At 33.2% G+C, this 134,204-nt stretch overlaps 3 protein-coding genes and 1 long non-coding RNA gene across 4 annotated transcripts; 2 read left to right on the plus strand and 2 right to left on the minus strand.

Annotated features, from left to right (window-relative positions):
* Positions 1 to 25,159: 25,159 nt before the first annotated feature.
* LOC126878912 (serine/threonine-protein kinase RIO1) lies at positions 25,160 to 39,043 on the plus strand. Its single transcript, XM_050641801.1, has 3 exons — positions 25,160 to 26,112; positions 34,671 to 35,071; positions 38,584 to 39,043. The coding sequence occupies exons 1-3, from the start codon at positions 25,353 to 25,355 to the stop codon at positions 38,986 to 38,988; spliced, it is 1,566 nt and encodes a 521-aa protein (XP_050497758.1). The 5' UTR covers positions 25,160 to 25,352; the 3' UTR covers positions 38,989 to 39,043.
* A 3,715-nt stretch (positions 39,044 to 42,758) lies between these two features.
* On the plus strand, positions 42,759 to 58,064 carry LOC126891067 (uncharacterized). The gene is made up of 5 exons (XM_050660248.1): positions 42,759 to 42,764; positions 43,471 to 43,678; positions 49,322 to 49,422; positions 51,716 to 52,178; positions 57,041 to 58,064. Exons 1-5 carry the CDS (start codon positions 42,759 to 42,761, stop codon positions 58,009 to 58,011), a joined length of 1,749 nt encoding a protein of 582 aa, XP_050516205.1. The 3' UTR covers positions 58,012 to 58,064.
* An 8,312-nt stretch (positions 58,065 to 66,376) lies between these two features.
* LOC126878919 (mblk-1-related factor 1-like) lies at positions 66,377 to 66,811 on the minus strand. The gene is made up of 2 exons (XM_050641809.1): positions 66,601 to 66,811; positions 66,377 to 66,539 (listed from the first exon to the last, which is right to left on the minus strand). Exons 1-2 carry the CDS (start codon positions 66,804 to 66,806, stop codon positions 66,377 to 66,379), a joined length of 369 nt encoding a protein of 122 aa, XP_050497766.1. The 5' UTR covers positions 66,807 to 66,811.
* Positions 66,812 to 69,210: 2,399 nt separating this feature from the next.
* On the minus strand, positions 69,211 to 73,053 carry LOC126878931 (uncharacterized). The gene is made up of 2 exons (XR_007695887.1): positions 71,722 to 73,053; positions 69,211 to 71,568 (listed from the first exon to the last, which is right to left on the minus strand). It is a non-coding gene; the product is annotated as an uncharacterized LOC126878931 (long non-coding RNA).
* Positions 73,054 to 134,204: the final 61,151 nt, after the last annotated feature.

Below are 134,204 nucleotides of genomic sequence, written 5' to 3' on the forward strand. Positions count from 1 at the left end.
TGACAGTGGCCATTTAAGAAACTCAACGATGACATCATTTCTCTAAATTTCGACACCCCGTATCACCCCGTATACATTATTATTGTATGTCAAAAAGGATACTTTAAAATACTAATCGACGGGTCTGAGCATTTTTCATAAAAACGATTATCTAGTATTTGAGATATTGAATTTATTCCTTACAGACTTTGTATAAAAAAAAGTTTATAAGGAAAAATTGACGATACTTTTGCTTAATTATTTATTACTAATAAAAGCATTTTTTATTAACTTTTTTAAACCAATTTGAAAGTTTAATTCATGCTCTTTCATTTGACACCTGTAGAATGGTTCTAACATTTTTTCTGACATGTTATTGCAAAAAAAGCTGTCCGGGATAAACAATTGGAATAAAATTTAAACAATTGAATGAATCGCTTTGAAATTTTTGTCATACGAGTATATTAATCACCAAAGAACCCTCATTTGACAAAATTTCAAAGCTCAACAACAGTTATTGCAAAATTAGTTTTTTTGAAATTTCGACCTTTTTTCGTAATTATATTAACAATAAATGAGTGTATTAAACTTTGTAATACGCCATTTTAAAGCTTTTTCCATTCTCTCGAGAATGTCTCTACTAAGAAAACCATAAATCTTACAGTTTTCCATTAATTTGAAAAAAAAAGGAAAAAGGCCGTTTTTTGACACTAAATTGTTTATAAATAAAAGTGGCCGCCAGATCCTACGCAGGAAACAGTTACAATTTGTTCTTATAGGTATTACCTGTCGAAAAAACGCTTCAGTACCCTGGCTGTTGAAGTGTCATGGAAAAAACCTTATTACCCTGGACAGGGCCGCGCCAAGGCTTTTAAGCGCCCTGAGGCAAGTAATTTTAGGCGCCCCTTTTCTCCTTCCTTTATAAGTAGTTTTTTGTAGCTTAGTGAATCTTTATACGGTATACCTACAAACTATTTTTTATGTAAAAGACTAACTTTTCAACCTAATAAAAATATTTGTAAATTAAATATTTTTAAAAGATTTTTAATTGAAAAACTTTATTGGCCCATTTCCTGGTGACAACCTCCAAGGCTTCTACAATATGCAAGCACATGGATGCTGCAGTGAAGACTAAGGGGAAGGAATTCTACACTATGCAATTCACAACCCCCGTCTGCAGCGTGGTAAAGTTCCAGCGGAAAATGGACCTAGTTACTCTATAGGAGTAATACTAATAAAAATAAAAATGTATACCATTTTTATTCATTCAGTTGCGGTGCGAAACCAAAACTGTCTTAATTTTTACTCAGATCAGAGAGTGCAGCCAGCACTCTTATCGACGATTTCACCTCTTGTTAGAGGTTCATCAGAGACTGCATAGGCTGCATTTCTCTGGCCCAGGTAAAAATCTTCGACATATCCATCTCCCACCGCAACTGACGAGATGGTAGTAGGTGCCTAGCGGCATCTGCTAAATAAAAGACTAAGTTTTTCAACCTAATAAAAATATTTGTAAATTAAATATTTTTAAAAGATTTTTAATTGAAAAACTTTATTGGCCCATTTCCTGGTGACAACCTCCAAGGCTTCTACAATATGCAAGTCTGATCTGAGTAAAAATTAAGACAGTTTTGGTTTCGCACCGCAACTGAATGAATAAAAATGGTATACATTTTTATTTTTATTAGTATTACTCCTATAGAGTAACTAGGTCCATTTTCCGCTGGAACTTTACCACGCTGCAGACGGGGGTTGTGAATTGCATAGTGTAGAATTCCTTCCCCTTAGTCTTCACTGCAGCATCCATGTGCTTGCATATTGTAGAAGCCTTGGAGGTTGTCACCAGGAAATGGGCCAATAAAGTTTTTCAATTAAAAATCTTTTAAAAATATTTAATTTACAAATATTTTTATTAGGTTGAAAAACTTAGTCTTTTATTTAGCAGATGCCGCTAGGCACCTACTACCATCTCGTCAGTTGCGGTGGGAGATGGATATGTCGAAGATTTTTACCTGGGCCAGAGAAAAGCAGCCTATGCAGTCTCTGATGAACCTCTAAAAAGAGGTGAAATCGTCGATAAGAGTGCTGGCTGCACTCTCTGATCTGAGTAAAAATTAAGACAGTTTTGGTTTCGCACCGCAACTGAATGAATAAAAATGGTATACATTTTTATATTTATTATTATTTTTTATGTGTTAGGAAAGTATCATCATCATAATCTAACCGTTATCGTCCACTGATGAACATAGGCCTCCTCTAAGTTTGTCCATGTCTCCCAATCTTGAGCTACCAGCTATCCAGTTCCCCGCAGTTCTCTTTACATCGTCACTCCAGCGCGTTTGTGGTCGATCTCTGCTTCGTTTATCCGATTGTCCGCCGGCGGTCGCTATTCCAATAATCTTCTAGTCTAGCTGTTGTTCGGTGTTCTTGCCACATGACCTGCACATCTCCATTTCTTCTTTGCTACATTTCTACTATGGCTTTGATTTTTGTCCTTTGTCTGATATTATTTGTTAGTCTGTCTCCTTGTGATTCTTAGCATGGCCCTCTGGGTAACCCTTATTTTCTGCTCTTAGATTTTCAGCAGCAGTCAACGATTACATTATCAGAGAACAAATAAATATATAATTAAGAAAATCTACGGTTTCGTTTTGATTTAAATCTGTCTCCCTCCATCCTCCGATACTACTATTTCTAGGTCTACCTGTTGTCAAGGAGGCTCTGAGGAAGACAAATTTACACCAATACGGCCGTAGTTTCTCGATGTAAATTAAAACTATTTATATCGCAGTATGGATAGAACGCCCTCTAACGGGGAATAAATTCATTTCAAATATATAATAATTATTACTATAGTTTATTTGCTCATGGTTTTTGCTCTGTATTTAAAGAACCGCTTGGATTGACATGCAATTTGGCATACGCATAGCTTATTTATAACAAAGAAAACAATTGCGTCGTCGGGGATGAAAAAATATTCGTTAAAATTAATTCCGGAAGTGGATAAACTGACCAATTCTAAGCAACTTTTGTTCCATATACAGTTTTTCACTAAGTCAATATTTCTCGAGTTATTTGCGAGTGAATATCAGTTCATTTTTCAATATAAAAACCACGGTTTTAGACGGTTTTTCTCAAATAACACAAAAAGTGTATATATTTTATTGAAAAAATGTTCTTAGCAAAATATAGGTTATAAAAAAATTAAATAAACTTATGCACGCATAAACTCGGTAGATCTAGTAGGGGAAGAGATGTAGCTCGAGAAAAGTGGGTTCTTATTCGTCAAATTCCAAATCAAACATTTCAACGTGAAATAACCAAAAAATGAAGCACTTTTCGGGTAAAACTCGTTATAATTTTTTAAAGTCTTTAGAAAAAGCTATATTTTTGTTTTTTAAAAAAGTTTCTAGCAGCAAAAGTAAACCAGTAACGCTGAAAATAAAGTCAAAACATCGGTCAAACATGATCAAAAACATCGTAAAAATCTCCGCTTAATTAGCATCCCCAATGAAATTAATCGTTACAGCTTTAAAATTTACTTCACTTATGTATATTTATATGATCTGAAAGTTTCACCATTTCAAAGTGCTTATTTTTGAAAAAAGTATGGTTTTAAATTAAAAAAAATAATCTTAAATTTTGAAGGAAATGCCTTTTTTCAAAATGTTTCCCAAGAATAGGTATATTTTCGATAAAATACTTAGTTTTTGAGTTATTTGCGAAAAACCGTCTAAAAACGTGTTTTTTTTGTTGAAAAATAAACATTATTCACTCTTAAATAACTCGAAAAGTAGATATTGACTTGGGCACGTGGTACTCCCTAGGGTAAATGCAATCGAGACAATAATCACTTTCTTCTTTGACATGTTGGCTATGTGTATGCCAAATTTCATGTTAATCCAAGCTCTGTTCTTTAAAATTCAGAGGTTTTGCAATATTTTACCGTGAGTGAATGTAGTAATAGTTCAGTTTAATGAGAGAAATATCGGTTCGTACACTTAGGGGATCAAAGTAATAAAAGCTGCTATTTTTATATCTACCTACGGTTGGTAAATTTTCAATTTTACAAGATAATAAAATATTATTAATATTTCTGGTAATTTCGGTCAGGCGCGGATCCAAGGGGGGGTCAATGGGGTCAATTGCCCCCTCCTTGAGACTTCGCCTGGTGTCGCCTTTTTTAAGAAACAGATAATTACTATTGAAAATAAATAGTGAGTTTTGTGTCCTGTTGACAACTGAATAACGGAATGAAACATAAAACAGAATTCCTTCTTCAAAGTATGTGTTCTCGGTCTTACTGTATGGTGTCGAGTCTTGGACTGTAAATAAAATCGGTCTACTTACCTAAATCGCCTTGACGCTTTCGAAATGTGGTTCTATAGAAGAATTTTAAAAGTATCTTGGGCGAAGAAGATTCGAAACTCCACAATACTAGAACGTCTCAGCAAGACTACTGAGATTATAGAAGGCATCAAGAAGAGAAAAGTGAAGTATTTTGGACATATAACGAGAAGAAATATAGGTTGCTACAAAATATATTATGCAAGTGAAAATAGAAGGCAAACGCAGTCCAGGACGAAAAAGCACTTCGTGGTTGATTTAGGGTGGTAGTGAATAAAATTAAGATAGCTATCATAGTAATCAACGTTCTGAAAGGACATGGTACATGAAGAAAATAAAGTAACAGCCCATACTGAAAAAGAATCCTGCGTCCGCGAGTGACGAGAAAATTTTTATTTCATTGCCCCCTCCTTGCAAGGTTGCTGGATCCGCCGTTGATTTCGGTATTGTCAAATTTTTTTCCTTTTTGCCCTTATGGATTGCGCGGCCCTGACCCTGGACTAATTTTTGAAAGAATTGAGAGTCTTCTAAAATCCTATCTAAGTTTTAGAGCTACACACTATCGGCAAGTAGTTGTGTCCAATTCGTTCTTTACAGGTACAAACTTTGTTAGTCTTCTTTTCATGTCTCTTCTTTTTTATTATATATACTGATTTTCTTCTGATAATGTCCACTTAAATTTATTTTTTGGGATTCTTTAAGCACTATTTCTACAATTTAATTTATTTTCGCTAATTTTTTATTTCAAACACATGCTACGTCATGTAATAGATTTCTAAGCTTACCCATTAAAAATTAGGGGCGAGGTTGTAATTGGCTTGACTGCATCTCCCCGTTGTTAAAGTGTCTAGTGGCGATTAAGAGATTATCTTTTATGTGATTTGTAGACTGGAGGGTGACACCATGCGCAGTTTAGCAGGTGTTGGTAATATGGAGCTTAAATATTAACCCTATGGCACTTATTGTTTATGTATTTGTTTTTTGATTACATCTAGACATATTGGATCACCTTAAAATATAAAAAATGTCAATTATCTACTATTTTTATTGGGAATAAGCTACATAGTCCATTAAAATGATACATTTTTTAGGCCGTACCTTGCATTTCTTAGAGGAGTCAATTTTATTTCTTTAATGTGTAGGGGGGATCAGTAGAAGCTTAAGTTCAAGTTTTTGGGGTCGCCATCCTTGTCCCCCGGTCGCCATCTTGGAAATGGAATGCAAAGGGGTTTCGTGCTATATCTCGTAAACTACCAACCCTACGGAAAATCTAATTAAACATGAAATATAGCAAATTAAATTTTCCACAATTTTGTTTCTATTACTTTTTATCGTCAAGTGACCAACAAAAAAGATATAACCAAAAATATGTAAATTTTTTTTAACAAGTTTCCTTTTGGATGTTATAACTTTTTTTCAGTTCATTTTAAAATAAAATAACATTATAGCAATTTTGTAGAGGGTTTTTCAGCGAACAATTTCCACTATAAAGTTGTGTAATTCTATTTATTTATATAGGTTTTACAGCGCTCCAAACTTGACCAGATTCTCGAATGCTCATAGGGATACAATAAAAACAAAAGTTAGGCTTATTTTTCTATCTATATATATATATTTTTTATTCATACAATTTATTATGATTTTAACATTCCTATGCTATTTTTAATCTGTTTTTGACCTTTCTTCCCACTATAAAACTTATAACTCTAAGCATATATCAGTGGCGGCTCGTGACCTCAGTATGCGGGTAGGCTACACATATACTTCGGGTAGGCGACAAAAAATATCCTACAGTTTGTAATACATTTTGAGCCGTCTTGCAATACTAAATGTAATCTATGAGCGCAACAATGTGTACAAATTGCTTTTGGAGCATCTACTTTAATTTTTGATTGTAATCCGTTTAAAGAGCCAGCCATTACACTTGCACCATTGTAAAATTGAGCAATTTATTTATTTTTGTAATCATATGGCTCAAACACGTTTGAAATTAAACTATATAGAGCGTCTGCAGATCTATTATCGCTAACATCAAAAAACCCTAAAAATCTTTCTGTTACCTGACCAACTTTGTTAACAAAACGGATTGTTAAAGCACACTGTGATTTTTCGGTTATATCAGTAGTATCGTCAGCTAGTATAGAAAAAAATTGACTTTCATTAATTTCTGTTGAAATTTCATTTTTTACGTAATCGGCAAGACAATCTATTAAATCATTTTGTATTGTTTTTGACAAACCCGTGAACACCCCTTCTATTTTTTAACATGATCCTGGATTTCCTGATCGCGTTTAACTACTAAATTAAAAATTTCTTTAAAATTACCCATGTTTGAAGAATTATGGCTCTTATCACGACCGCGAAATGTAAGTTCTTGCTTTGCTAAAAGAATTGTAACATCAATTTTTTCAACTTCTTCAATCTTTTTCAACTTCTTCATTATATAACTTATTAGATAGAGAAATATGTCCAGCGAAAGCACTGTCAGTAGTTTGTTTATTTTTTTCTAACCGTTTTAAATATAAGCAATTGTTTAAATGTTCTTTCGAAGATTCATGTTTTTTTACACTAGCTGATAAATTTTTCAAATCTGAATATCCCTGACTCACCCAAACATTTTGCTTCAAATTTGAGAGCAACAGACAAGGCCAACAGAAAAGTGAATTTTTAAAATAACTTCCGCTTAGCCATTTATGATTTTCATACCATATTGTTTTAAACGATCTCGAAAATGGTTGATTGTCTTTTGTCTTATCTGTGGATAAAATTGTTAAATTTTGTAAAGGCCGGCCCATTGAAATAATTACTAATCTTTCTTGATTTTGGCGCCTTGAAAAAGGTGTCTCGATCAAACTGCATATTACATCGTTTAAAATATTCATATTCGATGACTAAAGTTTTTCCATCAATAAAACTAACACACCTACGTTTCAACAACGTCAAATATTACTTATTTTATTTATGTATCAAATAATAATTTACTATTCGAATAAATTGATAAGTTAACAATTAACCTCGCTTTAAATTTTTAATTATCTATATAATCTAATAACACATTATTCAGTTTTCATAAACAAATTTAAATTGTCCTACCTAGTTTTATTCAATACTTAACCTACTAATAACAGCCAAAATCAAAAATCACTTATTTTAAAACAAATGATGATAGGGTTGCCAATGCGAGTCCATTATACAATTGGATATGGTAATTGAGTCAATACTCGCAATCTTTAGTTTGTATTTTTATTAGTTGTTACATAATCGTGGGGCAACCGGTTTCGAGTCTTACAATATATGACTCATCATCAGGCCCAGTACAAAAAAGAGAAGACCCAGCATTGAGAAGACTTTTTGTACTGGTCCTGATGATGAGTCATATATTGTAAGACTCGAAACCGGTTGCCCCACGATTATGTAACAACTAATAAAAATACAAACTAAAGATTGCGAGTATTGACTCAATTACCATATCCAATTGTATTTTAAAACAGTTTCACAAGACACAAGAGAAGCAACTGATAAAATTTTGTAGGTCCGGCCAGGGCCGTCTTAACCGTACACGGCGCCGGGGTGCAAGAATTATCTTTGCGCCCCCTTTTGTCAGAAGATTATATAGGTTATATTGGCACGGTAAAATTAAAACTAATTATGTTTGCTTTCTTAATTTATATAGGGTGGGCCAAAGATAACAGTCTACCTCGATATTTGGGAGTAGTTATTATATTTTAAGGAAATGCCGAAACAGGTCGATTTTTATTTTTAAATTACAATTTTTTATGTATATTTCATACTAGTGACGTCATCCATCTAGGCGTGATGACGTAAATGATGATTTTTTTTTAAATAGGAATAGGGGTCGTGTGTGGTAGCCCATTTGAAAGGATGTTCAATTCTCTATTCAGCAATATAAACATTAACATCAATATTTATACAAAGTGGACAAAAATTTTTTTTGAATTAAATTGATTGGCAGGAAACGAATCTATGTAATTTATTTAACTTAAAATACATTCTATTGCAGCCAGAAAATAGAAAAACATGTTTATTTGGTAAATAAGCATTGATTTTCGCTTAAATTAAATGTTCAAACTGCCAAGAGGTAGGTGGGAAGCTGTTGTGATTTCATTTAAGCAAAAAGAAATGTTTATTTGTGAAATAAAAATTTTTTTCTATTTTTTGACAGCAGTATTTTGAGTAAAATAAATTACATACATTCTTCTTTTTGCGTCAATTAATTTAATTCAAAAATTTTTTTTGACCACTGTGTATAAATAATGATATTAATGTTTATAATCAAGTATTTTCAATGGGAAATAAGCCACAATTTTACCAAAAAAAGATTTTATTAACGTTTCGACGCCCAAGTTGGATGTCGTTGTCAAAATACAAAATAATATTAAATTAAACAAAAACCTTGTTGCTTAGCAAAAAATTCTTCTAATAATTTATTTAATAAAACGTTAATAAAATCATTTTTTTGGTAAAATTGTGGCTTATTTCCCATTGAAAATACTTAATTATAAAAATGCCACAAGGAAATAGCTTCAGAACAACATTAATAATTAATAATAGGGAATTGAACACCCTTTCAAATGAGCTACGCACGACCCCTATTCACATTTAAAAAAATGATCGATTACGTCATCACGCTCAGATGGATGACGTCACTAGTATGAAATATCTGCCAAAAAATTGCAATATAAAAAAAATGTTTGTGCATTTCCTTAAAATCTAATAACTACTGCCAAATATCGCGGTGGACTGTTTTTTTGGCCCACCTTGTATATTAAAAAACATGGTTTCAGTATTTAAAAAGATCAATCTTATAAACTATAACTATACCATATTTTTTAAAGTATATCAAAGTCAACTTTTCCAGCTTTTAAGTTGGCAAAAGTTTTTATTGCTTCGGTGGTATCTATTTTTATTTGCTTTTCTATACTTATTAATGCCAATTATTTTTGATCAATTTAAGTTTAGAAATATTTAGAAATATTAACTTATGTTATGAAATAAGAAATTTATGACTATGAATCTGCAATCAATCACAAACAAGTCTCGCTAATTGGCTCTGCCAAAGCCATTTTTCAAAAAAAAAGTTTAAAAAAAGACCTTTCTCCCTAAGCTATTGTTACTGGAAGTCTTAAATATATCCTTAGACATGTAGAAATATTTGGGAAAACGGACAGTAAATTCTTTTAGAATTAACTTAAAATATCGAGTGGAGTTGTGTCTATATTTTTAAAAAATATTGGTAACAATTCTAACTCATGTAATACAGGGTGTCCCGGAAAATAGTGCGTTCCTTTAAGGTATGGAGAGAATACACAATTTGGAACAAAAAAGTCCTATACCATTTTTTTCTAAAGTTAGCCGTTTCCAAAAAAAAGTTAACATTGTTTTCCATATACCTGTATTTTAATGTTTGGAAATTTTAATAAACTGGCAACATCGAACGCACTACGGAATAATAACATAATAAAAACTCGTTTGTGATTGTGATTAACAGTATTTAAAATAATCCAACCTAATAGTAGGTAATACTTATGTATTTACGATTTGTTTACTAAAATTATTTTCTTTTGAAATGTATTGAAATACCTATTGCATAATTTTAAACGAATTACACATCTTTTAACATAAAAACACGTCTTTTAACTAAACTAGTATTATGTATTTAGTAAGGTTTAAATGGGTTGAATGCTGAGTACTGCTGAGGGCTTTAACTGAATTACATAGTTTTAATAGTTTACAGTGGAACTTAAATACACCAGATAATGTCTCAGTAATTTGTTTACTTGTGAACTGAAATAACTAAGTTGTACTTACTTGAAAATAATTATTATACCGAATAGATGTTTCAAGTAACCTTTCACAAACACCATTCATAGGTAATAACATAATAGGTAATACACTCACTATTCGAAAACATTTTCGCATTGACACTAAACACTAAACAGGATTCTTTAAAACTATCTGTTTACTATGTATCTTAGTATCTTCTATCTATTTACATGGGACTGTCTATGCTTAAATTTGCGTACCGCACATAGTTGTCAGATTTAAATTTACATACCAAAATACATTTTAATTTTTTGGTCAAACGGTTGCATTTAGAAAAAAATGTTATAAGAGTTTTTTGTTCTACATGGTGCCTTCTACCTATACCTTCAAGGAACGCACTATTTTCCGGGACACCCTGTATATCTTCACCATTCGTATCAGATCTATTTCCAAGGTTTTTATCACTAGTTTTTTTTTGTAAATTTAAATTTAACAAAACTTGTGTTGTTTTTTAAGTTTTCTTCGGAGTTTCTCCAACTCAATATACTTTCCATGAAAGAAAAATTATAATTATGTTCCCTCAACATTTCAAATGTTACAAGATAGTGACTCATTGTCACTACACATTCAATGTTGGTCAAAATAGTGTACGCGTCACCTTTTTTAAATTATTGTCGGAATAATCTAAATGGGTTTCATATTTCATTTATATATCGTAGGTGTAATAAGCATTAATAGCCTTTGTAAAAAATACCGAAAGTGTACTTATATGTTTTTGTTATTTGTAGTTTTTTTAAGGACAAAAAAGTGTTCAGCTTGCGCCCCTTGGACTTGGCGCCCGGGTGCCTCGCACCCCTTGCACCCCCGGGTTAAGACGGCCCTGGGTCCGGCTATAAGACTCTGTGCCTATCCGCCCGTTCAAAATCCGCCGGCCTGCAGCAGGCCTGGGTAAGTGGAATCCGCAGAAAGCAATGTCTGAGATCGATCTACGGTCAGGAAATTGGACAGATCGACGTGGCTGGAAAATAGGAACCGGAAGGCGCAGGACGCTATAAACCGGCGTTATATACAGAGTGGGCCAAATAAGAGTGTCCACCTCGATATTTGGCAGTATTTATTGGATTTTAAGAAAATGACGAAATAGATCGATTTTTGATCTAAGGGGGAGACATTTTTACGGTACATACATCTGTCATTTGTCAACTCCCTCCCTTCCACATCCCCCACCCCTTATTTTTAAATAGGGAATAGGGGTCGTGTGCTAGCTTATTTGAAAGGTTATTCAATTCTCTATTCAGTAATATTAACATTGCTATAATTATTTGTACAGGGTGTCAAAGAAAAATAATTTTAAATTAAATTAATTGACACAAAAAGAAGAATGCATGTAATTTATTTAACTCAAAATACATTCTACTGCTGACAGAAAACAAAAAAAAAATGTTTATTTGATAAATAAATAATGTTTGTTGCTTAAATTCAATATTCAACCTGCCAAGAGGCAGATGGGTAGCAGCTTGAACATTGAAATTAAGCAAAAAGCAATGTTTATTTATCAACAAACATTTTTTTCTGTTTTGTGATAGCAGTAGAATGTATTTTGAATTAAACAAATTACATACATTCTTCTTTTTGTGTCAATTAATTTAATTAAAAAATTGTTTTCTTGGACACCCTGTATAAATAATTATGTTAATGTTTATATTGCTGAATAGAGAATTGAATAACCTTTAAAATGAGCTAGCACACAACCCCATTCCCTATTTAAAAATAATGGGGGGAGTGGACGGGAGGGGGTTGACAAATGACAGGTGTATGTACCGTAAAAATGTGTCCCCCTTAGATCAAAAATCGACCTGTTTTGTCATTTTCTTAAAATCTAATAAATACTGCCAAATATCGAGGTGGACACTTTAATTTGGTTCACTCTGTATATATCTATGCAATCCACGTGACAATTCATTGTGGCAAGCTGAAAATTGATATAAGATTCCATGGTACAACGCGTATGTTTCGTAAGCTGAGCTTAAGGTACCTCTTAAGCTTAAGATGTGTTGGTGCAACCAGGCATTAATGCTCTATACTACAGGGTGTAACAAAAATAGAGGTCATAAATTTAATCACATATTCTGGGACCAAAAATAGTTCGATTGAACCTAACTTACCTTAGTACAAATATGCACACAAAAGAAGTTACAGCCCTTTGAAATTACAAAATGAAAATCGATTTTTTTGAATATATCAAAAACCATTAGAGATTTTTTATTGAAAATGGAAATGTGGTATTCTTATGGCAGTAGAATTTTAAGAAAAAATGATAATGAAATTTGGACACCCCATAAAAATTTTATGCGGGTTTGGTTCCTTTAAACCCCCCAAACTTTTGTGTACGTTCCAATTTAATTATTATTGTAGCGCCATTAGTTAAACACAAGCTTTTAAAAATTTTTTGTCTCTTAGTACTTTTTTCAAAAGTCAGTTTTTATCGAGATATTTGAATATCTGTAAAATCCACCACATATTTGTATATGGTAAAGTACGATTATGGAGACTTGGTAATAATATGAAAATTTATTTATGATTTACATTTTTAAGTATATTTTGAACCATATTAAAAAAGAAGCCACATCTCGATAAAAGATGCTTTATCAAAAAAATACAAAGAGGCAAAAAAGTTTTAAAAACACTGTGTTTAACTAATGGTACCGCAGTAATAGTTTAATTGGAACGTACCCAAACATTTGGGGGGTTTAAAGGAACAAAACTCTCATAAAATTTTAATGTAAGCATATTAAAAAAGAAGCCGCAACTCGATAAAAACTGCCTTATCGAAAAAATATTAAGAGGCAAAAAAGTTTTAAAAATATTGAATTTAACTAATGGCACCACAATAATAATTTATTTGGAACGGACACAAAAGTTTGGGGAGGTTCAAGGGAACAAAACCCCCACAAAATTTTTATGGGGTGCACAAATTTCACTATAATTTTTCTTTAACATGTTCTTTCCATAAGAATGCCACATGTCCATTTTCAACAAAAAATCTCTAATGGTTTTCGATATATTCAAAAAAATCGATTTTCATTTTGTAACTTCAGAGGGCTGTAACTTCTTTTGTGTGCATATTTGTACTAAGGTAAGTTAGGTTCATTTGAACTATTTGTGGTCCCAGAATATGTGGTTTAATTTATGACCTGTATTTTTGTTACACCCTGTATAGAGATATTCTCATTTAGAAGCTTTATAATTATTCAAACAATCTTTGTTTTGAATACCTAAATTAAATTTTTTTAAATATTTTTTTATTATACATACATACCTACTTTTCATCAACTTTTAGTTTAAAAGAAGCGTTTTCCGAGTCTTATCCAACGCCACTTTCAGAATATAATTTAAGCTAATAGATAAGTACCAAGATATTCTATTTGTTTATAGCCAAAAAATGGGGAAATTCGTATATGATTTTGTTTTTGTCGTGCAAGATAATAAAACATTTCAATTTTAATTAAAAATTTAGGTTTCAAGATTATTATGCGAAATCTATTAAGTCGACTTTAATGAAATTTAATGGACTGTTTTAATATATTATAAAAATTATCTAGGCGAATTATTGAGGTTCTAAGTGGAATCTAAGTGGTTGAAAAACACTGAATAAGAGAAGGCTTATTTCCCCCCATTTCCTGTTTTTGTTGCTATTTTGCAGCAAAAGTAATAAATTAATATTATTTTATTGAATATTGATTTTAAAAATATACCTTTGCTCATGTGTATTTAAACCCTCAAAATTAGAACATATGTGTCTAATCTCTAAAATATTTCGTTGCGTATTGTACAAAACAAATATGACATGCGTAATTCTACATGATAAATAACTCTCGCATTAGAGAAATGTAAACAACAATCGAAAAAACGATACGCCCTTGTAAAACTCTAGTCCGAGCAATGTTAAGGGTATCAATTTTTTAGGTGGTCGCGAGGGGCCGAACAACACGTGCGAAATTCAATTGTGTGAGGGTGTCATTACAAGATAGAGCGTTTTGAGCTGCCCTCACAAATTCAGTAGGAAATCATTAAGTGAGGAGTAATCGAATTTGAAATAGATCGAAATAAATGAAAGGGGATATTTTCCGCTTGTTACTATTTCGACACTCTTCACAATGAGACGATCACAATTAAGTATACGATTTTCCTAGTAAATATGTTTCGCGTCATTTATCGGTTTGAATTTATGTTGTCAGTTGGCGTTGCCCTATTTCTCAAAATAATGTAGATTAATGTTAACATAAAAGGTAATTTATATTAAAAAAAAAATACACCTACATCTTATTCTTTCACTATATAGACTAAGGCAGATCTGTTTTGAGGTGGATGCAAGAAGTGGCATTCTGATATTTTGCAGAAAAAGTTATATGTAGAGTTAAGCAAATATGCATATTAAAACGTATGAAATATACGTATAAATATGCAGTAGTTTTTGCAAAAATATCAATATTTTTTCTAGAAAATTTGCAAATATTATAATAATAAAAAATATGAAAAAACTCAGAAGTGTTTTTATTTACAAAAATATTTACATCTTATATGTCTCTCATAATATGTTATAATAATTAACATTTATTTATTTTACAAACTAAGTTTATACAGGTAATTAAATATTTAAGTATTTGAAAATAAATTATATTACTTCTAATTGTGGTAACAATAATCAATTAAGTTAAATTAGTAAATTGAAGAACTTCTTTCGATATCAACTGTTGTAAATGGGGTATTTTTCAAATTGATAATAATATTATTGGTTCAAAATTTAAAGGTTCGGAAAATGTCATACCTAGTATTGAAACTACTTCAGAAAGAACCTTGGTAACCACTCTTTTTTTCCATGGTTGCTTTAAATTTTTGTAAAATCTTTCCAATATTACACTTACACATTGACGCAATGATTGAATTTTTTTTTATTAACAATGTTATATGTATCTAACAATGACTATTTAGGGGATTCTAATTGGGTAATAGTTTTCTGAACAAGAAAAAATATAGTTCAATTTTATGAATGAGAGTTGCTGTTGAAAAAATTATTTTGAAAGACTTGCTTAATATACAAGAGAGATGGGCAACTATCATCCGTTAAAATATTAATTATATTTTGCTATCTATAGCAAAATAACCTCTTTGAAAAGTTTTACTTAAGTTGAAGTACCTACTGTTTATTTTTCAAATCACAATACATAATTACAAAGGCACGTGTTCGTAGTTTCAATTTTTCTGCAAAAGTGATGTTTTTTCTGCAAAAATGATGTCTAAAATTTACCGTCAAATTAAAATTTTTTAGGGGTCTACCTACAGGTAAAACAATAAACCACTTATTTTATTAGTTATTAGGTACATTTCGTTACTAATAATTGGGATATCTAGAGATACTGAAACATAATTAAATATTGGGATTTTCAAGCTATTTGTTGATTTATTACATAACCTATCTATAAGTAGTTACCAGCTACCAAAATTTCAAGTTATATGCCTTTATGCACACTTTTACAAAAATATGCAAAATTTAACATTTTTGCATTTTTATGCATAATATACAAGTATGCAATTTGCATATTTGCCTAAGTCTAGTTATATGAATAATTAATTTTTCCTTCCTCGCATATAGGTCGGGAATATTAATAAAAAAATCAAAATATTTTTTTTTACCAATTTTCTTACTTATAATTTTAAAACGATTCATTTTGGAGCAAAGTGTAATGAAAGAAAATGGCGATCATTGAGTTTTCTATTCGCGGTGTGCAAGTACTTGGAGGGGATACGAGAAACGATTGTGTGCGAATAGGGCTTTTCATCGATTGTCATTTGTTTCGAACTTCTGTCATATGTTGTATAATCTGTGTATAATATTAATATACTTGGATTATACGACATATTATGACAGAAGCTCAAAACAAATTACTGTAAATGAAAAGCCCTATAGCGTAGAAATATATTGCAACTTTTTTAAATAATTGATATTGTTAATTGAAATTGTCAAATTGACGTCTTTTTCATACCTACTGTCATTGAAGAAAAAAAATTATATATTGCTCCACAATATTGATATGATATGCAATTATTATATAAAGGTAAATTTAATTAATTGTATTTTGCTTGCAGTACTGCATTTTAATAACTAATCTTATTTACTACATACAATTGTTTACGTTTTAATATCATAACCTACTGAATCTTATTTTTTTTCTTAATATTTTTTTGGACTATGGCCTTGACAATTATCCAGTAACCAGGACTAATATAATTGGCCAATATAATCAAAAGTGCGAAAAATGTTGCTAAGCGTAGAAACCAGGTGCCTCTTTGCCGAACTTGCACGGTCCCAATAAGATATGACTGGCTAAAAATGTTTTAGTTTATTGCGCTTGCTGCAAAATAGCAACAATTAGGTATATAAAAGGGGGAAACAAGCCTTTTATTATTAAATGTTTTTCAACCACTTAGATTGGACTTCATCCACTTAGGACCTTCATAATTCGTTTAAAAAATATTTACAATATAGTAAAACAGTCCAGCTAATTTCATTAAAATCGACTTAATAGATTTCGCATAATAATTTTGCAAGCTAATTTTTTGATTAAAACTTTTTAAAATCTTGCACAACAAAAACTAAACCATATAAAAGGTCGCAAATTCTTTTACATATACATAAATATTTCAAAACTAAGAATAGCACAAAGGAGGAGGGAGCGTTTCATGATAGCAATAACAATAAAAGACAAGACCACAAACGAAGACCTAAAAAACAGAACCAGAGTTGCAGATGTTGTGGAGAGAGATTGAAATGGAGATGACTGGCCACGTGACAAGGATGAAAGATGCAAGGTGGATACGCCAGTTAACTGAATGGAGACTAAGGTCAGATAAACGAAACAGCGGAAGATCGCCTACAGGGTGGCAAGACGATGTACGAAAGATATCGAGAAATTGAATTAAAACCGCACAAGACCGTGAACTCTGGATACAAACAGAGGAGGCCTATGTCCTTAAACACCCTAATAGACGTCCATAGGACGTCCTTCACGGATTTTAAGGACGTCCCTTGGACGTCCGTTTTCGTCCGAGGAACGTCCTTTATACGTCCTATTTTGTTCCAAATGTCGCGCTACCGAACGTCCAATGGACGTCCATCTAAGGTCCGAGGGGACGTAAATTGGACCTTACTCAGACGTAAATTGGACCTTAACAGGACGTCCTAGTTTGGTCCTAAGGCACATTGCCAAACGTCCAATGGACGTCCAAATAACGTCCGAGGGGACGTAAATTGGACCTTAACAGGACGTTCTAGTTTGGTCCAAATTAGGGATGGCGGTTTTTGACAAAACACCGGTTTTCGGTTATACCGTTTTTTTTGCTTACGGTTTAACCTGGCGGTTATAACCGGCCAAATAAAACCGGTTTTTGTAAATACCGGTTTTCGGTTTTTTAATCCAATAGGTTACAGTTACAAAGTTACATTTACAATACACTTTAGTTTGCGATACTCCATTCGACTCGATATCAATATGATCAAAATTAGTACTATCGAAAGAACATGTATTACTTTTAACACGTTTGTATATTTGTAGAATAGGTACATTTTAACTCATTTAATACTTCCTGTATGAGTGTATCGTTTTGAAAACGTAGCGAAATTCTTGGGAGAATCGTATTCGTAATCAGCAATTCGATATTCATAGTCAGAGCATTATTTTTGGTAATCAGAAAAAGTCATTCACCCACTTTCAATGTCAAGAGTTAAGTGTGAAAAATAGATGATGTTTGCGTCTAATTCAACCAGATCACTTCTTATGTAAATATTATGATTACAAATTTCCTTTTCAAGGAAATATTATAATAAAACTTAATAATTGTTTCTGGCTGATGTGAGATTGCACTTTCAGTTTGCTTCTGTATTTTATAAAATAAAATAAAATTTGAATTATGGTTTTGTTTGGAATAATTACTTGAGAATAATAATTATGATTGGGATCCAAAATAATACCTAACCTAATCCTAATCACCGTAAAAACCTAATAACCGGTTTTTACTTTAAAAAGAAAAAACCGGTTATAACCGGGACAAAAAAACAACCGGTAAAACCGGTTATTCCGAAGTAAAAAAACCGGTTTTAGGTTTAAACCGGTAGGTTTTTCCCATCCCTAGTCCAAATGCCACGTTGCCAAACGTCCAATGGAGGTCCACCTAACGTCCAATGGACGTCCATCTAACTTCCAATGGACGTCCACCTAAAGTCCGAGAAGACGTTCGGTAGACGTCAATTGGACCTTCATAGGACGTCCCAGTTTGGTCCAATGTGTGCTGCCGAACGTCCATCTAACGTCCTGAGAGGACGTTTGGTGGACGTCTAGCGACGATATTTAGACCTGTGGAGAATGTATTGTGGGAAATAAAAAATATATTTTTTAAGGAACTTATATTACATCTTATATTAAATTACAATTATTGGATATTACATTATTTACATAAAATTATAATAATTACACTTCTCCAAGAAATTAACACACCACCTTAAAAATGGGACATTTTTGATGTCTCGAATTTCCTAAACCTGTTGTCCCATCTCAGTGATTTTTTTTTATAATATAGCCTATGCAACAGGTTACCTCCTTAAGCTTGTTATGCACGGGGAGCTATACTGTAATATATGATGTATATTATATCATATCGCTCTCTATAGTAATGAGTAAGCCTGCAGACACGGAACTAATGGTTCCGTGTGTGTAGACTCACTAATTACTATAGAGAGCGATGTGATATAATATTTACAGTATATCTCCCCGTGCATGACAAGCTTAAGGAGGTAACCTATAGCCTAGGCTATAATATTATAAAAAAATCACTTACAGATGGGACAACAGGTTTAGAAAATTCGAGACATCAAAAATGCTCAATTTTTCAGGTGGTGCGTAATGGGCTGTATAATTATTATACATAGATTTTAAATCGACACCTTGCTCATTTAGAGATAAGTAATGGACAATTTCTTAAAAAGAAGTTAGATATTATAATAATCATTCAACTTTTGTTTAATTTTTTTCATCCGCCTTCTCTTTCTCTCTCTAGATATTTCATTATTATAAAAAGATTATAAAATGGGTAGGTAAATACTTTTTGCTTACTAGGTACAATAAACCAACCCAATCTGTGTATTTGACAAAAGAACCGACGTTATGGGTAGGTAAGTATAGAGACGTGAGATGAACAAAGGGATGCCGAGGTACCTAGCGGAACTTTCCTTTAACAATTGATATTCAAATCCAAGGTTGAGGTACATTACATTAAAAATTCAACGAAGTCTATATTTATAGAAAATCAAAAAGATTGGTTAGAATGCAAATATGTACTTATACAGGGTGTTTGGTAAAGAATAGGCCATAGGTTAACCTTAGATTCCCGAGGGTAAAATAGGTCGATTTAAGTTAACTTACTATAGTACGAAAGTTGATAATAACCGAAATACAGGGTGTCAAATTTAAACTTTTATTTGATTTATTGTTGAATATTTCCTAACAAGCATGGGATAATATCACGAAATTTGGTAAGCGGGGGTTTTTTGGGACAAGAAATATAAATTCAACACCAACAATGATGTATTGCCCAGAGGACGCCACATACGCCTTTTAGCACTCATTTCATAGAGGTTCATTTTTTTTATTGCCCACTCCTCATACTTTTTGAATAAAAACTTTTATTCTCTTAATATTTTTACTTTAAAAAGGGATACTACATTCATCTCGCGAAACTCAACCGTTCTCGAGATAAACACATTTTAAATCTACGAGGCAACATAATTTTTTGCATATCATTGTAGTTACACCCGAAAAATAACTTAAAACCAAAAAAGTTTTCCAAAAATGCACGATACAATGAGAAAATATAAGAACTGACACAATTATTATGGTTTCATGTTTATTTTTCGGGTGTAACTACAAATGATATGAAAAAAATTATGTTGTATCGCAGATTTAAAATGCGTTTATCTTGAAAACAGTTGAGTGTAGCGAGATTAATGTTGTATAGGTACCTTTTTTAAGTAAAAATATTTTGAATGTTTAGAATAAAAGTTTTGGTTCATAAAGTATGTAGAGTGGGGGATAAAAAAATTCAACCTATTAAATGAGCGCCAAAAGACGTATGTGGCGCCCTCTGGCTAATGGCTCCATCTTTGGCGCGAATTTAGATTTCTCATCCCCAAAAAAACCCCGCTTACCAAATTTAGTGTTGTTATCTCATGCCTGTCAGGAAATAATCAAGAATAAATAAAATAAAAGTTTAAATTTGACACCCTGTATTTCGGTTATTATCAACTTTCGTACTAAAGTAAGTTAGCTTAAATCGACCTATTTTAAGCTCAGGAATCCAAGGTTAAGCTATGGCCCATTATTTACCAAACACCCATAAGATTGAAAAATATATGAAAAATATACCAGAAAGTATAAGAAATATATCAAAGAGCATGAAAAAATATGTAAATGAAATAAAAAACGTAAATAATACCAATGTTTGGAATTTGGATACCAGTTGTCCTGGCTGGTGGTTTTGTCCATCCTTCTCATCGATATTATCCTCTACGCCATCAGGAATCGATAGGCTATGTCCAGACGGTGGTAGCAGAGTCTGAATGCTTCCTCTTTGGCGTTCACTTACCAAGAAGTGACTGGCTGCAACGTGGAGCTCCAGTAGCTGTCTGGGGTTGATGGCTCCGAAAACTCCTAATCTGATCGAGGAATCAGGAACATATGTAGACTGCTTCGGCACTTCAGAAAAACTCCAGGAGCAGGAGTCCTCAGGGTAGTAGATTAAAATGTTGTGCGCCTATGTTAAAGGGGCACATAATAATCCATTGGATGGACTTACGCAATGATGCTCTAAATGGTCCGATGAGGCGGTCGGACTCTGTGTTATGTTGTGAAACAGCGTCTTCATAGTTTTACATAATATTATGTAGTATATGTATAACTTAAGTATATTATACTTTAATTCGTATATAATATAATTTCTTACATTATGAAAATCAGTGGTTGATGAATAAAACTCTAGGCGAGAGCCCTAACGAAGACAGCGACTGAGAGATCAACTCTCCAACTTCGAACTGATATCGGAATCGGTGGGTGAAACGAAAATCTATTGCCTATCGTTATAGTTTTGTGAACAGAGAAACCAAGTAGTGGGGGTGATTTTCAGACGTCCAGAAAAAGTCCGTATTTCGTCCAGTACGGACGTCCAAAGGACGTTCATATTTATTCCACCCGAAGGACGTCCAACATCGGACGTCCGAAGGACGTACATATTTAGTCCACCGAAGGACGTCCAAAGGACGTTCATATTTATTCCACACTAAGTACGTCCAATGTCGGACGTTCAAAGGACATCCATTTATAGTCCATAGACATTAGGATTAAAACTGGACCTATTTTGGGCACGTATATTCAACTTCAAAAAGATGCTCTTAAGATTTATTTGTAGTATGGATACATTGATAAAAATTATAGGTATTTTTGCTTATTAAAATTAATTAGCAAACTTATGTCATCTTGGTAACTGGAATAATGAAAAATTGTAACAAATAATTTACAAATAAAATTTTCACACTTTACAAAAAAACAAAAACATGTTTTGAATATTAAACTGTACAATTTTGAATTAAATATAATTATCTTTTCGATTTAAACTATTTTATTAACATAATTAAGTTAATATTTTATTGCATTATTTTGCTATTTGATCCCGTAATTCGTATATTATGTCCAATATGGACGATCATAAAACGTCCGTATTTCGTCCAGTACGGACGTCCAAAGGACGTTCATATTTATTACACCCGAAGGACGTCCAACATCGGACGTCCGAAGGACGTACATATTTAGTCCACCGAAGGACGTCCAACGTCGGACGTCCGAAGGACGTACATATTTAGTCCACCGAAGGACGTCCAAAGGACGTCCGTTTATAGTCCATGGACGTTAGGACCAAAAATGGACCTATTTTGGACGTCCAGAGGACGTCGTGTGCTATTAGGGCAGAGGAGGATACAAACAGAGGAGGACTTAAACGGGCTGATGATAATAATACCAGCTTGTACAGGAATAGTGGATGGGTACCATATGTGCCATAATGCCTCATAGTGATGCAAAATGTGGTTGTCTCTTTCAAGTTATTTGCCAGAAAGTTGGCAGTTTAAGTCTCCATGAAACAATCCTATTGTATTCAGGTATCCCATATCCAGTAAGGGATCCATTATGAGTTTAGTGTTATTACTGTTTGTTTTCCACAGCGCTTCAGCAATATCGGAAAACCATAAATTATGATCTCCAGTATCTGCGTATTTTGAACCGAAGGTATACCTACTTATCTAAGGTTTTCTAGAGAGAACTTTATGGAGTTTTGACATCTAGGTACCACGTGGTATCTTTTACCTCATCGAAATGCCTTCTTTACAATTTGTCCTTATTAGTAGGTACGTTAGTATATTCAGTACAACCTTTGCGATAATCGCCTCACTCACCTGATATTTCGCTGGAATTAAATTCGTCCATTTAAACCTGCCTAAACACTATTCTGGGGTAGCAAGCAGGTACTTTCTACAAACCGATGAAAATAGGCCTACTTCAGTGGTTAGCGACCCTGCTCCCACGCCAGCTCATGAGATTTCACCATACCATATACCCTGCAACTCGTGACCCATAACCCTGTATACCCTATTTCTTCATATATATTTCTCCTGCTCCTAAAACCTGTGAAGGACACCGACACCACCAATACCGAGACAAGACATACAATAAATTATCTTACCAGACTTGTTATTGTGGAATTTCACAGGCGTGACTAGCACAGTTTGAATTGTTGTGGTACTATGGTGCAGAAAGCAACGGAAAACTACCACACTATATTATCTCCATATATATTTCTCCTGCTCCTAAAATCTCGTGAAGGACACCACCAATACCGAGACAAGACACACAATAAATTATCTTGACCAGACTTGTTATTGCGGAATTTCACAGGCGTGACTAGCACAGTTTGAATGGTTGTGGTACTATGGTGCAGAAAGCAACGAAAAACTAATTCACTATCTGTTTTCCCAAGATAATCAAATGTGTAAGAATCCTAAACATATGGCAGTTAGTTCGGAGCATCTCTTTAGTGGGGAGACGGTGCGAAAAATCTCCCCGACAGTGAATCAAGGAAAACGTCTTAAAATTCAAAAGAATGCTACTTGGAACATTACAAGTCTGTATCAACAAGAAAAACTGGACAACATTGTATCCGAGATGGATAGACTAAATATCCAACTATGTATTAGGACTAAGTGAAACCCGATGGCCAAACTCGAGAAAAGGTCAAACAGAAAATAGAACTCTGGAAACACTGATAAAAACCACTTTAATGGAGTAGGAACTCTTCTTAATACAGAAACTAATAACTCCTTAATGAATTTTGTACCCTACTCCGATAGAATAATTATATGCTTCAACTTCAGTCATAATCAGCAAACTCAACTGGTAAGTAGGTATACGTCCCTATACTGCTTGCAAGCTTGAGGAAGAAATCGAAGCAATTTACGAACAACTACAAGATGTATTAAAATAAGTTGAAATGTTTTTCGTTCTTAAGAAATCGCCCCTGTTTCTCTATCACTTTGAATTTAAATACTAATAGTGTAAGATGTAGTTAAAGGGATAATGTTCAAGTGTTCATCGATACCTACCTTATGATAATTAGCCGAAAAGTTTGAATAACAATAAAGTGTTTTATTATTATACTATACCAGACCGATAAACTAAAAAAAAATTAGACAAAAATATTTAGATAAAAGGTAGCACCAATCTGTAAAAACGCATTTATGGCAACATTAGATTATTGATTTGCTAAATTTTAGCTTATGTAAATTATACTGTAAAATGTAAAACTCTGATCAATTATGGTAGGGGCCCCAAGCGGGAATTTTTGTAGTTACTCGAGCGCGTCAGATTACCATATGGGGAGAAACCTGGTACCCTGCAGATGTACCTCTACCATATATTGGCATTATTGGCTCTTAACATAGGGGAGTTCGTTAAGGGAGACCCGAAAAAAATCTATCCTTAAAAACTCGAAATTGTCAGATTAAGATAAGGTAAGTTAAGTACACGAAAAAGAGTGTATATTTAAAAAATCTGACGATTTGAGCCGGGGGTAAGGAAATGGGTGAGTCCCAAAATTTCACAAGAAAACAGCGAATATTTCGCGAAATGAATACCAGATCGAAAAACTGTAAAATACATTTATTCAATATTTTTGAAAAATCTATCGAATGGCACAAACACGACCTGGTGGGGGTTACTTTAAAATCTTAAATAAGAGTTCCCATTTTTTATTGCAGATTTGTATTCCTTACGTAAAATAAGTAACTTTTATTCGAAACATTTTTTCGAATTATGGATAGATGCGGCGTTATAATCAGAAAAAACGATTGTTGAAAATGGAAAATTAAATTAAAAAATGGCAAGCGCCCACTAAATGGAAAACTTTACTTAACTTTTTTTGGTTTTAGGACCTACTCTTCACAACCCAATAGGTGCCCATAACGCTCGAGTGACTGCACATTTAGCATACTTTGCTCCCCTACCATTAACGCCAGATAATAAATTAAAGGTACCTACCTATTAAACTTTGTACTTTGTACTTTGTACTTGCACTTTATAGTGTTCATAATATTTTCGATTGGTTGGTGCCATCATAATTCGAAATTGAACGTTGAACATTACAATGAAATCTCATGTTCTTGTATTTAAATAACGGTTATACCTACATCTCTAGTTATACCCAACTCTACATAAAATCAATTTTCATAAACGATAAACGGATCGTGCAGCACATTTCATTTTATCATGAAAAATTATTTTTTGCTTTTCTTGCAAGTATGAACCGTTTAAGCAATTCATTTCATCAAATAAAATTTTATTTATGTCTTCATTATAGGGAATTGCCTATTACTTGTCAGCAATCAGCCAAGAAAACTCTTCTTGATGTTGACAACATTTTGACAGTTCCCTAACCTAAAAATTTTTCGAAACTTCAAAACTAATATGTAAGGCGTAAGGTAACATGTGTTTACCTTAGCAACATTGATGGATTTGCTACATCAATAATAAATTATAACGAATTATAATACTAAAATAAGCGTGTTTTATAAAAATAAATGAATATACAGAATGTCGTCTTTAACTGAAGAAGAATTGTTTTGTGACGCTGAAGAAGAGGATCAAATACTAATTGAAAAGGTAAAAATCAAATCTGATGAAGAGTATGCAGGAGATGATTATGATGATGACTACGAAGATGATATTGATTATAATACTGATGAAGAGTATTGGCAACAAAATTCCAGTCATTCTAACCAACAGCAATCATCTGGCAAAGTCAGTAATTACCAACCAAGTGAAAATTTATTTAAAAAGTATACTCATAAAATTAATGTTGAGAAGTATGAAGTGAATGCTCTTCCCCAACACACTACAAACTTATTAATGGAAAATCAAAAGCGTATGGAAAATGAAAGAAACCGTACAAAAGATAAACATGATAGAGCAACAGCAGAACAAGTTATGGATCCCCGAACCAGAATGATCTTATTTAAATTATTAAATAGAAACCTAATTTCAGAAATAAATGGATGTATATCAACGGGTAAAGAAGCAAACGTTTATCATGCATCTTCTAAAACTGACCAAGACTTTGCGATCAAAATTTACAAAACTTCCATCCTAGTGTTCAAGGATAGAGATAAATATGTTTCAGGGGAGTTTAGGTTTCGTCATGGGTATTGTAAACACAATCCAAGAAAAATGGTAAGGACCTGGGCTGAAAAAGAAATGAGAAATTTGGTTCGAATGCACTCCAATGGTTTAAACGTTCCGGAACCAATTTTGTTAAGGTCACATGTGCTGGTGATGACTTTTATTGGAAAAGAAGGTAAGTTAAGAGTATTTTATCTTTAGTTCATTTCATTTACCTATATTAAATTTTTTAAACGATTATATCATAACTATAATATACTTACCTTTTTAACATAAGGTTCAAAAGCTGTTGTCCCAGCCATAGGTCCCAGTTCTAGGTCTAGATCAAAAGCTCTGTGTTGTGTATAATTTGTATATGTCTTGTTTTTCCAACAATCAGTATAGCCCTTTTGAATTATATCTTAATTTGATATAAACTGACTTACTTAAATAAATTCTATTACACAATATAAAGTATAGTACTGTCTGAAGATAAGGAAGTAAGTAGGACCATAGTCCATCATCATCATCATCAATAGCGTTACAACTCATCGCAAGTCTTTGCCGTGTTAATATTGCCTTCTGTGTTTGTCAGCCTGTGCCACTATTTCCTATTGTGTCACTCCCATTTTCTCTAGATCTTCTCCGACTACATCTTTCCACCTTTTTCTAGACCTTTCTACAGACTCTCCCATCTGGCCTTTCTCAAAACGCAGTGTTTATAAGACTAATACCATAGTTCATCTATGATATTAAAAAGTTTGCTAGCCGCTGGCAGGGAAATTTATTAAAACAAAAATTAATTATAAGAAAACTCCTTTTAAATTACCTATCAATCAACAAGACAGGTTCTAGAACCAATACATACATCTATGTTTTATAATAAGTATATTCATGGACCAATTGGTTATTTTATTTTACTCTCAAAAGCAGAAGAAATTTAACTTTGGTTTAATTATTATAGTGAGTAGGTACCATCTTGTAGAAAAAAATTATTACATTAAAAAAAAATCAATGGGAAAATCCCAATAGTTGGCTGTATACCATAGTTTAAAAAACCAATACAGAAACAGAAGTAAAAACTTCGAGATGTATTCTGGTATAAAATCCTTTATTTAAAACTATAAAATGTCATGGATTGCAGAACATTTTCGTTCTAAACAGAACATCTTCAGTGCCTAGAATGAAGTATTTCCACGTTAGTTTAAAGCAAAAGGTTAAAAATGTGACTGTTAAAATGAAAAATGTGGGAATACTTACATCCTGCCGAGTATTTTGAAACTAGCACACTGTAAATAGTGTTAACATCATCATATATGGTTTACATAATGTAATATGTTAAAATGTTATGACTACAAGTCGATGTTAATAGATAAAGTGGAACACATGCTAAAAGGGTGCCATGGTTCCCTGCTCGAAGATGCTAGGTACTTGCCAATTCAATGGGCACAGACCAACTGAGAAATTAGGAAGTGGATATACAATTTGACAAGGGTGACATGACATGACAAGATAAAGCCAATTTTTGGTTAAAGTTTCATTTGATTTTGGATTTTTTAATAAAATGCAAAGGTTTGTCTGCAAAAATAATTTAAATTATTTGAATAATAAAATCTACTGTAAAGTTTAAATTAGCAACTCTCTATTCCAGAATAACTTATAGATTCATTAAATTTAATGCAGATATATTACATGGTTTAAGTTGTGACGTCATCGGATGTGAAATGACGAGATGAAAGTTGAGTTTTGTTGAAACAAGGAAATACACTACATAATAAAAGATAATTAGACTTGCGTGGAAAAACAAAGCTAAACAAACCGAAAAAACCCGAATTTAAGAGTATTTTTATGTGATGAAATGTTGGTTGCCTAACAAGGCAAGCAGGCAACAGGTTGAAGGTAAACGGTAGAATATTGCGAGAAAACAGTATATATACAAAAGGTGGCTATTTATTGTGTTAAATTTATTATTATACTATTGTAATAAATAATTATGTCTGTTAAAAGTTGGAAAATAATTGTTAACAAAATTAAATAACTAAAGATTACTGTTAGTGAGGTGTGAAGATGAGATGTGTGAAGGATATGATTGTATATAGTATTGTGAAATGAATAAAAGTATGTAATAATATAATAAAATTAAACTATGTGACATAAAGTCTAATTCATCTTTATGTAGTTTTTGAAAGGACTGAATGAATTGGAAGTAATGTATCTTGATAGTCTACCAACGTAGAATAGTGAATAAAATAATTAGAATGAGAGCTACCAATATAGGTCAAATTGTGGGTTGGTGTCAGTATGTAAAGAAGAATCTAAATTGAATAAGTATATGAAATAGAAAAGTATGAGATTGATTTCTATTGGTGATAGTGGAGTGAACAGACTGAACTAAATGAAATATATTTAAGTGCAGAACTTTATGAATGTATGTGATTGCAACTGAAATCAAACAAATGAAAAATGTGAAAAAATTATTTTAAATTGGGATAAATAGATATTGGAAGTTGACTGATATGAATGGAAATGAAAAGATAGATGAAAAAAGAAGAATAGTGAATGCATTAAAACTTAAATGTTATAGTCTGAAAGAAGTTTGACTGAATGGGTCGTAATGGATGTAGGTGTGCAGTATCCTATTGTTAAGTAAAGTCTAAGAATCTAAAAAGAAAGAAGTGACAGAATGTTACTAAGTAAGGAAAGTGATATATATGACAGACCAGAGTGATTGGATGTATGGTGTTTTTTATTATTGTAAACGGAGATGAGAGAAAATGAGTAAGTAACATAACAGGCAACAGGATAAGTGAGTGTGAAGAACATTCCAAAGAGACAATAAACCAGACTGATTTAAGGATTAATAATAATAAGAGCCATTTAAATAAATTATGAAAGAAATGGTGAGATGAGATATAGAGGACCTGAAAAAAGAGACAGAGACACAAGGTCAAACCAGAAATGACTAGGAGTGGAGAAAAATATGAAGGATAGGAAAATAGAAGAATCAAAACTGTGTTAGGGATGGGATAGTGGGGGAGGCAGTAATGAAGTTGAAAAGAAATTGCAAGTTGAGATATGTGTTAATGGGTGATTAGTATGGAAAGAGAAGATTGTTAGAAACTAGTGGGGTAGTGGAAAAAGAGGGGGAGGGGGAAAATGGAGAATAGGAGTAAAGGGGAAGGGGGGTGAGGGGAATAATGAGAGAAAACTAGGGTTGGATTAAGGGAATAGTTGTCGATGGATAGGAGTAAAAGGACGATTTAAAGTTGTTTGACGATTAACGCAATTGGGGCTGGTCCTCATGTCTCTGGAAATCTCAAGGTCCTCGTACAAATACAGGCGTAGATTGTTTCTGTCTTGGATGTTATGAATTAATTTAACACCATCAGGGATGTTAAGATGATGATTATTAACTTTTAAATGATGGGAAAAGGCTGATGTAGTGTCTCTTTTAGAATGTTCAGCAGATCTGGTTGAGAGTGATCTGTAAGTCCTGCCAATGTAAGAGGCATCACAATCAGAACAAGTCAGTCTATAAACACCACTACGATTCATATAGTGTATTGTATCCTTAGTATTTGTCAAAAAAGTGGCCAAGGGTATTTCCACGTTTAATCTTTTCAGATAGGTTGGGGTTATGATATGGTAGTGACCTGTAAATAGCAGAAGAGGAAGATGACTGATGGAAAGCAGAATTTTGAAGCAATCTAGATTCTCTTTTTCGGATGAGTTTATCTATTATAGAGGGATCGTAACCATTGTTGACAGCTATTTGTTTTATAATGTTGAGTTCTTTGTTGAATGAATCTGTTGACATAGGTATAGAGAAAAGTCTGTGTATGAAGCTTCTAAAAGCTGCTAGTTTGTGTGATAGAGGATGATTAGAAGAAAAATGAATTACATGGTCAGTTTGGGTGGGTTTACGAAAGATACCAAAGTTGAATTGGTTGTTAAGTCTGGTAATAGATAAATCAAGGAAATTAATGGCCTGAGAAGATTCTAGTTCCATGGTAAATTTGATATTAGGGTGAATTAAGTTAATTATGTCTATCTCAAGATCAAATTTGATCTAATCACCCATTAACACATATCTCAACTTGCAATTTCTTTTCAACTTCATTACTGCCTCCCCCACTATCCCATCCCTAACACAGTTTTGATTTTTCTATTTTCCTATCCTTCATATTTTTCTCCACTCCTAGTCATTTCTGGTTTGACCTTGTGTCTCTGTCTCTTTTTTCAGGTCCTCTATATCTCATCTCACCATTTCTTTCATAATTTATTTAAATGGCTCTTATTATTATTAATCCTTAAATCAGTCTGGTTTATTGTCTCTTTGGAATGTTCTTCACACTCACTTATCCTGTTGCCTGTTATGTTACTTACTCATTTTCTCTCATCTCCGTTTACAATAATAAAAAACACCATACATCCAATCACTCTGGTCTGTCATATATATCACTTTCCTTACTTAGTAACATTCTGTCACTTCTTTCTTTTTAGATTCTTAGACTTTACTTAACAATAGGATACTGCACACCTACATCCATTACGACCCATTCAGTCAAACTTCTTTCAGACTATAACATTTAAGTTTTAATGCATTCACTATTCTTCTTTTTTCATCTATCTTTTCATTTCCATTCATATCAGGCAACTTCCAATATCTATTTATCCCAATTTAAAATAATTCTTTCACATTTTTCATTTGTTTGATTTCAGTTGCAATCACATACATTCATAAAGTTCTGCACTTAAATATATTTCATTTAGTTCAGTCTGTTCACTCCACTATCACCAATAGAAATCAATCTCATACTTTTCTATTTCATATACTTATTCAATTTAGATTCTTCTTTACATACTGACACCAACCCACAATTTGACCTATATTGGTAGCTCTCATTCTAATTATTTTATTCACTATTCTACGTTGGTAGACTATCAAGATACATTACTTCCAATTCATTCAGTCCTTTCAAAAACTACATAAAGATGAATTAGACTTTATGTCACATAGTTTAATTTTATTATATTATTACATACTTTTATTCATTTCACAATACTATATACAATCATATCCTTCACACAATATCTACCTCACTAACAGTAATCTTTAGTTATTTAATTTTGTTAACAATTATTTTCCAACTTTTAACAGACATAATTATTCATTACAATAGTATAATAATAAATTTAACACAATAAATAGCCACCTTTTGTATATATACTGTTTTCTCGCAATATTCTACCGTTTACCTTCAACCTGTTGCCTGCTTGCCTTGTTAGGCAACCAACATTTCATCACATAAAAATACTCTTAAATTCGGGTTTTTTCGGTTTGTTTAGCTTTGTTTTTCCACGCAAGTCTAATTATCTTTTATTATGTAGTGTATTTCCTTGTTTCAACAAAACTCAACTTTCATCTCGTCATTTCACATCCGATGACGTCACAACTTAAACCATGTAATATATCTGCATTAAATTTAATGAATCTATAAGTTATTCTGGAATAGAGAGTTGCTAATTTAAACTTTACAGTAGATTTTATTATTCAAATAATTTAAATTATTTTTGCAGACAAACCTTTGCATTTTATTAAAAAATCCAAAATCAAATGAAACTTTAACCAAAAATTGGCTTTATCTTGTCATGTCATGTCACCCTTGTCAAATTGTATATCCACTTCCTAATTTCTCAGTTGGTCTGTGCCCATTGAATTGGCAAGTACCTAGCATCTTCGAGCAGGGAACCATGGCACCCTTTTAGCATGTGTTCCACTTTATCTATTAACATCGACTTGTAGTCATAACATTTTAACATATTACATTATGTAAACCATATATGATGATGTTAACACTATTTACAGTGTGCTAGTTTCAAAATACTCGGCAGGATGTAAGTATTCCCACATTTTTCATTTTAACAGTCACATTTTTAACCTTTTGCTTTAAACTAACGTGGAAATACTTCATTCTAGGCACTGAAGATGTTCTGTTTAGAACGAAAATGTTCTGCAATCCATGACATTTTATAGTTTTAAATAAACGATTTTATACCAGAATACATCTCGAAGTTTTTACTTCTGTATTGGTTAATTATTACATTGGCGTTGTAACTTATTCTACAACCTGGATTTTTCTTCCACCTATTCAACCATTCAGACTGCAGCGAAATTAAAATTCATATTAACAGTCGTTTATTCAGGCAGAGGTCTTTTTGAATAATTGAGTCTGATACTGCTATATCATATTCTACGTTTCATAAAACATAAACAACATATACTTCTGATTAAATAATTACAAATTTTACAGGGCTGAAATAGTTCGATTGAACCTAACTTTCCTTGTACAAACATGCAAATAAAACAAGTTAAAGCTCTTCGATTTTTTTCAATATATAGAAAACTATTAGAGATTTTTATTGAAAATAGACAGGATTATGGCAGGAATATCTAAAAAAAATAACAGTGAAATTTGTGGACCCCTTAAAAAACTTATGGGGGTTATGTTCCCTTAAATCCCCCCAAATATGTATATATATTATAGGTACCTATGTTCCAATTAAATTATTATTGTGGTACCATTAGTTAAACACAATGTTTTTTAGAACTTTTTTGCCTCTTAATAGTTTTTCAATAAGCAAGTTTTTATCGAGATATTATGAACATTTGTAAAATCCACCACATATTTGTAAATGGTTAAGTAAGATTGTAGAATATTATTTTCTTAATATTATTACCAGGTCTCTATAGTCTTACTTAACCATTTAAAAATGTGTGGTGTGTGTTCACAAAGAGGGGATGGCATTGATAACCTTTATGCCACAGGTATTATAATGTGTGGTGTATTTTACAAATGTTCAAAATATCTTATAATAATGTTCAAAATATAATTTAATTGGAACATACACAAATATTTGAAGGGGTTTAACTCACTGCCACTGGCTCTCATAAGAGCCAAACATCATGCACAAGCTAGTGCCACCGACTCTTAAAAGAGCCACTGTTGAAAACTTTTGTTATGTGAGATATGGAATCCGCTCCTTGTTGAAACTAACCGAAAATTGGTGGCAATTAACATGTTAAGTGAACAAAACCTCCATAAAATTTTTATAGGGTGCACAAATTTCATTGTTATTGTTTTAAGATGTTTCTGCCATAATAATGCCACATGTTCATTTTCAGCAAAAACTCCCTAATAGTTTTCGATATACATATTGGAAAAAAAGTTAGGTTCAATCGAACTATTTTTGGTCCCAGAATATGTGATTTAATTTATGACCTGCCTTGCAGGTCTTCCTAAGGAAACTAGTAACATTTTTATAGTTTAGTTTTATCCACATTTTTTTCCAATTTCAGTTGTTCTTTCAATGTTCATTCAACAACTTTCTTCTTTAATATCTGCTGTTTCTGTTTCTATAGGTTAGGTTAGGTTATGTCCAATATGAGTGAGTGTTTAATCACCCTTCCACTTGACCTAAGAGGTCTTTTGTGGCTCATGCCTAAGTTAAAGTTGTCCCTTCAGCCCAGCCTTTCTAATAACATCTACTACAACCTTAGGTGACACTTCTACAAACTCATAATAAGGCTTGAGTTAATAATGCTCAAATGTATTGAGCCTTATCCTATTCAATCCTGGGCAGTTGGAGAATCTGCTATTCACATTCTCTGTCAGTCTGATTTTGTTCATGTGCCCCTTAAGGTGGCAGTGTCCTGTTAGAAGATCTATGATAATTTGCAGAACAATCCTATTCATGTCTAGTAGATCTTTAGATCTCTTCTTCAAAGGTTCACCTATAAAAGCCTTTGAATGTTGAGACCCCACTACTTGTTAGTACTAGTGGTTACATTTCATCAGTTCCACCTAGTCCGATATTGTTCTTCTGGCTGTTCTTGCTATGCCAATGACAGGTTCTGGGCCTAAGTTAGATTGTAATCCATTTAGCGTAGAATTTAACATATATTTACATATCACACCTCCACTCAAAGAGTGTCCTAAGTCAAAAAAACAAAGTTTCGAGAAAACGACGTTTAAAGTTTGTCCTACAATATTGTCGGGTTTAATTCAAAAACTATTAAGATTAGAATAATAACGATTTTAGTCAGTTACAATGGTTTTTGAAGTTCTATAAAATAGCGTATTAAGTATATTAAAAATAAAAAAAAATTTTTGGGTTGTGACACTATACAGATATTTTTTTGAGTTGTGAAACTATACAGATAAAATAACGAAAAATTTACGAAATATTATTTATCAAAAGTGACACTTGCAACACAGAATATAATATCATTATTATTATCTGGTTAACAGACTTATACTTCTTAATGATGTAACTTTAAATACAAGTAACAACATTAAACACCAAATACTGCAAAAAGAAAGATAAATACGTGATAAATGTGTCACTTTTCTTGAGCACATACGCAGATTGTTTTGAATAAAGTAATCACATATAATACTGTCTTAACTCGACAAACGGCGCTTTATATACATCTTAGATGGACTAATGCTTTGCACAAGTCGATATGTGACACTGTTTGTGTTCGGTGCGTCGTTGATTTTGGATAATCATATAATGACACTAGTGTCATCTAACAATAAATACTTGACCCATAGACGTGACACTTTGTGAGATAGAAGTTTATAGTTTTATGAAACTGTGGTGCAAGATTTTAAAAAATTTTGAGCTATAACACTCTTTGAGTGGAGGTGCGATATTATATTGTTGATTTCATTGTAATATTGGTTGTAGGTTGGCCAGCTCCAAAACTTAAAGATGTTGAACTAAGTCAATCAAAAGCAAGAGAAATATATAGAGAAATAATAGTCATTATGTGGAAACTCTATAATAAATGCAAATTGGTCCATGCTGATTTATCAGAATTTAACATGCTCTACCACAATGGACAGATAGTTATAATAGATGTTTCTCAATCAGTAGAACATGACCATCCACATGCCTTGGACTTTTTAAGAAAAGATTGTACCAATATTACAGACTACTTCAGGAAAAGAGAAGTTGCTACCTTAGGAATTAAAGAACTTTTTGATTTTATTACTGATCCAAGTATAACAGACAACAATATGGAAGAATGTTTAGATACATTGGCTGAGAAAGCTGCTGAGAAAACAGAACTTACATCAAATGAACAGGTAACATTACTCTGTGTTAAATAATATCGTTTTAAAATGATGTACAGCGTTACAGGTTTTAAATACAAGGTTTTGCTAAGTGTAAGCCTTTTGCCATCATTATTTTTGTCTTTATACCTGTGCAGGATTAGCTTCCCTATTTACATTTCCCGTAAATTAAATATTGGGTTCCTTCCTAAATGTCTTTCTTAGGTCTTCTTTGGTCTTCCTTCCTATTCCTTCCTGTAACTAGCAGATCAGTGAATCTTCATATTGAGAGATTAACATGTTGAAGTTCAACAAGGCTGAGCCATCTTAACATTTGATCTCTCATTTTTGGTCCACCCCTAGACTTTCTGTAATATACTCATTCTTAATTTTATCCTTTTTTGTCACTACAATTATCTATCTAACCATTCTCATTTTCGCCATATGTATTTGTTGTTCATCTTATTTCTAAGCTTCTAATATTTTACTAAGTTTTAAACTTTGTCTCCACTGTTCCAGCTTTTGCTCTATTGTCCTTTTCATGATCATTTTTCAGTGCGTAACAAATGATATGAAAATGGGTAAGTCCGTGATAATATACATTTATGACATTTATTCTAACATGACATTTTAGTTAAATCTGACAGTTGTCACATTTTATTTTCAATTTGGAATAAAAACAAATCAAATGTGTTTCTTGCATTTATAAAATGGTATTTTCTTTGATTTGTATAGTCTTATAAATTATACAGATTATATTTGTAATATTATTATCTAATTAAAAAAAAAATTATTTTTTTATTATGGCGCCATCTATCGACAACTAGAATAACTAGAATAAATGTTATAAAAATGTCACCGACGAAATGTAATCACCGACGTGCCTTTTTTTCTGTCACATACAATTTAATGCGTTAGAAAGAGATCGAAAAACTGTGATGCACTGAAAGATGATCATGAGAAATACTGTAAATCCCTTTCAGTATCTAACAATAAAACACTGAAAACGTTTGTTTTCTATACTTCCACAAAATTTATTATAAAACTATGCGACTACAGCTGTTTCGGCAGAGTGCCTTTCTCAAGTGATTTAGTTTACTATGTGTTTGCCTTTTTAAAGTCTTTAACTGAAGAGGTTGAGGAGTGGGGAGCTGTTTGTCTCGAGTTGGTCATTCAGAATTATATCTGTATTTTTTAATTTTTTAATTTCCATAGATTCTAATAAAGATAGCTTAAGGCCTTTATTTTGAATATGCAGAATTTGAAACTCTTCATTAAAAGAATGATTATGATCTAGAAGGTGAAGTGCGTATGTAGAAGTGTCTGTTTTTCTATTGTTGAAAGCCCATTTGTGTTCTGCTATCCGTTTGTCAAAGGTTCTGCCAGTTTGACCGATGTAAGTTTTCGGACAGTCACCACAAGTTAGTTTGTAGACACCACTCTGTAGTTTTTTTTCTCTTTCGGCTCTTATTGTTCTTAATATATTTGCTTCAGATGTTGTTAGTTCTGAAAGCTGGTGTTATTCCTTTCTTTTTTATGTTTCTGGCTAGTTTTGTTGTTATCTTGCCAGTATATGTGATAGAGCAGAAGGTAATGGGTTCTTTCTGTGGTGGTGGATAGACTAATTTCAGGGCTTTCTTATGGAGTTTTTGGTTTCAGCTTGTACATACGCACTTCACCTTCTAGATCATAATCATTCTTTTAATGAAGAGTTTCAAATTCTACATATTCAAAATAAAGGCCTTAAGCTATCTTTATTAGAATCTATGGAAATTAATAAATTAAAAAATCCAGATATAATTTTGAATGACCAACACGAGACAAACAGCTCCCCACTCCTCAACCTCTTCAGTTAAAGACTTTAAAAAGGCAAACACATAGTAAACTTAATCACTTGAGAAAGGCACTCTGCCGAAACAGCTGTAGTCGCATAGTTATAATAAATTTTGTTGAAGTATAGAAAACAAACGTTTTCAGTTTTTTATTGTTAGATAAAATGAACTTCCATCAAGTAACAGTCGAATCAACCAGCCCTTTCAGTATGTCCTACTAACACTATATCATCAACATACATACATTAAGCACAATGGAATGCTAACTTGTTTCGCTGTTATATTATCCAAAACTAATGAGAATAAATTAATAAACACTAAGCACTTAGTCCTGATGCAATTCTACTTTCACATGAAATGTATCAGTCTTTCCCACATCTGCCCTAATACTAATAGTTACTCTCTCATACATGTCTCACACATGCTCCATTTATATTGTTGCTTTTCTCTACTTACCACAATTATTTGTATCCTTCACCTACTTCTTTCACCCTTTGCCTTCACTTACTCTCTTGAATGCAATAAATTTATATTTTCCTTTTTTTAATCTACAAACTCCATACTCTTACCTGTAAGACTTCCAAGATTCCAAGACCTTAGCCCGATTTGTCTAACCTGTAATAGTGTAAGCCCCTGGAAAGTGTAAGCCTTGCCTCTGTTCTACATATTATTAGCTGAGTGAGTGCTTGTAGACTGCGTGATTGATAAGTAGATGTTTAACGGGGACGAAGTAAATTTATTATGAGGGTTTATGGCTATGTATACAATCTTACAGTAAAGATGAAAAGATTAATACAATTGTTAGTATACAAGCTTAAGACCAATGGTCTGGATTCTGGATTTATTTCACCATAGCTACAGCTATAACTTTATGATCAATAATTGTCAAAGACTATGCAGTATAGGTAGAAGTGCCAAGCTTATAATCTTATATCACCACTATGTATTAGCTACAATACATTTTTTTTCTCTGATTCTGGCCTTGGTTTAGAACTAGAACCTTTAGCCACGTAATTGTATACTTATCACTAACTCAGGTGTAATGTGTAGTGTGTGTGTTGAGTAAGTGTCTTGTTACTTTGCAAAGTCGACGTCATTGTCTTTGCAAAGAGACGCTAATTCTATCCGAACGTCTGCGGTCCCTCCGGTGAGTACCGATCCCACAAGGACAGAAACTATTTTCATTTATTAATTTATAATAAATGAAAAAATTCCTGACCCTGGTGGGATTCGAACTCACTACCATTCGGAACTTTCGATCCAAAGGTTAGGCGCTCTTACCACTGAGCCACAGAGGGGGTTACTACACTACATAAATATTGTGTATCATTAGGACTTATTTAGCGTGTATTTCACAGTGCTCACATGCCGTGCACAAGCATAAAATTTGATAAAAGAAAGTCTAGACCCAAAAACAAAAACCTCTTAAAAATTGCACCCATAAAAAATATGTTATAGAATAGAATGAGAGATTAATGGGTTTGGAATTTCACCAGTTAAAGATGTAGTAGAAAAAGTAGGGAATACAGAAATTATATGTAGAAAACCGTTTGAATACCAAAGAAGAAAATGTAGCCCATACTTAGATGCTCTGATTATTTAATTAGACAAACGAATGGATCTAGTTCAAGACTGAAAATAAAAGGAACATATTCTGCATTATTTAAAATTGTTTTAGCTTCTAAACAATATTTTATATTTTTCATTTTTTAGGTAGATGAAGAAGTTTTTAAACAGGCATATATTCCAAAGCGTTTAACTGAAGTCATCGATTTTGAAAGAGACATAAATCAAGCTAAAGCCGGCTTGGCAGATAATCTAGTATATAAAACATTAGTAGGTCTTAAGTCTGATCTTAGTGGTACAGTACAAACTCCCGAAATACTAAATAGCAATGAAAATCATTCTGACAGCGAAGAGAATAGCGAATCTGGTACGGATTCTGACGATTCCGATGATGAAAGTAAATTTAAGGATTGTTCCAGACCAAAACACGAAACTTTAGAAGAGAAAAAAGCTAGGAAAAAGGCAGTTAAAGAGGCTCAAGCCGAGAAACGGAAGGTCAAGGTCAAAAAGCATATAAAAAAGAGGAAAGAGAAAGTTTCTTCTAAAAAATAATTATAGTTTTTTTTGTGAAAAATAATTATTTAATAAATATATATGTCTTGTTTAATTTGTTGTCATTTTAAAGAAAAAAGTATTTTTTTTTGAATGATGTTTAGGATCAATTTTATTATGAAACAGTGTCACATTTAAAACTATCTTTACATATAAATAATGAAATTGCAAACGGTTGGTAAACAATTTTCAGAATTGTCTATTTTGATGAAACTTTCACATTTTGTGGATAAAAAATATTTAATACACAAAGTTATTGATAACGCACACTTAAAAAATTATCAACTTTCTTAAATGGATTGCTACATTCTACAAGTTTCAGTAGTTCCGGCAGACTGCTGGGAAGAACGACTGTATCATCGGCATATTTTATTAATTGTTTCTACACTATTACTTTTAAGAGCCTCTGCAAATATCTTTTCCGTGTACAGATTAAAGAAAAGTGGTGCAATATACATCTCTGAGCTATATTATGCTAATTTCTGGTATTGTACGCAATTACTCTGTAACTTAACCCGAATTGGATGTTGGCCACTTACTGCTTCACCACTAGTACAAGTTAGTGCAGCCGATACGTGAAATAATTGTGCATTTAATGATAGAAGTATATAATTTGGATCGCATATACTACACATACAAAGGTTCAAATTTAGATATGAGCCATCTCCGATTTTGCCTTTTACAAAAATGGAGGGCATTTAAAATGGCGACTATACATATGTGACTAATAGCACGATAACTTTTGAACGAGACGTCCGATTTCAACCAAATTTGGTATATAGGTTCTTTTTTTGATGCATAAGGTCGAGATCTTGAACAGGAAGAATCAGTTTACCAGAAGTTGTGTTTTTACTGGTTTTTATGTAAAAATAGTTGTTTTTTTTTCAATTCTTTCACCCTGTATGTATTAATTTTTCAAAAAGTTAATACCGCCATTGAAAAGAGCGTAAATATATTTTTAGGAAATATTTTGAGCTTTTTAGTTATGTTAATTACCATTTAATAAATGCATAACGTATCTTCACATGTACCTATGTGCGGCAAATTCGTGCAAATATAAGAATTATTGTGCATTTAATGGTAGAAGCATATAATTTGGACCATATATACTACACATATAAAGGTTCAAATTTAGATATGAGGCAATCTCAGTTTTTGTTTCTTTTTCAAAAATGGCGAGCATTCAAAATGGCGACTATACACGTGTGACTAATAGCACGATAACTTTTGAACGAGACGTCAGATTTCAACCAAATTTGGTATATAGGTTCTTTTTGATGAATAAGATCGAGGCCTTGAACCGGAAGAATCAGTTTACCAGAAGTTGTAATTTTACTGTTTTTTTATGTACAAATATGGTGTTTCTTTTTCAATTCTTTCACCCTGTATATATATATTTTTCAAAAAGGTAATATCGCCATTGAAAAGAGTGTAAAAATATTTTTTAGGAAATATTTTAAACTTTTTAGTTATGTTAATTACCATTTAATAAATGCATAACGTATGTTCACATGTACCTACGGGCGGCAGATTTATTTTGAATGCCCGTTATTTTTGTAAAAGACAAAATCCGAGGTGGCCTCATATCTAAATTTGAATCTTTGTATGTGTAGTATGTGTGGTCCAAATTATATACTACTACCATTAAATGCACAATAATTCTTATATTATTATTTGCACGAATCTGTCGCACATAGGTACCTACATATTTTAATAAATCATCCCAAATTTTGGCATATGCCGATGACGTGGACCTAGTTGCCCGCACAACACTCAAACTAGAAGAAATGTATACCACCTTCTCAAATGCCTCAAAAAATATGGGCCTGACAGTAAACGAGGAGAAAACTAAGATGGTGGCATCAACACCCAACAATAGAGCCATAAAAATCGGTCACCAATTCTCTGTTGATAACTCTACCTTTGAAGTGGTGTACAAATTCACATACTTAGGCTCCCTGATCACCAAGGAAAACGTCATGATAGAAGAAATCAAGCGAAGGATAATCCTAGCGAACAAATGCTATTTTGGACTGAGTAGACATATGAGAAGCAGAAACTTAAGCCAAAAAACAAAAATAACCATATACAAAACCCTTATACAACCAGTGTTGACATATGGATCGGAGACATGGACCATCTCCAAGGCAGATGAAAACCTTCTGCTTATATTTGAACGAAGGATCCTGAGAGGCATATTCGGTGGCATCTGTGAAAATGGTATTTGGAGGAGGAGGTACAACTACGAGGTATACCACAGATATAAACATATATTTGGTGGAAAAGACGTAGTATCTCTTATAAGAATAGGACGACTAAGATATGCAGGACATCTAGCAAGATCACAGCATAACAACCCTCCTAGAAGAATCCTTATGTCACAACCTGTGGGAAGTAGAAATAGGGGTAGGCCAAAACTTAGATGGAAAGATGGTGTAGATGAGGATGGGAGAAAAATAGGCGCAGCAAACTGGCAACGGTTGGCAATGGATAGGACTGACTGGCGTAATAGACTTGGGAAGGTCGAGGCTCTTTCATAGGGTGTAGCACCATTGATGATGATGAAATGCATAACGTATGTTCACATGTACCTACGGGCGGCAGATTTATTTTGAATGCCCGTTATTTTTGTAAAAGACAAAATCCGAGGTGGCCTCATATCTAAATTTGAATCTTTGTATGTGTAGTATGTGTGGTCCAAATTATATACTACTACCATTAAATGCACAATAATTCTTATATTATTATTTGCACGAATCTGTCGCACATAGGTACCTACATATGAAGATACTTATGCATTTATTAAATGGTAATTAATATATCTAAAGAGTTCAAAATATTTCCTAAAAATATGTATTACCTTTTTAAAAAATTAAAATATACCTGGTGAAAGAATTGAAAAATAAACAACATATTTTTACAAAAAAAAATCGGGAAAAACACAACTTCCGGTAAACCGATTCTGTCGGTTTAAGAGCTTGATCTTATACATCAAAAAAAGAACCTATATACCAAATTTGATTGAAATCGAACTTTTCGTTCAAAATTTATCGTGCTATTAGTTACATATGTATAGTCGCTATTTTGGCTAAATTTGAACCTTTATATGTGTAGTATATGTTGTCCAAATTATATGCTTCTACCATTAAATGCACAATAATTCTTATAATATTTGCACGAATCTGCCGCACTCAGTGCAATGATGATGTCTGCGATAACTCTGAAGAACATTTTTAAGACGCGAAATATCAAGCTTGTCATGTGATAATCATTTAGGTGCATTAGCTTTTTTGAGTAAGGCGACAAAAATTGATTTCAGCCAATCTGAAGGTATTTTCCCAGTCCTCTAGATGGTATTGAACAAATCTGTCAAAAGACTCAACTCCAAACCGTATCACTCTTCTTGAGTGATACAAGTGTCTCATTTTTGCTATTTATCAATATCCGTTTTTTTTTTGTTTTTTATGCTTGTTATTTCCTTGTTCCGTGTACATTTTCTAATGTACGTTGTATAAGTTGTGTTTTTAATGTACTTGTTCAATTTCACAGCATTTCGCTGCCATCCAGGGCTACTTTTTTGTCTGTTTGAAGACCTTCTGCGTTTCAAGAAGTGCTACGCGCATCGTCATCTATTTGTCCTCAACTAATGTTTCATCTTGATTCGATGTCTTACCTCTAAATTTCCATCCCGTGATGATGGTTATTTCACAAAAAATGCACCCCAAAAATATGTACCTATAGTACCTACATAATATTATCCAAATTTTACAATGCAAGTAAATAAATCGAATAGACATATATCATGCATTTTCTAAAATATATACCCTATTATAGACAACATTTTTAGTCTTTTCTCAAACTTTTCTTTTTGTAACATCTTAGTGTTTTAACTGTTTTTTTTTTCAAAATAAAGCCACAAACCTACCAAAGAGCCTATTTACTGTTTCACCTTAGATTTTAAAATTGAGAGTGGGTAGTTTTCAAAAAGTACAATTTATAAATTTAAGTAAGCAACTTGTTTCGATTCATGACAGAAAACTCTTTTATTAGTAATTACAAAGTAAATTGTAAGGAAAACTTATATTGTCTCAATGTAAGACTTGGTTTAAATACCTAGACACTTTTGAATGAAACCAAGACACGTTGAATGTTCGTGGAGCACTACCGAATCATGATTTACAATATATACCTATACATTGTAAATCCCAAATCATGATTATATGTAGGTAAATCATGATTAGGGAGTGCTCCTGGTAACATTCAACGGGTCTTGGTTTGTTTAATTCTAGTGCATCTTTATTGTGATTTTAATACAGTTGTACACTTCTAAAACAAGCTTTTACACTATATACATTCATTAATTTCATTTATCTTTATACTCATTATCTTTATACTCTTTTTCTATTCAACTGGACAGTTTAGGGCAAAATGGTTCTCACATTTGTATTTGATATTTTAATAATGTTACTTTTTTATGTTTAGTATGAACCGACTTTTAAACCCAAAGTACTAAAGAATTGGGAGGTGCCTAAATTAAATGTTGACAAACCTCGAAGAAGAAGTGGAAAAACAAAAATTATTGCTAACGATAGGGGTCATTTATTGCCAGAGATACATAAGACTAATAATAACCCTTGGGGAAATTTTGTAGGAACTTGGCGACTACCAAAGAAGGTCGACAAGAAAACAGGTAAGATAAAAATTAATATAATGATATAATTTTAATGAAAAATAGTCTTCTTCTTTTTCTATTATATAGTACTGCCTATTTTTCTTCAACGGTGCCTTTCATTCTGTCCCTAAATTGTCATTCCATATTTTCCTTGGGCCTCCTATACTTCTTCTGCCTATCGGTGACTTGTCTTTGGCTATTCTTACTATCCGTGATTCAGACATCCTGCTTATGTGTTGATTCCACTCTTCTTTTCTGTTCTTTACCCAGGTATTTATATTGTCTACTCCATATATGCGTCTAATTTCCTCACTTCTTATACCCTGTTGTGTAGTCCTTTTCCAGCCATCCTTCTTAAGATCTTCATTTCGTTGGTTTCCAGATGTCGTTGTGTTTTGCATGAAAAATACTAATAAGGTAAATGTTGGGGATACCATTGGTGTTTATGGTATCCACGACTATCAAATACACACAGCGTAAATTACATCTAAATCTTACAATAAGAACTATCTACTATAATATAAAAAAGTAAAATTTTGCGTCCTGTGTCCGACAGGGGGGTAATGTGACACACTAGGTGTTGGGGATATGGCTTATGAGGAATTACATCTAATCCAAAAATAAAAACTCAGAGCGATTACCTTTGCAACCAGCAATGCAATTAGGGAAATTAGTGTCAGAGAATTTAACAACAAAATTAAAGCGTCCAGAAAGAACATTAGGCATGATTTTTTTAATTTGTTCCACTCTGACAATGCCGATATCTTTTCCTAATGGAAAGACGAACTGCTAGGACTATGCCTACATAATATAATGGTTTGTTCTTTCCTAGAAACTCAACAAATAGATACGTAGTCGTTGACGTTAACACTCGCTCTACACATTCGGGGAAATCTTCCTCATCTACGATTTCATCATCGGAGGATGTGTCGTCCCACTCGCCCCCAGATGATGATAGTAATTCTTCTTCTAGTAAGATCTTCTTTATCGCTGCTTTTCGATGCTTGAATGTTTTCTCCTGCTGAGCAGTTTTGATTGCTCGTTTGACCTTCTTAGCTTCTATATTTTCAGGTGTTGTCAAGAGTTAACATGCTGTTTGTTTTTCACTACGCAGACAGGAGCATCACATTTTGATATTGGCGACATAATCTGTAGGAGTTTGGTATGAGTCGCTTCTGTGGTTTATGAGAATGTAGTTCGGTAGGCTTCTTCTTTGGAGTATGAAGTGAGAGTGAACCAGATGTGTTAGTTTGAAGATCTAAGACTAAGCCATCACTTGCGTCGTTCTTGTCCATAGAGTTGGATTCCGGGGCTACTCGTAGGTAGGCGTCATCAGGAATAGAGGAGAGCGCAAACAGGAACACCCCGCAGGCCCGAAAGCCTGCCGAACCCCTAGACATTGTTGCAGCTTGAGAGACTTTCTTGTAGTAAATGGTCAAAGTTCCTGCGTTCTATCTTCTTTCCAGGATTTGCATTTCTCCATTCGACAGCTGCATTTCAGTAGTAGGCCTTCAATGGTTTGAAAAACGATCGGTTGAGAGGCTGTTAGTAATGTGTTGTGTGGCTGGGAAAGCAAATAAAGTGGACATAATTTTCCAGCGTTATCTCTAATATGTTCGGCAAGTTAGAGTCAGTGCCGGATTTAGGGTACTTGCGGCCCTAGGTCATATTACCCCGAGCGGCCCCCGATAACTTCACGATTATGTAATTAAATTTAAAAAACTCCCAGAACAGCTCTAACATCAATTTTATTTATAGAAAATATATAATTCAAAAAGTTAGCAAACAGCAGTTATTTGTAAAATTACTTATTATAAATTAGTATTGCAGTTAATTGTTAAAATTAAATATTTTTGTTTCATTTAGGGGGGGGGGGAGGGGGCGGTAAGTACAGGTGATAACAAAAGACTAAAAAAAGCCGAATTGAAAAGACATTATAAGTAAAAGAACATGCAAAATAATATGAACTGTAATAGTAATTTCTGTACACGGTACTGAAAAATAAAAATATTAAGAATACAACAAATGTAATAAACTTGTAGATCGTTCAATTCTCACATTATTCTCTTATACTGAAAAACGTCAATGGCATGTTCTTAATTTGGATAAAGTTGGATTAGTAATTAACATTGACACTCACTCCACTCCATACTTATGATAAATCTCATATCTAAACTACAAACATTAACTTTTCTAGCTTTTTTGGCTAGAAAATCTCTAATCAAATCGTTAAAGTCTAAAGCTTGAAAAAGCTCTGCAATTGAAACAAAACTAGCCAAACTACAATAAAATCAAAATAAAGATGCACTAGAAATAAACAAACCAAAACAGGTTGAATGTTACGAGGAGCACTCCCGAATCATGATTTACAATGTATAAACTTTGTCAATCATTATTTGGGATTTACAATGTATATACATTGTAAATCATGATTCTGGAGTGCTCCTCGTAACATTCAACGTGTTTTGGTTTGTTTATTTCTAGTGCATCTTTATTGTGATTGTAGTATAGACAATCTAGAATCTTCACCTGAAGTTGAGTTCCTCAAGTAGTTTTTAATTCTTTTCAACACGCTGAATGATCCTTCTCCACATGCATTAGATGTTATCATGCATAGTAGAATGCCCAAAACCGTGTCCATATTCGAAAATAATGTTGTTAACTTGTTTTCCACGAATGAGTTTCAGATACTCCAAAAGTGTATTCTTCGGAGGCTTGGTAATCTTGTTATCATGAGGTTCTCTTTCTTCATCAAATATACCTTTAACAAAGCCTTTGAACTGTACACACTCTTCTCCAAAGTCAGCATCTATGTCGATTCGATACTTTTTAGCCAAAATAGAAGCTTTTCCCCTGATTTTTTCATTGGAAATTGACTATAAGTTAAATTCTTCATTTAGACTGAAAGAAACTTCGGACCTTTCATTCAATTCTGAATAAAGCCTGTTAATTACAACATTGAATATATTAATGTTTATGTCTTCTTTGCCATTAAAATGGGGTTCAGTGGATTCATTTTCTTTGTCTTCGCCATGGAGAGCTTTTCTTTTCGGGCGTCTTTTTATTTCAAGATCATAGGTTTCCTTTGAATTTTTTTTCATAGGAATCAAAGTTATAGCCCCTCAGATTAAATACGTACTCCTTTAGAGATTTGTATATGTTGCAAGTCACATTCAAGTCTGTAGCAGTATTTTGCAATGTTTTGCTACTCTTCTCAAGACATTGTAAAATATCGTACCACATGTTTAGTAGAATAGCATTCTCTAATTTGAAAAATTGTTTACCGTATGAACCGTAACCCGCACTGCCGTGTGCTAGTGTGGGTTACATCAATTAATCACATTCCTAGAACTTTCCACAATCCACCTGCAATACTATACCCTGTATCTCTATATATCCTGTAGCCTCCTATACCCTAGCAAGCTTTAATATTTATTTTTGATATGAACGTTGGTAATTTTAATTAGATTGTATTGTTTATTATATATAAAAAGTAATGTACAATTGTACTCGATTTATAGTAGCGGTAATTCTTAATTAATTTTAGAAAATAAAAATTCAATTTTTTTACCAAAAAACTTTTTTTTTACAAAACGCTGCGGCCCCCTTTTGCTTGCGGCCCTAGGTCGCGGCCTAGTCGGCCTAGTGGTAAATCCGGCACTGGTTAGAGTGTGATCCGTGTCCATCGAGCAGTAATAGGCACGAACCAGCTGCCTTCCTTGGGATAAAGTGGTTTTTCAGTAAATTTTTGAGGTGGTCTTCATTTATGTACAATTGTGATAATTACTCCTTACTCACTTACTTCCACGGCGCTACAACCCTTGGCGGATTCGGGCATGACCAACTATCTGCCTAAAAGTGGATCGGTCTTGAACTCTCTTTATAATCTTTCATTGGAATTTCCCTATTACTTCTTATACGCTACAAACCCTGCTCATGAACAGCTCCGTAGATCTTTCTTAAAACCTTTCTCTCCCATTTACATAGGCTGATCTTCATTTTTCCTTGTAAAAAGTCTAAGTTTCTGACTATGAATTTGAATTACCTCTGGAATTCTACCTTTCACCTTTTCCTAGTTAGAAGTCATTTTCCAATTAAAAATCATTGGTCGGCTAAGTTGGGAGTTTAGTTGTGAAACTAATAACTCTATATCGTAAAAACACTTGTTGCGAACAACCTATAAATGTCAATAAAAATGTAAAATAAAATTGATTGCAAGAATTTTTGAAAACAGACACGATGTATGGAATAAAAGACCATCATGATAATGCTCACCGAGATACAGAAGTTTATCCACCACAGATTTTGTATGATTTCCTTGGGTTCCAGCTATTTTTGCAACAAGAGACCTCCTCGCTGGTTAGCATGTTTCGCCTAATTAAGGATCAATTCCGTTGTACCTGTTATGTTTTGTTTACCTACTCTGTTCAGGTAATTGAAATAAAGTATACCTAGTTGAGTAAATTTTGTCTCTAAATGTTTATCATTATAGCCAAAACGTTTTTGTCTTCTTGTTTAAAGAGTGATATGTATAGGAATATTTATCCCTAAATTGTATTTTTTAATTTTCTATTGATTCTATGCTAGGTTTCTTCATTCAGCCTTCAGCTTTCTGATGTGTTCTAAGTTGATGTGTATAAAACCAACTTACATAGTCTCATACGGTTGAATTTTTTCTTTTCTCTTCATACACACTTTTAATATTTGTTCTTGGTGAATATACAACACCTTCTATTGTTGGTTTTTTTACTGCTAATTTTTATTTAGTTTTTCATATCTTGTTCCGTACATTTCCTCTTATATATATTCCGGTAGGTGTGAGTTGACGGAATTAATTAAAAAATAATAAAAAAGAGTTAACAACGAACAGTAAAACATTTATTTATTTTGGTAACAAAAAGGTGTTGCTTAGTTAGATCTCGGAAAAGGGTCGGTCGTTAGCGAGTAGTGCCTCGGTTGCACGCTGTGAATAGACTGTTAAGAAAAGCCACAATCTATTATATTGATGTTATGCCTTTCTACAATCTGGCCCGGAGAGGACAATAAATCACTCCGATCTGACACATAAAAACAGACACACTTCTGCAGTTTTAAAAAGGAATGCATGTCCCAAAGTGAGTTGTTGACATAATGGTCTGATATGGTAATTAATTTATGGGGACTTCAGTTTGTTCAACTGACACTCCAAAAACATATGGTCAGGGGATGCATTCGTTTCGTAAAACCATGTCTTTCTTAGCGTCTGGTTTGTATATTAACGGTGACTTTATAAAATATGACCCATATTATTTCGTTTTGAGAACAAAATTAAAATTAGCAAAAATAGTAATTAAAGCGTATCGCTATATATAGAATACAACTCAAAACAGTATCTTACATTGTGACGAATAGTTTATTTACGTAATTGGTTTTTTATTTTTTTTAGTTGGTCTTTCAGTTTTACATTTTTTCATTGACTATTATCTTGCTTGACTATTAACTATGCTTGCAAAATATTTTTTTTGTTCTTGTCTTCGGTTTATTATTTTTTAAATTTATTCGTGAATGTATGTTTAATTTATCTGTCTAAATTTTCTGCTGTGACATTTTCCATGTACCTATAATAGACTAAAATACCTATATAAAACGAAATAGTATATAAAATATAATTTGTATTTCCAGCTTTTCAGATAAATGGTTTATTAAACAAGGAACAAGAACAAGATAAAAATATACACAAGCCAACAGATACACAAAGTCCACTTTTTGAAATTGGGGATAAGGTAACACTATAAGCTTTTCTGTCATTTTTATTAGTAATAAGTCAATTTTTATTAGGTTAATTTTTGTGAGGTGCTGGATACCTTAGGGGGTAGAGTATCTAACTATCACGCAGAACGCGGGGATCGATCCCCAGCGCCGGCAAAATCGAAACCTTATTTAGGCCTCTACATAATCTATCAATTTTAATTTAGAACGAGTAATAAAGAATATTGATGTCAAAAATGGCACTAATATTGACAAAAAACGTGTTACAAAAGTAGGGGAGTAAAGTATGCTAAATGTGCAATCACTCGAGCGCTTTGGGGACCTATTGGGTTGTGAAGAGTAGGTCCTAAAACCAAAAAAAGTTAAGTAAAGTTTTCCACTTAAGGGGGGACTGGTCCATTTTTAAATTAATTTTCCATTTCCAACAATAGTTTTCTTAGATTATAGCGCCATCTATCCATAATTCGAAACAATGTCTCGAATAAAAGTTACTTATTTTTTCGTAAGGAATCCAAATCTGCAATAAAAAATGGAAAATGGGGCTCCCATTTAACATTATAAAGTAACCCATGGGGGGTCGTGTTTGGTGCCATTCGATAGATTTTTCAAAAATATTGAATAAGTGTATTTTTCAGTTTTCGATCTAATATTCTCTCCGTGAGAAGTCGTGTTTGGTATAATTCAATAGATTTTTGAAAAATATTGAGTACCTACTTATTTTTTAGTTTTTCGATCTGTCATTCATTTCGCCAAATATTCGCTTTTTTCTTGTGAAACTTTGGGACTCAATATTTCCTTACGCCCCGCTCAAATCGTCAGATTTTTGAAATATACACTGTTTTGCATGTACAGTGGAACCTCGATAACTCAGATTAATCGGGACCGCGGCCGATCCGGGTTATCGAAAATCCGGGTTAGCAGGAGAATATGGTAAAAATGAATAAAATACGGTATACTTACAGATAAACTACGTTAGAATTGAAATAACATGACATAAATATAAATATGCACAGTACCTACACATCTAAATTACTAAAAACACGCAAACACAAACATAAGCAAACGGAAGCGAACAATACAATACTGTATTCATACAGTCACAATCGGAACGATGTTTTGTTATTATGTATTAAGTACAGTGAAAACTAAGACCATTGATTAAAAAAGAATTTTTTAAATAGTCTTTCTTAAACAATGCTAACACAGTTTGAAATAAAAAATAAAGGAATACTACAGACAGGTGCTTGTTGTTTCTGCCGGCTTGTGCCATGAGTCATTTTTACTATCGTATAGTTCAAATTACACAAATACACATTATCTCTCAAATATTTTATTACATACATACATTTTTATTGTTGAAATATTTATCTGATAATTAACTATTTTGATGGGAAATAAGCCACAATTAAATTGAAAAAATAATTTTATTAACATTTCGACGCCCAGAACGGATGTCATTATCAAAATACAAAATATGTACTGTAAATCAAAATGTTTATCTGAGAAAATCGGTCCGGGTTATCGGGGGCCGACTTATCGGGGTTCCACTGCACTTAACTTACCTTATCTTAATCTGGCGATTTCGAGTTTTTCTAAGGATAGATTTTTTTTTTCAGCCCCCCCCTTAACGAACTCCCCTGCATTAAGAGTCAATATATGGTAGAGGTACATTTTCAGGGTACAAGATTTCTCCCCATGTAATAATCTGACGCGCTCGAGTAACTGCAAAAATACCCGCTTGGGCTCCCCTACCATAACCATACATACGTACACACATGAGAATGATACCAGGATTCGTAGACTTATAAACTAATTATTGGGAAAAGAAAAGTATTTTTGAAGTGTGTAACAATATTATACATCCTAGCTAAGCGCTTTCGGCTTACATAGCCATCTTCAGAGCTATGGTCAAAAGCTATAAAGTACCACTACTAAAGAGGACCCTTTTTTTATAAAAAAATTTAATTGAAAAATTCCTTAAATAATTTCTTCTTCCAAAGTTAAAAGAACTTGGATGATGGTTGAAAAATTTATATTCAGGACTTCACAAAAACTCGTTAAATAATTTGAGCATGGTACGGTGCAAGCACCCACCATCTGGAGTAGAGGCCGCTGACAGAATGATCATGAAAATGGCTCTGTAAGCCCAAACCTCTCAGCTAGGAAATAAAATATTTTTACACACTTCAAAAATACTTTTCTTTTCCCATTCATTCATTTGTCATCGGTGTGTACAAAAACATATGTTTTTTTCAAGAATTATAAATTGATTTAGTGTACCTATATCTGGTTTATACTTATTTGTAGGATGAAAACAAAGAAAATGCCGTTGAACAAATTGCTGAAGCCGTACCCTACGTACCAGGAGATCTCACAGATAAAGAACACCAACACCCTACTTATGAAAAATTATCCAAAAACCGCTTTCCTACAGAACAACCCTTGTTAAACGGTTTTCCAAGAATACGAGATGATTTTTCTAAATTACCAGAAGTAAAACAAGACGTTAATAAAGAAGTTGAAGAATTCTATGCTACTCACAAACAAATGGTACAAACGCATCCATCTTACAGTAGTCCCTTGCCTAAAAAGGAAAGGATACTGTCTCCCATAATTGCTGCAATATCAAATTTCAACCTGGCGAAAAAACTTCATAAGGAAAACCTGGAGCATAATCCGCTGCCAGATACTCTCACCGATGCTATTTACAGGAAAATGCTACTGCATAGGCAGGGAAAGGATTATGAAGGAAAGGAACATTTTGCTACAGGTAAATAGACGAATGTTGTCTAAAATACTTAGCAATTCTTTTGGTGTTGTGCTATACATGGGATCTTCGCTTTACTATATTTTCTTTCTTTTTTTTTTAAATTTGATATTTTAGTGTAGGAAACACAGGTTGAACCTCGCAAAATAGATACAAGTCCGGTTTTTTTCTGGTATAAGAGGTGCTTATTATAAGACTAACTTTTTCTTAAAAAATTTCGCCCCGGAACCCCCCTTTTCATCTCTTTAAAGGGGGTAATTTGTGGTTTTTGCGAAACGTAGCCCTTCCTGTACGTTTTGCAAAAAAATTATTTAATACTTTACTTTACTTTTTCGTGTCTGGATCCGACTACAGTTTTTCTGCACAATATCGGGCTACGTCTACACCGTTTGTATTTGCGAGCCATAAATCATCGAGGGTGCACTGTGATGGGCAAAGTCTGCATACTCTCAGATGCTCCACGCTCTGTATTTCCCCACATTCACAAAGTGCGTCGTTATCTGTCTTGATGCCCCATTTAATAAGGTTCTGTTTTACAGGGGCAACACCTGTGCGTATTCGGTTGAGTGTCCGCCAGTTTCTCCAGTCCAGGTTCATTCCATTAGGTCGTTCTGGATGTAGGGGGAACAGTTCGGGTGGTTCGACGCTGACATTTCTCATAAACCTTTTCCTTGATTTAAGTCGGCTGATTCCTGGCGGTTCGTCAAACCCGTATAATTGGTGCCTTTCATCGAAAGTTTGCCTGAACTTCTCCACATATTGTGAGGCGCATCTACGGTCGTCTGGTGATGTGAATCCAGCTGCCCGGTACAGTAATGGTAGAGGGGTAGGCTTCATACAACCGGTAATTATTCTACATGTTTCATTTAACGCCGTGGTGACTTGTTGGGCGTGTCTAGATCTACCCCAGACGGGACAAGAATATTCCCCTGTTGAGAAACATAAGGCCTCAGCTGTTGACTTTAAGACCTGGGGGTTTGCACCCCACTTGCTCCCTACAAGTTTCCGGAGAAGGTTGTTTCTCGTAGAAACCTTTTGTCTTGTGCTCTGACAGTGGAATTTATACGTTAGTGACCGGTCTAGTATCACTCCAAGATATTTGGGCCTATCAGTATGTTCCAAGCGTTGTACCTCCCAAGAAACATTCAGTTTTACATGCGCCAGATGGTTGTTGAGGTGGAATGCACATACTTGGGATTTAGTAGGGTTTGGCTTTAATGAGTTTTGTTTGTAGTAAGTTGACATCATGTTTAAAGCCTCTTCCATTGTCGACTCTACTTGTGTGAGTGTTTTCCCCTTTACGACGATACCAAGGTCGTCAGCGTACACAAAACTCTTAGTCCGAGGGTGCCTTGGTTGGTCATTGGTGTAGATGTTAAATAGGGACGGCGCCAGAACGCTTCCTTGAGGTAGGCCATTTTTTTGGGTTGTCCATCTGCTCTTCTTTCCATTTAGCACAACGTAGAAGCGTCTATTACACAACAGTGATCTAGTGATATTTACCAGGTCATAGTCAAGCACAGTGTTATAGATCTTAGTTAGCAAGGTTCTGTGGTTTATCGTATCGTAGGCCGCTGTGAGGTCTATCAAGGCTACTCCCACTATCTCCCTCTGCTCAAATCCCTCTTCTATGTGCTCTGTTAGGTTCAGCACTTGGCCTGTGCATGATTTACCTGGTCTGAAGCCTGCTTGTTGTGGGATTAGTTTTGCATCTAATGTTTCCTGGATGCGGTTCAAAATGAGGCGTTCATACAATTTATATAAATGACATAGAAGAGATATCGGACGGTAGCTACTCGGTAGTTCAGGGTCTTTACCAGGTTTCAGAAGGGCTACTACTTTTGATTTACGCACATTTGTGGAATCTGGTAGGTAGAGCGACAGATGTTAAATAGATCGAGCACCCATTGCCTCGCTTTTTGTACGAAGTGTTTTATCTGCTCTATTAGGATTTCGTCCACCCCAGGGGATTTTCCATTTTTCATACAGTCAATACCATTTTTAAGCTCTTCGATGGTAAATGGGTTTCGCAAGAGAGTTGTTTCCTGGTCTTGAGTTCTTATAATGTTAGGCGTTTTGCAACGATTGTTTGTTTTGCCATTCAGAAGCAGTTGGTGGGCTATCTGATTTGGCGTTATTGCACATGGCTCTTTCACCTTTGTGGGATCACCATTAAGTTTTTTGATCATATTCCAAGCCTGCTTACTACTGTGCGTCATATCCATTTTACTTAAAGTCTCGCTCCACCGTTCTTGTCTGGAGGCGCTTAGTATTTGCTGCAGTCTCTCCCCTATCTCTGCCGTAACTTCGCTAAATGGGTCTTTACTATATTCTTCGGTGTACTTTGTCATAATGTCTTTTGCTTCATCGTTCAGACTAGATATGTAATGTTGTTGACATCCTCTGGGTATGTGTTTACATGAGGTTCGTTTTACAAGTTTGATGAACGCATCATAGTTTTTGGGGATAGGGACTATATTTTTCACTTGTGTTTCCAATTCATCAGTGTATTTTTCCCAGTTCGCCTTTTTGAAATTAAACCTTCGTTTGAAAGGGATTTTGGGAGCTTTTATAGCGCTATATACGGATATTCCCACGGGCCTATGTTGTGTCTTTGGTATAGGTTTATATATCTTTCTGACGCAACGGTCCTCTAAAGACATGCTGATGAAGGTGAAATCAGGGTTGTAACCTTTCTTCCATATTTTGCTTTGGAATGAATATGGCAGTTTTGGGTCATGCAGCAGTGCCAGGTTGTTTTGTTCAGCCCACGATTCCACAAGATCTCCATTTTTATCAGTTGAAGCGTAGCCCCAATGAACATTATTCCTATATTTAATAGTAAAATGAAGAGGACTATATTTACTACTATTTATTTCCCAACAGCATATGTCTATCACCCACCCTTTAGCGGGGGTGGCGCCCTAAAGTTGACAAGTTTTTAAAAAAGATATTTAAAAAAATATTTTTCCCTAACTGTAATGAAAATTAAAAAGAAGCCCTGGGAAGATTAATCACAAATAAGTGGCTGATTTTTTGGTATACTGCCGTGCTTAGCAAAAACGCCGTATCTGCAAAAATCTGAAAAAAATGAAATTTTTACTTTTTTCTAACTCAAATGTACATATCTATCTTATTTGCTTACTAAAAATGACGTAAGTTAAGCCAAAACACATTAAACACGCCGCGTCTTATGCCGTATCCTGTGTAAATGTATACGAATTCTTAAACTAAAATCGATTTTACTCGAATGTGATGTCTCTGCAGATACGGCGTTTTTGCTAAGCACGGCAGTATAGGTTTCAGTTAAGGGTAAATGCCCATTTTTTAATTACAGGGTGTTACATTTTAAAAAACACCTTTACCTATATACCATCTGAACCGCATATGCTAGAGTAAAAAAACTTTCAGCGATTATCCATGTACTGGTGTTATTTACAAATTTCTATAATGCACCTCCATTTTTTTCCGGAACCACCCAAAAAAAAGGAGAATTAATAAAGAAAGTGATTTTCTTGGAATCATTCACACACCATGCCCTTTATTAAAATGCTTCGTATATTATTTTATGCACGTTCTTATTACTCATGCATGGACACCAAAAGCGATTTCTTAATGCAAAACCCCTGTAGCAAAAAAAAAATAAATGAAGGGGGGGGGGGGGAAATTTTTTTTGCTTTTTGACCCATATGGACATATGCTCCATCAATAGGGTTTTTCATAAATATATATGATTATTGCAACATCCCTGCGGAAACTACCCCCATCCTTGAAAATAAACTGCAGAAACTACTCCTATCCCTTGGAGAGCATGTTTTGACGATTTTGTCATTACCTATGCATTTCTTTTTAAATAAAACTTATACAGAATTAAAGACCACTATTTTCTCTTCAAATAAGGTCCTATGAATTTTTTTCGTATAAGCGACCGTTACGGCACAGTGGCGCCGTAACCTCAGAAATGCTTTGGCGGGCTTCAGTTTTTGTTTTTTTTTCGTCACCTATTCATTTTATGGATAACTTACTTATGGAAAATAAAAGAACACACTATCTGCTACACATTATGACCTATGCATATTTTATTTTCTCTGCACCCTAAAGCCACAGTGGTGGCCCAAAATCAATTTTTGATTATTTTATTTATTAAGTCTTATTTTTTTTTGGAGTTTTTCCGGGGAAAATATGGACGTGCATTATACAAATTTGTAAATAACACTAGTACATGGATAATCGCTGAAAGTTTTTTTTACTCTAGCATAGGTGGTTCAGATGGTATAAAAAGGGGTTCTTTTAAAATGTAACACAGTGTAATTAAAAAAATTACAATTGCCCTTAAATGAAATCTATACCAAAAAATCAGCCACTTATTTGTGATTAATTGCCGCAGGGTTTCTTCTTAATTTTCACTACAGTTAGGGAAAAATAATTTTTTTTAAAACATCTTTATTAAAAATTTATCAACTTTGGGGCCGGGGCGCCAACCCCGCTAAACGGTGGGTGGTAGACATATGCTGTCGGGAAATAAATAGTAGGAAATATAGTCCTCTTCATTTTACTATTAAGTAAATTTTTTGCAAAACGGACAGGAAGGGCTACGTTTCGCAAAAACCACAAATTACCCCCTTTAAATGGATGAAAAGGGGGGTTCCGGGGCGAAATTTTTTAAGAAAAAGTTAGTCTCATAATAAGCACCCCTTAATATACTAGAAAAAAAAAATAAAACCGGACTTGTGTCCATTTTGCGAGGTTTAACCTCTGTTTCCTACACCATTTGATATTCATTGCGAGTAATGATCTTTCCATCATGAAATATTGGATTAACAAAATGTTCATATCAATGCTGAAAAGTTATATCTATTTTGCAGGCGTTGGTTGGAAGGGTTATCCAGGTTACGGACCAACGAGGTGCACCAAACTCAAAGTATATCGTCCAAAAACATCAGGATCTCCAAAAGATGAAACCATTTGCAGCTTTGACAGAAAATGGCGATTTATTCGGCAATCTAAAGTCACGCCCATGGACTTGGCAATATGCTGGGATCTGACTCCAGAGGATCCTAAAGACGAGCCCGATAGACCTAAACATATTGACGGTTCAAACGGTTCAGCAGCTCCTGCTGTTTTTAGTCTTGTTCATACTCCTAAAGAAGAAGATGTTGACGTCAAATGCGACGGTTTACATTGCGGCACCCTTTTTGAACACAGCAATAAAGGAAACGAAGAAAAAGAATATTTCTTTCATAGATCTAAACGTACCCCACCGAGAAGTATTCACAGTGATTCTGAAAAGTCTGACGGCAAAAAACGTGCGAAAAGTGCGATTGAAGTCGACAAGTGCTCTATAGATTCTAAACTATCAAGCTTAAGTGCCAAATCGAGAGCCAAAAGCGCGTACAATCTACTTGAAGCCGATAATAATTCAAACACGTCCAAAAACAATCTGAATCTTCACCGTAGTACCCCAAATTTAGATGAAATACTCGAAAAAAGACCTAAAAAATGCAACAAAATTCATAATAAATTCTGTGTGGCTTGTGAAATGAAAAATGTATCTCTGACAGAAAAACGACCAAAAAGCGAATATAAGACGGCGTTTAAAGCTGGCGTTCCCAACAAAATCGTAAGTAGACCTATCTACAATCTCAAAGTTGCTAGACCTAAAGATCCCTATATGGTCAAGAATTATGTTATAGATAGCTTAGCACCACCTTTTTCTTTCCAGAAGAAGAAGAGAGAGGATTATCCTGAACACTGGAGATTAGCCACTGTTTATCAGCATTCCTATAAACCTATTTATGCTAGGAAACGACCATTTATGCAAACTGTGTTCAAATAAAACGTTTTGCTATAAAGATAAGAATTTGCTAATTTGGATAGTAAAAATAATCCACAAACTGTGACTATTTTGTGAATGTTTAGTAAAGTAGAAATCGCGTTTTATACAAATAATTAGAATAAAATAATTATTATAACTATAACTAAGTTTTCTAATATAGGTCGCCTTAGTGTTCACTACATTTATTGATTTTTTTTTTAAATTAGTATTTTAATCCACACCAGAATTGTGTTTTTGAAAGGTTCTTACATAAATGGCACAGCCTTTCATCTGCTGAATATCAAGTTTAATCGTTCAGTTTAATCAAATAGTAATAATTCAATCTGAAAATCTTGGTTATTTGAACTGAACTGAATTTAAAGAAAGACCCTTCGTCAAAAAGCAATTGAGTTTTTTTCAAAGACATATTTAAATAAGATGCGGTAGGCCGGAATAATTATTTTACAATATTTAATGTGGATAAGGGTTCCATTCTAGTCATAGCCAATTTTTTACTATCAAAATAACAAAATACTTATTTAAATAACACAGATAATACCCCAATAAAGCAGCATTTAAAAATCAAAAAATTATTGGGCGCTATTTTTTAACTTAGATATTTAGGGGAAGTCAATAGAAAAGGTGTCTCACCTCGTGGGTATCACAATTCTATTTGTTTATCCCATTTGAGAAAAAAAGGTAATTTTCAAAGTTGTCCATACTTAGAAGCTTAGAAGTGTTTTTTTGTCTCAAACACTTTGTAAGGTCTCAAAATTTCAGGTTTTTAAAAAAGTATATAAATTTTTAACTGTTTAATTACAAATAATTGGTGCATATTTAAGTACCTACCGTTTTCGCCTTATAAATGGTTTAATGATCTGCGTAGTTTTTACCTTAACAAAAAGACAAAATACGCCATCTCAAAGGTTATGAAAAAAATCTTTAAAAAAAGAAGTTTATACGAAATTAGTAAACCAAAAGAAAGGTCGCTGAGGTTATGGTCTATTCCCAGTAATTTTTCGATTTTTTAAGTGCTTTTCTTGGTTTTTCTAGGGTATAGTGGTTATTCATTGTATTACTGATGTTATGTATTTTTCAATAATGTGCGCACCATTTATGAAATTAAATATCTGGCAACATTTTAAAAATTGATAGCGATGACTTGTACTTTTTAGTTTTTCATATAGCCTCTTAGAGGGCGCCACCAATAAAACCTTTCGACACAAACGTAACCTCAATCTTTTGTTGACATAAATCGAGAGTTTCATTGCAATACAAGTCGTGTAGATACAGTGAATTTTTGAAATTAATAAGTCGGTCGAAAAATGGATCTTAGCGAGATCTTAGGAGAACATTTTCGAGCAATAATTTTTTATAATTTTCGGGGAGGATTATCCCAACAGCAATGTCACGCTGAAATGGTTTCTGTGTTTGGGAATGAAGCATCACACCAGTCAACTAGTTTCCGCTGGTATTGCGAATTTCAACGTGGTGGCTCCAGTCTCATTGACGAATCCAGGCCAGGTCCAGCCAAAACATCAGTCACACAGCAAAACATTGATGCGGTTCGTCAGCTAATTAAGGACGGCCGCCATGTAACAAACCGGGAGATAGAGGCATCTTTGGGCATTTCAAAGTCCTCGATCCAAAAGATCCTACATGAAAAACTGGGTATTAGGAAGTTGGTTTGCCGTTGGATCCGTCATTTGCTTACAGAAGAGCAAAAAGCGGTTCGCGTTAATTGGTGTCGAAAAACATTGGAACGGTTCAACAAAGGAAGCTCAAAAAACGTTTATGGTATTGTTAGTGACGATGAATCTTGGATTTACTCCTACCAACCGGAAAATAAACGACAATCCGCTGTGTGGGTCTTTCACGATGAGGAAAAACTAACAAAAGTGATCCGCTCTCGAAGTGTGTCAAAGAAAATGGTCGCAACTTTTATGTCAAAATCTGGCCATGTGGCAACAATTGCTTTAGAAGATCGAAGAACCGTTACTTCTGATTGGTATATAACCGTTTGATTACCAGAAAGTATCGCGAAACTCCAACAAACCAACACACAACGGCGAATTATCCTACATCATGACAATGCGAGCGCTCACACTGCCCAAAAGACAATAGAGTTTTTGGAGCTTCAAATCATCGAATTGTTCAACCATCCACAGTATAGCCCCAACCTAAGTCTCAACGACTTCTTCACGTTCCCAAAGATCAAGAATTCAATGCGTGGGCGGCGATTCCAGTCGCCAGAAGAAGCCAACGACACCTTTAAAACAGCGATTTTGCAGGTGTCAGCTGAAGACTGGAATAATTGTCTTACCAATTGGTTCGAACGTATGCAAAAGTGTTTAGATCTTGGTGGGACATATTTTGAAAAGCAATAAAGTAATTTAAGTCTATATATTGTTTGTTTCTATGGCTATATGCAAAACTTAAAAGACAACCTATCGTAGTAGGTAGGTCCCTGCTTTGTCTTCTAGGGTTTTAGGCCGTGGTCTAAAACTGTTTTTTTCCTGATGCTTGGTGTGTAACTGTATCAAACAGTATCAACGGCGATATGATCGCCGTTTTTATAACAATTTTTAAACAAATGATAAAAAATTTAAATACAACTATCGAAAGAGTAATAGGCCTGGATCCCGCTTACCAAAAAGAAGTTTATTAATAGCAAGCTGAAAATTTGTTAATAGCTTAACGGTGTCTAATCGGACAAACTTTGATCTATGGGAACACTGGAACAGGGGAAGTTTTAATTGTGGAACGTGTCATCCGGAGAAGTTTATGAGAAGCTATTGAAAACTAGCAGGTTGTTTTCAGTTTATTCAACAGCAAACTTTATATAATATATGAAAAAATGTTTGTCCGACAAATATGTTGGGCATTTTAGTAAGTCCGACACGTAGAACATGTCAAACTCCAGAAATTATGTTGGTGGTAAATAGCAGTCTGATGTTTGCATGAGAGTTTAACCCTTTAACGGGCAGAACTATTGTTTTTGTAAAACTATACTTTTGAATAGTAAAAGTAGTTCATTATGCATCGTTAATAAGACAAAAAATGTTTAAAAAATTTTTTTCTGTGCCAGAAGGGCTGGAAAGGGTGGTAGATATAGCTACCAGTGTGCATTTTGACAAACAACTAATACTTAGTGGGCAATGGTATATATATAACGACCAGTAAAAACAATTACAAACATTTATAAAAAAAATACTTTATTTTGAAAATGTAAAAAAACTAAATACAGTAATATTTTAAATTTATTATCTAAGAACTTTCTTTCTACTATGGTAGGGTGCAAAACAGTCTTTTCATAGAGCAACGTTACAAACTTGACAAATCAAATTGCTGCGCGTTTGTTTCTTTTTAGATGAAGCACAAAGGGCACAGCGCCTATAAGTTCCTTTGGTGGATAAGTGTGAACCAGCATTCAAAGTTGAGTTTAATGGTGGTCCAGATTTTTTTCTGAAAGTAAAAGTGCTAATAAAATTATCAGCTAGTTCACTGCGGAACTGTTATGCAGTCATAGGCTTAGCACTTGAGTTTTTTTTTTCAGAGTCTCCTTATATAAAATATAGCTGTTTACTATTGCTGCGTCTAAAAGGTAGAGAATTTGTTGCTTGGGGTAATGTTAACAGTTGTTCATATTCGTCGTCTTCATCAGAAAAAATGTTTTTAGGAAATAACCTAGCCAGCTTGTTGTGCTTGAAACCAAATCCGTTATCTGGATCAAACTGAGGATCTTGATCGGAATTATCAAAATCTTCGTTTCCGCTAGAATTATTTGTCTTTCTTGTAAGAGTACATTGGCGCACCCTTTTCAAGTGCTGTACTGAAGTATGTACTGGAACATGTCGGCTGGCTGTCGATACTAGTAGTCGAGGATCGTGACGGTGTTCTGGAAATTGAGCTTGTCTCAGGGAAATTGTTGTCCGCATCCTCATCGCAATCAAATTCGGAAAGACAATACTCTTCATCACTTAGATGGTCTACAGTCTACTATATACTGGAGTTCAGCTTCTAGGAGTGGTCGGTTTCTAGACATCTAAAAAACATAAGAGTAATGTACTGGAAAAATCTAACCAAAGCTAAATAATGTACTGGAAAAATTGTAATGACAAATAGGTCTAATAAATAATTTAAAGCCTTATAGAACCTTGTCTAGCAAATAAATACTAAACTTTGCTTTAATGTATTCTTAAAAATTTTAGTATTGGGCGTAAACTACGATCTCGAGATTTTTTGGTTTAGTATGTGAAAAAATAACCTCTTATTTGGTACAATCCTCAAAATGATTAAAACTATTTTCCTATCGCTAATGTTAATTAAACAACAAGATTTTTACAGAAATTTGTTGCCACAATATTGTTTAATAACTGGCATGAGTTTCAAAACGAAAAAATAAAAATTGTTTGTATGCCGGGATAAATAAAAACAATGAATTTTGGGGTTACAATTCTCATAAAACATATTTATTATTGCAATAACTATGCCAGTGCTTTTAAAGAATTATATGCTAGTTAAAAATAATGAAAAAAATACACTTGACACTTACCTTCAATTTTTGTCGAAGTAGTTTATTCCAAATGACACTTGTGCAAAAAACAAAAATAAAATTGAACGATTTATTACATAGACTTTTGCAGAAAGGGGCACTGGTAGCTTATCATACCAGTTTTGTGAAAAGCACGTAGTTGCCACGCCGCATACAGGTTTTCGGGTATTCACACTCACACCTACCAGCAAGCATTCAGTGTATCGACTTCGCCTATAAAAATTGTTTTCACCGCAACTCTGATGACAAATTAAGCCGTAATAGCTTATGGTATATATAGCTACCAGAGAGCGTTAAAGGGTTAAAGAAAGGGAAACAAATCGATTGGAAGTTCTGTCCGACAAAATAATATGGGACGTTTTCGTAGTCTGACGTTCGAAACCTGTAACTTATTCCACAATTAAAACTTCCCCTGTTGCAGTGTTCCCGTACATCAAAGTTTGTCCGACTAGTCACCGTTAAGCTATTAATAAATTTTCAACTTGTTATTAATAAACTTTTTTTGTTACGCGGGATCCAGGCCTATAAGTAATAAATAAAATAAATAAATTTCAGTATACATTCAAATTTTAATTTAAAATATTTGTTTAATTAAAGATTTATTTGTTCTACTGCTGGTTTAATTCTAACGAGTAAATGGTGTTCATATTCTATATTTTTATCTATATAAATATTGTTATATTCGTTTTTAATTTAAACATTAAGTACTTTACATTTTAAAATGTTGTACATTTCTAAACTTCTTTTGTTACTACTTACATAACAGTTTATACTAGGTTTTGTAATTTTAGAATTGGTTTTTTACTGCGTATTATAAAAACAATATCGGTGGTATATAGATGTTTATTTCTTAATGTTGAATATTAGTGTTTAGTATTTTATAATAATTAATAATTATGTTTTTTATAGAAATTCTATTCGATATATCTGAAAAACCATTACCTTTTTACTCCAGGTACATAAACTTACTATAGCGATGGTTTCAAATTGTATTTCTTTCATTTTTTAAGCTTAGTATCCACCAGAATCCAAAACTGCTCTTCGATTTCTTTACTGTTGCACTTATATCCATTTTTGTTTGCCGTTTGCTGTACACCCTTAAGATTGAATTGTGAACTAAGTACTATACCACTGGTTTTTCATAAACCTGGTTTCGTATTTCGAAATTAATAGTTTTTCTTTAGTTATCAGGTCACACTCAAATCATACGCAGCACCATAAATCTGATGAAAAGAATTGTTTCTTCAAATAATTTAGTCTTAACTTTGTTCCTAGTTCCTGATATTTGAGAAAACCGAACTTTTTTTAATTTTTATTAGATTTTTTAAAGTGTCTTTTTTATGATCTACTTGGTACTTTTAGAAATTCGGGGGTGTCAATCAATTTACTCGGTATTTCCTGTTCATTATTTACTTGTTTAGACGTGCTTGCTTAGATTGCCCAATCTATGGATCTCCCTTTATATTTTATTAACCCGGGAGCACTCGCGGCGTTAGAAAAAATCTGACATTTTATCCTTTTCCGTGATAACCTAATGAAAATTTTTGCAACATTGCTTTCCACTCGTAAGTGCCTCGAGGAGGATCGTAGTAATGCGTGGAATTTCTTTTTTCATTTTTTTTTGTGGAATTTATGGCTTTGCTGAGAACCAATTAGCTTTAAAATTGTTAGAAATAGAGATTTTTAACATAACAAGTAGGGTAAACCATACAGTTATTGGACACTTAAGAAAATTTCAAATTTAAAAATTCGTAATTCACATTGTTCTCTGCAGATTGAATTGAAATTTATACAAAACGTAGTCTAAACAGTTTATTACAATATGGCTAAAAGGATTTAAAGAAAGTGTTAAATCTTTTTTGTCAATATATATTTATTAAAAATAGTTACAAAAATTATAGTTATTGGACAGTTTATTTAGTTACAGGACACTCAAAATTAGTTATTGGACAACTGCTTTAACACAATAAAAAACTAAAAACAAATGAAAATTACAAGAAAAACCAAAGATTTCTGTGCGGTATGGGGTACCTATTATGTACAGTTGACACAATTAAATTTTATAATTGCTTCTGTGCTTCTTTGTATTGAGTGAAAAGTTCGTCAATGTCTTCATCCTCACTGTCTTGGTTACTGTTATTAGCATCGGAATCACTATCCTGCAGATTGAAGCAGTTGTGACATAAATAGATCACCATCGTTAGGTATATGCTGTCTATGCTTAACAGGAATACAACATTCGTGATAATAATGACTACAGTCATCGCATTTTAATTTATTCGATTGAATATCATTTGAACAAATAGAACATTTGACTTTTTTTGAATTCTTTTTGTTGCTACACTGGTTTTTAGTTAATTTTTCTTCTCTTTTCCGTTTCCTTTCTTGTTTTTGTTTTTCCTGCTCTTCTTTTAACCTCCTTTTTTCGTAACATTTCTTGATATCGTGCAGATGTAATAGCAAAAGGAAGTCTTCCGTGTTACGTTTATTTTTTCTTTCCGGTACAGTAGGAGAAGTTAAAAAATTGCCTAAAAATTCGTGTTTAACAATAATTTTACTTGTAGAGGGTAAGTCATAAACATTAGTTTTATATTGTTGAATATGGATATCATTGGTGCTACTACTCTCAGAAATATTTACATTTTCAATACCACTTTGTTCTGATGTTTTTATTTCAGTGTTTTTAACGGGAGATGTGATAGCTATATTTTGAATAATATTAATGTTTGTGTCTCTATTTTTTAGAACCATTTGTTTATCAGAATGTTGTGGATCATGTTCAAAAAAATTCCAAATTTTGAACAACAAATTCAAATTATCGTCGCTAGGCAGATTATTCTTTGGATTTTCTTTTAAATTCTCTAAGCTATGAACTTTTTCAGGACCTAAGATATTTACGAAAGTATTATAGTCCATCTTGGGTTTCTTTTGATGATCCGAAATGATTAAATTTCTTACTACTTCTTTACCTAAACATTTTGTGTAGTCAATAGCATCTGCTTTAAATGGAAACAATCCGCAAACCTTGAAACCATTTACTACTGTTTCAGTTTTATAACTTTTTTTTGTAGCTTGCTCCAATATAGAAGCAAATACAACCTTATTGACTACCCCTCCTGGATGCTGTTCTTCCCATTCTCTTACTGACTGCCGCCAAGCTTCTTTTAGTGGACGGCAAATAGAGACGTCACATGGTTGTAAAATCCTTGTGGTGTTAGGATAAAGTGCAATTACTTCAATTTGCAGTTCATTACACAATAGACTTAATTGGTAACTTAAGTGACTCTTGTGCCCATCTACAAAAAGAATAACTGGAAGCTTAATATTATTTTCAATTAGGTGGGGGTAAAACACATTCGCAATATACTGATAGAATGTCTCTGCCGTCATCCAACCATTATCGCTTCTGCCCACACCCCATTTAGGATTAATGCCTTTAGCAACTTTTTCTGGAATACGTTGATAAGGATAAATAACCATAGGCACGCAAATTTTACCGTCTGCTGAAAACGTAAACATTACAGTGACGTTTTCTTTTGAACAGCTTTTTTCAACATTATAAACATTTTTTGAACCTTTCATAGCAAATACTTTTCCAGTAGATGGACATATTTGAAATCCTGACTCATCTCCATTAAAAATTCTTGATGGATCAGTTAGAACTTCTTCTGGATGTTTTTCTTTAACATAGGTTTCAATATTTTTAAACCAGTTTTTGATGTCTCGTTCAGATACACAAGCGCTAGCTGCCGTTACACCTTCACTGGTCCTTTTAGAAACCTCTGGATGTCGCTTCAAAAATCCCTAAAAAAATCAAACGATAAATACAGATTAAAATACATTTTTTTGGCGACTTACTTTTAACCATCCATCTCCAGGTCGATTATGTTTAAAGTTATTGGGGCGAGGATTTTCGGTTAAAAATTTTTGCACGCTGCTTTTTAAATCGTTAGCCTTTTTGGGGAAACCTTTTGAAGCGGTTTCTTGTATCCATCTGGAATATTGAATGTAAAATCAAATAATGCTATAGATCAAGATAAATTTAATGAACGTACCTAACCAGAGTATTCTCCTCCTCGCAAGTTAAAATAGGAGACGGTCCAAGTGTATCTTTATGTTCCGGATGTTTTAATTTAAATTCTATAGTGGACTTCGGAATTCCATATTTTTTTTCAGCTGTTCTATACGATTCAGTGCCATTTTGGACATCCTTAACAGCTTCTATAAGTTTATTCTTATCGTATTTTCTAAGTTTAGGCATTTTACTACATCCTAAAAATCAATTTAGTGATTGGACGGCCAAATTTAGTTATTGGACAGCTGTCCAATAACTGTCAAATCGATTATTAAATTAATTTTACTGCTATATCCAGTTAATTATACGTAAACACGTTGAAAATTGTAGAAATATCCCTAATAGCACAAGGACGTCCAATGGACGTCCATTGGACGTCCTTCACGGACGTCCATTGGACGTCCGTTTTCGTCCGAGGAACGTCCTTTATACGTCCTATTTTGGTCCAAATGTCGCGCTACCGAACGTCCATTGGACGTCCATCTAAGGTCCGAGGGGACGTATATTGGACCTTAATCGGACGTAATTTGGACCTTGATCGGACGTCCTAGGGGACGTAAATTGGACCTTAATCGGACATAAATTGGACCTTAATCGGACGTAAATTGGACCTTAATCGGACGTAAATTGGACCTTAATAGGACGTAAATTGGACCTTAATGGGACGTAAATGGGACCTTAATCGGGCGTAAATTGGACCTTAACCGGACGTAGATTGGACTTTAATAGGACGTAAATTGGACCTTAATCGGACGCAAATGGGACCTTAATCGGACGTAAATTGGACCTTAATCGGACGTAAATTGGACCTTAATCGGACGTAAATTGGACCCTAATCGGACGTAAATTGGACCTTAATAGGACGTAAATTGGACCTTAATCGGACGTAAATGGGACCTTAATCGGACGTAAATTGGACCTTAATCGGAAGTAAATTGGACCTTAACCGGACGTTCTAGGTGACGTGAATTGGACCTTAACAGGACGTCCAATTTTGGTCCAAATGCCACGTTACCAAACGCCCAATGGAGGTCCACTTAACATCCGAAGGGACGTTCGGTGGACGTCAATTGGGCCTTCATAGGACGTCCCAGTTTGGTCCAATGTCTTGCTGCCGAACATCCATCTAATGTCGTGGGAAATAAAAAATATATTTTTTAAGGAATTTATATTACATCTTATATTAAATTACAATCATTGGATATTACATTATTTACATTAAATTACAATACACTTCTCCAAGAAATTAACGCACCACCTTAAATATGGGGTTTTTTTTATGTCTCGTATTTCCTAAACCTGTTGTTTCATCTAAGTGATTTTTTTATAATATTATAGCCTAGGCTATAGGTTACCTCCTTAAGCTTGTCATGCACAGGGAGCTATGCTGTAATATATGTACATTATATCATATCGCTCTCTATAGTAATGAGTGAGCCTGCAGACAGAAAACAAATGGTTCCATATGTGCAGGCTCACTCATTACTATAGAGTGCGATGTGATATAATATATATTACAGTATAGCTCCCCGTGCATGACAAGCATAAGGAGGTACTTAACCTATAGCCTAGGGCCTAGGCTAGAATATTATAAAAAAATCACTTAGATGCAACAACAGGTTTAGGAAATTCGAGACATCAAAAATGCCCAATTTTTAAGGTGGTGCGTAATCGGCTGTATATACAGGGTGTAACAGGGTACACGTCATAAATTAAATCACATATTCTGGGACCAAAAATAGTTTGAATGAACCTAACTTACCTTAGTACAAATATGCACATAAAAAAAGTTACAGCCCTTTGAAATTACAAAATGAAAATCGATTTTTTCGATTATATCGAAAACTATTAGCGATTTTTTATTGAAAATGGACATGTGGCAGTATTATGGCAGGAATATCTTAAAGAAAAATTATGGTGAAATTTGTGCACCCCATAAAAATTTTATGGGGGTTTCGATCCCTTAGATCCTCCCAAACTTTTGTGTATGTTCCAATTCAATTTTATTATTGTGGTACCATTAGTTAAATTCAATATTTTTGTTTCTTAGTATTTTTCAGATAAGGCAGTTTTTATCGAGTTGCGACTTCTTTTTTAACATGTCTACATAAAAATTTTATGGGGGTTTTGTTCCTTTAAACCCCCCAAATGTTTGTGTACGTTCCAATTAAACTATTACTGAGGTACCATTAGTTAAACAGAATGTTTTTAAAACTTTTTTGCCTCTTTGTATTTTTTCGATAAGGCACATTTTATCGAGATCTGGCTTCTTTTTTAATATGGTTCAAAATATCCCTAAAAATGTAAAGCATAAATAAGTCTGCATATTATTACCAAGTCTCCATAATCGTACTTAACCATATACAAATATGTGGTGGATTTGACAAATATTCAAAATATTTCGATAAAAATTGACTTTTCGAAAAAGCAATAAGAGGCAAAAAAGTTTTTAAAACGTTGTGTTTAAATGGTACTACAATAATAATTAAATTGAAACGTGCACAAAAGTTTGGGGGGATTTAAAGGAACAAAACCCCCACAAAATTTTTATGGGGTGTCCAAATTTTACTATAGTTTTTTCATAAGATACTGCTGCCATAATAATGCCACATGTCCATTTTCAATAAAAAATCTCTAATAGTTTTCGATATATTGGAAAAAATCACTTCATCTTGTAACTTCAAATGAATGATAAAGGCACAGAGACTTAGATGGCGAGGTCACATTGAAAGGATGCCAAACACGAGGACTCCAAAAATGGTACTAAACTACACTACAGCTTCAAGAAAGAGAAGAGGAAGGCCGAAAAATAGATGGAAGCAAGAGGTCGAAAAAGATTTGGAAAGAATGGTGCTACAGGGTCAGAAAAGAAAAATGAATAACAGGAAGGAATGGAGAAAAATCACATATCAAGCCAGAGAAGATCTCAGTACATAAAGAAACGTGAAAATGAAGAAAAAAAACAAACTTTTCAAGCCATGGGCCTCTAAGACCCTTGGTGCTATTATATATATATAACTTCAAAGGGCTGTAACTTTTCTTGTGTGCACATTTGTACTAAGGTAAGTTAGGTCCAATCAAACTATTTTTGGTCCCAGAATATGTGATTAAATTTATGACCTGTATTTTTGTTACACCCTGTATATATCTACATACTTCGTCTAATTTACTAACTGTTGCGCGTCATCCGCGTCGTAGCCTGTGAGGTTGCATGATACCAACACGAAATATTTAGGCGGTAGGTGTGTTCTTTTTTAGAATCACTTTGCCGAGTACACTGGAATTACAGCCACTAGACATATTTTATTATATACGCGTAGAAATAATATTTGAAGATTTCTATTAATGTTAACCTAAAGAAATACACAATAATATGTTTCATTTAATTTGTATAAATGGATTATAAAGCGTTTTTATGAAGCAGATTTGTTCGGATCACACTGTAACTGTAATCGAACGAAGGTGACATTTTAGAATAAATTGGTAACATTTATTTGACAGTTACGGTGATGACACTTCATATTTGTTTATATTCTTTACTATAAGTATCTGTTTTATTTATTATATTTACTGTTTTTATTATTTACTTTAATATAAAAAGATCCTCTACTATAAAAATATAAATTTCACCTAATTTTATAACGACTTGGAATAATCGAGGTATCTGACAACTTTTTTAGTTGTTATTGTAGACATACTTATACAAAGAAACCTACCGGCTTTTTGCCAAGAGTTCGGAGCCGTTTTTTAATTATTAACAATGCAGTGCAAAAACTCTTGCACTGCAAATCTTAAAAGATTATAACTTAATTCTTGTTCTCTATTTCTTAAGTTTTTACTTATTTACATTGAATATTAATTTGTTTTGTTGTATAATCCACGTTTACAATAATTATGTGACATATTTGATTTAAAATGGATTCAGGATCTTTTTATACTTTGGCAACTATGTCAACTTAGATCTCTGGCGTAGATAATGACGTGCAACAGTAAGTAAATTAGATGGACTGTAGGTTATATTTGGTTCTTGGGACATCAAAGTATATTTTTTAGACATTCTTAGTCACTGATGTGACATACCTCCGATTTGTTTTTTCATGAGTTTTGTAAGAGAGACTAAAAACTTTTTTTATAGTCACCTCCTGTTTTCATATATTTTTTGACATGTTTTGTAGTAAATTCAACTATCTATTTACTACAAAACATGTGAAAGCAGATGATCCTAAAAATGGTTTTTCGTCTCCTACAAAATTCATGAAAAAGCAGATAGGAGAATTATTGTACATTACAATTCTCTGATGTTTGGGAAAAAGGGCTTAAGTCAGAATTGCACATCGATAATGTTTTGATGATTTCTACAGTACTGTAGTAGATTCTACTGTACATACAGTTTACATCTACAACAGTTTTTTTCTGGTCCAGAAATCATCAAAACATTATCAATGTGCAATTCTGACTTAAGTCCTTTTTGCCAAACATAAAAAAACAATCTGGTCATAACTGACCAATGAGCAATTTTAATTTAGCCTAAATTACTACTGTTTCTTAAAATGAAAAGCTTACCCCATAGCGTCTCTTATCTAATCTAACAAGATCGTGCACTATTCTAACATACACAGGCACAGCACACAAGCACTATGCTCCGTTTTTCACTATCACCTATCACTCAAACTAGTTCAAAAGGATTTGTCCTCTTCAATCTTCTAGTTTGCCCAGTAGTATCGAGGAGCTGGATTTCCTCGATATTCTTGAACTCATGAAGTTGATGCTCGTGACCCTGCTATCTTCTTGATATTTGTTGATAATGTAATAACTTATTATGCATGGACAATGTGGACTTTCTTCCAACTAGCCAATACACTTTTTATATCTCTCTTTTGCCTTTCATAGCCACAAGGCTATACATTTCCTTCTTGGTTTTTTTTTTGTAGGCCACTTTCAGCTGATTCTAAAAAAAATTAAAATGAACGGTAATTTTTCCATTCTTTACAATTAAAAATCAAAAGAAATAGGTACCTATTTACAGGTAATAATATGCATGTATAAATGATTCGTTTCATAAAGAATAAAGAAAATTGAAAACGGATTTTATAATACTTACAAAATTGCTTAAACAAGAGATCTAGCCAGTGCCCAGAGCAAAAACTAGCAGACAGTACAGCAAAAAAGCCACTAATTTCCATTTCCCACACCCCCTTATCGATGCATTTTTTTCCAATCAAAATTTTTACTTTTTTACTAAATTTTTAGGTTATCGGTTATGTTATGAAAATGAAATGTGATGACCAATGACCACGAGACGCTACATAGATACTCGCGCGGCAAATTTGAAAATGAACGCAAATTGAACAGTACAATAAATGGCCTCTCTTAAAATCTTGTAATGGAAAATTTTACCCCTCCAGGAAGACATTGTACTATGTTCATAGAATATCTTGTGGTAACTTTCCACCCATAATTTAATCAGATAGATGTTCACGGAATAGAACGGTAGTACCTACATTCCTGGAATGTTTTGTGTTGTTAGGATTAAACTTTTATTTTATTTATTCTTGAATATTTCCTATTGTTAAACATTGTAACCAATAATTTACAAATAAGATTTTCATTACATTACATAAAATCAAAAACATTTTTTGGATATTAAACTATATAGTTTGTTTATAATTGTAATAATTGTATATACAATTTTGAATTAAGATTTATTAATCTTTTCGATTTAAACTACAGTAAAACCTGTGTTACCGGCCCCCTGCAAACACCGGCCACCTGTACTAACGGTCAGTTTAAAAATTCCCCAAACCAATTACAGTAAAACCTGTCAGTAACGGCCACTAAAAATGAAAAAGCTATTGGCCGATATAGAAAGGTGACCGGTATTGCCAGTTTTTGTAGTCTAGATATAATTGGTTTGGGGAATATTTAAACTGGCCGTTAGTACAGGTGGCCGATTTTATCAGGTGGCCAGTAACACAAGTTTTACTGTATATCTAGACTACAAAAACTGGCAATAACGGCCACCTTTCTATATCGGCCAATAGTTCTTTCATTTTAGTGGCCGTTACTGACAGGTTTGACTGTATTTCATTAACGTAAAGTTAACGCGTAAGTTAATATTTTATTGAATTATTTTGCTATTTGATCCCGTAATTGGTATAATGTGTCCAATATAATATATACGCGTTCATAAAACGTCCGTATTTCGTCCAGTATGGACGTCCAAAGGACGTTCAACGTCGGACGTCCAAAGGACGTCCATATTTATTCCGTCCGAAGGACGTCCAACGTCGGACGTCCAAAGGACGTCCATATTTATTCCTTCCGAAGGACGTCCAAAATGGGACGTCCAAAGGACGTCCGTTTATAGTCCATGGACGTAAGGACCAAAAATGGACCTATTTTGGACGTCCAAAGGACGTCGTGTGCTATTAGGGATGTGGTAAGTATAGTTATCTAGTGATTGGACAGGTGTCCCATAATAGAATTTAGCAAGTTTTCTAGTTTAGTTATTGGACAGGCGTAATTAAATCCGAATTAAAATCCCTATTACTGTACGCGATCTACCTTAGGGACTATAAGTGTCTTAACTACACGCTTTTAAATAAAAATACAATCTTACCTTAAAAACAACACGTAGTTTTGAAAAAAAAGTCAGAGCAGATGCTTAACACAATGCTTAAATGCCACTTCACTCACATAACCTAAAAATATTTACCGCCAAAATCACAGAACCCGTTAAAGGCAGAACATAGACATAAGAATGTACGTAATATAGAAGCGAGTAGTGCCACCTAGTGAAATATACTCTTGTTAGCACTTGCAGAAATCTTATAATCGTAAGTTAACACTGTAATGTCCAATAACTGTCTCGTGTCCAATAACTGGCGTTTTACCCTAAATAAAAATATTATAAAATAGAAATTTGTTTTAAATTCGTATTTAAATTTGTATTGTGAGATTTTTTCTCTACGCACGACTACTTACGTGACAGAAGAGAGCGCGACTGCTCCCGGTTTAATTAGATTAGTAGACCAGTAAGGATCTGTTTTTAGGTGGATGTGAGAGGTGGCCATTCAGATTTTTGCGGATAAAGTTAGGTGATAACTTCGTTAATAATAATTGATTTATGCTTCTTCTCAAATATGCCCGGAACCTTAATAAAAAAAAATAACCTATTTAAAAATTTCAAAAAATTTCGTTTTTTTCTACTTTTTTTGCTTATAACTTAAAAATTATTCATTTTAGAACAAAGTGCTATAGAAATAAAACAAAGGTAATTAAATTTTCTATCAAATGCGATTGGTTAAAAATGTCGTAATTTATCACCCTTGCTTCAAAATAGCAATAAATATAAAATAAGGAGGCAAAACAAGCCTGTCCTTATTCAATGATTCTCCATCACTTAGGTTACACTTGGAACCTTCCTAATTCGTTTAGAAAATTTTTGTAATGTGCTAAAACCGTACACCAAATTTCATTAAAATTGACTTACTAGATTTTGCATAATAATTTTGCAATCTAAACTTTTTTTAAAAAATTAAAAATTTTTAAAATATTGCACAACAAAAACTAGAACATACAAAGATTTGTCAAATTTTTTACATATAAAGAAGTACTCCACCTATCTAGTGCACTTTACAGAATTGAAATCGGATTATTTAAGCAGCCTCAGCAATGTTTTAAATTTATAAACAATTTTTTGGCTTATTAACAAATTAGTGCTGTGGCCAGGAGGGGGTGCTACGGGCTCCTTTATTTAGATGGACTTACCCAAGTTTTTTTATGTATTTTGACCCGTAGAACATGAATTTTTTCGGTAACAGTTGATCCGGATGTCGATAAGATTGTTATAAACATGAACTTGAGGAATTACATAAAATCGATTTTTCGCAAAATAAAACATTTTCTTGCATTTCTTGGGTAATTCTGAGCAAAAAATGTTCCTACAAGTTTTTTTGTAGGTTGCATAGTTTTTGAGATAAAGGCGGTGTAACTTTCAAAAAATCGAGAAATTACAATTTTTGAACGCGAATAACGTTTGATTAAAAAATAAAATAGCAATTCTGCTGACAGAATTTGAAAGTTTAAGTCAAATTATACCGGTTTTAATTATTTGCATTGCTAAAAATTAATTTTTTTATTATTAAACAAAGCTATTTGTTTATAAGCCAAAAAATTGTTTATAAATTTAAAACATTGCTGGGCCCCCTTAAATAATCCGATTTTAATTCTGTAAAGTGTATTAGATAGGTAGAGCACCTCTTTATATGTAAAAAAATGCCAAAAAGCCAACTTATAAATGGTCTACTTTTTGTTCAGAAAGATTTTAAAAAATTTGAACTTCTTCTGCATTTGAGAATTTGAAATTTAGATTGCAAATTTATTATGCAAAATTTATTAGGTCGATTTTAATGACATTTGATACGATTTAAGTATGTTACAAAGAATTTCCTAAGCGAATTACTAATGTTCTAAGTGCCCACCAAAGTGGTTAAAAAATATTGAATACCAACAGACTTATTTTGCCCCCTTATTTTGTATTTATTGCTATATTGCAGAAAAGGTAATACCTTAAGACATTTTTTACCAGTCGTATATCATACAAAATTCAATTATCTTTATTTTATTTCTATTTTTATGTTCCAAAACGAATCGTTTTAAAGTTATAAGCAAAGAAAGCAAAAAAATCGATGTTTTTCGAAATTTTTAAATATTTTAATTTTTTTATTAATGTTCCGGGCATATTTGCGAAGGAGCATAAGTCAATTATTATTACTGAAGGTGTCACCTAACTTTATCTGCAAAAATCCGAATGCCACCTCTCACATCCAAAAATAGACCTTTTTTCGCAGATCCTTACTGGTCTATAAGGCTTTATAATTTTTTTAACATTAGACCTGGTAAGATCTAATTAAGTAGTCCATTTGTTGTTAGTGTCGTAGTTCAAATTGGCACCTCTGTTTAACTTTGTGAACTGAGCTCTTGAGAATGTACCCCTGCTCATATTTTGAGCAATTTAGAAGAGTTCACTTATTATTATTTCATAGCAGATTAGATTTTTATGAAAAATTAGAGTTTTATGGTTTTATGGAAAATTATTGCTGTTTATTTTAGATATTTCTCTTTTTAATAACAATCCATTTCATCATCATTTGTCAGATAAGTATATTTTTAAATCTGTACATTGCTTGTTAGTCCAGAGAAATAAGGTTTTTGTCGAAACACTTGATCAGCCAGGTTGCAAATGGGTTTTTTGGATACTATATACTTGTTTGCGCCAATATGAATATATATTTCATTTATTTTAATTCGGGAACGTCTTGGCAACACAGTTCTAAGTAAGCATAATCTTCTGTCCTTTATGTGAAGTCAGTCAGTCGTTAACAGACATACGGTCGGAACGTATAGTACACTTTGACAATTTTAATTTGATTTTGTGTGTGTTTTCCGTGAGACAAATTGACGATACCAGACAACATATTTTCGGTAAGTTCCCTTCTTTTATCCCATCCTTCATTTTCCTTAATGCCACCAAAAATAGTGCTTCAACATTTAACAACACGAAGAAAATCTAAGAAAATCTCGGTAAGTTATTATTATTAAATTTTTTCCATTTGGTTTGCTAAAAGCCAAAACATAATTTGGTCCTTCGAGCCGGATATTCAGCGTAGGTTTACAGTTTGCTTTGCTTAGTTTTGCATTATTAAATAATAATATTCTTATTTAGAAACAAATTGTTCGGTAAAATTTAATGTCGGCACGTATCGGAAAAAAAAACTCTGTGATAACTTTTTGCTGATTTTTGTATTTGTATCGTTTTTGTTTCTCGGAACAACTTGGGCTTCGGGCGTGAAAGAAGTTAGGTTTTTAAATATTTGCGGTGTTGTCAAACGTGAATATTTTTCGACTCAATCGGTTACGGAAAAATTCGGATATATGAATAAACATTATTTTGTAAACAAATACTAAATTTGATTCACGGTTCTAAACAAAATAAAGAGTTTGCATAATAACTGCCCGGAAGGCTTGTTTTTTAACAAATCTCTATAATTAATTAATTTTATTCAAAATTTATACTCAGACCTGGTTTGTTATATGCTACAGTTTTCTTAAAGTAGACTTTGTTTTTTTTCTGATTTTGCGGATTGATTTCAGTAACAATGACTACTTACGAAAGGCAATTTAAAGTATTAACGGCTAAAAAAGAAACGCTTTATACAATCATTCAGACTTTATATGACTTATCGAAAAACTTAACTACGGATAACACCATTAAAAAATTCACAAACTTGTATCAGTCGATGGATTCGACAAGGACAGAAATTCTCAAAATTTTGGATGAAATCAACGCAGTCGGGTTTGACGTTGATGAAAACTATAAACCAGATTTTCAGGTGATGTCTGTTATTAACGAAATGTGTTGTGAAGCAAGGGCGGCTTATACAAAATTAAAACCAAGCACCAATATTGTAAATCCAACTTTACAGCAAAGTACACAACAACAGTGTAATGTACACAGTCATTTGCCAAAAATCACTATTCCAGATTTCCACGGAGAACCAAAGGAATGGGAAACTTTTTATTCGATTTACAAACCATTGGTACACGATAATTTCCAGCTGACGGATGCAGATAAGGCTCGGCTTTTGGTTTCACATTTAAAGGGATCGGCCCTTAGTATTTGTGCGGGAATAGCTACTTCTGGGGATAATTATGACACGTTATGGAAAGCACTTTTAGAAAAATATCATAATAAAAGGTTGTTAGCAAACACTTATTTACAACAAATTTTTAATTTTAAATCCTTGCAATCGGAATCTGAAAAAAATCTAAACAGTTTTTTAGAATCTTTGACGCCTCGGTTAATGCCTTAAAAAAGTTGGATGTCCCGGATTTAACGGATTTTATTTTACTTTATCATGCACTCTCAAAACTGGACAGGGAAACGGTAAAATCTTTTGAAAATCACATGTGCGGAACGGTTATTCCTACTTACACGGATTTAATTAAATTTGTTAAGGATCAAACAAAAATTTTGCATAATAGTGACTCACAATAGGCTAGCTCCGGTGGCTATCATAAAAATAAAAATTCGAAATCATTTTTTGTAAGCCAGCATGAGAATAAAAACAATAACAGAATGCCTTTTTGTGTTTTATGTAAAAAATCGTCACATTTTTTGGGTAGGTGTGATAAATTTAAGGCTATGAATCCTACACAAAGGTACGATTTGGTAAAAAATAATAATTTGTGCTTTCTGTGTTTTTCCCAGTCACATGGTGTAAGACAGTGCTTAAAAAGACCGTGTGCCCAGTGTGCCAAGAATCATCATTTTCTTTTATGCGCAGGAAAACCGGAAATAAGGGGTGCGAAGGAAAATAATCAAAATAATCAACCAAATTCTGGTGTCGGTATTCCAGAAACGGGTTCCAATAACCACAATTCGGGTTCAGTTAATTGTGCGTTTCAAAATTCTAGTTTTTTGAGTAGAAATCAGGAAAAAACGGTTCTATTAGCAACGGTAACGGTATGTGTGTTAAATAGTCCTTTACAAAATGCAACGGCGCGGTTTATTTTGGACAACGGTAGTCAGTGTAATCTTTTGACCACGGAATGTTGTAAAAAACTAGGTCTTAGATATACAAAAATTAATTCTTCGGTACAAGGTTTGGGACAAAACTCTCAGTCGGTAAGGGGAGTAACGGACATTATTATCGCTTCGCGTTTTGATCAGACTAAAAAATACGATGTTCAAGCTTTAGTTATTGATCATATTACAGATAAATTGCCAAAAACGAAATTAAATTTGCAAACTTTATCGGAATTTAAAAATTTACAATTAGCGGACGATAAGTTTTTTGAACCTAAATCAATCGATGGCATAATCGGTGCGCAGTTTTTTCCTATTCTTTTCGGCGGTAATCGGATTTTGAGTTCTTCAGGTTTAGGGGCGGCTTTAGAAACAACGTTCGGGTATGTTATTATGGGTCAGGTGGATACGGAATATTCCACTCCCATAAATTTGCTCACTTTAAGGGAAGAAACATCGATTGAACAAATTTTGACAAAATTTTGGGAATTAGAGCAGGTTCCAAAACGGGAAATTCCGGATTTAGACGCTATAGAATGTGAAAATATTTATAAAACCACGGTTTCCAGGGATATATCGGGCCGGTTTACTGTTGCATTACCTTTTAAAAGTTCACCAAAAAATTTGGGAAATTCAAGGGTTTCGGCGGAAAATCGGTTAAAAACCTTGGAAAAACGGTTAACAAAATCGGACAGCTTGCGTGCGGATTACAATAAAATTATGCAGGATTTTTTGGATCAAGGATACTTAAAATTATTGGAAAAAGAAGATTGTGACTTATCCTATTATATTAGTCATCACCCTGTAATAAAATTAGAGAGTTTAAGTACACCTATACGTATCGTATTGGATGCATCTTGCCCTTCAGACAGTGATGTCTCCTTGAATGATTTATTGCATAGCGGGCCTAAACTGCAGGCGGACATATGCACTTTATTAATAAATTTTCGGCTTTTTCCAGTAGCATTGAGTTCGGATTTAAAAAAGATGTTTTTACAAATAAAATTAGTACAAGATCACTGGCGGTTTCAAAGAATATTATGGAGATTTGATCCAAACGAGGAAATAAAAACGTATGAATTTACGGTGGTTGCGTTCGGTTTAAGGCCGTCACCTTTTTTAGCGCTACGGACGGTTCAGCAATTGATAAATGAAGATGGCAAATATTATCCTTTAGCTAAAAAATATATTTCTTCGGGGCTATATATGGATGATTTTTTAACGAGGGTTCCGGACGAAATTGAAGCTAAAGAATTATATAATCAATCGGTAAAGCTCTTCAAAGGTGGTTGTTTTGACTTAGTTAAATGGTCGACTAATTTGGACAATTTGTTATCAGAAATTCCGCTGGAAAAACGTTTACAAAATTCGGTTACATTTAAATCGGAGACTAAAGTTTTAGGGATGCAATGGGATCCGCAGAGGGATGTTTTGAACTATAGGTTAACCAACCCCGATAAAAATTGTACAAAACGTAAGATTTTATCTCTTACTGCAAAATGTTATGATCCTATTGGTCTGATTGCTCCATTTATTTTGCATTTAAAGTTAATGATCAGGGAGTTATGGCAACTAAAATTGGGTTGGGATGACTCACCCCCGGATACGATTAAAAAATCATGGGAAAAGGTATGCAATGAATGGCAAGATTTTTCAAAATTTGAGGTCCCTAGACATGTAGGAGCCATGAGGGATGTTCCGATTATGATTTTGGGGTTTGCGGATGCAAGTCAAGACGGTTACGGTGGGGTAGTTTATTTAAGGGTTGTAAATTCTAGCGGTGAAGTGAGTGTGAGACTGGTTGCTGCAAAATCGAGATGTGCACCTTTAAAAAAGACCATGACCATTTCGAAGCTAGAATTATGCGCGGCTTTGTTGTTATCATCTTTGCTGAAATTAATATTTGAAAATTATAGCAAACTTACTCATATTTCACAACTAGTTGCGTATTCTGATTCGACCACGGTGGTGAGTTGGTTAACTTCGGCAAATACCAAAGATATTTTTGTAGCTAATCGAGTGCAGCAAATTAAAGAAAACCTTCCTAATATTTCATGGCAACATATTGAAGGTAAAAATAATCCCGTGGACTGCTTGTCAAGAGGGTTGACACCCTCACAATTAATAAATCATGAACTTTGGTTACAAGGTCCTAGTTGGATAAAATTACGGGAATCGGACTGGCCTTCTTCAATATTAGAATCGGATATTTCGGAGGTTAAGGTTTTGGTTATTGAGGAGGAGAAGCAGGGTGAAAAAATTCATCCCTTACTTGAATTGGTTGAACGTCATTCTAGCTGGCATAAAATTTTACGGATTACGGTTCGGGTTTTAATGTTGTTAAAATTAATTCCTGTGCAAAAATTAATTACGGCTACTGCGCTAAGAACAGCAGAATGTTATTTAATTCAGTTAATTCAGTTAAAACATTTTGAAACTGAAATAAAAATGATAAAAGAAAACAAACAATGTAAAACACAGCTTAAGAAATTACGGCCATTTTTACAAGACGGTTTACTTATGGTGGGGGACGACTTAATAATTCATCCCTTAGTTTTCGGGAAAACATCCACTAATTTTACCGGGAAAAGAAACGTTAGTTGAACGGATTGTTGATTTTTATCATATAATTTATATGCATACGGGGGCATATTTGCTTGAAGCTTTATTGCGTCAAAAGTATTGGATTCTTGGGGCAAGAAATCTTATAAGAAATCGGGTTTTTAAATGCAATCGTTGTTTTAGAAATAAACCGAAAATTTTGACACCGCTCATGGCAGATTTACCGGTATCGAGGGTTACTGCTACTAAACCCTTTTTACACGTAGGGGTTGACTATTTTGGGCCAATAAATATTACATTAGGTAAAAAACGTAATGCGGCGGTTCATAAATCGTATTGTTTATTAGCGGTTTGTTTAAGCACAAAAGCGGTTCATTTAGAATTGGTGAGTTCTTTAAGCACACCACATTTTATGCAAGCATTTAAAAGACTTTTAGCAAGAAGGGGCCCATGCAAGGTTTTGTATTCTGATCAGGGATCACCTTTTGTTTGTGCGAAAACGGTTTTAAGTGAAATTAATCGGTTTGCTAGTTCGGAAGAATATCAAAATGCACTGTTATGTGAATTAAATTTGAACGGTGTGGAATGGAAATTTATAAGTCCACAAAGTCCGAGTCACGGGGGTCTTTGGGAAAGTAATGTAAAGAGCGCTAAGTCGCATCTCTATAAGGTCATAGGGGATCAGTTGTTAACATATGAAGAGTTAAATACTCTATTAATTCAAATAGAGGCAATCTTAAATTCGAGACCTCTTTGTCGTCGACCAACTGATTCATCTCAAATATCGGTATTAACTCCATCACATTTTTTAAATTTAACACCGTTAGGAAGTTTGCCGGCCGACGATTTAACAGATTTAAATATAAACCGGTTAGATAGGTTCCAGTTAATCGATCGAATGGTGCAAGATTTCTGGAAAAGGTGGCGTTTGGAATATTTGACTACCTTACAAACTAGAGAAAAATGGAATATAGATTTGCCTAATGTTAAAATCGGAACGGTTGTTATTTTAAAGGTAGACAATGTACCTACACTTTGTTGGCCGTTGGCCATTGTTACTGAGGTTCATCCGGGTAAAGACGGAGTTGTTAGAAATGTTACTGTAAAAACTTCGAAAGGGACATTTACACGACCAGTTTTGAAGTTATGCCCTCTTCCGAATCAATAAATTTACAGTAATATCTTTTGTATATAGTTATAGGTATTTTTCATTAGAATTTATTTATTTTTTTTCGATTATTTTTTTTTGAGTTACGGTAATTAACTCTGAAAATTTTGGTATATTAATTTATGCCTGGTCCTTTGAGTATTTATTTGGAACTAGTTTTTTTATTGTGTTTTCGGCACAAATTGCATACAGATTTGGCTGAAAAATGGGTTTTTCAGGGCGGGGGCTATGTTTGCGCCAATATGAATATATATTTCATTTATTTTAATTCGGGAACGTCTTGGCAACACAGTTCTAAGTAAGCATAATCTTCTGTCCTTTATGTGAAGTCAGTCAGTCGTTAACAGACATACGGTCGGAACGTATAGTACACTTTGACAATTTTAATTTGATTTTGTGTGTGTTTTCCGTGAGACAAATTGACGATACCAGACAACATATTTTCGGTAAGTTCCCTTCTTTTATCCCATCCTTCATTTTCCTTAATGCCACCAAAAATAGTGCTTCAACATTTAACAACACGAAGAAAATCTAAGAAAATCTCGGTAAGTTATTATTATTAAATTTTTTCCATTTGGTTTGCTAAAAGCCAAAACAATACTTAATACATTATAAATACAAAAATGCACGTCACAGTTTGGACGAGAATTTTAGTTATTAATATTAACCAATAAATGTAAAAAATGGTAGTTTTTTCGTTCAAATAGCTATAGGTAAAAATAGGGTAATTAAATATCCTATTTATAATATTCCTATTTTAGTAGATGAGCCAAGGTTTAAAATGGCAGTTTTTGAATTTTGGTCCAATCATTGGTTGCTTCGGAAATTGCAAAATAAGACTAAATTTTCGAAAATAAAGCTATAACTTTTTTGAAAATGACCTTAAGACTTTCATATTGCATGAACAGTTGAGTCAAATAATCCGTATAATACACAAAAAATTTTAAGACCATTCGTCAATTAGTTTAAATTTTATTCAATTTGTTTATCCCAAAGAGCTTTTTTCCCAATGTTGTTCAGAAAATGATAACGATATAGCAATTCTGTGGAAACCACATGAAACAAGAATGCTTATGTTTTCAAAGTATTGAAACAAATCATTAAAAGTCATTTTTATCACTCCGAAAACATTATACTAATGTAGAGTAGATCTTCTATGCTAATTACGGTCAAAATTAGCCACTTTTATTATTTAATTCACAGTGACTTCTATACAGTGATGAGCGTGCTAATAACCCGCAAAATAGTGCAAAAGATGGAAAACATAATACATTGCGAAACAAAAAGAGATGAAACTAGTGGAGATGGAAATGATCGTTATAAACGTATAAATTAACATTACATTACCACCATTACATAGTTTCCCACCTTTAGAAGTACCAGAGGAGTATGACCACTATAACTCTATAACTATTGACCAAAGAATTTTATAAAATACTCCTGTCACAGACGTATATAAAGGTGGGAAACTGTGTAATGTAATGTTAATTTATACGTTTATAACAATCATTTCCACCTCCACTAGTTTCATCTCCTTTTGTTTCGCAATGTATTATGTTTTGCATCTTTTGCGCTATTTGGCCGGTTATTAGAGCGCTCATCGCTGTATACATAAAATTCTCCTGTAACAGTGTTGGTTACCATACTACTCCGAAACGGCTTGGCCGATTTTTTATTAAATTTTACACGTAGATCCTATAGGACTGAGAATAGGTTTTAACCTATTTTTCATAACCATAAGTTATAAGAGGGGTTGTCCCCTGACATTATTTTTTTATTTTTTTGGACAAAATTGTCTACCTTTATTTTATATGATGTAGAATTAAAAAATACATACAAATCGTAATTTTCATTCTTCTATCACCGACTCCTACTTGTTAATAACCATCTATAATTTACATTTATAAAATTCTCCTGTCACAGTGTTAGTTGCCATACTCCTCCGAGACCGCTTGACCGATTTTTATGAAATCATATATTTAGGTATGTATATTCAGTAGGTCTTAGAATCGGTCGTAATCTATTTTTTATATCCCTGAGTGATAAGGGGGTTCCCCCTAACATTTTGTAATGTTAGGTGGGGATATGTGTACATAACGTACTCTATAAGACTACGAGTACATACAAATTAAAAAAACTATGATCCAAATCCATCAAAAATCTCCGGAGATATTAATCGCAGCATATCTTTTAAGAATCAGTTTCATTTTTTGAGTGCACGGATTATAATAATTCGTCTCCACCGACCACGAATCGATTTCGCTAGGACGTCATTTTTAAAGCTTTATTAACCACCATGTTGAAGTTCAAAGTTTACTCAAACTTTTACACAAAAGCTATATACCTTCAACTTCAAAATGGCGCTAGTTAGGTTGCTTAATTGTTATAAACAAAGTATCCGTCAATTAAATAAAAAAGTGGCTACCTTTGACCGTAATTAACCTAGGCGAAAAGTTTTTTTTTAATTCGTGTACAAATACCAGCTTTTCAAATCTCATCCTAGTTTTAGCCTACAGTCAATATTAACAAAGTTATTCAAATTGTTTATAAGCCAAAAATGACTCTACATTAGTAAAACATTTTTGGAGTGATAAAAATGACTTTTTAATGATTGTTTTAAATACATTGAAAATATGACTATTCTTCTTTCATGTGGTTTCCACAGAATTGCTATATCATTATTATTTTCTGAATAATAACATTGCGAAAAAAAAACTTTGAAATTAACAAATTGAATAAAATTTATAGTCCAGGAACCGAAGCTTTTCACCTCGCAATTTTTACAGAATGGACAGATTTGCTTGAAAATTTGAGAATAAGTAGTGGATACTCCAAGGATCAAAATCTATATGATGCCGAAAGGCGCTTTTACCATGGGGATGGTTGTCACCCCATCTCGGGGGTGGAAATTTTTTATTATATTTTGACTGCAAAAATTGATGAAAACATTCATTCTAAGCAAAAAATATTCCATACATTTTTTTGATAAAATTAATAGTTTTCGATTTATACGCTATCGAAAGTGTTAGTTTTATATCTAAAAATCAATGTTTTTCGATGGTATACTCATCTACGATTCACTCAATTTTTGCCGTAGCAAAAATGTTTTCATAAGAAGTTCTTGGGAATTAAATAACCTACAATTTCATATTTAAACATTTTTTCGTGTCTCTGATGGTAATCTTTTTATTCTGAAGAGAATGAAATTTTTTACCCAATTACAAAAATTTGTTATTCGCTTTAAACTCCAAATTTTTAAAAGCTAATCATTCTAAGCCAGTCAAACTTCTAAAATCTATTAATAATACATAAATAAAGAAGAATGGGTAAGGCCAATAACTAAAAGCACCGCTAACTTACATTATTGTGCTTCCAATTGGATTTATCCTTTTTTTTTTCTAAAAAATATATTGATTTTTCAACCGTAATTTTTTTATTTTTTATCTTAGAAAGTTTGGTAAAAAAGAATTTTGTAGGTTTTTACAAGATCTATAAGCTTATTAATATTAAATCTTTTTAAAATCCTGAGTAGCAAAAAGAGGTGACTTTGAAAGGGTTGGTAAAGGTGGTTTTTGCATGTTATTACATGTTTTAATTGTCAATAGCTCACTCAATTTTTGCCGTATAAAAATATTTTGCAAACTATTTTCTTGGAAATTAAATAAGCTATAGTTTCATATGTAAACATTTTTTCGTATCTCTGATGCTAATCTTTCTAATCTGAAGAAAAATCCATTTTTTTCCAAACTACAAAAATTCGTTATTCGATTTAGCCCCATTTTTTAAAATAATCATTATTCTAAGCCGGTCAAACTTCTAGAACCTATTAATAATACGTAAATAAAGAAGACCAAATAAGTTCAATGACTAACGCCCGGTTTCATAATCAACTTAAAGTGAACATTAACTAAAGTTCACTCTAACGTTGACATTTACCCATATGAATTGCATTGACAAGGGTACCAACTTAAAACTTAAAGTCCACTTTAACTGATTATGAAACCGGGCGTAACTTTAATTAGGGTGTTGATTAGGAGGTTGCTTCTGATCACTTTTTCGCTGAAAAAAAAATAGGGACTGGCATTCTTTTCATTATAAGTCATTTAATTTTTTAGCTAGGGACTATTTTTCTATTTCTGCAGATAGATATTCTTAATTACTTTAAATTAGTTTCAACAAGTTATCCTCGAAAAATGCATAGTTTTCCCGTCATTCGACTTTGAAACTACAATATTTAGCATTTGACGAAGAAGAGCTAACATATAATAAAGTATAGCTCGATTACCATTGATCTTAAAAAAAAAATAAAAAAAAACGGTTTTTTTAATTTTTTTAAAAGGTACATTTTTGTTAAGTAAGGTTGTTTTGATAAAACGAAACTTTTTGAGTTATTAGCAGAAAACTTATTAAAAACATTGATTTTTTCGATATAAAATAAACACTTTCGATAGCGAATAAATCGAAAACTATTAATTTATTCAAAAAAAAGTATAGGACATTTTTTGCTTAGAATTAATGTTTTTACTAACTTTTGCGGTCAAAATATAATAAAAAATTTCCACCCCCGTGATGGGGTGGCAACCACCCCCATGGTAAAAGCGCCTTTCGGCATCATATAGATTTTGATCCTTGGCCTATCCACCACTTATTCTCAAATTTTAAAGCAAATCGATCCATTCTGTAAAAATTGCGAGGTTTTGTCCTATTTTAAGCTTCATTACGTGGACTATTAAACTAATTGATGAATCGTCTTAAAAAATTTTGTGCATTATATGGACTGTTTGACTCAACTTTTCATGCAACATAAAAGTCGTAAGGTCAATGTCGCAAAAGTTATAGCAAATTTTTTATTTTCGAAATTTTAGTCTTATTTTGCAATTTCCGAAGCAACAAATGATCGGACCAAAATTCAAAAACTGCCATTTTAAACCTTGGCTCATTTACTACAAGAAGATTTTTATAATAAGATATTTAATTACCCTATTTTTACCTGTAGCCATTTAAACGAAAAAACTGCCATTTTTGACTCTTATTTGTTAATAACTAAAATTCTCGTCCGAACTGTGACATGCATTTTTGTATTTATAATGAATTAGGTATACAGGGTGAGGCAGATAAAGGGCCTATTAGAAATATCTCGAGAACTAAAGCTAACAGAATAATGAAAATTGGTATACAAGGGTTTTGAGGTATAAACTATTTAATGAAAATATTTTGGTCTCTTTGCTACTTCCGGTTATACCGGAAGTTGATTGTAACTTCGTATTTTTAAATAGGACACCCTATATATTTTTACATTTTTGGATTCTCCTCGATTTCTTCTTTCTTAAAATATAAGGTTTTGTAATATTATACAGGGTAGGTTAAAAGATAATTACGTTTTCTTATTAATTTCGTAGCAACATTCACATCCTGTAGGATTGTAGTAGTTTGACATAATAAACTCTATTAATGTTCTAATGATTTTTAATATAGTCTACTATTGTTAAGAGTTATTAGTATAGTTAAATTTTTCATTTTAGTATACAGGGTTGGCCGAAACTCGGAATGAGTATTTTCTGAGTTTTCTTAAATGGAACACCCTGTATTTTAGTATTGTAATGAAATGTTATTTTATGGTACTTTTTAATTTATTAAGCATTCCCTATACCTAACTGCTTTAATTCGTGAATTATTGGTGATTCAAGTCAAACATTAATTGCAACACAAAATAGGTGACATTGTATTAGGTTGGCCGTGAAAATATTCAATAACAAATATTTTTTTGGAAATAAATACATATTAATCTAGACTTGTACTTAAAATTGTCAATAATGGTTGAACTATCAAAATACCATCGAAGTTAAGATTGTTGGTGCGATTAACAATTAAGCACAAATTAAAGCAGTTAGTTATAGGGAATGCTTAAGAAGTAAAAAAGTACCATGGAATATAATTTCATTACAATACTAAAATATAGGGTGTTCCATTTAAGAAAACTCAGAAAATACTCATTCCGAGTTTCGACCCACCCTGTATACTAAAATTAAAAATTTAGCTACACTAATAATTGTTAACAAAAGTAGACTATATTAAAAATCCTTTGAACATAAATAGAGTTTATTATGTCAAACTACTACAATCCTACAGGGTGTGAATATTGCTACGAAATTAATAAGGAAACGTAATTATCTTTTAACCTACCCTGTATAATGTTATAAAACCTCATATTTTAAGAAAGAAGAAATCGAGGAGAATCCAAAAATGTAAAAATATACAGGGTGTCCCATTTAAAAAAACGAAGTTATAAGCAACTTCCGATATAACCGGAAGTACCAAATCGATGAAAATATTTTCATTAAATAGATCAGGCTTCAAAACCCCCTTGTTCCAATTTTCATAATTCAGTTGCCTTTAGTTATCGAGATATTTCTAATAGGCCCTTTATCTGCCTCACCCTATATAGGGTGAGGCAGATAACTGGCCTATTAGAAATATGTAGAGAACTAAAGGCAACAGAATCATGAAAATTGGAATGAAGGGGTTTTAAAGGGTGATCTATTTAATGAAAATATTTTCATTAATTTGCCACTTCCGGTTATACCGGAAGTTGCTTAAAACTTCGTTTTTGTAAATGGGACACCCTGTATATTTTTACATTTTAAGATTCTACTCGATGTCTTCTTTCTTGAAATGTGCGGTTTTGTAATCTTATACAGGGTAGTTTAAAAGCTAATTACGTTTTTTTATTAATTACGTAGCAACTTTCACACCTTGTAGAATTGTAGTAGTTGGATATCAAAAACTCTATTTATGTTAAAATGATTTTTAATATAGTCTACTATTATTAAAAATGATTAGTATAGCTAAATGTTAAATTTTAGTATACAGGGTTGGTCGAAACTCGGAATGAGGATTTTCTGAATTTTCTTAAATGGAACACCCTGTATTTTAGTATTGCAATGAAAAGAAATTTTATGGTACTTTTTTATTTCTTAAGCATTCCCTATACCTAAATGCTCTAATTTGTGCTTAATTGTTAATCGCGCCAAGAATGTTAACTACGTAGGTATTTTGATAGCTCAACCATTATTGGCAATTTTAAAGATCAGTCTAGATTAATATGTATTTATTTCCGAAAAATTATCTGTGATTGAATATTTTCACGGCCAACCTAATAAAATTTCACGTATTTTTTGTTGAAATTAATGTTTGGCTTGAATCACCAATAACTCACAAATTAAAGCAGTTAGGTATAGGGAATGCTTAAGAAATAAAAAAGTAGCTTAAAATATAATTTCATTACAATAATAATATATAGGGTGTTCCATTTGAGAAAACTCAGAAAATACTCTTTCCGAGTTTCGACCAACCCTGTATAGTACAATTCAAAATTTAGCTATACTAACAATTTTTAACAATAGTAGACTATATTAAAAATCATTTGAACATAAATAGAGTTTTTGATGTCAAACTACTACAATTCTACAGGGTGTGAAAGTTGCTAGGAAATTAAGAAAAAAAACGTAATTATCTTTTAAACTACCCTGTATAACATTACAAAACCTCATATTTTAAGAAAGAAGACATTGAGTAGAATCTAAAAATGTAAAAATATACAGGGTGTCCCATTTAAAAAAACGAAGTTATAAGCCACTTCCGGTATAACCGAAAGTAGTAAATCGATGAAAATATTTTCATTAAAGAGATCACTCTTCAAAACCCCTTCATTCCAATTTTCATGATTCTGTTTCCTTTAGTTCTCGAGATATTTCTAATAGGACTTTTATCTGCCTCACCCTGTATAGTACCCAAAAAAACCCATTTGCAACCTGGCTGCTCAAGTGTCCCGAACATGATATATTTTTGCCTTATTTCCCTGGGCGTATGTAGATGAAATAAGTTTATAGAATTTAATATTATTATGCATTCGTCGGAAAGGAATGGAACTCCAAGCAGTGAACATGAACATACAACTGATGCATCTAACAAACGGGGCAAATGTTAGTATTATTTAAGATATTATAGCTTAAAGATTTTTGTAAAAGATCTTTTAAGGAATGTTTTGGAGGGAGTTTGAAAATTTAATATTTTTAAATTTACTATTAACCCTTTCAGGCCTACATTATTTTTATTAAAAATAAAAGCAAACGTTTAACAAAACTACATGGAGGAATTTTATTGAAAAAACAACTATGTTTTGATGGATTTCCTCTGGCGACCGACATTCGAAATTCTTTGAGGGTAAAATAAAAGAATATTCGATGCCACTATTTATGAGATTTCCTATTAAATTCATATATATCTTCAACATGTCAAAACTGTAATACTGAATCATTCATCATCATCATCATCATCATCAATGGTGCTACAGCCCTATGAAAGAGTCTCGACCTTCTTAAGTCTATTACGCCAGTCAGTCCTATCCATTGCCAACGTTGCCAGTTTGCTGCGCCTATTTTTCTCTTATTTTCAGCTACACCATCCTTCCATCTGAGTTTTGGCCTACCGTTATTTCTATTTCCCACAGGTGGTGACATAAGGATTCTTCTAGGAGGGTTGTTCTGCTGTGATCTTGCTAGATGTCCTGCCCATCTTAGTTTTCCTGTTCTTATAAGAGATACTACGTCTTTACCACCAAATTTTTGTTTATATCTGTGGTATACTTCGTAGTTGTACCTCCTCCTCCAAACACCATTTTCACAGATGCCACCGAATATTCCTCTCAGGATCCTTCATTCAAATATAAACAGAAAGTTTTCATCTGCCTTGGAGATGGTCCATGCCTCCGATCCATATGTCAACAGTGATTGTATAAGGGTTTTGTATATGGTTATTTCTGTTTTTTGGTTCAAGTTTCTGCTTCTTATATGTCTACTCAGTCCAAAATAGCATTTGTTTGCTAGGATTATCCTTCGCTTGATTTATTCCGTTATGACGTTCACCTTGGTGATCAGGGAGCCTAAGTATGTGAATTTGTCCACCACTTCAAAGGTAGAGTTATCAGCCGTGAATTGGTGACCGATATTTCTGGCTCTATTGTTGGGTGTTGATGCCATCATCTTAGTTTTCTCCTCGTTTACTTGCAGGCCCATATTTTTTGAGGCATTTCAGAAGGTGGTATACATTTCTTCTAGGTTGCATGTTGTGGCAACTAGGTCCACCTCATCTGCATATGCCAAAATTTGGGATGATTTGTTAAAAATATTTCCTCTGTTGTCTATTCGGGCATCTCTGACCATTTTTTCCAGAGCTATGTTGAAGAGGAGACACGCCAGCTCATCTCTATGTCGCAGCCCAACATGCGTTTCAAACGCCTGTGATTGTTCGCCCTGTATTTCGACTTTGCAAACAACTTTACGCATTGTAGCCTTAACCAATCTTATCAGTTTATCAGGGACGTGGAATTCATCCATGGCTTCATACAATTTATTTCTTAAGACACTATCATAGGCCGATTAAAAATCTACGAAAAGATGGTATGTGTGGATATTGAAGTCATTGGTTTTTTCCAGTATTTGCCTTAGCACAAAGATGTGGTCTGTTGTTGATCGACCAGGCCTAAAACCACTTTGATATTCTCCAAGCAGCTCCTCTGAATGTGCACTTAGACGACCATATAAGATACTCGAAAATATTTTGTAAGCTGTATTAAGGAGGGTTATTCCCCGATATTTCTACATTCCAATTGATCACCCTTTTTGTGTAGCGGGCAAACGATTCCAATACACCACTCTTCCGGGATTTGTTCCTCATTCCAGGCTCTCAGTATTATTTTATATATTTGATTAGCAAAAGTAGCACCTCCATATTTAAAAAGTTCCGCGGGTATACTGCCCTGTTAAGAATAGAAGTCGTATCTGCAATTTTGAGTTTTCTTAGGTTATAACGCCAACACATTGATAGCCAAATACTCTACCTATATGTTAAGAATGAAAGGCATATCTGCTGTTTAAAAATAAGTTATTCCATTTTAAAATTTTGTCGGATCTGCATTCATACAGTTTATGTTAAGCCAATTTGTCGAATCTCCATTTGTTAACATTTTTAGTCGTATCTTCACAAGACGATTTGTAGTTACGACAAATTTGCTTAACAATTGTGTAGTTTCGACAAAATATTCTAACAATAGGAAGATATAACCTATATAATTATTCATAGTGTTCCCGCCTTTTTAGTTTCTTAACCTAAAATTTAACCGGTTGTAAGCGTTATTCGGCGTATCTGATTTTCTAGTATTAATCTTATTGTTATAGTGTTTTTAAGTGTGTTTACATTAAAGTTTATTAACTGAACCAGTAACAATGGACAGAAATAGCAGAGCATTTAAAATGCTGCATATTTTAAATAACCAACAAAGAGAGAAAATACATAGTTTACGACGACGTGTCGTGAAGAAGCCTAAACTTCAGCATGATAATGACCCCGATTTTATTTTGTCAGATTCAGACACGGAAGAAATTGAGGAACCGAAACTTCAGCATGATAATGACCCCGATTTTATTTTGTCAGATTCAGAGACGGAAGAAAGTGATCAACCGAAAATTCAGCATGATAATGACCCCAATTTTATTTTGTCAGATTCAGAGACGGAAGAAAGTGAGGAACCGAAACTTCAGCATGATAATGACCCCGATTTTATTTTGTCAGATTCAGAGACGGAAGAAATTGAGGAACCGAAATTAAACATAAAAGGTTAAAATAAAATAAAGATTATTAGTGATGTAACTTTGAGAGCTGCAAATGTTGTTCCTGAAGAATCTGATTCCAAAGGTGAAGAAGAAGATAAGGAAGACTGTCTCCATTTTATTCAAGACATCTTGGTAGATATATGTATGTGTTGAAAGGGCAGAAAACGACAATTTAACTAAAACAGGGGAAATCCGTAAACGAAAGAAATTTAAAGAGAGCCTAGCAATGAGAAAAAAAAAAGAAAATTAACAGCCACAATTGCTAAGCACCGTGTAAAACCATCTTGTATCTCTTGCAAGAGGAGATGTTCCGAAAAAATTACAGAAGCGAGACGAACAGAAATAAATGGAGAATTTTGGAAATTGCAAAAAGACGAACAGAAAAATTTTATTTTTAATAACGCTCTGAACAAGTAACCAAACGGAAAACCACAGCTAGTGTTGTATCTAGAAGGTCGAAAAGTTTTTTAAAGTAATTGTTATGGAATTAGCTGACTTTTTTGAATGACAAGATGGTACTTCTGCATATAAACTGAATAAAATTAATACCAGGCCAAACCTAAATCAAATGGTTCAAGTAAATTTTTCTATAGGTAAATATACTTTTTCGTACAAAACCAGCTTCACCTCAGAGACAGAAAGTGAAGTAAACATTCTGAATGCAAAGATTGCAAAACGGAATGACAAAACCTTCACCCAATTCCATTCCTAGAGGCATAACGGCTGAAAGAAAACAAGTAATTATATCCAAACTGTGTGAACACATGCCTAAAAGCAGACAAACGTTTTAGAATAATTTACCAACTTCAATGGAACCTGGAGCTTTACATGATTAAAAAAACTAATTATGACTTTATGTTATTTTGTTTATCTTAATAAACTATAACTTTGATTAAGATAAGACTTTTTACTTTACCTTATTTTTATGATTTGTTAGGATTAAATGTCGTATCTATCAAAAGTCTAATTTCAAATACTCTGAAAGAAAATTGCACGCACTCATTAAATTTGTACTCAAAAAATATATTGCGATGTTGTAACAAGATTTTTAATGAGTCATTACAGTTGATGGCAGTTAATCAAATCTAAAACATGGAATATCTCAAAATAGGGATTTTGTCAGTTACGACTTCTATTCTTAACAGGGCAGTATACCATCACTTCCTGGAGATTTATTATTTTTTAGGTGTTTTATTGCATCCCGTACTTGTTGAATTGATGGAGGCTCTAATGGTGTATTGTTGCTTGCTCCTGGGGGTGGTTGATATGGATCTTCTACTTCGATAGTAAGCAGCTCTTTTTATACTGAATCATTTGAGGATTTATAAAGGTATTTTTAAAGTCGATCCATCCTTTTTCTGCCACTGTGGTCATAATAGAAGGATCATAAAAATTTACCAAAAGCAATTCACTTAGATGATCCATCTATTTCAGTGAGGCTAACCCATCGCTTAAAACACGCTAGTCTATATTATTTCATCTGCTTTCGAATTTTTGGGTCATTTTACGGCTTTTTTTTAAGTTTCACATGCATAAATTTGTTTAGATTATTAACAAAAACTTTGAAGCTGCCTGCCAAGCTTTTTTATTTTATATTTTTAAATACTAAATAAAGTAATATTCAAATTTCAAAAAGCATGGGAAATTTTTTCAAAAAGCATCAAAACCCTAATAACCGGCAAAATAGCGCAAAAGATGGAAAACGTGTTAAGTTGTGAGATAAAAAGAAATGAAACTAGTCGAGCTGGGAAATTTAGCGATATCAACGTATTAATTTACATTAAATTGATTGTTTCCCACCTTTACACGTATCAGAGGAGTATGCCAACTAATACTGTCAATGTGATAGTGGTAGTTGCCAAACTCGTGCGATACGTTTAAAGGCGGGAAACAATCAATATAATAATGTAAATTAATTGGTTAATATCGCTAAATTTCCCAGCTCGACTAGTTTCATTTCTTTCTATCTCACAACTTAATACGTTTTCCATCTTTTGTGCTATTTGGTCGGTTATTAGCGCGCTCATCACGGTATATTATAATCAAAAAAATTAAGTTTTAAAGTAATATAGCCTCAAGATCTCAAATAGTTTGTGTTTAGACATTGATAAAGTATCCAGATTTTTATGCTGCTCCAAAATAAGTAGTCTACTATCTTTTCGCCTATTGAATAATACCAGTTCTGTGACCATCTGTTCGTAAGGCAATGTAGCGTAGCATAAAGCATAATTGTAGCATTTATAATACTTACTTTACTTTTTCGTGTCTGGATCCGACTACAGTTTTTCTGCCCAGTATCGGGCTACGTCTACACTCTTTGTATTTGCGAGCCATAAATCATCGAGGGTGCACTGTGATGGGCAAAGTCTGCATACTCTCAGGTGTTCCACGTTCTGTATTTTCCCACATTCGCAAAATGCGTCGTTATCTGTCTTGATGCCCCATTTAATAAGGTTCTGTTTTACAGGGGCAACATCTGTACGTATGCGGTTGAGTGTCCGCCAGGTTCTCCAGTCCAGGAGAACCTGGAGTGTCCAGATATAGGGTGAACAGTTCGGGTGGTTCGACGCTGACATTTCTCATAAACCTTTTCCTTGATTTAAGTCGGCTGGTTCCTGGCGGTTCGTCAAACCCGTATAATTGGTGCCTTTCATCGAAAGTTTGCCTGAACTTCTCCACATATTGTAAGGTGCATCTACGGTCGTGTGGTGATGCGAATCCAGCTGCCCGGTACAGTAAGGACAGAGGGGTAGGCTTCATACAGTCGGTAATTATTCTGCATGTTTCATTTAACGCCGTGGTGACTTGTTGGGCGTGTCTAGATCTACCCCAGACGGGATAAGCATATTCCCCTGTTGAGAAACATAAGGCCTCAGCTGTTGACTTTAAGACCTGGGGGTTTGCACCCCACTTGCTCCCTACAAGTTTCCGGAGAAGGTTGTTTCTCCTAGAAACCTTTTGTCTTGTGCTCCGACGTGCATTTATAGAGTTCTAATTTATAATATAAAGTATTTTATATTATATTCATAACATAAAGTACGTAATAATTCCAAGGTATTACATTAAACCAGGGCATTTAGCTCTCAAAACACCGGAATAAATCTATTTTTAAATACAGCTCCTAGAAACTTGCACATTTTTCCATTGTGTTCAGGATGATGCCAGAAAAAAAGTCTACCATAGAGAAATGGGTGGAAATGTACAGTTGCATTTTAAAGTGCGTATAATGCATCCAAAAGTGCACAAATATGTGAGTATATTAACGGCCAGATTTTGTTACTCGGTGGCTTTTGGGGTCGTTGAACACGACTATGCCATCAGAACCGATCTATTGGAGCACCTGGTGCCCAGTGTCACTGCTAAGGCACGTCATCTTCTGAAGTTTCGAGGGATTTCGGTGCTAAACTGATGAAAACTGGTTACACGGCTGGTTTTTGGGGTTGCTGAACACGAATACTCCAACAAAACCTGAAGCACCTAGTGCCCACGGTCACTGCTAAGGCACTTATGGAGTTTCGAAGGTTTTCGGTACTAAATGCCTGCAAATAGATTACATGATTACAAGGAGGTTTTTGGGAGCTCTAAATACGAATACGCCATCAGAACCAACCCCTGGACCACTGAGTGCCCTAGGTTACTGCTAAGGCGTGTTATCTTCTGATCTTTGTAGGATTTTTAGGTACCAGTTATACGGGGGTTAGTTCTAATGGCGTATTCTTGTTAGTTCAGCGACCTCAAAAACTCCCAGGAATCTGTTTGCAACAATTTAGTGCTGAAAACCCTCGAAACTCCAGATGACATCTCTTAGCAATAAACCTGGGCACCAGGTGCTCCGGTTGTCCGATCTGATGGCGTATTTATCTTCAGCGACCCCAAAAACTCGCCGGGTAAAAAAATCTGGCCCTTAATACACTTATTTTGACATGTGTACGCACTTTTAGATGCATTTTATGCACTTTATAATGCAACTATGCATTTCCAACCATTTCTCTATGGTAGACTTTTTTCCTAACATCATTTTGAATACAGTGCAAAAATTTGCAGGTTTCTAGGTGCTGCATTTAAAAATCGATTTATTTTGTGCTAAATGTGATCTACATGTCGACTTCTTTGACTTCCAACAGTGTAGATGATATCTGTTACTTATTTTTATTTATATTGTTATGGCTAAAAATATTTGGTGTATTATATTTGTTTTCCCACAGTTATGATAATAGATACTAGACAAGGCGGAAACGGCGGGTTTGTTGGGAAAAATATTCCCATGAGATATTTTTGCATAATCACATTCGTGAGACATCCCAGAATAAGATTCAAGAAGTCGCCCACGTGAAAAGTGGGCCAATTTTTTTTTAACAATTTTTTTTATTCAAATTGCAAAAATCAATATCTTTTGCCCTGACTAATTGTTTTTAGGTTTTTTGGACCATTCTGGACAAAAAAGGTATCTTATAATTTTTCTCTAAAGTTGGTCTTTTTCGAGTTATAAGCAATTTAAAATTTGAAAAACGCGAAAATGGCCATTTTTAAGACTTAATAACTCGGTTAAAAATTATTATTATGAAAGTCAGAAAGTGACTAAATCAAAGTTTAAAGTCTCCGCTACACGATCCTGAAAAAATCTGTGTCATTAATTTACTACTAAGCTGTTATTTTTAATTAATAACAATGAGTGGTTGTATCCTATTGACGCTGCAGTAAATGTGAGTGCGAGTAAGATGCACAGTTGGACTGCTGGAATGGCTTCTCTCTCGCACTCAGTATTTACAGACGACGCACACGTGCATGGTGCTTATTATTATTACATAAAATAACAGCTTAGTAATAAAACAATGACATAAATTTCTTCAGGATCTTGTAGGGGGGGCTTTAAGCTTTGATTTAGAGATATATTGACTTTCATGGTAATAACTTTTAACCAAGTTATTAAGCCTTGAAAATCGCCATTTTTCGTTTTTTTCAATTTTAAATTGCTTATAAGTCGAAAACGATCAACTTTAGAGAAAAATTATAAGAGATCATTTTTGTCCAGAATGGTCCAAAAAATTAAAGAAAAAATTGTTCGGGCCAAAAATATTGATTCTTGCAATTTGATTAAAAAAAATTTTTTTAAAAAAAATTGGCCCACTTTTCACTTGGGCGACTTCTTGAACCTTATTCTGGGATTTCTCACGAATGTGATTATGCAAAAAAATCTCATGGGAATATTTTTCCCTTCGAACCCGCCGTTTTCGCCTTGTCTATACATATATGTATTTGTTTTGTATATTTAGGTTAGTCAAGTTTATGTTTTGTTAAATAATTATAATTATTGTTATGTTACTGTTACTGTTATTATTGTAAAAATTATGCACTATTTTGATTATTATTCCTATGTAATTATAAGCCTTTTAATGTGTATGAGATTAAAATTTTATTAAGCTATATACCTATAGACAGTCTGATTTTATTAAGAAGTTCAACCACGATTTTATTCCGTGTTCCTTTTTGTGTACTGAAAATGTCATATGAGGGAAGTAAAAGAAAATGAATTTTAGAATTAATCGGGTTCTTTTTCCTGAAAATTGAGTTTTTATGAAACTGTAAAATTTTTCGTTTTCACGATTTGCTGTTATGCTTTTTAACGTGAAAACTGTGAACGGCCGTAGCTCAGCGGTCATTATACTGGCCTCGTAAACCAGAGCGCATGGGTTCGAGCCCCGGCCACAACAATAAATTTTCGTTTTTAAAAATGATACGAGCCTTTTCACCGTGCCTCGGAGAGTACGTAAGCCGTCGGTCCCCCTGGGCTAGTGTACATCGACAATAGTTACTTGAAACAGGGTTAAAGGTGTAATTGGCGCCGGAACAATCCGAAAGGATCTCCTCGGTAAAATGCCATAAGATATTATTGTTATTATTATATGAAAACTAACAAATTTTAAGCAGTATGAAGGAGAAAATCACGGACACTGACCTATTAACATTATATGTTTAGGTAATAATTAACCCTCTTATGCTGGGGCCACACTAACGTTAATGGTTAACGTTCATTATTGTATTAATTTATGCATCAATAATGATGGATTAAACTGCGCATTAAAGTGACTGGTCGCACTTATTTTAGCGTGTAGTCAGTAGAAAACCGTTTTTTAATCAAATAATTTCAAGATGGAAGTCAAATCTACTATGATGTTATCTTTTATGAATACCAAGTATTATTTTATGAATTTATTATTTTATAAATGGATCAAGCAAAAACAAAGAGTCAAAAGAAGATGGTGGATGATAAAAGTGCACAGAAAACGACTTTTTATATTTAAATTAGTCGTATAGTATCCCATAGTGTCTTTTTTCTTTCTTAAATCTTCTATTGTCGCTGGAAAAGATAATGACTGCACAATTCGATGCCAAGCGTCACCATGAACACTACAATTTTTGTGTGATTTTTGTTGGCGATTCCATAAACAAGGTTCTGTTTCAAACACTGTTAACAATTCGATTAATTTTTCATCCATTTTCGTAGAATAGTATGTATTTCACAAAACAAATTACACTGCTGCGCTGTAACCTAGAACTTGTTGCGTATAACTAAAACAGCGCTAGTGTAGCCAAAACACCGCGATAAGTAATGGAGTAACTTCTTTAATACGTCGAAAGAAACCGACACTCGAGCTATCGCCTAACGTTTAACGTCATTAACGTCAACAATCGCAATAACGAATTAGCGCGCTAAGTCGTGGCTACACCTCTCTTTAATGTCAAATAGTGCGATAATTAACGGCATTAGACGTTATTGTGGCCCCAGCATTAGGGTACCAGTAGCGCTTATGCCAAATTTTTTAAAAAATTATCAATACTCCTCTATCGATTCGTTAAATAGCATAACGGAAAAAATCGTCGCAGCACATGCGATTTTTTTTACAATAGAAAATTGAATTTTCATGCAGATTTCCATAAGAAACCTCATACTTTTAACAGATTTTATTCCTCTTAATTTCATCTTTCAGTACTCTCAAATAAGGGAAACGATCGTGGCTGAATTTCTATTGAAATCTGATGGTCCATTGATTATCGTCTTAGTTTTACAGGTATCCAAATTATATTTCCTATGACTCTACAATAAAGCTTTAATTGTTTATAGTTTATTTGAGTAAATTTTTGATATTTATTTATTGTAAATATATTTACTGACTTTTTGTTTCTAATTAAGAAGTTTTTTTATTATTAAAGGTGTTTGTTGCAACTTGACTTTTATTTTCTTCTTCATCTGACGATATGTCAAGTTCAGATGGTATATTTTTTTCATGGTTTTTAGCCATTAGAAATATATAGCCATAGAAGTATAAATCCACCAATGAACAATATTCCAGGGTAATAAGGTTTTTCCATGACACTTGAACAGCCAGGGTACTGAAGCGTTTTTTCGACAGGTAATACCTATAAGAGCAAATTGTAACTATTTCCTGCGTAGGATCTGGCGGCCATTTTTATTTATAAACAATTAAGTGTCAAAAATGGCATTTTTCACTTTTTTATCAAATCAATGGAAAACAGGGAAACTTATGGTTTTTTTAGTACAAATATCTTCTAGATTATGGAAAAAGCTTTAATATTACAAAGTTTGATATACTCATTTATTGTTAATACGAGTATAATTGCGAAAAAAGATCGAAATTGCTAAAAAAATTATTTTCGCAATAACTGTTGTAAAAATTAGTGTACAGCTTTGAAATTTTTGTCAAATAAGGGTTCTTTGGTGCTTAATATGTGATAAAAATTTCAAAGCGATTCATTCAATTGTTTAAATTTTATTCAAATTATTTATCCTAGAGAACATTTTTTTGCAATAACATAAGCCAGAAAAAAATGACGTTAGAACCATTCCACAGGTGTCAAATGAAAGAGCATGAGCTATGTTTTCAACTTGGTTTAAAAAAAGTGAATAAAAAATGCATTTATTAGTAATAAATAATTATGCAAAAGTATCGTAAATCTTTCCTTATAAACTTTTTATTTTGTTATATAAGAAATTATACATATTTATTACAATTTTTTATCAATTATGATATAGATAACATTACTTAGTAGTTGTGAACTTAAAACAGGGTAAAAAAGTTAATTTTTTTGGAAAAAGTTATTCAAAGAAAAATTGACGATACTTTTGCATAATTATTTATTACTAATAAATGCATTTTTTATTGACTTTTTTAAACCATGTTGAAAATATAGCTCATGCTCTTCCATTTGACACCTGTGGAATGGTTCTAAAGTCATTTTTTTCTGACTTATGTTATTGCAAAAAAATGCTCTCTAAGATAAACAATTCGAATAAAATTTAAACAATTAAATAAATCGCTTTGAAATTTTTATCACATATTAAGCACCAAAAAACCCTCATCTGACAAAAATTTCAAACCTATACACTAATTTTTACAGCAGTTATTGCGAAAATTAATTTTTTTTTCAATTCCGACCTTTATTCGCAATTATATTAACAATAAATGCGTACATCAAACTTTGTAATATGTCATTTTAAAGCTTTTTCCATAATCTCAAAGATATTTGTACTAAAAAAATCATAAGTTTTACTGTTTTCCATTGATTTGAAAAAAAAGGAAAAAATGCCAATTTTTGACAGTTAATTGCTTATAAATAAAAATGGCCGCCAGATCCTACGCAGGAAATAGTTACAATTTGTTCCTATAGGTATTACTTGTCGAAAAAACGCTTCAGTACCCTGGCTGCTGAAGTGTCACGAACAGGGTATATTTTTGTCTTATTACCCTGGCCTGCAAGCAGAATTGCTTATAAAGAGGAGAAAGAAGAAGAAGACTATGTTAAAAGAAGGGATGGTGTTATAGTTAATGTGTGTAAACAAGCTTTTATGGACATTAGTGAAAAAGACATAATTTAAATATTGGTAAAAGGTTAAAAAATATCATACTCTGGGCTAATTAGCAAAATTCATGGAAAAGTAATTTACCAGCAATTTTATTGCTGGAATCGAATTATAAGATCCTATATATTAATAATATAGGTATGCAAAGTCCGCAGATAGTGTGCTACTTTTTTTATAAACAAAATGGCGCCGACAAATCGTATTTTTTTCAATTATTGCTCTATAACTCCGAAGATTTTAACTTTACAACAAAAACACCCAAATAAAAATTCACTGCAATTAAATTCTGCATAGAGATATGTTTTTCACGATTTGCTCCGACGAAAATTTTCCTCGGAAAATGCGGATTTTCCTAACAAAAACTATAATTTTCAAATAAAGTTTTAGGTAAGTAATTATTAATCAATAATTAAATAACTTAGTGACATCAAAGATTTATTGGTATAGATTGTAATTCCAGAAGCCGGTTAAAATTAAACGAATATTTTAGCAACAATTAAATTGTTAATTAACAATTTACGATCGCAATAATAACCAAAATAATCATGATACATTGATCAAACTTATAAAGATTATAAAGATGAGATGCTTGTTTAATATTTTATCGACAAAATATAAATTTTTCTTTTTTTTGCATAATCTTTAAATTTTGAAAAAAAAAATAGTTATAATACGTTGGTCTAATTAGTAAAGTACAAAGAAAGGTTATTTACCAGCAATTTTATTGCTTTAATCGAATTATAAGATCTTATATATTAATAATATAGGTATGCAAAGTCCACAGATAGTGTGCTACTTTTTTTATAAACAAAATGGCGCCGACAAATCGTATTTTTTTCAATTATTGCTCTATAACTCCGAAGATTTTAACTTTACACCAAAAATAGTCAAATAAAAATTCACCCCAATTTAATTCTACATAGAGGCATGTTTTTCCCGATTTGTTGCGACGAAAATTTTCATCGGAAAATGTGGGTTTTCCCAACAAAATCTCGAATTTTCAAATAAATTTTTTGGGCCAGTAATTATTTATCAATAATTATATAGCTTGGTGAAATAAAAGCTTTCTTGGTATATATTATAAATTCAGAAGCCGGTTAAAATGAAACGAATATTTTAGCAACAATTCAATTGTTAATTAACAATTTACAGTAGCAATAACAACCAAAATAATCATGATACATTGATCAAACTTAGAAAGATTATAAAGGTGTGATGTCTATTTAATATTTTGTCGACAAAATATAAATTTTTCATTTCTTTGCATAATCTTTAAATGTTTAAAAAAAATTTTATAAACAAATTAACATTTCTTAGAAATTATTTATTATATTCTAATTTTAAAAAATACTTAAAATGCGTATTTCATAGGTCTTGAAAATGAATGCTTTAAAAAAAATTTCCAACCATTTGCAAAAAAGTTGGGAAACAGCAAAATAAATATACGATATCTCTATTGCTTATAATTTTTTTTAATTGTTTCAAAGCTTAAAAGTGAGTCCATGGTACAATCTAATTATTCACAACGAATGTCAAAAATTAGTGCAATGGTTATATTTTAATCAAAGATTAAAAATACTTTTTTTTGTAATTTTTAGCGCGAAAGTAGGCTTGATACAGAGCCGGATAGGAGATAAAATGTTCACTCGAAGCGACTGACACGCTTAAATAGACAAGGCGAAAACGGCGGGTTCGAAGGGAAAAATATTCCCATGAGATTTTGTTGCATAATTACATTCGTGAGATATCCCAGAATAAGGTTCAAGAAGTCGCCCAAGTGAAAAGTGGGCCAATTTTTTTTTAACAATTTTTTTTAATCAAATTGCAAGAATCAATATTTTTGGCCCGAACAATTTTTTCTTTAATTTTATGGACCATTCTGGACAAAAAAGTCTCTTATAATTTTTCTCTAAAATTGATCGTTTTCGACTTATAAGCAATTTAAAATTGAAAAAAACGAAAAATGGCGATTTTCAAGGCTTAATAACTCGGATAAAAGTTATTATTATGAAAGTCAATATATGACTAAAACAAAGTTTGAAGCCCCCCCTACAAGATCCTGAAGAAATTTTTGTCATTATTTTATTACTAAGCTGTCATTTTTAAGTAATAATAATAAGCGTTATGCACGTGTGCGGGGCTGTAAATGCTGAGTGCGAGAGAGAAGCTATTCCAGCAGTCCAATTGTGCATCTTACTCGCACTCACATTTACTGCAGCGTCAATAGGATACAACCACTCATTGTTATTAATTAAAAATAACAGCTTAGTAGTAAATTAATGACACAGATTTCTTCAGGATCATGTAACGGCGACTTTAAACTTTGATTTAGTCACTTTCTGACTTTCAAAATAATAATTTTTGACCGAGTTATTAAGCCTTAAAAATGGCCATTTTCGCGTTTTTCAAATTTTAACTTGCTTATAACTCGAAAAAGATCAACTTTAGAGAAAAATTTAAGAGATCTTTTTTGTCCAGAATGGTCCAAAAAACCTAAAAAAAATTAGTCCCGGCCAAAATATTGATTTTTGCAATTTGATTAAAAAAAAATTGTTAAAAAAAATTGGCCCACTTTTCTCGTGGGCGACTTCTTGAACCTTATTCTGGGATGTCTCACGAATGTGATTATGCAAAAATATCTCATGGGAATATTTTTCCCAACGAACCCGCCGTTTCCGCCTTGTCTATAAACTCGCGCGAGTTGTGTATGTGGGCGGGTAGCTACGGTACTGTATTATTCTACTTTCGCGCGTGTAAATTACAAAAAAATATATTTATTATCTTTAATTAAAATATAACTATTAAGCTGATAATCGATATTGTTTTATAAATAATTAGCTTGTACTTAAAACTCACTTCTACGCTTTGAAAGAATTAAAACAAATTATTAACACCGTAGTAATAGTATGTTTATTTTGCTGTTTCATAACTTTTTTGCAAATGGTTGCAAAAAAGTTTTAAAGCATTCATTTTCAAGATATTTGAAATGCGCATTTTAGCTATTTTTTAAAATTATAATATAATAAAAACTTTCTCAGAAACGTTAATTTGTTTATAACTATTTTTTTAAACATTTAAAGATTATGCAAAAAAATAAAAAAGTTATATTTTGTCGACAAAATGTTAATTAGGCATCTCATCTTTTTAAGATTTCAAAGTTTGATCAGTGCATCATAATTATTTTGGTTATTATTGCGACCGTAAATTATTAATTAACAATTGAATTGTTGCTAAAATGTTCGTTTAATTTTCACCAGCTTCTGGAACTATAATCTAAACCAAGAAGGCTTTTAAGTCACCAAAATATTTAATTATTGGTAAATAATTACTTATCTAAAACTTTATTTGAAAATTAAAGATTTTGTTGGGAAAACCCGCATTTTCCGAGGAAAATTTTCGTCGAAGCAGATCGGGAAAAACACATCTCTATGCAGAATTTAATCACGGTGAATTTTTATTTGAGTGTTTTTGTTGTAAAGTTAAAATCTTCGGAGTTCTAGAGCAATAATTGAAAAAAACACGATTTTCGGGCGCCATTTTGTTTATAAAAAAGTAGCACACTATCTGAGGACTTTGCATACCTATATTATTAATATATAGGATCTTATAATTCGATTCCAGCAATAAAATTGCTGGTAAATAACTTTTCCCAAAAATGGCCTATTCTCCGATAATCAGCCCAGACTATCACTACATGGTCGAAAATGTCGTGGGAGAGACAGATCGAAAGGAAAAAATGATAACCAGCCGCTATTAACATTTTTGTGGAGTCTCTAAGTGCTGTGAGTCTCATATACATAGTAGGGGAGCAAAGTATGCTAAATGTGCAGTCACTCGAGCGCTTTGGGGATCTATTGTGTTTTGAAGAATAGGTCCTAAAACCAAAAAAAGTAAAGTTTTCCATTTTAGTGGGGACTTTCCATTTTCTAATTAATTTTTCATTTCCAACAATAATTTTTTCCGATTATAGCGCCATCTATCCATAATTTGAAAAATGTTGCGAATAAAAGTTACTTATTTTTACGTAAGGAATCCAAATACTGGAAATACGACATACGACTGCAAAACCACCTAAACAGGCTAGCGAAGAACCTAATGAGACCACAGGCAAACGGGGTGTTAAAAAAATGCGATTCTAAAATGTTATCAAGTTTTGGCTTTTTTATTGAATACAAGAATAGAAACTAGCTGTTCTCATTTTTTTTCTTTCATTTATAAAAACTATATGTGTCTACTAGCTAAACGTGCATACTTTAAGTTCCTAACTAATGTAATAAAAAATTTACATTAAACTAAGTTAGTGGCTACTTTTTCGTTTTGATGAGTGTATTTTTATTGGTGTATACCCATGACCACACGTATTTTTGGGTAATAAAAATATTATAAATATTAAGATTTTCCGATTTCTGCTCTTTTAAGCAAGAGTTTGTGCCTACATGTCCAAATTTTCATTAAAAAAACTTCGATGGAATAGAGTTATGGGGCACCATTTATTAGGTAAAAAATAGCCAAATTAATGTGACGTGATTTCACTATTGGTAATTCAGTCGCCGTGATTTATAAGGCCGCTTACAGATAGAACCACTTTTTGAAGTTAAAGCCAAAACCAAAGAGAAACCTTAGCAAAAAATACGAAGATTTAACCCAAATCACTTAAATAAAATATTCTTCCTTACCGAGATACAGAGTGTTTTATTACAAATGTTATAAAATGGTCATTGTTAAAATTTTTTTAATATTTTTTGTTCAAACTTGACACACAGTTTACACATGTTAGGATACTCTTCTTCTTCTTCAGGTGCCGTCCTCGTTCCGAAGTTTGGCTATCATCAAGGCTATGCGTATTTTTGATACCGTAGATCTAAATAATTGGCAGCTGCTGCACTTGTACCAATCTCTTAAATTCTTCAACCATGAATGTTTTCTTCTGCCAATGGATCTTTTACCTATTATTTTTCCCTGAATAATTAATTGTAGTAGCTGGTACTTTTGTCCCCTCATTATATGTCCCAAGTATTGCAGTTTGCGCTTTTTAATAGTAAGCGCAAGTTCTTTTTCTTTCTGCATCCTTCGCAACACTTCCATGTTTGTCACTCTCTCTGTCCACGATATTCTCAGTATCCTGCGGTACATCCACATCTCGAATGCTTCTATTTTCCTTGTATCGATCTTTTTCAGTGTCCAAGCTTCCATTCCATAGAAAAGAACTGACAGCACGTAACATCTCATGAGGCGAATTTTAAGATTTAAACTTAGCTCTCTTCCGCATAAAACTGTTTTCATTTTGGTAAAAGTAGCTCTAGCTTTTTCTATTCTGATCTTGATTTCTTCAGAGTTGTCGTTGTTTTCATTAATAACAGTTCTCAGGTAATTATATTTTCTAACACGCTCAATTCTTTGATCATGTACGGTTATGTCAGAAAAATTTTGTGGAGATTTCGACACCATCATTATTTTTGTTTTTTTTTGATGTTAAGTGATAAACCGAACTTTTCGCTGCACTCTACTATTCTGTTTGTCAGTGTTTGGAGATCTTCCGGGGTTTCTGCTATTAATACTGTGTCATCAGCGTATCTCAAATTGTTTATTAAAGTGCCATTTATTTTAACTCCTATATCTTGGTCAGCAAGGGCTCTGTTTATAATATCTTCTGAATATAAGTTAAACCAGGTTGGTGAAAGTATGCATCCCTGCCTTACGCCTTTTTTGATCTCGAGTTCCTCGGTTGTTTCCCGTTCTACTCTAATATTCGCCTTCTGGTTATAGTAAATATTGAAGATAATTCTGAGGTCCCTTTTATCCAAGTTTTTCTCTACCAACAGTCTCATCAGGTGTTCGTGGCGAACTTTATCGAACGCCTTGTTGTAGTCAATAAAGCACATATATATATATATATATATATATATATATATATATATATATATATATATATATATATATCCTGGTTAACATCTAGGCATCTTTGGCACATGATATTAAGTGCAAATAGTGCTTCCCTTGTTCCAAGCCCGTTTCGAAACCCGAATTGAGTATCACTGATGTCAGCGTCTAGTTTTTGTGAATTCTTGTATGTATCACTTTAAGAAATACTTTTAGTGTGTGTCCCATTAAGCTTATTGTGCGATGGTCGGTGCACAGTTTTGCGTTTGTTTTCTTTGGAATAGTTACAAAAGTTGACAGAAGCCATTCCTTAGGTATTTCTCCTGTTTTATAAATGCAGTTAAAGAGGTCAACCAAAACATTTACTGTTTCATCTTCCACAAACTTAAGAAGTTCCGATGGAAGTCCATCTGGACCCGGTGATTTGCCATTTTTCATTGTTTTTATAGCATTTAGTATTTCTTCTTTAGAGATTTTTGGTCCTTCCTCACCTTGTATGTTACCAATATCATGATCCTCTCTTCCATCGGCAAAGAGTTCTTCTATATAATTCTTCCAGGTCGTAAGCTTTTCTTGTAGGTCAGTTATTATTTGGCCATTTGCGTTGTATAGCACATTGGAATGCTTCCTTTTTTGTATACCTGCCAATTCTTTTACCTTTTTATGTAGGTTAAACGTGTCATGTTTTAATTGCAGTTCTTCAATTTATTCACATTTTCTTTTGTAAAAGTTTTCTTTCGCTGACCTTATTTCATCTCTAATTTGCTTGTGTATCTAGTTGTATTTTTGTTTGCATTTTCCCTTAAACTGTCTTCGTTCCTCCATGAGACTTAAAATTTTCTCTGTCATCCATTCTTGTCTTTTTGTCGTATTTCCTCTGCTAAGGATATTCTGAGCGGGTTTTATTAGGGCTTCTTTTAAGTCTTGCCACTTGTTTTCCACGTGCGTGTTTGGTTCCTTTGAGACAACATTCTTAGGTTACCATTTATCTGTTGCTTTAATTCGTTGATTGGGAAGAATAGTATGATAAGTCAAAAATAGTTCATTTTTAGTTTATATCAACAAACTACTCAGAATGAATGGACCTATTATGGAGAAAAGTATTGTAAGTGCAGTTTAAACGACAAGCACTAGAGAGCTCTGTGACCAAGTATGGCATCTCCCACTTCCATACAACCGGTGTGGAGAAGACTCGGGTAACTCAGTTGTCTACAGTTCGTGCTAAGCTTAGGTCATTTTTATTTAATCAATACTATTATAAGTCAAAATACTAACACTGCTTGCATCTTATTAGTGAATATTTTTGGAGCAAGAGAATTACATTTCAAAATATCATACTCTTCTTTAACAGGTAAGCATTTATTTTTATTATAATTTTGGTCAGTATGATGATTACAAATAATATGATACTCTTGAATAAAATAAGTACACCTGTGGGCATTTTATTTTTATTTCATTTTGAGTTAACATAGTTTTGAATATAATTTTGCGCTAAGTATAACGTGATATTTTTAGTTACCATTGTCTTCAACATAATTTCACTCAAATCCAAGAAATTATTTCGTTTTATCATTCTATTCCTTAAAATATTTTTTTCTTACTAGATACTTAATAACGCATTTTTTTTCACATACGCACGAGAAAAAATTCGTGTTTGCAAATCCTTCTTTATGGCAACTCTTTGCATTAACTCTCAAGTAATTGAGACCATTTTACGCAAACAAAGTAATGAAATAAATGGAATAATACAGGCAGATAATCGAGATAGACATGAAAAACATAGTGTTCCTGAGGAGTTGAAAGAAGAAGTGCGTAGTCATATTCGATCTATTCCTTGAATGGAGAGCCACTACTGCCGATCTCAATCAAAGAAAGAATACATTGAAGGAGGAAAAACTATTGCCGACCTGCACAGAGATTATGAGCAGCGTTGTAAAGAACTCGGGAAACCTAACGTAAACTACTTGATGTACTCCAATATATTCAAAGGAGAGTTTAATTTATCTTTTTTTATTCAAAAAAAAAGATAAGTGTGATTTTTGCCAGGGTTTTATTAATGCCTCCGAGGTAGAAAAACAAGAACTTCAGGAACAGTACAATAACCATATTGAAGACAAAGAACTGGCAAGAAAAGAGAAGGACATGGATAAAAATTCTCCGGATAAAATTGACGCTGTTTATGATATGCAAGGCAGCATTGCCATGTCCACAAGGGGACTCGTCTTCTTTTTATTATGTATCAAAACTAAGTGTGTATAATTTAACATTGTACGAGCTTAAAAGTACGGACGAAATGTGCTTTATGTGGCACGAAGGTCTTGCCCACAGAGGTGCAAATGAAGTGGGTTCGTGCGTTTGGAATTATTTGAAGTCTGTGAACGACAAAAATAGTGAAATGATAGATGTTGTATTTTATACTGACCGCTTCGTATTTGCTTTATACATCTATGGAGTTTCTATTCTGGAAAATATTAGGTCCATCACCCATAAATTTTTAATTAGTGGTCGTACTCAGAACGAGGGAGACCACGTTCATTCTGTTATTAGAACGTTCAATTTATAGAACATATAGTGTTATAGAACGTTTACGTACCAGATAAATATGTAACATTGGTTAGACAAGCAAAGAAGCATGGAAATCCATTCAACGTACATGAAATGGGTCATGAGAATTTTTTTGATCTAAAACAACTATCAAGTGATATGGGCATAAAGGATTCTTTTAAGACGGAAGAAGATGGGTCAGTCCCTCTCTCAGGAATATGCGTTTTAAAAGTTACCAAAGAAAATCCTAGTCACATGCTATATAAAATGTCGTACAAAGAACAGGAGTTTAAAATCATAAACGTTCTTCAAAGCAAACGACGACTTCCATCAGCACGTGACGTTACTCTAAAACAAGCTTACAAGAAGAAAGTGGGAATAAGTGAAAAAAAGAAAGCTGGCCTGCTCTCTCTTTTTGAAAAGAAAAAAGAATGTAGCGGTTATGCCACAATACTATAGGGATTTTTACGCTTGTAGAAACGGAAACTTGTAGAAACTTTCATTTTTTTAATGGGAGCCCAAATTTTTTGTTTTTTTATATTGGTATTGTACTATAACTGCGATTTTTCATTAATTGTTGTTTAAACTCTAATAAAACATCTAAACTGTTCCGTTTTATTGTCCCTAATAACCTTATAATTGTGAAATAGTACAAAATTTTTATAAAGAAAAGTATTATAACTCAAAATGGGGATGAAAAATATGAGTTGGGGTGGTATATGTATTGGATGTAAAACCCATATTGTCAGTTAATACTGTAAGTTTTAATTATTCTGATGAAAAGGATATTTAATATTGTATTGCTTAAGTAATCCGATCTCGTAACCCATCTCAATCTTTAATTGTCTTTTCTGTAAACTTAATGTTTTTGAAATATCATACTATTCTTCCCAATCAACGAATTCTTCTTTGATTTTTGAGTTCTGTAAGCGGCTGGTATCTATGTAATCTGGTTTTACCCTTTGTGAAGGTTTCTTAAGTTTAATGCTTACACGCGCTATCAAGGGATTGTGGTCCGAGGAAACATCTGCGCCTGGGTACGCCTTAACCGATTTTATGCCGTTTTTGTATCTTTCATTAATCAACACAAAGTCTATTTGATTCCTAACTATTTTCTGTGTGTTATGTTGAGGTGATGTCCACGTATAAAGCCTTCTTTTGGGGAGTTTAAAAAATGTGTTTGAAATAATCATATCGTTTTCTTGGCAGAACTGTAACATTCGGTCTCCTCTCTCGTTCCTTAACCCGAGACCATAATTTCCTACTTTTTCCGCTTTTTCCTTCCCCAATTTTGGAATTAAAATCACCAAGAATAATTGTGACGTCTCTTGGCTTTATAGATTTTAGAACATGGTTAATTTGTTCATAGAATTCCTCAACCTCTTCATCTGATTTTTCTGCAGTAGGTGCATAGACCTGTATGATATTAAGATTTACAGTTTTTGTATGAAGTTGAAGGAATATTACTCTATCAGACACTGGTGTAAAGTTAATAACAGACTGCATCATTTTTTTTGATACAACAATTGCTACTCCATATCTGTGGTGTGGGTCATTATTTCCTGAATAATATATCATTCCGTTGTTTGTCGCGAGGCTGCCTGAACTCGACCACCTTGTGTCGCTGATACCTAAAATATCGATATTTAACCTTTGCATCTCTTGTATAATATTGTTCATTTTTCCAGGTTCATACATACATAGGTTACTCTAATTATTGTTAAAAGATGGTTTTCCTCGGTTACCAGAGGCGTGCTGTAGGGATACTTTATTTTCGCCCCTTTTACCCCTAACAATCTACGCCACTGTCATTAACATGACCATTAAATCAGATTATATGTTTAAAATACACATAATCTCATTGAATCTATTGCCTTTAAACTAGGGTGACCAAATCATAAACTTGAAAAAACGGGACACATCCAAGGAGCAGTAGCGCACCTGGGGGGGGGGTGAAATAGTTTTTTTTGTATTGTTTTTGAAAGATAATTTACATTTTCCTACTATTCTTTATATATTCTTCATATGCTCGGGGGGTTAACCCCCTTGGGTGCAGCACTGCCAAGGAGGGGCCTCCATCGAGATGTAATTATTGAAACATGGTGTTTTAGCTTATTTGGAAAATATAAATCCTTTTCAATTTACTTACGTAAATTACATGAACGTAAATTACATCAAGGCTGCGAAACAGACAGAACACTAAAAAAACTTCGCCAGAATGACATGAATCAACAACCCGTCAGAACAAAACAAGAAAGAATACAAAATAGCGAGAAATAAGGCTAACGTAACAAATAAAAAGAAGAAAATGACTGGTTTCGCTGGAGGATATTGAAAAGGACAGGAAAGACCATAAAATAAAACAATTTTACAAAAAAGTCAGAGCAACCAAAAATACGCCTAGCATTAAAACAAGAGGACTAAAAAACCAAAAAGGAGAAATCGCATTTGAAGACAAACAGAACAGTAGAATATGGGAAGAATATTACGAAAAAATGCTATTCACTGCAAAGGAAGACTGTGATGAAGAAGTAAGGCCGTACAATTACAATAACACAGAACCATAAATATTTGAAACTGTATCCACCTTTAGTTACTTAGGAGTAACAATAGGGAAAACCGGAAAAGAGAGATCCGAAGAAAGAATTCTGAAAGCTAAAAGAACATAAATATGGATTGAATAGAAATCTGCTGAGAAACAAAACTCTAAGTAACACAACAAAGATGAATCTATATAAGACAATAAGATCTTAATAAGACCTGCTGTTACATATGGAATGGAAACAATGACGATTAACAAGAAAGAGGAAGGAAGACCTTCTGAAATTTGAAAGAAAAATAATGAGAACAATACTGGGCCACAATGTAACAAGATAGGGAGAAATAAGAATGAAATCAAATGCCGAAATTGAAGAAGAATTAAAGAGAGAAAATATAGTCAGATGCATAAAATCAACCCAACGTAAATACGGGACATTTAGGCGTCCCGAGCGACTTTTTCGGGACACCGGGACAAATCGTTAAAAAACGGGACAATCCCGTTTTTACGGGACGTTTGGTCACCCTACTTTAAACGCAAATAACTTGAAAACTACTCACTCTATCGTATTGAGACGAAAGGATAATATTTACGTAAAAATTAACGAAGAATCAAAAAACATGCTGAAATGATTATTACGACAGTGGTGTAGATTGTTAGGGGGAAAAGGGGCGAAAATAAAGTATATATCCCTAGAGCACGGCTCTGGAAACAGAGGAAAACTATCTTTTAACACTAGTTAAAGTATCCTAACATGTGTAAACTGTGTGTCAAATTTGAACAAAAAAAATTAAAAGGTGCTTTAACAATGGGCTAAAATCATTTTGGAACATTTGTAATAAAACACTCTGTATGTCGGTAAGGAATAATATTTTATTTAAGTGTTTTTGGTTAAACCTTCGTATTTTTTGCTAAGGTTTTTCCAGTTACGATATGGACAATTGTTAATGAAACACCCTGTATATTATGGGAAACTCATTTATATTATATGAGAAGTCAGCCGTCGGGATTGGCGACAACCGACGACAAAAGCTGTAGTGCATTCGAGAAAACGCCCGTGTGAAAAGGAAATGCGTATTGAATTGTTGTTAAATGACGACTTCAAGTAGCGACAGACAACCACAAACGCTCGACTTTTTGCTGCCGACTTCAACTTCAAAAACTGGTTCGTCAGTAAGCGGCCTTAGTCACCGATAACTGCCGTTACTGGCGAACTTCGATAACGGTGATCAGTGACTATGTTACAGTGAAAGCTGAATATTAGTCAAGGTGTACCGTCGCTAGTGATTGTCGACCTTCACTGAAATGACCAGTGAATGTTGATAGTAGAAAATATATATCAGCTTTCACTAGGGAAGGTGAACCTTCACGGAATCAGCCTAGGGAATGTTGAACATCTGGCGGATGTGCACGGCGGGCGAACGACCTTGACCTGTCGTCAATTTAGTTTACATTTTTAATACTTTTATGAAGTTTAACTTGTTTGAACGTATTTAATACCGCATAGTATAATAATTAGTAATTTTACATTTAAGCCTGCAAGTATCTTTTTATTTGCAGATCCCAGTTTAATACTTGTCCAGTAAACATTATAAAAGAAGATGAAATTCCAATGGAAAAGACACTTACTTTACGAACAGTTGCTACTACTCAGTCAACCGGAAGTGGGCAAGGATTTTTTAAGTGCAGTTGTAACAAGAAGTGCCAAACAAAGAAGTGTTACTGCATAAAAAACAATGTTTTATGCAATTCCAAATGCCATAAAGCATTATCATGTTGCAACAAATAATTTTATTATTGTTGACTATAGTATTTTCGTCTCTATTATAGTCTTTAAATTGTAGACTATAGTTTCACGTTTTATTTTGTTCTTATTTGTTCATCTTTCAAATTCTAAATTTACTTTTGTTATAAAAGTATACGTGATTTAAGATTACTCTTTTATTTCTCTCTAACTTTCCCTAGACTGTTGTAGAGGAGGTTGTCATTCACTATAGGAATTGTCAACCTTCACTAGTGGATGTTGATCTTGTTTGTACGTCTGTGTAACTTTCCCTAGACTGCTGTAGGGGAGGTTGACGTTCACTAAGAATGGTCAACCTTCACTAGTGAAAGTTGATCTTGTTATTTCAGAATTCAACTTTCACTAAGATGCCCAGCGAGAGTCGACCGTGACTAGTAAAGGTTAACCTTCCCTGAAACGTCAACTTTCACTGTAACAACTATATTACAATATTCTCGGTAAATTTTGGGATTTATTAATGATGAATTTTAGGAACTGTGAAATAGGTATTTTATGTTATTACGTCATACGTATTGAATATTTTTTCTTTCATAAAAACATTCTTAAAAGGTTATACACAAAATATACTTGATTTTGGAATCATTTTTAGTTTTATTTAAAGAGGATCCCTTGTCAAGAACGTTTCATAGTACTTTTGTAGTGAATTACTTTATTGTCCGCATTGTACATTTATAATAATTATGTTAATTAAATAGGTCAAACCATCTATTGTAGTTGCATTAGTTAAACATATTCAAACTCAGCAATATGTCTTTATAGTACGATACTGCAAAGTAATCGCTATCTTGTTCTTTTATTTACAATTATTATGACTACCTGTTACTATACATAAAAGAACGGTGATCACGGCCACTGAACAAAAAGCACGGTCACTGATAACAACGTGATTTAAAAATCACCACATTCACCATCACTATAGCCAAACAAAAATAATATAATTTGATGCAGGTTTTTTTAATCGGCAATAAATATTTTATAAGTTTTTTCGGGCTTCCTTAAAATTGGTTTTAATGGACATGTCGGGTTTTGAATTTAAACGACTGATTCTATATTTTTCATATATTCTCAGGAGAACAAAATATCGAAATATGTATGTATAACCAACAAAATGGATGCTGGTCAGCAAAACTCAAAAACCTGCCAGACAATTGAAAATAAAAAACAAACTAATTCAACACGTTGACTCGTATATTGTGATGAACACGCTAATAACCGGCAAACTAACGCAAGAGATGAAAAACATATTAATAAGTTGTGAGATAAAAAAGAAATGAAACTAGTGGAGGTGAGAGAGTTAGCGATAAAAACTTATAAATTTACATTTTACTTATTGTTTCCCAGGAGTATGTCAACTAAAACTGTCACTGTGACAGTGGCAGTTGCCAAACTCGTCCGATACGTCTAAAGGTGGGAAGCAATAAGTCAAATGTAAATTTATAAGTTTTTATCGCTAAATCTCCCACCTTCACTAGTTTCATTACTTTTTATCTTACAACTTAATATGTTTTCCAGCTTTTGCGTCATTTTGCCGGTGTACCTTGGAACATGTGTACCGACATACCCACATACCAAATGTGAGTGTACCGACGTATCCTCAAAATATCCTGGACGACTCACATCACCATCGTAGAGGTATTGCGCCGAATGGGAAAACAAAATGAAATATCTTTCACAATTAAAAAACGGAAAATTAAGTACCTCGGTCATATTATGAGACATGATAAATATCATATACCTACTCCAACTGATCATACAGGGTAAAATAGAGAGCAAACGCGGTCCAGGAAGAAGAAGGCACTCATGGCTTCAAAACTTATGCCGATGGTTTGGACTAACATCGATCGAGTTATTCAGAAACGCCGTAAACAAAATTAAAATTGCTATGATGATAGCCAACGTCCGCAACGGACAAGGCACATGAAGAACAAGAATGTATAACCAGGTAGAACATTATCAAAAAACAATGGAATATACAATAAGTACTTTTATTTGACTGAATAGAAGATAAAATTAACAAGTCGTAGAGGTGTAAGAGCAGAAACTTGTTATTCTTGAATACTAACAATCATTATTTATTTCATCATGTTCGTTTTTTGTTTTTCCACTTTTCATTTAATTGATATCCTTTATTAAGGTGTATCCAATCCTTTCCAGGTACGGGTGGAAGGCCTGTCTCGTTTTTTATACATGTTCCCAGCATAGTGCAGGCCATATTAGACACCTAGAAAATTTAAAAATCAGAAATGAGAAAAAGTCAATATGTATACTGATATGATTAGAAAATAATAAACGCAAAGGTAATATTGTTTTTAACACACTTACGCTCGGTTTCATAATCAGTTAAAGGGGACTTTAAATTTTAAGTTGGTACCTTTATCAATGCAATTCATCTGGGTAAATGTCAACTTTAAAGTGAACTTTAGTTAATGTTCACTTTAAGTTGATTATGAAACCGGGCGTTAATCTTGATAATGCGGACTTTGCAAAATTGATGAAAAATGGACGTAAATCTCGTCTGTATCTATATCTGTAGAGTAGGGAGGGCGATTCCAGCCTCACAGCATTTAGACCACAGTTGACCCATTGTTCATCCTCCCAAGGAGCTGTCGTCCTTAGCTCATTATCCATCTTGCCATTTCGAAAGGAAGATGCACAAATCACCAGGGGACATCTCCCCTATGTCGGGAGGTGTAGGCCAGGGCTCGCCGAACGCATACTCTCGTATTGACCATAACTCCGGACATTCACATAGGACATGCTCGATAGTTTCGTCATTTCGTTCACACTCTCTGTACAGCGTTGTATCTACTAGCCCCAGTATGTGGAAGTGTTTGCTTAGTTGACAATAGCGCGTTAAAAAAAAACAACTGTGAAGCGTAGGTATTTCCTGGTCATTCTCAAGTAGGTACTTCTGTGATGCTGACTTCTCAAGGTTCCTTAGTGTTATTTTGGCAAGTCTACGTCCTGGCCCTTCTGCCCATCTTTTCACGGTTTGTGTGTGGGAGTGACATTTGACAATTTCCGCGAATGTCACAGTTGACCAGCCGAAAAGTTCATCAAGCCCTAACAGTCTTAGGCCTGCTGCCTTCCTAGCTAGATAGTCAGCAATGCGGTTGTCGTTATTTCTATTAGGCCTATTCGTGCTGTGTACCCGAACGTACCCAGAGGGAGAACTCCTGCGCATTACAAAATTGGACGGTCAATAAGGTCGAATATTTCCCTCCAAAAACCTAATGCGCATGCGATCTCCGTCTGGGTAAGTTCAGGATACGTTCAGGGCATGCTGCGCGAATAGGCCTATTGTGTCCTTTAACCCACCTCAGGATGATGTTGTTACCATGCGAAGCTTGGGCTAGTGACTCATGGCACTTCCATTACTAACCCTGATGTGACACGAGGTCTATTCAGGGTTAGTAGCGTTTGTCTGCAGTTTGTGCAGGTTATTATGGTTTTTCCCGCTATACCTTTTCGGGTTAGGTACCTCTTTTGTGGCTGTAGAGATACCAGCCAGTTCAGTCTGGACTACGCTGGCATTTTTGCCCATACCCCATTTTATACTAAGGTCCAGTGAACTGGATTATATTTCTCATCCTGAGCTTTCTTCAATTATGGAGGCACCGGTGTATATGCAACACGGATTTGCCACGTTTGACTCCCTATGTTGTCTTGTCACCCATGACTTTACAAACACTTGCATCTAGGATTAGAATTAGACTAATTTAAGTAACACAAAGTGTACTTACGATATCTGTCTCCAGAGCATTAACCACAATTATATTAGTACATAGAATAATGCCAAAAATACAAAATATCTTATGAAGGATCATAGCTTCCAGTTCACTGAAAATTGGTATGTACTTCAGATATTTTCTCTCTAAAAAATAGAATATTTCGAAATAGTGTATTAAAAATAAATAACGAGACATTGTTAATAGGTGCTATAATATAGGTACTGTAAAGTATTACAAAATTCGCCACCTTTGGTTTTTAGAAAGACATATTTATAGGTAAAAATAAATCCTGTGCCGATCACCCTTTACTATGTCGCAAATAATAATTTCTTCCTGAAAATTGTCTTCTAACAGAGAGCTGTGTTCCGTGCATTAGCTGAGTTGTATAAAATCTGTTTAGATCCAAACAAATTCCATAGAAAAATTTCTAGAGATGTTATTATCTACGATATGGGAAGTTGTTCTCTACGTGGGTGGTCAACTCACTGCATGAGTGCCACGAAGTGTCGCGATGGAGCCTTAGAATGCATGGTTGTGCATCAACTTTCGTTGAACTGCTTTCGTCTTTCTTGCAAATCCCGACTGACGAGCTATAAATAGCGAAACGAGTCTCGGAAAGGCAAGATAGACGAGGGTGTGAATATTCCTTTGCGCAGGTATGTTATTTACACATTATTTTCATACTTTGTTTAAAGCAGAAAGTTGCAACTATTTCCAGTTTGATTGGCGTTCTTAGATATTTTATAATAAATATCAGGTGCCATATAGTGTCCTTAAAGAAAAGATTAATGTCAAGCTGGTAGGTTGCTTCTATACAATCTAAAGGACACCTGTCTGTGAGTAACCTCTTCCATATCACTAGTGATTGCATGGTTGTGCTTCAACCACCGTTATACGGAAAGGATCTTCTCTGCTTTCCTCTTTCGTTTATTAATGAAAGTACAAAATGATCCCTTCTTGCCAATATAGGTACACCAAACGCCATTCAGGGTAAGGTACGGGAAATGACGTATTTTCCTCTCCAGTTAGTGGACAAAATTCATGTAGTTACATATGTTATAAATTTCTCTGCAATAGTCAAGGACAGGGTGTTATTTAATTGTAACCACACTTTTGAACTCGAAATTTAGAAAGACAAAATGGATGGTTGGCAATATTTTCAAGTCCTGTTCTCGTTCTAATTATTGTGTATGGATCTAGTAGATAATAAACAAAAGTTTTGAAAGGCAGAATTTAATTAAAATGTTACATATCTTGTGTACGAGTCAGATGCTTAAATCTGTACTAATTATTAATTGAATATAAAGCTCCAAAGGCCATATTATTATGGTCCGAGAGCTGTTAGATATTTTTGGGCAGGTATTTGAAGCAATCTGAAAATTTTTCAGATAACTGTTTCATAATAGCCTAATACAAAAATGCCGGTCTGGCTGGAAGGTAGCGGTCATTTTCGCCAAAAATGACACCCGAATTTAAAAAAAAAAGGTAAAAATTGTTATTACAAAAAATATGTTTGGGCGACTTGTATTTTTTTTAAGTAAATTTAAATATTCAAATATAAAGAAAACAAACAAGCCAGGCAAGTTTCGAGGGATTTTAACTCTGCAAGAATCTTCCATGAGCGCCCCCAAGATTATTTTCATGGGTTGCATCTGAACTTACTACTACATACTAACAGTATTGAATAATGTATTTTTAAACAATTGATCGTTATCGAAATACTAAAATACTTCTAAGATTATTATATATACAGTGCTAGTCAAAAGTCCGTACCCCCCCTCGTATCTTTTGAACGGTTATACCTATAATAGTGAAATTTGGAGGGAGGAAATAAACGGACGTAAGCTTCTCGACTAGTTATGACAGGTGACGTAATAGTGACAGATGACGTTACAGAGCCACTGTGACCGATAATTTTAAATGGGACCTTATGGCAAGTGATACCTCGTTTGAAAGGTATTTATAAAATACTTATTCAGTCATACTAATTTTTCGAGTTTAAGTTGATTTTGATTTTGGTGAATAAATTAAATAAATATAATATTGTAGTTTCGAATTTAATTAATAAAAATTCAAATGTCGGCCTATGGATTTTTATTCAAAAAAGTTGACGTTTTTTAATTCTCTAGTAGTTTTTACGTCAACGTCAATCTGTTTGACAAGTAATCATAGGCGGAATTTTGAATTTTTATTAATTAAATGCGAAACTACAATTTTATTTTATTTTATTTATTCTTCCAAATTAGCTTAAACTCAAATAAAGTTAGTATGACTGAATTGGTATTTTCAATACCTTTCAAACGAGGTATCACTTGTCATAAGGTCCCATTTAAAATTATCGGTCACAGTGGCTCTCTAACGTCATCTGTCACTATTACGTTACCTGTCATAACTAGTTGAGAAGCTTACGTCCGTTTATTTCCTCCCTCCAAATTTCACTATTATAGGTATAACCTTAGAGCATGGAAAATTTTTTCTTTCTCTGGAGATCTAACACGCAATCTGTTTTTCGAACGAAAGTGAATCCTTATTTTAATACGCTTGGTTCTCATTGAGATTTGACATCACTTGTTTTATTAGTGATTTTTGTGCGATTTCTGAGTGAAAACTAGCAATATTTTTACCTCTTTAGGCTACGGCTCCACGGGCGGGAAATTGACGCTAGCAGTAGCAGTAAAATGAACTTAAGGTTCCGCGGAACGGAATGGGAATAGCCGAACTGAACCGACTACGCACAAGTCCTGTAATCGGTACAGTTCGGCTATCCCTATTCCGTTCCGCGGAACCTTAAATTCATTTTACTGCTACTGCTAGCGTCAATTTCCCGCCCGTGGAGCCGTAGCCTTATAGTGGTGATGTGTTCGGCTTACGGTTGTAAAAGCGACAGCAGCAGAAAATAAGTGCGAATTACATTTTACAGGTAAATAAATATTTCTGTTATGTGTGCGTAGATGAAAATTCAATAAATACTCCTATATTCTTAGATATTGCCTCTTAAATGGTTAATAATTTGAAAATTAACACTTTAATGTACCTTATTACATAATTAAAATTACATGCTTAAGTTATAAAATGAGAAAGATTTACATGTAAAATTAAAAGTAACATAAAAAATCACCATTTTACCAGTGGTGTAGGTACGAAACGGTACGAAATAAATGAAATTATAAAATATATTGTGGCAACTTCGAAAATGGAATTAATAGCGTATATTGTTATTACATATTATTGACTTTTTTTGTTGTTAAACATTTTATTGCTTGATTTTATTTTGTTTATATGTAAAAAAATTATTTAAGAGCACAGGCGCAAATATTTTACGGCTATCTCTACTTTTTCTTTTTTTACACGGCAAATTATGTAGTAAAGTTTTCACTGGTATGGATACGTACATAAACATTACTTGACAATGACATTGTCACCATTAACTTGAGATGACTTTTGAATGTTCTTGGATAACTGTTACTTGTATCATCGCTTAAATTATTAATTCAATTAATGAATATGATAATTTTTCACTAACTATGTATTCAGTGATTATAATAATTTATATACTATGCCATAAAAGATAATACTTAATCGAGAAAAGAGGAAAAGTGATTTTTTTAATAATATATTGTTACTCTGGAACGCTTAGATAAATTTTGAATATCTTTAACAACAAAATGCTTATATCACAATATATATCCTGGTGTAGTCTCTGCTTGGGATCTTCCATAAATAATAAACAATAAATAACTTTTTATTAATATCACGTCTTAAATTCTTTAGCCAATACACTATCAATATTATTTAATAAACAACTCAAGATAACGAGCGATACACAATTATTGGATCAAAGCTAGCCATGCAAAAAATTACGTATGTCTTGTTTTAATCTGAATTTTTATCAATTAATTTTGATTAACGTTATAAAACATAAAAAATCAGTCAAAGCCTTTAACACAGAACTTTAATCTAAAATAAAAAGAATTAACACAATTATAAGTAACAATAATAAATAAAATCAAACAGGATGCTGTATATGTCCACCACCAACATCTCTACATAACCTAAATTTTCTTGTTAAGTTGACGTGCACTGCAAAGTTGGCGTAAACTGGAAAGTAGTATATCTGAATTAAGAACAGACATGCACTCTGTATATCTATCTCTGTCGTTGAGAGCCACCTATGGTGACAATAATTTTGGATCAATCGTTATTATTATTCCTAAGGCTACGGCTCCACGGGCGAGAAATTGACGCTAGCAGTAGCAGCAAAATGAACTTACGGTTCCGCGGAACGGAATGGGAATGGCCGAACTGAACCGACTACGCACAAGTCCTGTAGTCGGTTCAGTTCGGCCATTCCCATTCCCTTCCGCGGAACCTTAAGTTCATTTTACTGCTACTGCTAGCGTCAATTTCCCGCCCGTGGAGCCGTAGCCTAAAGCCGTGTCAAATATCTAAAATTGCCGCTGTCTTGTCAGCACATTCTGTTCGACTGAGTGCGTTGTACGACAAAGATAGCGAATATTCAATTTGGAAAATATTACCACTGACATGGTGTTCATTTTTTTCCAATAGGGCTTTTCATAGATTGTCATTTGTTTCGAGCTTCTGTCATGTGTCACATAATATTAATATAACGAGCGATCCAAAATTATTGGGATCAAAGCTAGCCGTGCAAAAAATTACGTATGTCCTCTTTGAATCTGAATTTATATCATTGGTTTATCAATTAATTTTGATTAACATTATAAAACATAAAAAATCAGTCAAAACCTTTAACACAGAACTTTAATCAAAAATAAAAAGAATTAACAAAATTGTAAGTAAAAACAATAAATAAAATCAAACAACCAACATCTCTACATAACCTAACTTTTCTTGAAGTTGACGTACGTACACTGCAAAGTTGACGTAAACTGGTAAATATATCTGAATTAAGAATGGACATGCACTGTATAGCTATCTCTGTCGTTCAGAGCCACCTTCATACGTCTTTGGTTTGTATTATTGTTATATACCAATAAAGTATGTCGTAGATATATTAATATTATGTGACACATGACAGAAGCTCGAAACAAATGACTGTGAATAAAAAGCCCTATAGGGCTTTTCATCGATTGCCATTTGTTTCGAGCTTCCGTCATGTGTCACATAATATTAATATATCTACGTCATACGTCTCTAGTTTGTATCATTGTTATATACCAATAACGTATGACGTAGATATATTAATATTATGTAACACACGACAGAAGCTCGAAACAAATGACTGTGAATGAAAAGCCCTATAGGGCTTTTCATCGATTGCCATTTGTTTTGAGCTTCTGTCATGTGTCACATAATATTAATATATCTACGTCATACGTCTCTAGTTTGTATCATTGTTATATACCAATAACGTATGACGTAAATATATTAATATTATGTGACACATGACAGAAGCTCGAAACAAATGACTGTGAATGAAAAGCCCTATACTGAAAAAAGTAATACTTTTGAAAAATTTAAACGCAGAATGAAAGACTAAATTATTACCGAGGGCTAAAAGTCCCTCAGAATAAATAAAACGTTTCTTTTGAATGAGATCTTTGAAAATAAAAATCACACTAAATTGTCTCTTAGTTTTTCACCGCTGTAACTTTTTTCTCAGAATATTGGAGCCGAAATTTTGCGACCTATGTGAAATAAAGATATCTATCATAAATCAATAATTCAAAAAGTTTGCTTTCGTCACATCCCCTAATTCCTAATCCTGTTTTATTTTGAGTGGGTATAAAAGTTCAACATACTAAAATACTGTTATTTGTTTCAATGTTTCTATGTAAGCCATGCATAATATTGTGTAATTAATAAAAATAGAAAATTGAACTAAACCTACGAGCAATATTATTTAATTATGTAGTTTTATATAGTTTCTTCTGGCCTACGCGATACGCCACTGGCACTCGTGTTTGGTTCTAACTTGGTTTTGGCTTCAGTTTCGTTCTCGTTGCGGTCACTCCAGGGAGAGGGTAAAAAATTTTCCATACTCTAAGGGTATAACCGTTCAAAAGATACGAGGGGGGGTACGGACTTTTGACTAGCATTGTATATAATAATATACTGGATTTCATATAAATAAAACAATGAGGAGATAGATTCCAAATGAAATGGTTCAAGGAGTTAAATATAAATATAGGATGATAGACTAAGTGGAATAACGAACGAGAACAACAGGCGAACAAAGAGGCCGTATGTAATATGTTAAAAAAAATAAATATTTTGGTCTACAAACATAGATAGGCTGTTTACTTACCGATTACTAATCATGTATATACGTTCATTTTTTAATTCATGTGTAATTCTTGAATTATAATACATTATAAAATAAAATAATTTATAGCTATTAATAAAAAAAAATTAATTAATGTTTGTATAGTTTAACTGTTTTCAATTATTTTTTTTTGTTATTGGCTTTTTGTTGCTTATAGGGTGAACGTCAAACCAAAGAGATTTTAAAAAGTTTCAAGATCCCTAATTTTATATTTTTTTGTTTGCACCCACGAGGGTGTCATCAATTAAATTAATCCCTTTAAGGAATCAATTCACTCATCTCAGCTGTGAGCAAATATCAACGTGAAATTCTTTGATATTTGGTGTATCGTGATCATGTGGTGTACTAGATTGGCATTAGTCTGTTCTTTATGTGTGTGTTTTTCCATATTTTGGTGATGTTGAACATAGCTGTTATACGCATCGTCGAATTTCATAGCTCGCGTGTTTGTTATTGACAATACTAAATATATAAAACTGCCGACTTAGTCATATCCAGTAATACTCTGGGCTAATTAGCAAAATACAAGGAAAAGTTATTTACCAGCAATTTTATTGCTGGAATCGAATTTTATGATTGTATATATTAATAATATAGGTATGAAAAGTCTGCAGACAGTGTGCTACTTTTTATAAACAAAAGGGCTCCCGAAAATCGTGTTTTTTTCAATTTTTGCTCTATAACTCCAAAGATTTTAACTTTACACCAAAAACACCCAAATAAAAATTCTATCTGCTACTCGAATAGAGACGTGTTTTTCCCCAAAATCTTTAATTTTCAACTAAAATTTTAGATAAGTAATCATCGATCAATAATTAAATAACTTGGTAGTATAAAAGCTCTTTTTGTATAGATTATAATTCCAGAAGCTGATGGAAATTGAATGAACAGTTTAGTAATAATTGAATTGTTAATTAAAAATTTACGGTCGCTATGATAACCAGAATAATTATGATAAATAAGAATAACTATGCTTTTTGTATAAAAAGACACTGTGCCTATCTAATGTACTTTACAGAATTGAAATTAGACTATTTAAGCGGCCTCAGGAATATTTTAAAATTATAAACAATTTTTAGCTTATAAACAAATAGAATATCTTGGGAAATGTTAAATTAAATTAAGCCATGAAAACAGTACTGTAAAATAAGCGGCAGGATGCGTATTTTAAAAGAAAAAACGTTTAATTGTGATGAGTGGTTCCTGAGATACAACCGTTTTAAGTTGACCGGCATTTACGGCAAAGATGTACACAATAAGATCATAATTTTCGAACCATCACCTTTTTATTTTTATTCTTTCACCTTTTTATTTTTATTCTCTTTCTTCACACCAATTTTCATATTTTTAAAATAATCATATAACATATATTATTATAATAAAAACTATCTATATTACGAGTGAAAATTGTCAAAAATAGCAAAATTCCAATCAGAAATCAGGTTGGAGAAAATGTAATCTCAAAGTTAAAAATCGGTATACGTTAAAAAAAATGCATTTTCTCGACTTCGCATGTAGCAATTTTCTTCATTATTTTTTTGTTCCTAAGTAACTCGAGTAGAGTTAACTAACGCATTATTAAATGTCAAACTTGCTTTTGTTTTGTTATAATAGATTAATTTATTTATAAGAAAAGAAAACTACATATTTTTCCAGTTGTAGACTTTTTTTAGATAAACTTACTACAAGTGTACCTTTTAAAGTTAAAAACACAAATATTCTCATTTGAAAGCTGTATAATTATTTAAACAATCTTTATTTAAACAAATTAAAAATTTTGTTATAAGAAATAAATTAATTTATTATAACAAAACAAAAGCAACTTTGACATTTAATAATGCGTTAGTTAGATGGTTCTACTCGAGTTACTTGGGAACAAAAAAAGAATAAAGAAAATTGCTCCATGGGAAGCCGAGAAAATGCATTTTTTTAACGTATACCGATTTTGAACTTTGAGATTACATTTTATCCAACCTAATTTTTGATTGGGATTTTGCTATTTTTGGCAATTTTCACTCGTAATATCGATAGTTTTTATTATAATAATATATGTTATGATTATTTTAAAGATACGAAAATTGGTGTGAAGAAAGAGGATAAAAATAAAAGGGTGATGGTTCGAAAATTATGATCCTATTGCTTATATCTTTGCCGTAAATGCCGGTCAACTTTGACCGGTTGTATCTCAGGAACCACTCATCACAATTAAACGGTTTTTCTTTAAAAAGAAGCGTCTTGACGCTTTTTTTCCAATACCGTTTTCATGATTTGATTTGATTTAATATTTTCCGAGATATTCTATTTGTTTATAAGCCAAAAAATTGTTTATAATTTTAAAATATTCCTGAGGCCGCTTAAATAGTCTAATTTCAATTCTGTAAAGTACATTAGATATGTACAGTGTCTTTTTATAGAAAAATCATAGTTATTCTTATGTATCATAATTATTGTGGTTATTATAGCGACCGTAAATTTTAATTTACAATTCAATTGTTGCTAAACTGTTCATTCAATTTCCATCAGCTCCTAGAATCAGAATCTAGAAGAAAAGAGCTGTTATGTTACCTTTTTTTTTATTTATTGATAAACAATTACTTATCTAAAATTTTAGTTTAAAATTAGAGATTTTGTTGGAAAAACCGGCATTTTCCGGGGAAAATTTTCGTCGAAGTAAATCGGGAAAAACACATCTCTATGCAGAATTTAATTACGGTGAATTTTTATTTGAGTATTTTTGGTGTAAAGTTAAAATCTTTGGAGTTATAGAGCAGAAATTGAAAAATACACGATTTTTGGGTGCCATTTTGTTTATAAAAAAAGTAGCACACTATCTACGGACTTTGCATACCTATATTATTAATATATACAATCATAAAATTCGAATAAATAACTTTTCCCAAAAATGGCCTATTCTCCGATAATCTGCCCAGACTGTTCTGAGTATACAGGGTGTAACAAAAATACAGGTCATAAATTATATCACATATTCTGGGAACAAAAATAGTTCGAATGAACCTCACTTACCTTAGTACTAATATGCACATAAAAAAAGTTACAGCCCTTTGAAGTTACAAAGTCAAAATCGATTTTTTCAAATATATCGAAAACTATTGGAGATTATTTATCGAAAATGGACATGTGGCAATCTTATGACAGGAACATCTTAAAGAAAAATTATAGTGAAATTTGTGCACCCCATAAAATGGGGGTTTTGTTCTCTTAAACCCCCCCAAACTTTTGTGTACGTTCCAATTAAATTATTATTGTGGTACCATTAGTTAAATTCAATATTTTTAAAACTTTTTTGGCTCTTAGTATTTTTTCGATCAGGCAGTTTTTATCGAGTTGCGGCTTCTTTTTTAATATGTTTACATAAAATTTTTATGGGGGTTTTGTTCCTTTAAACCCCCCAAATGTTTGTGTACGTTCCAATTAAACTATTACTGCGACACCATTAGTTAAACACAGTGTTTTTAAAACTTTTTTGCCTCTTTGTATTTTTACGATAAGGCACCTTTTATCGAGATGTGGCTTCTTTTTTAATATGGTTCAAAATACACCTAAAAATGTAAATCATAAATAAATTTTCATATTATTACTATGTCTCCATAATCCTACTTAACCATATACAAATATGTGGTGGATTTGACAAATATTCAAAGTATCTCGATAAAAACTCGACTTTCCGAAAAAGTACTAAGACGCAAAAAAGTTTTTAAAACATTGTGTTTAACTAATGGTACTACAATAATAATTAAATTGGAACGTACACAAAAGTTTGGGGGGGTTTAAAGGAACAAAACCCCCATAAAACTTTTATGGGGTGTCTAAAATCCACTATAATTTTTTCTTAAGATACTACTACTATAAGAATGCCTCACGTCCATTTTCAATAAAATATCTCAAATAGTTTTCGACATATTGGAAAAAATCGATTTTTATTTTGTAACGTCAAAGTGCTGTAACTTTTTTTATGTACACATTTGTATAAAGGTAAGTTAGGTTCAATCGAACTATTTTCGGTCCCAGAATATGTGATTAAATTTATGACCTGTATTTTTGTTACACCCTGTATATATTCTGCTATTGATGGATTTCTCTATAATCATCATCTTCTTCTTCTTAAGGTGCTGTTGTCTTTCGACGGCTGGCGATCATCATGATTACCTGAACTCTGTTAACTCCTGCTCGAAAAAGCAGGTTAGATGAGTAACTATACCAAGTTCTGTGGAAATATGGCATTCGTCGCCTTCTAACGCTACGTTTTCCTATAATCTTTCCCTGTATGACATTCTTCAAAAGAAATTGGTCATCAATAGTAAGTTGGGGATTATTATTTGGTCTCTTAGGTGGTAAATATTAGAAACATAGGTTTATCCAAATTTATATTTAACTAAACATTATATTCGATACGGCATATGACGCACCAGTGCAGCATGTGCACCTCTGCAATAAACAGCTTCACGCACCTGTGCGTCATCAGCTCTGAACGTGTTAATCCACAATGTAAACTTGCCATATAAACTTTTTGGACTATTATCTGCTAATCATCAATATTCTCTTCCATTAAAAGGGTGTCATTTGCATACTTCAAGTTATTAAAATTGATTCCGTTTACTATACCCCTTTATAATCCCGAAACACGTCGATTTTAATTTTTAAATTATAATTTTTTGGCATATATATCGTACTAGTGACGTCGTCCATCTGGGCGTGATGATGTAATCGATGCTTTTTTTTTAAATAAGAATAGGGGTCGTGTGATAGCTCATTTGAAAGGTTATTCAATGTCATATTCATTAATATAAACATTAACATAATTATTTATACAGGGTGCCTAAAAATATTGAAATTTTTGAAATTAATTAATTGAGACAAAAAGAAGAATGCATATAATTTATTTAATTCGAAATACATTTACTTTTGTCCGAAAACAGTAAAAAATGGATATTTGATAAATAAATATTGTTTTTCACTTAAATTCAATATTAAAGCTGCCACCCACCTGCCTCTTAGCAGTTTGAACATTTAATTTAAGCGAAAAACAATGTATATTTTTCAAATTAACATTTTTTTCTGTTTTTTGACAGCAGTAAAATTTATTTTGCATTAAATAAGTTCCATACATTCTTCTTTTTGTCTCAATTAATTTAATTAAAAAAAATTTTTGGGCACCCTGTATACATAATTATGTTAAAGTTTATGTTAGTGAATAGAGAATTGAATAACCTTTCAAATGAGCTGTCACACGACCCCTATTCTCATTTAAAAAAATCATCGATTAGGTCATCACGCCCAGATGGATGATGTTACTAGTATGATATAAAATATGTATATGCCAAAAAATTATAATTTAAAAATAAAAATCGATCCATTTCCGGATTTATCTACAGAGTTGCCCATTCTCTAGAAAATGAATTTATCCCAACTCAAACGTCCTCACTGCATATAAAAGACGTATTCTTTGGATGATGCTTTATTTATTTAGTTGGTTTTTCTACATTCTTCTTCTTCATGTACCATGTCCTTTCAGAACGTTGGTTACCATCATAGCTATCTTAATTTTATTCACTGCCACCCTAAATAGCATACTTGTATCAACACCATACCAATCTTGCAAGTTCTTCAACCATGAGGTTCTTCTTCGTCCTGGACTGCTTTTGCCTGCTATTTTTCCTTGCATGATATTTTGTAGCAACCTATATTTGGGACCTCTTATTAGTCTCATTACATGTCCGAAATACTCCAGCTTTCTCCGCTTGATGCTTTTTATGATCTCAGTAGTCTTGCTGAGACGTTCTAGTATTGTGGATTTTCGAATCTTCTCCATCCAGGAAACTTTTAAAATTCTTCTATAGCACCACATTTCGAAAGCCTCAATTCAAATTAGATTGATTTTATTCACAGTCCAGGACTCGACACCGTAAAGTAATACCGAGAACACGTAGCAGCGAAGTAGACGGATCCTCAATGCCAATCTTAGGTCTCTGTTACATAACACCTTGGACATCCTTCTAAAAGCGGCTCTAGCCTGCTCTATCCTAGATCTAATTTCGCCGTGACTTTCTGCGTTAAAATTGAATTGCTGTTTAAGGTAAACGATTTTATCAACTTGCTCAAGTTTGGTATTATTTACATATATAGACGGTTTTATATGCTGTTGTTTACTTATTACGAGTATTTTGGTTTTCCGTATGTTCAGATCCAGACCTGCCTCCCTACAACTCTCAACGACACTATCAAGTAGGGTTTGCAGATCTTCTTGACTAGAAATTAGGAGTACTGTATCGTCCGCATATCGCAAATTATTGATGACTTCACCGTTCCCAAGTATTCCGTTTTGTTTTTCAGAACGTGCTTTTCTGAAAATTCTTTCGGAGTAAACGTTGAAAAGCAGGGGTGACAAGAAGCATCCCTGCCTTACTCCTCTTTTAATATTAAGAACCTGTGATTCCACACCATCTACTAAAACTGATGTTGTTTGATTCCAATATAAATTTGCAATTATTCGAACATCTCTGCCGTCCAAGCCAATGTCTTTTAGAGCTTCAATCAATATAGTGCTTAACACGATCAAATGCCTTTTGGAAGTCAATAAAACAACAGTATATGTCTACAGATATATCTCGACATCTTTGAGCAATACGTTCATTCCAAACAGTGCCTCTCTCGTTCCAAACCCGTTACGGAAACCAAACTGTGTGTCATCCAGGTATTCCTCGCATTTATTGTAGATACGACCATGTATTACCTTCAGAAAAATTTTCAATAAATGGTTTAACAAACTGATGGTTCTATAATCAGCACAGGTTTTTGCTGTTGTCTTCTTAGGTAGAGCTATAAACAGTGAATTAGACCAACCATTAGGTAGTTGTCCGCTGGTATAAATGGTATTGAAAAACGAAGATATAGCCTCAAAAACATTGCTATCATTTATAAGCTTGTATATTTCAGTTGGAATTTCATCATCCCTCCCACATCACTGATCAGGACAGTCGCTCTGCCATCTTTTAATGATTGTGTGGCTTTTATTACCTCAGAGCGTGTTATTAGGGGTCCGTCGCAGTTAGTAATATCGGAAGATGAACTACTCCTATCGTCTTCGAATAGGTTCGTAACGTAATTTTCCCTTTCTTTAAGTTTGTCCTCTACTTCAAATATTACTTTACCATGTTCATTATGTAGCAATGGAGTTTGTTTCTTATTGAAGATGCCAGCCGCTTCTTTCACTGTTTTATACATGTTAAACGTGTCGTATGTGTTTTCAAGTTCTTTAATGCCATGACACTGGCTAGATGTTGACTCTTTGTTTCTCGTATTTTACGTCGAATTTCTTTTTGTATGCTGTCATAAAGTGTTTCTTTGTTTTTCGCTAGTCGCCGTTGTTCCATCAAATCCAATATGACTTCTGTCATCCAAGCCTGTTTTTTTAGTTTTGACCTGCTTTGTAAATTTCTCACACAGATTTCTTTTACTGTTGTTACGATTTTATTTAAGCCCTCATCGACATTCTCACCTATATTTTCCCAAATTAAATTTTCTTTCAGTTGTCTTTGAACCAATTCCTTAACTTTCTCGTCTTGTAATTGGGCTGTATCAATATTTTTGTGAGACTTCTTTTTGATCACCTATTTTAATTTTAATTGGGTTACAGCTACTATGGGATTGTGATCAGACCCAATGTCACCACCTGGATAAGTTTGAACTGATTTGATGCAGTTTCTAAATCGATTTTTTATTAGAATGCAGTCGATTTGGTTCCTAATAATTTTGTCCTCTGATTCTGCATTTGACTTCCAGGTGTAGGAGTCTTCTCGGTGGTAGTTTAAAGTGAGTATTCGATATAATGAAATCGTGTTCTTGGCAGAACTGGGCAAGTCGATCTACACGTTCGTTTCTGTTTCCCAAGCCATAATCCCCCACAATGTTCAAACAGCGTCCTTTGCCGACTTTAGCTTTAAAATCTCCGAGGACTATGGTATTTCTGCTGCTTTGACAAGATTTAGAGCATCAGTAAGATCTTTGTAAAATGCTTATAATTTATCTGTTGGGCATAGACCTAAATTACATTGGTAATGAACGGCTTTGAACTCAATTTCACTAGCATTACTGTCAGATATGGGGATATAAGTTAATACTGATTGAGCTACTAGTGTTTTGCTACTACGATTGCAACTCCATTATAGTGATTGGCATCGGTATTTCCGGTTTGGTACACTTGATATCCATCTACGTCACATACTCCTGATCCCGGCCACCGCATTTCACTTATTTCTACATTCATGGACAAGAATATTGCATATTTTGAAATTAACGTGTGAAATGAAATTTTTTGTGCCGCCTTCAGTGTCATAGAAATATGATTTCTTTCCGAATGCAATGTTTTAAAGTATGCTATAAATGGTATAATCGGATTTAAATTTGATATAGGCTGTATGGTGGCCAATATAATTTTTACATTAATTCTTATCAAGGTAAGTACCTATTCACTATTCTACCGACATAAAGACCTGCGTTATGGTGCATTAACACGAATTTGTTATCCAATATGGCTGGCAAATGGCAAACATGATCTTCTAAAATGTTTTTAATGTAAATATCAGCTGTCATTCACCCAATCACCCCTACAAGTTCGATATCTCCTTTCCAAGAAATACCACTCCATAGCACTATGCTGCCACCACCAAACCTAACGCTCTGTATGATGTTACATCTGGCATACCGTTCATCATATGGAAGCAAGATTGACAAAACATCGTCTACAGAAGAGTTGGCGAACAGTATGTCAGTTGTAACATCATACAGAACGTTAGTTTTGGTGGTGGCTGCATAGTGCTTACTTTACTTTTACTTTTACTGGATATGCCATTTATTTGTATATGGATATTTATTAGCGCTAATGTAAGTTTTCATGTCGCTATGATAGTGAATACTTACCTTGATTAGATTCAATTTTAAAATTATATTGGATAGAATATAGCCCAGATCAGATTTAAATCCGATTATACCATTTATGTCATACTTTAAAACATCGCATTCGGAAAAGAAATACTATTCCTGTGACACTGGGTGGCCAAGGAAGGCAGCACAAAACATTTCATTCCACATGTATAATCTGTAGAGCTCGGGAAATATGCAAAATGCATATTAAGTGCATATTTGCATATTTTGGATAAATTTTATAAGTGCATAAGCATTTATTAAAAGTGCATATTTTGAGTTATTTAGGAAAAATCGCTTTAAAACATGCATTTTATCACCAAAAATCAAAATCTTTGATAACTTAAAAAGCGTTGATTTATTTTAATAACTTTATATAACAAATTTTCCTTAGAATTTGTCCCTATATCAATTTATGGGGTTATTTTTAATAAAATAATTTTCACACACGAAAAGGGGGTGCCATTTACCCCCAGGGCAAAAACGTAAGTTTTCATCAGTTTTCGTGAAAATCGATGGAGGTTTACCGAAATCAAAGATAATAGTTGATTTTTACCTTCAGTGACCGTACTATATTAAAGAAATTGCAATTCAATAATCGAAATGCGCGTATTTTGCAAGCTCATAAATTAGTAAACGCTAAGTATGTAGCCGCAAAATAATTAATTTTATTAGTTCTAATTACAACTCTCTCTTAACCCGGGAAGATGGGGAGGTTTTCTTGCTAAGGGGTAATAGCTCAATAATCGAAATGCGCGTATTTTAAAAGTTTATTCTTAGAATTTATACGGTATACGAATTATATCCGCGATACGGTATATTTTAATTTTTCTCGACATTTTTCCCTTGAGTTGAATCAACTAAATGGCTATTTGAGGGTTAAGGGAGTAAGCTCAAAAATCTAAACTATATACCTATATCCCTTCGAAAGCTCATAAATAGCTCGTAATTCCTCTGCAAAGATCGACTAA

Source organism: Diabrotica virgifera, chromosome 1 (genome assembly GCF_917563875.1).
Source record: "Diabrotica virgifera virgifera chromosome 1, PGI_DIABVI_V3a".
Classification (NCBI taxonomy): domain Eukaryota; kingdom Metazoa; phylum Arthropoda; class Insecta; order Coleoptera; family Chrysomelidae; genus Diabrotica; species Diabrotica virgifera.

What these genes read in the sequence shown, in the direction of transcription:
- LOC126878912 (XM_050641801.1), top strand. Translation starts at nt 25,353, where the DNA reads ATGTCGTCTTTAACTGAAGAAGAATTGTTTTGTGACGCTGAAGAAGAG. An exon ending in GACTTTTATTGGAAAAGAAG is followed by an intron (nt 26,113 to 34,670) that starts GTAAGTTAAGAG and finishes TATTGGTTGTAG; the next exon opens with GTTGGCCAGCTCCAAAACTT. An exon ending in AACTTACATCAAATGAACAG is followed by an intron (nt 35,072 to 38,583) that starts GTAACATTACTC and finishes TTCATTTTTTAG; the next exon opens with GTAGATGAAGAAGTTTTTAA.
- LOC126878919 (XM_050641809.1), bottom strand. Translation starts at nt 66,806, where the DNA reads ATGCCTAAACTTAGAAAATACGATAAGAATAAACTTATAGAAGCTGTT. An exon ending in GAGGAGAATACTCTGGTTAG is followed by an intron (nt 66,540 to 66,600) that starts GTACGTTCATTA and finishes TCAATATTCCAG; the next exon opens with ATGGATACAAGAAACCGCTT.
- LOC126891067 (XM_050660248.1), top strand. An exon ending in GAAGGTCGACAAGAAAACAG is followed by an intron (nt 43,679 to 49,321) that starts GTAAGATAAAAA and finishes TTGTATTTCCAG; the next exon opens with CTTTTCAGATAAATGGTTTA. An exon ending in TTTTTGAAATTGGGGATAAG is followed by an intron (nt 49,423 to 51,715) that starts GTAACACTATAA and finishes ACTTATTTGTAG; the next exon opens with GATGAAAACAAAGAAAATGC.